This window comes from Lissotriton vulgaris, chromosome 12 (genome assembly GCF_964263255.1).
Source record: "Lissotriton vulgaris chromosome 12, aLisVul1.2, whole genome shotgun sequence".
Classification (NCBI taxonomy): domain Eukaryota; kingdom Metazoa; phylum Chordata; class Amphibia; order Caudata; family Salamandridae; genus Lissotriton; species Lissotriton vulgaris.
In genome coordinates this window covers 509,991,218-510,135,396 of record NC_141700.1, presented here as the reverse complement: position 1 = coordinate 510,135,396, position 144,179 = coordinate 509,991,218, and the positions used below count along the sequence as shown (strand labels likewise).

At 44.7% G+C, this 144,179-nt stretch overlaps 1 long non-coding RNA gene across 1 annotated transcript; it reads right to left on the bottom strand.

The window, feature by feature from the left end:
• Positions 1 to 68,373: 68,373 nt before the first annotated feature.
• On the bottom strand, positions 68,374 to 130,249 carry LOC147677620 (uncharacterized). The gene is made up of 3 exons (XR_015302447.1): positions 130,157 to 130,249; positions 70,169 to 75,093; positions 68,374 to 68,845 (listed from the first exon to the last, which is right to left on the bottom strand). It is a non-coding gene; the product is annotated as an uncharacterized LOC147677620 (long non-coding RNA).
• Positions 130,250 to 144,179: the final 13,930 nt, after the last annotated feature.

Below are 144,179 nucleotides of genomic sequence, written 5' to 3'. Positions count from 1 at the left end.
CACAAAATGGATGCTGCTGCCACAGACACAAGTCAGGCCTCCTGCTGGACGAAACTCTGGCAGGGGAGACTGGGACAATAGGTTTCCTGTTACAGGGAGGTGTAACCACCTCCCAGGCAGGCTTTAGTGTATTGGGGCATGGTGGGTACACAACAAGAGTGCCTTGAAGTCTGCCCTGGGGGCACATTTGGTGTCCCTGTGCATAGTCTAGCTCAAACCGGTTGCAGGGGCTACCAGCCCCTGCTCTGAGGCAAACCTTGACAAAGGAAATGTGTGTAACCACCCCTCTTTCCTGACCCTCCCATAGGTGGGTCCCCAGAGTTTGTCCCACCCCTTCCTTGCCATCTCCACGTGCCCGTCTCTGAACTCAAGGCTTTTGGTCTCTTCCTGATCCTCATTCTTATCCGGCGGATTCTGAACTGCATGACCTATTCCCGGTGGAGCTGCTCTGACAGCTATAGGGCAGACTGGCTCTTGCACACCTCTATGGCCGTCACCTACCCAGCCATACTTCGGACATATGTCTCGTCTCTTTCTCCGCTGCTGTCTCCTTCTCAGCTGCTGTCTCCTTCATGCGGACTCCCTGCTCTCCCTGGCCTTTTTGGATCCAGATTTTTGTGTTCGCTAATAACTCCTGTATTGAATATGTAATCATTCTGTAATTAATGTGAATATTTTTGTAACTTGTAACACACTGTTTCCTTATGACTGCTTGTTTCCCCTGAAGTCCCTTCCTCCCCTCTGGTCCGCTTGACCCTGTCTGCATTCCTTTTCCCCTGTTTACCTTTCCCCCTCTACCCTCCATTCCACATAAGACTTTTGTCTCTGCTATCTAACACGAAAATAACTTATGTTATCGTGCAATCTCATATTTCTCTACTGCTGTTCTCACCGTGGATTCCGAGTAACCTTGGCCAGTGCCCGATGGAACTTTGACTGCTCGTTTCCCCTAAAGTCTCTTCCCCCTCTGGTCTTCCTGATGCTATCTGCATTCCTTTTTCCCTGTTTACCTTTCCCCCCTCGACTTTCCATTCCACATAAGACGTTTTGTCTTTGCTACGTAACACAAATATAACTTATATTATCATGTAATCGCATGTTTTTCTACTGTCTGTTCTCACCGCGGAGTCCGAACAACCTTGGCCGATGCCCAGTGAAGCTGTCCTATGCAGCTATAGAGGAGTTTGGCCCTGGGTCACCCCCTTGGCCGTCACACCCAGCCAGACATCTGACATTGTTTTCCTCGCCTCACCGTTAGGTTTCCTTCCCTCCATCTTTCTCCTATGCCGATACTTGGAATTTGTCACTGAAGTAATTATGTAATCCGTAACTTGCTGATCCTCATGTAAAGCCCTCTGATACCTCCAGGTCTAGCCAGAGCTATATAAAACTTTGCAAATAAAAAAAATAAAAAAACCCTGACTACAGGACTTTAGATTTACCTGGACGAAACTACATAATCCTGGAACTTCGACAATCTACAAGGCGCTAGATAACTGAAGAATCTCCCTTGGGGTAAAGGAGTTACTCCCCTGCTTGGCAGGCACCTAAGACGCATCTGACCGACTTGCATCTCCCAAGCTCCCGTCGGACTCCGAAAAATTTGCAACACAGGAGGTGGGTTCTCAGACTTCCCAGAGGCTGACCCGAGCTCCCAGCAAGGCTGAGATCCGTAGCCCTTGTGGGGACCGTGGAACCGGAACCCCTGGACACCATGCACATTTGCAAGTGCATATGCTTCTTGGCGATCCTTGAGGCTGTGCTTTGGGTTACTTGTAGCCCTGACCCAGAGCAGCATTTGCACCCAAGATTGCCACCCTACACTCCTCGAGTGTTAGGTGAGCCGGCCCTTTGTGTTTTCTCTCAAGGTCCATTTGCGATCCCTGGTCCGTCGACTGGTGGGTCCCTGTGAAGGCAACTTTAACTTTCCTTGGGCTTCCCTGGTTGCTCCAGATGTGCACTGACTCTCCATCACTTGGGGAGTCCCCTGGACCTTGCTGGTGTTGCAAGGATCCTGCTCATACACAGAACTGTGCACAGGGACCCAGGACATCAGTGAATTGTGGTGTACCAGAAACTCACCTCAGTACCTAGAGAACCCCAACCAGCTAGCATCAGTGTCACATTAGCTCTTCGTCCTATAGCAAAGCAACCAATGATTACACAACCTAGAACATGCGACTTAGTACAAACTCAGGAATGCTGGAAAGTGAGAACACTCTTTTGTTATACTCTCATACCAGTCCACAACAGGAGTAAAGAAGAGACACAGTAAGGTTAAAATATTTATTTTAACAACGCAATCTCATGTGCAGCATCTTAGCCAACATAAGCAGACATATGATTAAAAATAATATGGTCAGCATGGTTACAATTCCATAAAACACAAAAGGAGAAAGCATATTATAATGCTGGGGAAAACAGGACCCAAAGTGCCTAGTTTTAACACCCTTCCTATATAGGAACTATGTATTATAAACTAAAGAAGGTTTCTGAGGCTTGCTTGGGGGACCATATTACCTTTCCGCTCAGTAGGAGTAAATTACATCTGGATCAGCATAGGCTCTCTGCATCCCTGGAAACGAAAATCTTCCAAGTGTGTGAAATCATGGCGAGTGTGAAATAATAAATGCGCCAGAACCTTAGTTGGCTCACAGCTGCCAAATTGTTGTGTCTAGAAAGAATTACTCGAACATGCCAAAAAACAGCTACCATGTTTTTATAACCTTGACGGCTTAAGCACTCACTGTGCAGACTATGGGCACAATGTGAGTCTAGAAATGTTGAAAACAAAACCCTTTCTCATGTGTAGACCTTCGTGAAGGCTAACTTACAAAAACGGGGATTCAGTGTCTTGTGCAAAAGCAGCAAAAGGTAAAATGGCGTTTAAACTTCTAATATGCTTGCTAACATAACATGCTCGCAAAGCAGGCCTCAGGCCATACTACACCCTCTCTTGATTGGGGAACGCACAATAAAGGGGGCAAGATTCATAGAAATCAGAGTTCAAGTTCGAATGAGACAGAACTAAGTTCAGGAATTTTGCCAAACTTGATCATTGGGAGTAAAAATCCGAATTAAAAAGCAACCAAGTCAATGAAAATAATCACGGGTGGCCATGGTGTGAAAAAAACTTCAAAATGATGAAAAACATTAAGGCATTAGGGGAGAATTTTTTTTTTTCACGAGTGCAGTACGTGTCTATGAAGCAGAAAATGTCGCACCTCAATCCAACTCTGTATAGGCACCGAACGTTGCAACTGCCTCCAACAGGAAGTCGTTTCAGCCATCCAATTAAGCAACGGAAATGAACATTCATGTTCTTCAACAGCCGGGGCCTCTAGTACTATCAGCGGACACCTCGGGCTTACTTCGAGATTACTCGATAGGAGGGACCGAATTCCTTCTTGTTGTCGATCTTCTCTAGGACCAGTTCTCCAACTTGGGGTTGCCAACCGATTATCGGAATCTGCAACACAGCATCAGATGTGGAGGGAAAATGTTCCTTTGCAAGACTGTCTCTGGTCTTTTGTAGGTTCTGCAAAACATTAGAATGTTCATCTACATCAAAGGATGCGGCTGCCGCCACCATGTCTAGACCATCAAGGTCTGGAACAAACATTTTGATGCCAAAGAGCATTTTGTAGGGGGTCCACCCACCCAGAGACCTTCTAGGGAGATTATTTAATGCACGTTGAACGCTATTGAGGTGGGTTAGCCAGTCTCGGCCAGTACCTAATACCTTTGCTGTCAAGGATTGCATTAAGTCACGGTTCATTTGCTCCACAACTGAATTACCCTCAGGCCTGTATGGAGACGAAAATTTGACCTGGACCCCCAAAGAACTCATGGCATCCATGTATGCCTCAAATGCTGGACCCTGGTCCGAATGGAAGGTGCCACACGCAAAAATTCCCACAAAGACACGCAAATCCCTTATGACAGTCCTGGAATCAGCTCTCCTTTGAGACCATAGCTTCACAAAACGCGTGCAAGAATCAACTGCTACTAAGATGTACTTTTACGCAGTATCAGATGAGAAAGGACAGCAGTGATCCAAATAAACACATGCAAGCGATTTATTAGATATGTACAACTGTGTTTGGGTGACGTGCAGCAGTAGAAGGTTTAATTTGCTAACAAAAGTTACATTTAAGGAAATAATCATGCGTCTGTTTGTACAAACCCCGCCACCAATACCGTTGCTGGAGAAGAGATACAGTAGCATACACGCCAGCATGCGATGAAGCCATCCAAGCGTGGGCTGCTGTAATCAAAGTCTGTCTGCGGTCTGTGCTGGGTATTAACCTGTCACCAATGTTGTTCATTCTCACCTAAGGAACTTTACCAGGGCTTAAATGATACAAGTACTTAGAAGGGAAACCTCTAGGGTAATTACCTCCCTTCTCTGTTGCGGCAATAGCAGCCAAGATGTCATCATCAATCTTATTTTTGGAACGTTTAACCGCTGCCACTGCGTATGTTGCAACCGCTGTCTTCGCAGCCTTATCCGCGAGACAGTTGCCAACAGCGTAAACTCCAATATGCTGGTGACCCAGAGTATGAATTACAAACACAAGTGGCAATCGTTCTTTAAGTTCAGCCACTCTAACCCTGATCATTTTAGGTTTTATTGTGCGACCCTTGGAGTCACAATAAGCATTTTGAGTCCAAAAGGTGAGATTGTCATTGTGTGATTGAACACAGTAGTAAGAATCACTTACGATGAGAGTAGTCACACTGGTATCGGCGTACTGCAACGCAAGCATCAGAGCATGAAGCTTTGCCAATTGGGCGGTACAGTCCCCTAATGTCTGTGTATGCACGACATCGGACTTGAATTCACCATCCACCATAGTACCAACCACAATTGCGCAGGCCAAATAATATGCGTGCTTTGAACCGGTGTAAATGATACAACGGAAATCCTCAAGTGGGCGCATAGTCAGAGGAGCAGGATGAACACATTCATACTGCAAGTACTCTTGTGTCTGCAGAGAGGAATCAAAAATAAACGTGACATCCGGTGATGTCAAGGACTTAGCCCATTGTATCCACCGCGAGTGCAAAGCTTTGGAATTAGGCACACTGGCTTTCGTCACTGCCTCCAAGGCAGGATACGGAGTAACAACCAAAATGCGCTTTCCCTGCGACAGTGCATGTTACTTTAGAATCGCCATTTGCACTGCTGTCAAGACTTTTTCCACAGTGGAAAACCGCAACTCAGCCGAAGTTTACACATGTGACTTGTAAGCGATAGGGACTGTGTCACCCTCATTAAAAGTGAGGTACGTGAAACCCACCGCCCCAGTTCGATTCTTATCACCAGGTTGGTGTGGTTGTCACGAGTCAACAAGAATTTCGATTCTAGAAGATCAGCCTGCAGAGATTGCAAGCTGGCTGAATGTTCAGGCACCCAGCACGATTTGGAGAAAGTTGGTTGTATCAAAGCGTGAAGAGGTTTGATACGCTGGGCATATTCAGGAATTTAGGTACGCCCGAAATTCAAAAAGCACAGTAAAGATTGTAATTTCTTCAGTGTCGTGGGAGCTCGCAAAAGTGCGCATTTCTCCAGAAAGTGTGGAGCCAAATCTCGAGCTTCGTTGTTGAGGTCATAGCCCAGGAACAACACTGTGTACTCTGCAATGTGTGATTTTGCAAAGCTAAATTTGTAACCAAGGTCCGCAAACTGCCAAATTATGCGGTCAGCGCGACACAGATGTGGCCATAACTCGTCGTCTGTGAGATAGATGTCATCCACATATGAACATGCATCTGCGTCGAGTCTCTCCAAGAGAGAGACAATGCGGGCGGCAAATATGCCTGGACTGTTCTTATAGCCCATAGCCAAACGGCGAAAGTGGCGCTGTTTGCCCCCACTGGTAAATGCTGTCCATTGACTACTAAGAGAGGACAGATTGTGGGCAAAAAAACCATTGGATATGTCAAGTGTGGTTTTGAACCTTTTACGCATGAGACTATCCACAAGAGCAGAACTGTGAGTAATATGCACCACACACATATGACAATGTGAGTTTAAATGGTGGTAATCCAATACCAAACGGTACGAGCGATCTGGCTTGTTCGCAGTAAAAAGGGGGTATTCATCGGAGACACACACGTTTCAATCACACCTTGATATTCCAATAGTTCAAGGATCTCGGCAACGGAAGCCTTCGCTTCACGCCGCATGGGGTATTGGGGTTGAGGCTGTGGCATAGACCGCAAAGGAATCTCATATCGAGGGGAAAATTTGTCCCATCCACAGTGAGTATGGTACAAAGCCGGCGCAAGCGCCTTAGCCCGATCTTCTGAAAACTGCAGCGCCTGCTTTTTGGGCACGGTGTGCGCGAAACTAGGGAGGATCACCTCCTCCCCCTGGGGAGCAGCTAAGATAAAGGGTGGGGGCCAGTCGACCTCCGCCAGCAAAATATCATAGGTAGTAGAAAGATTTTCCTAAAATACTCCTTTTATGGTACGTTCTATGTCACCTTCAATAACATTTCAGTGCCATGGGAGCTCGCAAAAGTGCACATTTCTCCAGAAAGTGAGGAGCCAAACCTCAACCTTCGTTGTTGAGCTCATAGCCAAGGAACAACACTATGTACTCTGCAATGTGGGATTTTGCAAAGTTACATTTGTAACCGAAGTCTGCAAACTGGCAATTTCATAGTCTATCAGACGGAGCCACTCTAGTGTCAGCTCTCTCCTACAACGAAGTTCTCAGTCGCTGTCACCTTCAGTAGTGGACGCAACGCCTCTTGAATTATGGTACTCTCCGTCGCGCTGTCCAACAGTGTCAGCGCCCATGTCAGATTCCGAAGTTGCGTTCTCACTATCTGTGGCATATCTCACTGTTACTGCAGCAACTTTCTTCTTCTGAAACTGGGGCCTTTGATGCTGTGACTAGTCCTCCTTGCCTTTTCCGTCATCCTTGCGAGGCTGCTCACAGCACCTCTGCCGCCGCCTCCTCCACCGGTGGATGTTACCAATGTGTCCTGCAAAGAGCGAGGAGAAAATCGTTCAGGGACCTGGAATCTATCAGGAGACTCAATCGTAGCGCAGTCTCGCAACTCATATGTATGCTCAGTAGAGACAAGTGTAAGTGAAGGAGGACGGGACCCCTATTTCTGTTTACCCTGTTTTTTATTCTTACTCCAATTTTGTTTCTGAACTTCTGGGCGGTCATCTTTCTCAGATGACGCTTTTCAGTTTGCTGCTGTGTTTGTTTTTTAGCAAAAGGCTTAATACCCAAACTATTACAGGCCTACGGTCTTATAAGCCTCTATAATAATTCTCGGTAACTGACAGGGTTTCTCAGCCTCGGGAATGTCACGCAAACCATTAGACACCTAGAACCTCACTGTATCTCTCTTGACATTAGCAAGGACAAGATCTCGAACCATGTCAAACTCTCCCACGAGCCGCGTTCCCAACTATACAGCCGCCTCCGGTCCGTGTTCATCCTGAACACGCTTTATCACGAAGGGCAGAACAGCCATTGAAGGGGTGCTGAAGCACCTAGTATACACTGCCGCAAAAATCACACCCAGAGTGGTATAGTCATTTGCGTCTGGCACTAACTCTTTCTGCAAACTAAAAGTAAGGATTCTGTGTTTCTCCACAGGTGAAATATTCGGGAATACTGCCTCCAGTTGGTCAAATTTCTCGGCAAGCCAGATAGGCATCTCATCTCTGTCCTAGGGAAGCTTGCCCATAATCGCATTAACCATAACCGGACTAAGTTTTAGTCCGGTCGGGCCTACTGGATGCGCCGCACCCCCCGGGACCCCACCCGGAAGGTTGCGGGAAATGTAATGAACCAGACCCCTAATTACTGACACTGCACAGGCATAAAGGGGTCTTAGATGCATAGCTGTTAATTGCGCCGCATTAGGATGCGGGGTATAAGCAGCTAAAACAGGCCAAGTAGCGCCTGGGATTGACAACAGTCCTTGTCTGACCGCCGTTATAATGTGGGGGAGGGCGCCATCAAACCAAAAGGCATGCTGCCAAGCAGAAATCGGAACTTCCTGTGTCCTATATGGAGCGTACGCTGCAGGCGCGGCAGCCGGGGTGTAAGTGTGAAAAACACGAGACACCGCATCTACCGGAGGAAACGTGACCCATGAGTAAACCAACTCAAACGGGTATGTTGCGTCCGCCAATACAACAAAAACAACTACCTGTTCTTCCAAAGAAATAAGGAAATCCTGAAATGATTCTGTACAGCCACGCGACTGTGCGCCGGAATATCGACCGCCATATCGACACAGTGAAAGACTAGGAGAATGCAATATAAAAAAGGCACAACTGGGTAGTAATTCAATAGAAAACCGTTTTAGATTATCAAGCTTGAACAGACTTATGTAACTATAGGTAGGTTTTATCCGTCACCACTGTCAACCGGAAACAATAGTGAGGGGGTCGTGGACTGATATAAGCACTACTCGAGAGTATCATAATAAGACCACAATCTTTGGGCGCCATGTTGCAAGGATCCTGCTCATACACAGAACTGTACACAGAGACCCAGGACATCAGTGAATTGTGGTGTACCAGAAAGTCAACTCAGTACCTGGAGAACCCCAACTAGCGTACATCAGTGTCACATTAGCTCTTCGTCCTATAGCAAAGCAACCAATGATTAGACAACCTAGAACATGCAACTTAGTACAAACTCAGGAATGGTGGGGAGTGAGAACACCCTTTTGTTATACTCTCATACCAGTCCACAACAGGAGTAAAGAAAATACACAGTAAGGTTTAAATATTTATTTTAACGACGTGATCTCATGTGCAGTATCTTAGCCAACATAAGCAGACATATGATTAAAAATAATATGGTCAGCATGGTTACAATTCCATAAAACACAAAAGGAGAAAGTATATTATAATGCAAGTGAAAACAGGCCCTTTAGTGCCTAGTTTTAACACCCTCCCTAAATAGGAACTATGTATTATAAACTAAAGAAGGGCTCTTAGGCTTGCTTGGGGGACCCCATTACCTTTCCGCTCAGTAAGAGTAAATTACATCTGGATCAGCATAGGCTCTCTGCATCCCTGGAAACGAAAATCTTCCAAGTGTGTGAAATCATGGCGAGTGTGAAATAATAAAGGCGGCAGAATCTTAGTTGGCTCACAGCTGCCAAATGTTTGTGTCTAGAAAGCGTTATTCGAACATGCCGAAAAACAGCTACCATGTTTTGATAACCTTGACTGCTTCAGCACTCACTGTGCAGACTATGGGCACGATGTAAGTCTAGAAATGGTGGAAACAAAACCCTTTCTCATGTGTAGACCTTCATGAAGGCTAACTTACAAAAACAGCTATGCAGGGTCGTGTGCAAAAGCAGCAAAAGGTAAAATGGCCATGCTAACATAACATGCGCGCAAAGCAGGCCTCAGGCCAACCTACACTGGTCCACACTGAAGCATCTTTACTCTTCCTGCGTGGGTTGCTGTTGCCAAGGCTTGTGTTCAATCCGAGCACCGACGCCGCAGCACTCGACATCCTTTGTGGGACAGCTCAAATCCAGCTCCTGGTCTTCGTCGACACCTCCTGGTCCTTGTGGCTGCAGAGTCAAGCTTCACCTCTTCGCACCTGAAGCACCCGACATCGGTGGGCATTTGTCTATCATGCCCCTGGTCACTGGCTAGTGACCCAGACTCTGTCCCCTCTGCTTTCAGGTTATTCCCATCTTCGATCCATGCTTGGATTGCACCGGGCACTTTTCCTCTTCTGGGAAGCAGCACTTTGCAGCAGATCGCCATTGAAATCAACAACAATTCCCGACACCATTTGACACCTATGCACCCGGCTTTCCCGGGTGAGGTAACTTGAGTACTCCGCTGCTTCCGTGGGTGTTGGCCCTAGAACCCCCTAAGTCTAAAGGGGTTTGCCTAAAGTCCTCCCCTAAGTGTCCTTTAACTTTAAATTTCCAACCGCGACTTTCCCCATAGAAGCTAACGGAGTTCGCGGCTGTGTTCTCACACGGCACACGTCCCCCGTGGGTCCCCTGTGTCACTACCTTGGGTGGTTCCTTGGGGTCCCAGTGATTCTACGTGCTCTAGGCACTGTGTCTAGTCAAGTCGTGGTTCTTATAACACTTTCTTATTATATGGTTTGGTCTCCCCTTGGGGCCCATTGTATATTGTGCTATTTACTGGAGTTCTATCGTACTGATATTGTGTATCTTGTTCTCTAATCTCATAAAGAGGTTAGTAGAGAGTGTTTAGTAATAAATACATATATTTTATATATACCTTGTGTGGTTCTCCTTTCATTTGGTCATTCAAGAGGTTATAATCTGTTAAACCAACCCACAGGGGACGTGTGCAGTGTGAGAACCCAGCCGCGAGCTCCGTTAGCTTCTATGGGGAAAGTTGTGGTTGGAATTTTAAAGTTTAAGGACACTTAGGAGAGGACTTTGAGCAAACCCCGTGTGACAGAGCGACAGCAGGGGCAGTCCCAAAGTACCCTGGGGGTGCCACCAAAAGCACACTCCCACTGGCTGGAAGACCCCCCCCTGACCCTGTTGTAGAATGATAACGGGATGCGGCAGAACAAGTGGGGGAAGTCGGAAAGGCGGATGGAGGTGGTAGAGCGGAAGCTGGAGATGTGGACAGCGAGGACAACGAGGAGGAAGAGAGGAGCGCGATGGTAACCAGATCCCAACCGGGCGGGAGCTGAGGCGTAGAAGATGAGGAACGCAGGGAAATCGACGACGAAGCAAGCCCAGAGGACAAGGAACACCAGGAGAATACTTCTCGGGAAGGCGAGGAGGATGAGGCAGCCGTGACCCTGTTGCCGGGTCACGGTATCAGGCAAGTGCCAAGAGGTACAAAGGGGGCTGGCAGAGCTGGGCGGTTCATCGGGTGGCATATTAGGGCTATTAGGGTGTGGGGCTGAAACAAGTAGCCAGTAATTCTACCTAGCAGAGAACACAGCCAAAGGACGCTAAAAAGGGGGTGGGACAAAGACAGCAACCCATGCACGAAGAGATAAGATGCTTTGGTGCGGACCAGCAAGGTCAGCAGGTCTCCCCAAGAAATGGAGAGTCAGGGCAGGTCTGGAGCAACCAGGGAAGCTCAATTAAAGTTACAGTTGCCTTCTCAAGGACCCACAAGTCAACAGACCTGGGGTCGCGAAGAGTCCTCAAGAAGAAACACAAAGGGCCAGCTCACGGAACACTTGTGGAGTGTAGGTCGCCAGTCTTCGGTGGAATTGCTGCTCGTGGTCAGGGCTACAAGTAACCCAAAGCTCAGCCTCAGAGGTCGCTTCACAGCTGGTGCTTCTGCAAATGGTTGCGGTGTCCAGGAGTTCGGGTAGCACGGTCTCCACGAGGATACAGGCCTCAGACTTGCTGAGCGCACAGATCAACCTCCGAGACCACAGGAACCCACCTCGTGTTTTAAAATTCTTCGTAGTCTGGCAGGAGCTTCGGAGATGCAAACCCGTCAGATGCGTCTTTGGTGCCTGCCAAGCAGGGGAGTAACGCCTTTAGTCCAAGGGAGATTCTTCAGTTATCTAGCACCTTGTAGATGGTAGAGGTTCCAGGATTATGTATCAGAGTATCGTCCAGGTAAATCTAAAATCCTGTAGTCAGGGGTTTCTACTTTATACACAAGGAAGGGTGGGACAAACTCTGGGGACCCACCTGTAGGAGGTTCAGGAAAGAGGGGTGGCTATACCCATTTCCTTTGTCCAGTTTCGTGTCAGAGCAGGGTCTGGTAGCTCCTGCAGCCGGTTTGAGCTGGACTATCCACAGAGACACCAAATGTGCCCCCAGTGCAAACATCAAAGCACTCTTGGAGTGCACCCACCCAGCCCCAATACACTAAAATCTGTATGGGAGGCGGTTACACATCCCTGTGACAGAAAACCTATTGTCAAGGCCTCCCTTGCCGGAGTTTTGTTCAGCAGCAGGAGGCCAGACTCGTGTCTGTGGCTGCAGCATGCATTTTGTGATACCAGGGTTCTGTAAAGCTGGTGCCGGGTGTACCAGTGTAGTCACGTTTCTCCCTCTAGGAGGGTGGAATCATACCTTCCCCGCCAGGGCTGCTCAGATTTCTCCTCCACCTGGTTCCACAGGAGCTTGAGTCTCGGCCCCCGGCCCCCTATGAATTTAAGATCCTTTTTCGCGATGAGACAGTGTCTGGAGTGGCTAGGTACAATTGGCATACCTGTTGTAGAAAGAAACAGGTTTTAGTAGACAGGAAGTCTTGGGGCTCTTGCACTATAAACATATATGATCGGTAATTAGTATTCAATATTAGCAATGGTGCTTGCAGGGAGGGGAGACCCTCAAACCCCTCAATTCTTGCGGAACACGCCACACAATCACAGATAAACTAACATCCTACGCACTCAAAACAGAAAAACAACAATGTGTTAAGTAAAAGTTCTGGTGATGAAGAGAAACAATCCAACGTTGATTCTGGAGCTTTTTGTTCTCCCTTGGAGAACAAAAAGCTCCAGAATCAACGTTGGATTGTTTCTCTTCATCACCAGAACTTTTACTTAACACATTGTTGTTTTTCTGTTTTGAGTGCGCAGGATGTTAGTTTACAATTGGCATACCTGGCGAAGGGACAATGCACCAAAGGAAAAGTCAGATTAGTAGGGATGGACTTCAAGGATGAAAAATAGGGTATATATACCTTTTCTGTGGTGCCAACAATAGATTAGGGAAAGGGAGATTGGTGCATTGTCTGAGATACTGGGCAGGATAAGTTGGGGGGCATTTTTCCAGGAGGGAGGGTGTCCTATCCTGACAGTACAGCTCCACCGTGAAGTGCTCAATAGCACCATCGTTGATGAACAATAAGAGTCGACGGACATTGAACTGTGTTTTTTTTTTTTATATACCTAGCTCCATAGTACTACCTTTCTATGGTAGTTTGATATATAAAAATTTACCCCTTTAGCCGCATTGTTATGGAAGAAGAACAGCCTTTAGCAGCACTCCATTTCGAGCAAATGAACCTAACTTGGTCGAGCTGGCCCACCAAAACTAAGATAGTGTTCTTAATAACAGTTTTTGTCGCTTTGGTAGCAGTGTTAGGGATCATATTGTTCCTTGAAGAAATACAGCCTGTGCATTCCCTGATTGGTACTACTCCTGGTCCCCCTGAACATGTATTTGTCACTTTGGCCCCTCATAAGGAAAGACACCGACAGACTTACGTTGACAAGGTTTTCTGCAAATGCTCCATCAGGCTCACCATACCACCGATGTCACTAATTGTTGGGTTTATGGCTTATTCCCTTCCGTGATACATAAGAATGATCTGTTACTGCCCTTCTCTTATTTGGCCAGTTGTGAAGCATGGTTTCAGTTGTTTACCATGGTGTATATCTGTTATCACGATGATGCAATGAATATGACATACCTTGAAAATGGGATATATAGTGCCTCATCAAGGATTTACCCCAGGGAGGGATGGGACTATTGGTACTCCTCACACAGATGCATATATGAATGTCTATGAGGCCAAAAAGAATGTAACATGTCTCCCGAATGAGATAATGGATTTCCAGGACTTTAACGTCACTGAATATTTCAAGTCTTTTCAACTGAGCAACATTACCCAGGATAAGGCAATGCCAGTAATAATAATTAATACAACAGCTAGTTTCTGTGTCTAAGGTTTTGGAAAGGTTCCAGTAGGAGAGAGTACTTGCAACTATACTTATGTTTTCAACACCACTAGTAGTCCACCACTGCTTCCGCCCCACAATCTGTATTTCGTTTGCGAGTCCCAGGCTTACGTATGACTTCCTAGGGGGTGGTCTGGTGTATGTTACGTGTCCTTCCTTTTGGCCCCCTCTATATCGCACCATCCAATTATCACAGAGACCACAGGTTACAACGCAGGAGTATGTACCTATCCCGAGTTAGAAGGGTTATTGACACGAAAGATATAGATCAGACAGACACTACTTTGCAGCAATTTACAGGTGCCATGAAGGGTATTTTGCCATTTTGGGGTCCCATGCACAACAGCCGTAGTATAGGCAGGCTCACAAGGGTTGTAGAAGGAGTCATCAACACAACAGCAGGAATACTGACTAATATCACAGCTGAGCTTCAGGCTACGAAACTTGTTGCCTTTCAAAACAGGATGGGGTTAGACGTTATCCTTGCTGATCGGGGTAGGGCCTGTCGCACCATCGTTTTTAGTTGCTGTGTGTACATACCGGACCACGCTCCGAATGTCTATGCAGCAATACAAAAGTTACACAGACTAGCATCTGATATCCCCCAGGAGAATGGCACTTGGTCTTGTCCGGATGGTTTTGGGGTCTGATAGCGGCCTGGGGCCTGAAAATACTCTTATTCTTAGTAGCAATTGCAGGGGTTGTCTTCACTTGTCTGTGCATTAATTGCCTTCCCGCCTGCTGTACTTATTGTATACAAAAGTTAACACCCCAACCCAGAATCCAAGAAAAAAAAAAAAAGCCCTCCGCCGTGATGGTACAAGCTGTTCATGAATTGATTTGTATAGATGAGGGCATGTTTTAATATTGATATGTGTATCTATCTGACCTTGTTGAAGATCAACTGAACGGTTAACTTGCCTATGTAGCCACCATTTTGCTTCCCCCTCCATTAGAAATGTAAGACCCTCACCTGATAGCAATAATACAAATTTAACTATGAATGCTAAAAGGAGGGTTTGTTAGAATTGAATGTGTCATTGCCTCATCCTCTATACTGTATACTGTTATGTTAGCATTCATGCAGCTATTCCGTATTGATCGCTATTGCAAATGTGTGTGCCCAGTCCCTTCTAACATTATGCAGGCTAAAGTTAGCTTCTGAGACGCCATTTTCTGCCATGTAACTGCCATGTTACGCTGTGATCAAAACCCAGCCTCTGTGCCGCTCTCTGCTTGCCTCAGCAGAAAGCTGCTGTTCAGTAATTCCCTCTTATCGTATTCAAGGTTGAAACCCAGATATACTAAATGAATAGTTTATTCTGCTTTTGCATGCCTATCCCTGGTCATAGTGCTCCCACACTAGAGAGAGCTGAGACCGAGGAAGATGACCTTGGGAGCCTGATGACCTGTACCAATTCTGCAGGTGGTAGCTCATCCTTCTGTGCCTTCTTTGTTCAGCCTTTGCCCAAGCTGTATTTTTTCACCAGGGGCGGGACTTGGGATGTGTTGGAAAGCTTATTTTGTGTTTCCAAGTGTTCTGAAGTCATTCCCTTGACAGCTATCCCATGAGGCTGGTTGGACCGCACTCCACTGCAGTGTACTTACTAATAAAAGTTTTAGATTGTATTCTCCCCTGTCGTCTGACTCTTAATTTCTCGGAAGGCGGAGAGGTGGTCGCGAGTGACCCGGGTGGGCCATTTCGGGTCACTTCCTTCACTAGTGCCTGTGGCTTGGGTTCAGGGGCCTGAGCCATGGGTCCAGGGACCTGGGTCTTAGGTCCTGGGTCCTGGTTCAATGGGTCTGGGTTCATGGGTCCTGGCTCAATGGTCCTGGTCATGGGTCCCAGGGCCCTGGCCTGGGTCTCAGGTCCTGGGGACTAGGTCCTGGGTCCCGAGACTTGAGGCCTGAGCCATGGTTTCTAACAACAAAAGAGAGTCTGCAAAAGTGAATTATTTAACAACAGTATATCACAAGTGGAAAATAACTACACAGTGGATAAAATGTATTACTCTAAGTTAGGTGGTCAAAAAACAAATAGGGACCGTAGTGAAGGAAAAACTATTATTCTCTAAAAGAACCCTCACTCACCCTAGTGGTGACATGCTTCATCATGGGGTTCAGTCACAGGTGGGGCCGACTATCCCCACCTGTGTGCTTCAACGCCTGCAAGTGCAGCGGAGCAGGTATGTGTGAAAAGGAAAGGAAATGTGATCAGTGGAGGGAAGTGTATTTAAAAGATCACAGCTGTACCTCAACAAACTTTATTAAAGGCCAGTTGTTCACAATAAAAACAGTGAAGTTACTGGGATTTGTATTAGAATTCCAGTGACTTAGTGTGTATGGTCAACATGTTTCTGCTGGTGGTGCTGTATCAGCCAGCTTTCGTCAGGACCAAGAAAAAACAAAAAGAAGAAAAACGTCCTATGGGGGTCCAAGCACGCTAAGGCCTGCCCACACCGTTAGGACTCTAGAGAAAAGATAAATTAATTTTTTACTCTCCTCATCAAACTCACGGTTTTACCCGTCCTCTAGGTTCCTGCTAATCGTCAGGATGAATTTCTGAAAAAATGAACAGAAAACAAAAATATACATTTGTTATGTATATCCCTTTTAGAAATATGTGACCAGCTTAGAGATTCTCTTTCTGTTTATCTTAGTTAATGCTCTTTATGCTATTCTCATATGTATTGACGCTTTTTTAGCAAATATACATGCTGTATAGGTCATTTTGACTCCAAAGAAGGCATGTGTCTACTTGACATTTAACTTGATGGCTTTAACAATATCAACAGAAGATAGTAAAAATCTAGTTCTCAAGGTCCACTTCTCGGGGCCACAGAGGCTAAATCACAGACAGAGGAAAATGCAGGCTAGGTCAAAAAACAATGCACTTACGGTGCTTCAAAAAGTCAACATGCTTCTTAGGCTCGCAATGTCAGGCATATTTTCACTCCCAGCTTCATCTAATGTAAACAAAGCATATCAGAAAAAGCGAGTGATTAACACTAAGGCAACCAAATGTATAATGAGGGGAAAGCCCCTCCGTTAAAGCGACTTACATTCCTGCATGGATAGCGCTTATGCACTTACTTCAGGCCGGTAGACTCGCCGCTCGCAACCTATTAATCTCACCACTGCGGCCCGGATTGTGCCATCCTGCGTTGTTTGCCGGTTTTAAACTTCTGTGTTCCGGTCTCAACGCGTCACTCGTCACATGGTTGTGACGATGTCACGTGATCGCGGCAGTGACCGATCTCGTCTTTCTTTGTTTTGGTACATCGTAAATATTAAAAAGGACATTAATACAGGTCAGACGACCTGATCAAGCCTTAATGTCAATGTTTAAAATATTTAGATTGATGTGTGGTTTGTCAATGATTATGGCGTTTGTACACTTCCGGTTATTAGCGAGCGTACAGCTAGACCGCTAACCTTCAGCCAGAAAAACCCTCAGCCAATAAAAACATTATTCCTTACCACTAATTGTGTGAATATGCTTCCGGTTATGGGTAAATCTACTCATAGACCGCTGCCCCCTTTGTCAATGGTCAAGTTGTGTATCTATAATTGCCTCAGTGTGTTCAAAGCAGTATAGGTTACAATATAAGCTTGCAGGTTTGAAGCTGAATAGTAACTACTTCAGGGTATTTGATACATACAGTCACTACCTAAATTGGCATAGGTATGTAGAACTTGAATTCAGACTTCTAGCAAACAGATCATCAAGAAAAAGGTTTATTTAGTTACAGAGAGAGTTATTAGAGTTCAGGGGATTAGCGAAGAGTTATTTAAAAACGCTACCCCAGGGGATATCATCATTCAATCCCACTTTGTGTGATGCCAGCCGATGAACCCATCTCTGTTCTTGTTCAAATAACCTTTGTTCATTGCCACCCTGTAAATGCTCTATTATTGTCCAGTGGAAATTATCAGGGGAATGTTTATGATCTAAAAAGTGAGTGGTCATCTTGGTGTTGCTCTTTCCACATCGTATGTTGCTTCTATGCTCGCAAATACGGAGTTTGACCATTCTCATCGTCATTCCCACGTATTTCAGACCACATGGGCAAGTTATTAAGTAAACAACATTAGTTGTATTACAGTTTGTGTGGCTTCTTTGTTCCCAGATCTTATTGGGTTCCAAGGTCAGTGTTTTAGAGCTACTTGTGAACGGACAAACACTGCAACTCCCACACGGATAGTGGCCTACTACCGGTGGCAAGCCCCATAAATTCAAGACATTTTGGGTTGGTTCTGGAGTTCTTTTGGGTCGAGTATGAACCAAGGCGTCTTTGAGGCTTTTTGCTTTTTTATAGGAGAACATAGGTTTTTCCCAATTACAGGAGTTAGATGTGAGAATCCTCCAGTGGTGCCTGGGTTCTAGAGCCTGGGTCATAGTTCCTGGAGCCTGGGACACGGCTTCTGGGGCCTGGACCGTTGGGCTTGTGTCCTCAGGCCGGGGACCTGGCTCCTGGGGCCTAGGTCCTGGGTCATGAGTCCTGGGTATTAGTTCTTGGGGCCTGGGACCTGTGTCCTGGGGCCTGGGTAATGGGTCTTGGGTCCTTGGTCCCTTGGCCTGGGTCACGGGGCTTGGGTCCTGGTGCCCAGGTCCTGAACCCAGAGTTTGGGTCCTGGTGCCTGGGTCACAGGGCATGAGTCTTCGGACCTGGGGACCATCGATTCAGAGTTCTTTGGCCTTGGGCCTTGTTCATAGGAACTGGGCCAAGAAACCTGGGGCCTTGTTCCTGGGGCCTGGGTGATGGGTCCAGGGCCCTGCGTCCTGAATCCTGGGTCCTAGGGCATGGGTCTTGGCTCCTTGGGCCTGGGTCCTGGGTCCAGGGTCCGGGTCCTGGAACCTGGGTCATGTGACCTGGGCCCTTCGGCCTGCTGCCTTAGATCTGGGTCTTGATTCCTGGGTCCTGGGTGCTAGGTCCAGGTTAATGGGTCATGACTCCTGGGGCCTAGGTTCTGGGACCTGTGTCCTGGTTTCTGGCTCTTGGGGCCTAGGTCCAGGGTCATGGGTAATGGGGCCTTGGTCCTGGGTACTAGTTCCTGGGACAGGGGTCATGGGTCCTGTGTCTTTTGGCCTGGGGTCTTGGTCCTGGATCCTGGGACCTAGGTCCCCGATCCCATGGCCTTGGTCCTGTGTCCTGTCTCCTGAATTCAAATCATCTTGTTAATTTGTAACTTTATTTTGCTAACATTGAAATCAACAGATGAGTCCTGATATTCAACCTAATGAGTCCTGAATTTAAATCATGTTGCTGGTTTATAAGCATATTTTACAAAAACTAAAATCAGCAGATGAATCCTGATTCTCGAGCTGATGAGTCCTGAATTCAATTCATCTTGTTAATTTGTAATTTTATTTTGCTAACATTGGAATCAGCAGATGAGTTCTGATTATGGAGATGATGAATCCTGAATTCAAATCATGTTACAGGTTTGTAAGCATATTTTACAAAAACTGAAATCAGCAGATGAATCCTGATTTTTGAGCTGATGAGTCCTGCAGTCAAAGCATTTTTTTAAAACACAGTTTATTGGGTTTTACAATTTGCATAATATACAAACAGAACATGCCATGTAGACGTAATTCCACAAAGTAATTATATAAATGATACATATGACAATTTTACGTATTCAACTGTTCAATTTTGGAGTCTCTGTAATAAAGTAAGGATGTTGCATTATATACATTTAAGAAGTGGTTCGTCTGTCATTACACCCAAATGATTAGATACATATGCAATTTTATGAACACATTTCTAAACCTTCTTTAACTACCCAACCAAACCCTCCCATCCCTCCCACCTTCTATTTGACTTGCTCTCAATTTTATATGTGTTCGTCCCATTGCTCCCAGCAGCCCTATCAAGAGCGGACAACAACACATGCAAGGCAGTGTTATATTACCTCATCAAGGGTAGCGTGTGGCTGGAATGCATGGGCTTGGACAGGTATACTGTTGGCAACTATTCTTCCTGGACTATGGGGAAGGGGTCAGGCAGAAGCGGTTTAAATGTCTCCATAATTAACTCCCACTCCATTGATATGGGTCTTTTACGCAGGCCCGAGCTTCTTCCCTACGTATGGCTGTGCTTTCCGTGCCCCCCATCTTGTCATTTCTTGGTGCCAGGTGTATTCAGTTGGGGGTCTGGCGGATTTCGTTATGCAGCGTTTCGCAATGAGTAGCGCTAAGTCAGTAAAACGTGTTTGTACTTTTTGTGTTTTCGGGCATCATGACAGACCAACTAGACCGCTTCCGACAGTGTCACTAATAGATTGGCCTGTTGCTGCTCTGATACTCTTTACTATCTTGTTCCAGAATTCTGTGAGCATCGGGCAGGACAATAACATATGGAGAAGATCAGCTTCTTCTAATTTACATCTAGGGCAGGTATGTTGTGTCTCGGGAAACATAAGTTGCAGACAGTGGGGGGTAAGGTAGTCTCTGTGTAGTATCATGCATTGAATGTATTTAAATTTGGCACTGCGGGACACCTTTCTCAGGTATTCTAACATCCCAGACTATTCGTAGTCCATTAGCTCTTTCTCAAGATCTTCCGCCCATTTGTTGCACATATTGAGGAGAAGGGCCACAGTATGTACTCAGATACCTCTATATAACCACTTGATAAGGTGGCGTCCTGTCCCCATTAGGAATATTGCCCGGACCAAAGCGTGTGTTGGTGGTTCCACTCGCTGCGGTGTACAGCAAGCAGCATGTGTTAGATATAGGTTGGCAGGTATTCCATTTTCCCTAGCAAAGTTTTGGTGATCTATTAAGGCTCCATTACGAAACAGTGCCTCCACTCTAGATACCCCACCCTCAATCCACATATGTATCCTACGTCTAGTGATGAGACCCGTTGGCGTTGGAATCCCAAGTAATGGGATATTGTCTGCATGTGGGGAACAGCGATGTGTATATTGCAATGTCCTTCTCCAGTATGCAAGTGCTGTTCGTTGTAGAATCGGGGCATGTTGTGGGATTGTGGTTCGGGGCAGCATTAAAGTGTGCACCGTACCTTGATTGATATCCCGTGCTGTATAACCTATTTCATGCAGATTGCGGCCCGCGAGCCAATATGACAGCCATTGAAGTTGACTTGCGTAGCAATATGCATAGAGGTCATGTGCGCCCAATTCTCTCTTATCTATGCCTTGTTGGAGTTTTGACAGTCCGATTCGTCTGCGGCCGGTTCCTCAGATCAATTCAGATAGTAGCGTGTCCAGCGATTTAAAAATGGGGGTGGGGATTACTATTTGCGAATTGGTAAAGAAATATAGGAGGCGAGGGAGAACAACCATTTTAGATATGGCCACTCTCCCCATCACAGACAGAGGTAACGACGTCCAGAAGGCTGTTTGCATGCGCAACGCTCTCAAGTCTTTGGTTAAATTACCTTCAATAATGTCCTGTGGACACCTGTAAATTTGTATTCCTAGATATTTTAATGTGTGTTGTGCTACGACTAGGGACAGACGTTCAAATCGTATCACATCCGGGCGCGGGCCAAGATTGAAGAAAAAGGCTTGGGACTTAGTTTCATTTATAGCAAGGCCCCAGATATGGGCAAATTGCGAGAATATCTCCGGAACTTGTTCCAGGGTATCAATCAGGTCTTCTGCATAAATAATTATGTTGTCCGCGTAAACAGACATCACATGTGTGCTGGTACCCAGCCGAATACCCACCTGCGTGGCCGAGGACCTCAATTTTAGGGCCAAGGGTCCCAACGGCAGCACAAATAACAGTGAGGATAAAGGGCATCCTTGACGTCTGCCCCTGCCAACTGAATAGGTGCGCAAAATAGGACTACCAGTGCATGCCCTTGCTGTGGGAGTGGAATACAGGAGTTGCAACAATTTAATGTATTTGGGGGTATGCCAAATTTTATCAGGGCCCTGGTCATATAATCCCAGCTAAGGGAGTCAAACGCTTGTCGAAAATCCAGTGTGATGCAGCCGGTATTGTGGTTGTCTAGAGGGGTTGACGTCATTACATGATAGAGTTGTCTAATATTCAATGATGTACTACGTCCTGGTACAATTCCACACAGATCTGAATGAATTAGTTTGTTTAGGTATGGTAACAGATGCAGTGCCAACATTTTACCTAATATTTTGTATTCAGTATTAAGAAGTGAAAGGGGTGTGTACCCTGCAATGTCAGTAGCCTTGCGACCTGGCTTTGGCAGGGAGACTACTAGGGCCTGTATTGTAGTGGAGGGTAATGATCCTGTATCTATTGCCGATTTATATAACTGTTCTAGCTGCTGGGTCAAAGCAAAGGAGAAAATATCCAAAAATTCTATCTGTAGACCGTCTAGGCCAGGCCTATATAGCTTCCTTTATTTCTGTTCTAGTTATGGGACCAGACAGGGACTCTTGTTGCGCATGGTTTAATTGAGGGAATGTTAGGCCATAAAAAAAAGTAGTTTAGGAGTCTTCCGCTATTCGTGGGGGGGGGAGGTACAGTGATTCGTAATATTCACAAAACGCCTCATTGATTTCCTGCACCGTGTGCACTATGACCCCACTTATCGTGGCTACCTCGTGTATTTGTACTGATGGGGGTGCGTCTGTAGTATGCGTGCAAGGAGTGTGCCCGCTTTGTCCGCCTCGGTATGCTTTAGTTGAGTATATGCTTTATAGTCTATTTGTCTAAGAGTTTCAAGTAACTCAGCATGTTGTATATAAGCCTCCTGTTACATTGTCACCTTCGTGGGGTTTCCGATCGCCTACTGCTCAAGTGTGCACATGTTGTTTTTGACTCCTTTAAGTTTATTATGTATTTCCTGATGGGCTCCAGAAGTGATACTTATAGCTATTCCCCTCAGCACAGTTTTAAAAACGTCCCACTCTATTGGGCGTGTGGACACCATACCCATATTTTCAGCAAAGTAGTTTGTGATACCTTCTGCCAATGTAGTGCGCAATACAGAGTCTTCTAGCATGTGTGGCCATAGTTTCCAAGTGGGAACTGGGGTAGGGATCCTACCCCAAGCTAGTGTAATCTCCAGTGGATTGTGATCCGAAAAGGTCTTAGTCAAATATGTGGTATGCGTAACTTATGTAGTGAGATGGGTCGAGCAGAATAGTCGATCTATCCGGGTATGAAGCTGGTGTGTAGGGGAAAAGAATGAGGTTTCCCTACTTGTCGGGTGTTTCAGGCGCCATACATCCCCCAATGTCCAGTGGTCCACCCAATCTCGCAATGCTTCCGCCTGTTGTATGGACCCATCGCCTAGAAGTGGTGGATGGGATCGGTCTAAGTGCATGTCCATAACAGCGTTGTAATCCCTGCCTAATATCCATGGGTATTCTGCCCATCTAGCCAACTCCAAATTAAGGCCACAGATGAACTTATTCTGATCAAAATTCGGGAAGTAAAGATTGCCTAGTACTATCTGTGCACCATCTAATGTACCATGCACTAGTATATACTTCCCAGATGGGTCCGCCCGTTGTTCTATCATTTTGAAAGGGACCCCATTCTTGGTCAAGATTGTTGCCTCCCTAGCAAATGCTGAATATGAGGTAGAAAATATTTAACCTCTCCACTTTTTCCACAGCTTACTTACTTCCGCCTCAACTAGGTGGGACTCATGTTGGAACACTACCTTTGCCTTGCAGCAATACAATTGCACATATATTCTATGGCATTTATGTTTTAATCCCAAGCCTCTTACATTCCCAGTCATTATAATATAGGTGCCCTGCATTTGGTCTTGGTGTGGTGTTCATGGCGCTGTTGCTCCTGGTATGGCAAAGTGGGAGAACTACAGTGTGGTGTGTGAGGCAGTCCATTTTCCTAAATCCCTTAACATTAACAATCAATACCTGGTCCAGCAGCAAAACTGTGCTGGTCCAAACTAAATACACAACCGTGTAAACATGAATCAAAAACTTTAGTGCATTCGCCATAGTGGGGGGTGCGTATTCCACTACTCTTGGCTACTAAGATAAGTGTCCCAGGGGCTCAGTCCACCCCGGACCAGAGGTGCTTACCAATATGTCCACAGTTAATGCTGACAGTCTTAGAGTACCTGATACAACACTCTGGATGTACTTATCAGATCTGTAAATAGAGGGAATGTACGACTATTCTGGTCTCTCATTGGTGAGGGTTGTGGAACAAGAATTAGGTCCCTTCCCCCCCCTATTTCCGAGAAAGTTTGGGTGGGTTATGTCACGCAATTATATGCTGGTAATAGGCCTGTTGTGGACGACAGAAGGATGGGCGATGTTGGACCGTTGTTTGAGCCGCCCTCTGAAAAGATCATCGAATCTGCCATAAAGGACTTACACTCGTCCGGTGCCATGGGCCCTGATGAGCTCCCAGTTTCGGTGTTAAAACAGGATGCCGAATCATGGAGCAAAATCTTATTTCCAGTATACAGATTTTGCTTCCTACATAGAACTGTTCTTCCCTCTTGGAGGGGGAGTATTCTGGTACCCCTATTTAAGAAGGGGGATAGGAATACGCCCCAAAACTATCGACAAATAGCTTTGCTTGATGCTATAGGGAAAGTATTTGCGAAATGCCTGTTAACATTAATATCTGACTGGGTTGAAGGGGGTCAGTTGCTGCCATTGGAGCAAACGGGTTTCCGTAAGCGTCATATCACAATAGATAACTTATGCGCCCTGCAGATAATTTTGGATAAATACATAGGGGCTCGAGGCGGAAGAGTTTATGCTGCGTTTATAGATTTCTCCACAGCATTCGACAAAGTTGATCGCCCCCTGCTGTGGAGAAAGCTATCTTCTCTCGGAATGCCCTCACTGCTCTTAGATTTAGTTAGGGATCTCCATACTGATACCTGGTGTAGGGTATTATTGGGTGGCGAAAGAGGGCTATCCCAGGCGATACCCACTGCAAATGGATTGAAACAGGGATGTCTATTAGCGCCATTATTATTCTCTCTTTACATCTTGGACTTACCTTCGTTTTTGTCTTCAAGCGATGGTAACGCCCCAGTACTAGGTGGCTCCCCAATTGTTTGCATGCTATATGCGGACGATATTCTGATACTGGATTTAACACCGAAAGGTTTGAATAATCGTCTACAAGCACTTCATATATATGCAGAATATCATCACCTGAAAATAAACGTAGCAAAAAGTAAAATCATGTGTATGGCAGGCAGGAGAAAGGCAAAATATGAGAACTTTAGGTGGACGGTGGGGGGAGACAGGCTGGAGGTGGTGAATTCCTACGTGTTCTTAGGGAAGATAATATCTGCCAATTTGAGCGATAAGGATCATGTTGCTAACAATTCTCAAAAGGCTCTGGCCCAGGGTAAAAGTCTGAGTGCCTTATATTGCGCGACGGGGAAAAGACATTTCCCTTATCTGCTAGAGGTTTTTTGCGCAAAGATTTCAGCATCCCTGCTCTATGGTGTTGAATTAATTGATCTGGGGCAATGGAGTTTTCTGTATACTGTAGAGGGAAAGATCCTCCGACAACTAGCCTCAGTTAATACTACCTGCACAACAGCTACTCTTAGATTAGAGTTTGGAATCCGTAGTAGTTGGGTGCAGGCTTTAGCAGGGATTGTCCGTTGGGTGTCGTGCATGGCTCGGGGGGAACCCGGAACCATGCGGAGTCTCATGAAAAAAGAATTGTTGGGATCCTTAAAAGAACACTCTAGAATTGTGAGGAATTTTAGAAAGGCGGTTGAATACCTTCAACTAGATGAATTAACTTTGTTTACATTGTCCCCAGGCCAGTTGAAGGCTGTTTTAAAACTGGCCACTTGGAAACTGAGTTTTAGCCTTGACAGGGAGGCAATTCTTGCAAAAAAGGGCCCCTCACCATTTATTGACTTCTGCCTATATAAGAAAATGCAACCGTACGTGTCATGGAATATACCTCACGGAATACGGCGTTTCTGGTTCCTCTTAAGGCAGGACCTCCTTCCTCTAAACAATTTAACATCTACCCTGTAATTTGTCATCTTTGCAATATGTTTACCCAGGATGTTATACATGTTCTCTTTATATGCCCAGACTTTCGGACATCACGTAGAAAGTGGTTTAGACATATATGTTTAAAATTGGGTCTCTTATCGGCGAGCTCTTTTTTAAATGCTTTGTACAATCCGCCCAATGAAATGTTTTGCTTTAATATATTTAACTTTTTTAAATGTTTTCTAGATATCTATTAGATGGCTTAGGAATCAAATGCCTAATAGTATATGTTTTTTTATCTTGTTATGTAAAGTATGTATATGTACAAATATATGTTATATTTCTTTTATGTGGATCTCTTATGAGTTCCAAAACATAAATAAAGAATTGAATTGTACTTATCAGATCAGCCCACCTAGTGGTGTCTCAGCCCAGGAAACCAGCAGCCGCCTGAGGCATTACGGATCGGAGTTGCGCCAGGCTACCCTCAGAGTCAGAGTGTTCAGTGTTTTCAGCTGAGGAGTCCGAAGCTGGGTGAATGCTACAATCAAGGAAGGTGATCACTGCTGCTATTGCCTCCGTTCATCCATCTTGAGCTTGTTCCGGGTGGGGTTCCCGGTCTGTTGCTTGTTGGGTGACTTGTTATGGCATGACCTACGACTCTGGGCGCCTCTTGGTGTCTGGGGAATGCTTTGAGAGGATAGTCCAGAAGTTGATCGGGAAACATTATCTCCAGCCATTCCTTCGCCTCTTCCAGGGGTGTCAAAGAATTACGTGTTTTAATCGTGGATGATCTTCAGTCTCGTTGGGAACAGGAGGGCATATTTAATGTCCAGGGCCCTAAGCTACTTTATAATGTCTTGATACAGGGGCCGCCTGCGCTGTACCAGCATGGTGTAATCTGGGTACAAAGACACTCAGTGATTCTCATAGGAAATTTTAGATTTTTCCCTTGCAGATCGCAATAGTATTTCTCGGTCCTTAAAGTTCAGTATCCTAGCAATCATGGGGCATGGTGGAACTCCAGCCGTAGGCCTGTCTCTGGGGATTCTGTACGCTCACTCCACACAGAAGTGCGCCGAGAGGCCCTCTGGTGCCACATGGACCCTGAAACATTGTTCCATAAATTTAGTTGCGTTGGGGCCTTCAGATCGCACTGGCAGACCTATGACACGGACATTGTTCCTTCGGGCCCTCCCTTCCGCATCATCCACTCTGTCTTGGAGTCCGGACACCTGACATTGAAATTGTGTGATTTGTATTGTATGTTCTATGTGTTGCGGCAAGATCTCTGTTAGGGCGAGCTTGTGGTATTTGACAGTGTCCGCTACTTTGGCATGATCTGCCTTTAGGAGAGTGAATCAAGTTGTTAGGGTGCCAATTTGCTGTTCTATTCATCTTCTTGTGTCTCTCACTTCTTCTAGGATTATGTCCAATTTATCTGGGGATTCTTCCAGGTTACTTGGCGGGATACAGTTTGTAAATTGAGTGGGGACGTCCACATCATCCGATTGTTGTGTGCCGGAAGTGGCTGCATTCGTTACTTTCCCACTTGGGCGCCCCATCCTTCAGTGTCGTCTGATTACACTTCCGTATGTGGGTCACTGAGTTAATCCAGTGGTGCCAATACCGGGTGGTGTCGCTCTGGCCCCCCAACTTATCAGAATCTCACCAGTGAGTTTGTAGGTGCCAAAGCTGCCGCGGCGCAATGAGCAGTCCTCTCCTAGATCAGCAACCACGTGCCAGTCGTGGCACAGTAATGTGCCTATTGTAGAGCAACCAGGGTCTATCCACACAACAGAGTCCGTCAGCTGACTGACCAGTGAGAGGGACAGCACAAATGGGGTGACCAGGGCTCCACAATCCAGGAATCCGGTGATAAAGATCAGTCATGTCAGCACCCAGCTCAGCGACCCACGTGCCTCTACCATACAGTTTACAGTGTCTGCAAATATCTAAGACGGGGGCGAGAGTTGGCACCGGTGCAACACTTTATTAAATGAAGAGTGGACTGTCCTATGGGATCTTCAGGTGTCTCCCCCCAAAACGGGGTGGTTTCAGCAGGGAATGCTGGTGCCCGGGCGCATATATTAGTAGTAATGGCACCTTAGTCCTCCACCATCCTCCAGCAGGCGTAGTTTGCACCGTCCGCCCCCAGCTGCACTCACCAGTCAGTGGCTAAGCTCTTCACCGCTGCAGCGTGCACAGGCTAGGGGAGGTATCACGGCTCCGCTGGGCTCGGGAAATGATGGGCCTTTGTGCGTTGGTCACAGGGGGTGGTATGACCTTCTTGCTGGTTACAGTGGAGGTCGCACCCCTCCTCAGCGTAGCATACCCAGCCAAAACAGGGAAAGCACAGTGGTGGCGATCGGGTCCCTTAGATTTGCAGTGCCTTCCCAGCTGCAATCAGACAATTCAAGTAACACCCGCTGCCTGCTCCCAGCCCCTCCCAGTCATTGTTCTCTGAATCAGTGGGGGGGAGGGATGGCAAGTAAAGCTCCAATGGCAGCAGCACAATGCCTCTTCTCGATCTGCACGGCCAGGGAGGGGAGGCTGGTATTGCAGAGTTTGGGGAATTCTCTGAGAGGCAGTCCGGTCAGGAAAGCGAGCCATGTCCCTCATGCGCTCTCACCTCGTGATGGTCCTCCAGCTTCAGGAGCACTACAAAGAACATAGGGCTGTGTATCTTCCCATCAGATCTGGTGCACATCCAGCACTCTCCATAAGCTTTGAAATTAGGCATCCATTTGTCGCACACGGAGGGCCCCGTCAATCATCCTCATAGTCAGCAGGGGGAGGGGCAGCAGCGACTGTGGACAGCCAGGTCATTGTCCACAGCAACATCCAGGGCCAGCAGCACTACCCAAACTCCGGAGATCCAGACCCCATTTACATCAGGATGTGTTCCGGGGGGGTCTGTCGCAGCCAGCGATCCCCAGCAGTTCGACATGGAGGCCGCCGACACAGGTCCTCACCTCCCCCTCAGCATCCGGGCTCGGCTGATCACACGGTCCTAGCCCCGCAGGCAGAGCTTTACCCTGCATACAACGATATCTCGATCTCTGATCAGCGCAGCCTAGATTCCACGCGTATCCGGTATTTAGCAAATGTTTCCACAGCTTATGGCACGTTCAGGCATAATTACTGCAGGATTATTGCACGATTAATCAATCGGGGTGCGGAGCTCTCCTACTTTGCCTCTGTCATGCTTGCCAGTTGGCGACGCCCCCATCCGGAATTCAAAGCATGTTGCTGGGTTATAAGAATATTTTGCAACAAGAAAAAACAGCAGATGAATCCTGATTTTCAAGCTGATGAGTCCTGAATTCAAAGCATGTTTCTGGTTTATAAGCATATTTTACAAAGTGATATCCGCAGGCTTTATTTTTCTAACACTGAAATCAGCAGATGAATCCTGCTTTTGAAGCTGATGAGTCCTGGGTTCAAATGGTCTTGCGTACTTTCAAGTTTATTTTGCCAACATTGAAATCAGCAGATGAATCCATATTTTAGAGCTGATGAGTCCTGAATTCAAATCATCATCCACAATTGTAACTTTATTTTGCTAACATTGAAATCAGCAGATGAGTCCTGATTTCAAATCGTCTTGTTGATTTGTAACTTTATTTTGCTAACATTGAAATCAGAAGATGAGTCCTGATTTTGGAGCTGATGAGTCCTGATTTCAAATCATCATCCACAATTGTAACTTTATTTTGCTAACATTGAAATCAGCAGATGAATCCAGATTTTAGAGCTGATGAATCCTGAAATTAAATCATGTTGGTGCTATATAAGCATACATTACAAAATATGAAATCAGCAGATGAATCCTAATGTTCGAGCTGATGACTCCTGATAGCAAAATAAAGTTACAAATGAACAAGTTAATTTGAGAACATTAAAATCAGCAGATGAATCCTGATTTTCGAGCTGATGAGTCCTGATTTTAAATCATCTTGTTAATTTGTAACTTTATTTTGCTAACATTGAAATCAGCAGATGAATCCAGATTTTGGAGCTGATGAATCCTGAATTCAAATCATGTTTGTGCTATATAAGCATACATTTCAAAATCTGGAATCAGCAGATGAATCCTGGTTTTCAAGCTGATGATTCCTGATTTCAAATCATCTTGTTAATTTGTAACTTTATTTTGCTAATATTTAAATCAGCAGATGAATCCTGATTTTGGAGCTTATGAATCCTGAATTCAAATCATCTTGTTAATTTATAACTTTATTTTGCTGACATTGAAATCAGCAGATGATTCCTGATTTTCGAGCTGATGACTCCTGATTTCAAATCATCTTGCACATTTGTAACTTTATTTTACTAACGTTGAAATCAGCAGATGAATCCTAATTTTAGAGCTGATAAGTCCTGAACTCAAATCATCTTGTTAATTTGTAACTTTATTTTGCTAACATTGAAATCAGCAGATGAATCCTGATTTTGGAGCTTATGAATCCTGAATTCAAATCATCTTGTTAATTTGTAACTTTATTTTGCTGATGTTGAAATCAGCAGATGAATCCCGATTTTTGAGCTGATGAATCCTGAATTCAAATCATGTTTGTGCTACATAAGCATACATTACAAATACTGAAATCAGCAGATGAATCCTGATTTTCGAGCTGATGAGTCCTGATTTCAAATCATCTTGTTAATTTGTAACTTTATTTTCCTAACATTGAAATCAGCAAATGAATCCCGATTTTGGAGCTGATGAATCCTGAATTGAAATCCTGTTGCTGCTATATAGCATACATGACAAAATCAGAAATCAGCTGATGAATCCTTACTTTCAAGCTGATGAGTCCTGAATTTAAATCATGTTGTTAATGTGTAACTTTATTTTCCTAACATTGAAATCAGCAAATGAATCCCAATTTTGGAGCTGATGAATCCTGAATTCAAATCCTGTTGCTGCTATATAAGCATACATTGCAAAATCTAAAATCAGCAGATGAATCCTGATTTTCAAACTGATGAGTCCTAAATTCAAATCATCTTGTTAATTTGTAACTTTATTTTGCTAACATTGAAATCAGCAGATGAATCCTGATTTTGGAGCTTATGGATCCTGATTTCAAATCATCTTGTTAATTTGTACCTTTATTTTGCTAACATTGAAATCAGCAGATGAGTCCTGATTTTGGAGCTGATAAGTCCTGAATTCAAATCATGTTGCTGCTACATAAGCATACATTACAAATACTGAAATATGCAGATGAATCCTGATTTTCGAGCTGATGAGTCCTGATTTCAAATTATCTTGTTCATTCATAACTTTATTCTGCTAATATTGAAATCAGCAGATGAGTCCTGATTTCAAATCATCTTGTAAATTTGTAACTTTATTTTTCTAACATTGAAATCAGCAGATGAAGACCTTTTTGGAGCTGATGAAACCTGAATTCAAATCATGTTGCTGCTATATAAGCATACATTACCAAATCTGAAATCAACATATGAATCCTGAATTTTGGAGCTGATGAATTCTGAATTCAAATCATCTTGTTAATTTGTAACTTTATTTTGCTAATATTGAAATCAGCAGATGGGTCCTGATGTTTGAGCTGATAAACCCTGAATTCAAATAATGTTGCTGCTATATAAGCATACATTACCAAATCTGAAATCAACAGATGAATCCTGATTTTGGAGCTGATGAATTCTGAATTCAAATCATTTTGTTAATTTGTAACTTTATTTTGCTAATATTGAAATCAGCAGATGAGTCCTGATTTTTGAGCTGATGAATCCTGAATTCAAATCATGTTGCTGCTACATAAGCATACATTACAAAAACTGAAATCATCACATGAATCCTGATTTTAGAGCTGATGATTCATGATTTCAAATCATCTCGCACATTTGTACCTTTATTTTGCTAACATTGAAATCAGCAGATGAATCCTGATTTTGGAGCTGATGAATTCTGAATTCAAATCACCTTGTTAATTTGTAACTTTATTTTGCAAATATTGAAATCAGCGGATGAGTCCTGATTTTTGAGCTGATGAATCCTGAATTCAAATCATGTTGCTGTACATAAGCATACATTACAAATACTGAAATCAGCAGATGAATCCTGAGTTTTTGAGCTGATGATTCCTGATTTCAAATCATCTCGTACATTTGTAACTTTTTTTTGCTAACATTGAAATCAGCAAATGAATCCCGATTTTGGAGCTGATGAATCCTGAATTCAAATCATGTTGCTGCTACATAAGCATACATTACCAAATCTGAAATCAACAGATGAATCCTGATGTTTGAACTGATGAATCCTGAATTCAAATCATGTTTGTGCTACATAAGCATACATTACAAATACTGAAATCAGCAGATGAATCCTGATTTTCGAGCTGATGATTCCTGATTTCAAATCATCTCGCACATTTGTAACTTTATTTTGCTAACATTGAAATCAGCAGATGAATCCTGATTTTGGAGCTGATGAATTCTGAATTCAAATCATCTTTTTAATTTGTAACTTTATTTTGCTAATATTTAAATCAGCAGATGGGTCCTGATGTTTGAGCTGATGAATCCTGAATTCAAATCATGTTGCTGCTACATAAGCATACATTACAAATACTGAAATCAGCAGATGAATCCTGATTTTCAAGCTGATGATTCCTGATTTCAAATCATCTCGTACATTTGTAACTTTATATTACTAACATTGAAATCAGCAGATGAATCCTGATTTTGGAGCTTATGAATCCTGAATTCAAATCATCTTGTTAATTTGTAACTTTATTTTGCTGACATTGAAATCAGCGGATGAATCCTGATTTTCGAGCTGATGACTACTGATTTCAAACCATCTTGCCTATTTGTAACTTTATTTTACTAACGTTGAAATCAGCAGATGAATCCTGATTTTGGAGCTGATGAATTCTGAATTCAAATCATCTTGTTAATTTGTAACTTTATTTTGCTAATATTGAAATCAGCAGATGAATCCTGATTTTGGAGCTGATGATTCCTGATTTTAAATTATCTTGTACATTTGTAACTTTATTTTGCTAACATTGAAATCAGCAAATGATTCCCGATTTTGGAGCTGATGAATCCTGAATTCAAATCATGTTTGTGCTATATAAGCATACATGTCAAAATCTGGAATCAGCAGATGAATCCTGATTTTTGAGCTGATGAGTCCTGATTTCAAATTATCTTGTTCATTCATAACTTTATTCTGCTAATATTGAAATCAGCAGATGAGTCCTGATTTCAAATCATCTTGTAAATTTGTAACTTTATTTTTCTAACATTGAAATCAGCAGATGAAGACCTTTTTGGAGCTGATGAAACCTGAATTCAAATCATGTTGCTGCTATATAAGCATACATTACCAAATCTGAAATCAACATATGAATCCTGAATTTTTGAGCTGATGAATTCTGAATTCAAATCATCTTGTTAATTTGTAACTTTATTTTGCTAATATTGAAATCAGCAGATGAGTCCTGATTTTTGAGCTGATGAATCCTGAATTCAAATCATGTTGCTGCTACATAAGCATACATTACAAATACTGAAATCAGCAGATGAATCCTGATTTTCAAGCTGATGATTCCTGATTTCAAATCATCTCGTACATTTGTAACTTTATATTACTAACATTGAAATCAGCAGATGAATCCTGATTTTGGAGCTGATGACTACTGATTTCAAATCATCTTGCATATTTGTAACTTTATTTTACTAACGTTGAAATCAGCAGATGAATCCTGATTTTGGAGCTGATGAATTCTGAATTCAAATCATCTTGTTAATTTGTAACTTTATTTTGCTAATATTGAAATCAGCAGATGAATCCTGATTTTGGAGCTTATGAATCCTGAATTCAAATCATCTTGTTAATTTGTAACTTTATTTTGCTGACATTGAAATCAGCGGATGAATCCTGATTTTCGAGCTGATGACTACTGATTTCAAATCATCTTGCATATTTGTAACTTTATTTTACTAACGTTGAAATCAGCAGATGAATCCTGATTTTGGAGCTGATGAATTCTGAATTCAAATCATCTTGTTAATTTGTAACTTTCTTTTGCTAATATTGAAATCAGCAGATGAGTCCTGATTTTTGAGCTGATGAATCCTGAATTCAAATCATGTTGCTGCTACATAAGCATACATTACAAATACTGAAATCAGCAGATGAATCCTGATTTTCAAGCTGATGATTCCTGATTTCAAATCATCTCGTACATTTGTAACTTTATTTAGCTAACATTGAAATCAGCAGATGTTGACCTTTTTGGAGCTGATGAACCCTGAATTCAAATCATGTTGCTGCTATATAAGCATACATTACCAAATCTGAAATCAATAGATGAATCCTGATTTTTGAGCTGATGAATCCTGAATTCAAATCATGTTGCAGCTACATAAGCATACATTACAAAAACTGAAATCAGCACATGAATCCTGATTTTAGAGCTGATGATTCCTGATTTCAAACCATCTCGCACATTTGTAACTTTATTTTGCTAACATTGAAATCAGCAGATGAATCCTGATTTTGGAGCTGATGAATTCTGAATTCAAATCATCTTGTTAATTTGTAACTTTATTTTGCTAATATCGAAATCAGCAGATGAGTCCTGATTTTTGAGCTGATGAATCCTGAATTCAAATCATGTTGCTGCTACATAAGCATACATTACAAATACTGAAATCAGCAGATGAATCCTGATTTTCACGCTGATGATTCCTGATTTCAAATCATCTCGTACATTTGTAACTTTATTTTGCTAACATTGAAATCAGCAGATGATGACCTTTTTGGAGCTGATGAACCCTGAATTCAAATCATGTTGTTAATTTGTAACTTTATTTTGCTAATATTGAAATCAGCGGATGAATCCTGATTTTCGAGCTGATGACTACTGATTTCAAATCATCTTGCATATTTGTAACTTTATTTTACTAACGTTGAAATCAGCAGATGAATCCTGATTTTGGAGCTGATGAACCCTGAATTCAAATCATGTTGCTGCTATATAAGCATACATTACCAAATCTGAAATCAACAGATGAATCCTGATTTTGGAGCTGATGAATTCTGAATTCAAATCATGTTGGTGCTATATAAGCATACATTTCAAAATCTGGAATCAGCAGATGAATCCTGATTTTCAAGCTGATGCGTCCTGATTTCAAATCATCTTGTTAATTTGTAACTTTATTTTGCTGACATTGAAATCAGCAGATGAATCCTGATTTTCGAGCTGATGACTACTGATTTCAATTCACCTTGTTAATTTGTAACTTTATTTTACTAACGTTGAAATCAGCAGATGAATCCTGATTTTGGCGCTGTTGAATTCTGAATTCAAATCATCTTGTTAATTTGTAACTTCATTTTGCTAATATTGAAATCAGCAGATGGGTCCTGATGTTTGAGCTGATGTATCCTGATTTTGGAGCTGATGAATTCTGAATTCAAATCATCTTGTTAATTGTAACTTTATTTTGCTAATATTGAAATCAGCAGATGAGTCCTGATTTTTGAGCTGATGACAATCAGCAGATGATGACCTTTTTGGAGCTGATGAACCCTGAATTCAAATCATGTTGCTGCTATATAAGCATACATTACCAAATCTGAAATCAACAGATGAATCCTGATTTTGGAGCTGATGACTTCTGAATTCAAATCATCTTGTTAATTTGTAACTTTATTTTGCCAATATTGAAATCAGCAGATGAGTCCTGATTTTTGAGCTGATGAATCCTGAATTCATATCATGTTGCTGCTACATAGGCATACATTACAAATACTGAAATCAGCAGATGAATCCTGATTTTCAAGCTGATGATTCCTGATTTCAAATCATCTCGTACATTTGTAACTTTATTTTACTAACATTGAAATCAGCAGATGAATCCTGATTTTGGAGCTGATGAATCCTGAATTCAAATCATGTTGCTGCTACATAGGCATACATTACAAATACTGAAATCAGCAGATGAATCCTGATTTTCACGCTGATGATTCCTGATTTCAAATCATCTCGTACATTTGTAACTTTATTTTACTAACATTGAAATCAGCAGATGAATCCTGATTTTGGAGCTGATGAATCCTGAATTCAAATCATGTTGCTGCTACATAGGCATACATTACAAATACTGAAATCAGCAGATGAATCCTGATTTTCAAGCTGATGATTCCTGATTTCAAATCATCTCGCACATTTGTAACTTTATTTTGCTAACATTGAAATCAGCAGATGAATCCTGATTTTTGAGCTGATGATTCCTGATTTCAAATCATCTCGTACATTTGTAACTTTATTTTGCTGACATTGAAATCAGCGGATGAATCCTGATTTTCGCGCTGATGACTACTGATTTCAAATCATCTCGTACATTTGTAACTTTATTTTGCTAACATTGAAATCAGCAGATGATGACCTTTTTGGAGCTGATGAACCCTGAATTCAAATCATGTTGCTGCTATATAAGCATACATTACCAAATCTGAAATCAACAGATGAATCCTGATTTTGGAGCTGATGAATTCTGAATTCAAATCATCTTGTTAATTTGTAACTTTATTTTGCCAATATTGAAATCAGCAGATGAGTCCTGATTTTTGAGCTGATGAATCCTGAATTCAAATCATGTTGCTGCTACATAGGCATACATTACAAATACTGAAATCAGCAGATGAATCCTGATTTTCAAGCTGATGATTCCTGATTTCAAATCATCTCGTACATTTGTAACTTTATTTTACTAACATTGAAATCAGCAGATGAATCCTGATTTTGGAGCTGATGAATTCTGAATTCAAATCATCTTGTTAATTTGTAACTTTATTTTGCTAATATTGAAATCAGCAGATGAGTCCTGATTTTTGAGCTGATGAATCCTGAATTCAAATCATGTTGCTGCTACATAAGCATACATTACAAATACTGAAATCAGCAGATGAATCCTGATTTTCACGCTGATGATTCCTGATTTCAAATCATCTCGTACATTTGTAACTTTATTTTGCTAACATTGAAATCAGCAGATGATGACCTTTTTGGAGCTGATGAACCCTGAATTCAAATCATGTTGTTAATTTGTAACTTTATTTTGCTAATATTGAAATCAGCGGATGAATCCTGATTTTCGAGCTGATGACTACTGATTTCAAATCATCTTGCATATTTGTAACTTTATTTTACTAACGTTGAAATCAGCAGATGAATCCTGATTTTGGAGCTGATGAATTCTGAATTCAAATCATCTTGTTAATTTGTAACTTTATTTTGCTAATATTGAAATCAGCAGATGAATCCTGATTTTGGAGCTTATGAATCCTGAATTCAAATCATCTTGTTAATTTGTAACTTTATTTTGCTGACATTGAAATCAGCGGATGAATCCTGATTTTCGAGCTGATGACTACTGATTTCAAATCATCTTGCATATTTGTAACTTTATTTTACTAACGTTGAAATCAGCAGATGAATCCTGATTTTGGAGCTGATGAATTCTGAATTCAAATCATCTTGTTAATTTGTAACTTTATTTTGCTAATATTGAAATCAGCAGATGAGTCCTGATTTTTGAGCTGATGAATCCTGAATTCAAATCATGTTGCTGCTACATAAGCATACATTACAAATACTGAAATCAGCAGATGAATCCTGATTTTCACGCTGATGATTCCTGATTTCAAATCATCTCGTACATTTGTAACTTTATTTTGCTAACATTGAAATCAGCAGATGATGACCTTTTTGGAGCTGATGAACCCTGAATTCAAATCATGTTGCTGCTATATAAGCATACATTACCAAATCTGAAATCAACAGATGTATCCTGATTTTGGAGCTGATGAATTCTGAATTCAAATCATCTTGTTAATTTGTAACTTTATTTTGCTAATATTGAAATCAGCAGATGAGTCCTGACTTTTGAGCTGATGAATCCTGAATTCAAATCATGTTGCAGCTACATAAGCATACATTACAAAAACTGAAATCAGCACATGAATCCTGATTTTAGAGCTGATGATTCCTGATTTCAAACCATCTCGCACATTTGTAACTTTATTTTGCTAACATTGAAATCAGCAGATGAATCCTGATTTTGGAGCTGATGAATTCAAACCATTTTGGTGCTATATAAGCATACATTTCAAAATCTGGAATCAGCAGATGAATCCTGATTTTCAAGCTGATGCGTCCTGATTTCAAATCATCTTGTTAATTTGTAACTTTATTTTGCTGACATTGAAATCAGCAGATGAATCCTGATTTTTGAGCTGATGACTACTGATTTCAAATCACCTTGTTAATTTGTAACTTTATTTTACTAACGTTGAAATCAGCAGATGAATCCTGATTTTGGCGCTGTTGAATTCTGAATTCAAATCATCTTGTTAATTTGTAACTTTATTTTTCTGACATTGAAATCAGCAGATGAATCCTGATTTTGGAGCTGATGAATCCTGAATTCAAATCCTGTTGCTGCTATATAAGCATACATTGCAAAATCTAAAATCAGCAGATGAATCCTGATTTTCAAACTGATTAGTCCTAAATTCAAATCATCTTGTTAATTTGTAACTTTATTTTGCTAACATTGAAATCAGCAGATGAATCCTGATTTTGGAGCTTATGGATCCTGAATTTAAATCATCTTGTTAATTTGTAACTTTATTTTGCTGACATTGAAATCAGCAGATGATTCCTGATTTTCGAGCTGATAAGTCCTGAATTCAAATCATCTTGTTAATTTGTAACTTTATTTTGCTAACATTGAAATCAGCAGATGAATCCTGATTTTGGAGCTTATGGATCCTGAATTCAAATCATGTTGCTGCTACATAAGCATACATTACAAATACTGAAATCAGCAGATGAATCCTGATTTTCACGCTGATGATTCCTGATTTCAAATCATCTCGTACATTTGTAACTTTATTTTGCTAACATTGAAATCAGCAGATGATGACCTTTTTGGAGCTGATGAACCCTGAATTCAAATCATGTTGCTGCTATATAAGCATACATTACCAAATCTGAAATCAACAGATGTATCCTGATTTTGGAGCTGATGAATTCTGAATTCAAATCATCTTGTTAATTTGTAACTTTATTTTGCTAATATTGAAATCAGCAGATGAGTCCTGACTTTTGAGCTGATGAATCCTGAATTCAAATCATGTTGCAGCTACATAAGCATACATTACAAAAACTGAAATCAGCACATGAATCCTGATTTTAGAGCTGATGATTCCTGATTTCAAACCATCTCGCACATTTGTAACTTTATTTTGCTAACATTGAAATCAGCAGATGAATCCTGATTTTGGAGCTGATGAATTCAAACCATTTTGGTGCTATATAAGCATACATTTCAAAATCTGGAATCAGCAGATGAATCCTGATTTTCAAGCTGATGCGTCCTGATTTCAAATCATCTTGTTAATTTGTAACTTTATTTTGCTGACATTGAAATCAGCAGATGAATCCTGATTTTTGAGCTGATGACTACTGATTTCAAATCACCTTGTTAATTTGTAACTTTATTTTACTAACGTTGAAATCAGCAGATGAATCCTGATTTTGGCGCTGTTGAATTCTGAATTCAAATCATCTTGTTAATTTGTAACTTTATTTTTCTGACATTGAAATCAGCAGATGAATCCTGATTTTGGAGCTGATGAATCCTGAATTCAAATCCTGTTGCTGCTATATAAGCATACATTGCAAAATCTAAAATCAGCAGATGAATCCTGATTTTCAAACTGATTAGTCCTAAATTCAAATCATCTTGTTAATTTGTAACTTTATTTTGCTAACATTGAAATCAGCAGATGAATCCTGATTTTGGAGCTTATGGATCCTGAATTTGAATCATCTTGTTAATTTGTAACTTTATTTTGCTGACATTGAAATCAGCAGATGATTCCTGATTTTCGAGCTGATAAGTCCTGAATTCAAATCATCTTGTTAATTTGTAACTTTATTTTGCTAACATTGAAATCAGCAGATGAATCCTGATTTTGGAGCTTATGGATCCTGAATTCAAATCATGTTTGTTCTATATAAGCATGCATGTCAAAATATGGAATCAGCAGATGAATCCTGATTTTCAAACTGATGAGTCCTAAATTCAAATCATCTTGTTAATTTGTAACTTTATTTTGCTAACATTGAAATCAGCAGATGAATCCTGATTTTGGAGCTGATGAATTCTGAATTCGAATCATCTTGTTAATTTGTAACTTTATTTTGCTAATATTGAAATCAGCAGATGAATCCTGATTTTCACGCTGATGATTCCTGATTTCAAATCATCTCGTACATTTGTAACTTTATTTTGCTAACATTGAAATCAGCAGATGATGACCTTTTTGGAGCTGATGAACCCTGAATTCAAATCATGTTGCTGCTATATAAGCATACATTACCAAATCTGAAATCAACAGATGAATCCTGATTTTGGAGCTGATGAATTCTGAATTCAAATCATCTTGTTAATTTGTAACTTTATTTTGCTAATATTGAAATCAGCAGATGAGTCCTGATTTTTGAGCTGATGAATCCTGAATTCAAATCATGTTGCAGCTACATAAGCATACATTACAAAGACTGAAATCAGCACATGAATCCTGATTTTAGAGCTGATGATTCCTGATTTCAAATCATCTCGCACATTTGTAACTTTATTTTGCTAACATTGAAATCAGCAGATGAATCCTGATTTTGGAGCTGATGAATTCTGAATTCGAATAATCTTGTTAATTTGTAACTTTATTTTGCTAATATTGAAATCAGCAGATGAGTCCTGATTTTTGAGCTGATGAATCCTGAATTCAAATCATGTTGCTGCTACATAGGCATACATTACAAATACTGAAATCAGCAGATGAATCCTGATTTTCAAGCTGATGATTCCTGATTTCAAATCATCTCGTACATTTGTAACTTTATTTTACTAACATTGAAATCAGCAGATGAATCCTGATTTTGGAGCTGATGAATTCTGAATTCAAATCATCTTGTTAATTTGTAACTTTATTTTGCTAATATTGAAATCAGCAGATGAGTCCTGATTTTTGAGCTGATGAATCCTGAATTCAAATCATGTTGCTGCTACATAAGCATACATTACAAATACTGAAATCAGCAGATGAATCCTGATTTTGGAGCTGATGAACTATGATTTCAAATCGTCATGTAAATTTGTAACTTTATTTTGCTAACATTGAAATCAGCCGATGAATCCCAATTTTGGAGCTGTTGAATCCTGAATTGAAATCATGTTGGTGCTATATAAGCATACATTACAAAATATGCAATCAGTAGATGAATCCTGATTTTCGAGCTGATGAGTACTGAATTCAAATCATCTTGTTAAGTTGTAACTTTATTTTGCTAACATCGAAATCAGCAGATGAGTCCTGATTTCAAATCATCTTGTTAATTTGTAACTTTCTTTTGCTAACATTGAAATCAGCAGATGAGTTCTGATTTTGGAGCTGATGAGTTCTGATTTCAAATCATCATGCTAATTTGTAACTTTATTTTGCAAACTTTGAAATCAGCAGATGAGTCCTGATTTCAAATCATCTTGTTAATTTGTAAATTTATTTTGCTAACATTGACATAAGCAGATAAATCCCAATTTTGGAGCTGATGAATCCTGAATTTAAATCATGTTGGTTCTCTATAAGCGTACATTACAAAATATAATCAGCAGATAAATCCAGATTTTGGAGCTGATAAATCCTGAATTCAAATCATGTTGGTGCTATATAAGCATACATAAAAAAAATCGGAAATCAGCAGATGAATCCTGATTTTGGAGCTGAGGAGTCCTGATTTCAAATCATCTTGTTAATTTGTATTTTTATTTTGCTAACATTGAAATCAGCAGATGAATCCCGATTTTGGAGCTGATGAATTCTGAATTCAAATCATCTTGTTAATTTGTAACTGACCTGCCTGTGTTTGAGGGGCGTGCCTAAGCTGCCGAAAATGGCGGATCGTTCTTCCTGAGGCTCCCGCTGCCGGCCCACTCCAAAGGCCTGACACGAGATACCCCATGCAGCTACGCAGGAAATGTGACCAGGTTTAGCCGTCGGAACACCTTGGGATGACTCGGAGGTGCTCGAATCCACGCACAACGGCCCACAACGAGCCCATGGAGCCGTGAAGTGCCTACCGGGCGTGCTCGATCAAAATGGCGGCCATGCAGTGAGACGGCGCTGCTGGAGAGTCGCCCGATCCCGCTGCGCAGGGGCCGGGGGACCTCAGCGAGGCACTAGCGAGACAACAGCGGGTGGCATGGTGGATTGGCGGTGAGCGGGTGAGACACCGTTGGAAACCAGCACGGAGAGCGGGGGATCAGAGCGCGGTCCGGACCTGGCCTGAAGGCGGCAAGTTCCCCTCCGACAAGGTGCACCGTCGCAAGGACCCTGCCCATCCGCAGCGCTGCCGCCGGGGGAACGCAGACCGCCTGCCTTAGCAGGAACCCGCATCAGGCACTAAGGGCTGAGTCACAAGAGGAGGAGCTGTTGGCCGGCCCGCTCGGCGATACCTGGGAACACCCCTGACCCCGGAGGCATGAGTAGCGGCGGACCCCCTGAGAAGACGCCATCAACAGTGCGGCAGGTGAGGAGGGGAGACGACAGAAGGGGTGAGAACGCACCATATACCCTAATACCTGATGAAATCCACGGTACCTAGATGGCTCATGTAACCAGGGCAGGCCCATCCCACCCCTGAGGCCGAGGGCGCTGGCGGAGGGCAACGGAGCCACCCCGGACCTAGTACAGATTTCCCCCCGGTGAGCCCTTCATCTGAATCGCGGCCCCCAACGCATCTCCTGTAAGACAGTTGAGCCACTACGAAGGCACACCATCCACGGTGAAGGGAGTGGGGGACGCGGATACGGAGGACGTCCCCAACCGTGACAAAGAGACCACTCCATTGCTGCAGCCATAGGGCCACCACTTGAGACGCCTGTGCAAACTCGCCACATCTCCGCCCCACGATCCGCGGAACACCCCAACCACTGGGAGGCCCTCCCCATCCAACACCTGTGAGACCCGAATGGGCTGCATTTGGGAGCAGTCCCCACTGCTCGTGAAGCCCAATTGGACCCAAATACTCTGCAAATCGGGCAGCGTACGCGCCCACCACCCCGGCTACAGGGACCCCCACACCTCACGCGATGGGTCGCCGGACAACACCAACCATACAAGGCGCAGACTCCCAGAGGCCGCAAAATCAAGCACAGTCACAAACAACACTACAGGACGTGCAGGACAAGATGGACCCCACTTCCAGAAAACTGGACCAAGTGTTGGCGGCGATAGAACTCTCAAGAGTAACGATGGAACAAAAGTTCGACTCCATGGCGACAGACCTTAATCTTCTCTGTGATGACCATAAAAAATTATCGGGCAAAGTGTCGCTCCAACCGCAAGTGCAACAACATCATTGAGACATCGCGGACCTCCAATCTAGGCTCAAAACCCTGGAGTACAAGGCGGACGACTTGGAGGGGCACTCCCGAAGGAGCAACATCCGTGTCATGAACCTACCGGAGGGGGCGGACCCCGTACAGTACATCACCGACTGGATCACGTCCTTCACTAGAAGGACACTCCAAGCCGCTGCCGCATTGGGTCCGCTTGGGTCGGCATCAGACCTTGACAATGGACCGCACCTGGTCAGCTTGAAGAGGACACTAGTGATGCACGGGCCTCCCGAGAAGGGTCCCAAACACCCCCGAGAGTGACACCCCAGACATCAGGTTTACTGATGGGAAAGTGGACATAAACGCGGAGCACACCCGGCGTGGAAGTAGAGCCCACACCACCTCGTCTACCGGATCCCGAGAAACCCAGAACACAGGAAATGTTCTTTGCCTTTTGCCACACACACGAGGAATTCATTAGGACCAACTTCCAACATAATGCGGGCACTGCTTCCTCTAGAGGCTTAGAATGGGATGTGTACAAGGTCACTGCGCGCGGACACTCCATCCAACAGATAGTGGGGGTACGACGAACACTAGAAAGGGCACTGAGTGAAGCGGAACTGTCCCTGACAGGATTATCTCACGATTTGGACCAGGGCAGGGCTACCCCAGATCAGATAGGGGCGGCGAAGCTGACCTACATGGAAACGCTTCGAGACCTGCGGAAATATAACTTTCGCAAATACGCGATCAGCATGCACAGGGAGGGTAACAGGGCGGGGGCCCTCTTAGCATGGATGGCCAAACAGGATACACACCCACAACCCATCACGGAACTGCTGGATGAAACAGGCAGCCTCCACTACACTCAAGCTGATATCCTTGACATCTTTCGCACCTACTACACAGAAATATATTGAAACCCCGCACTGACGCCACACGACGCACTACAACACTTCCTAGGTGTCCACAGACTCCCCGCTACATCCCCAGAAGACCAAAGAGACTTGGACAGTAAAATCACAGCAGCAGAGATCAAGCGTGCCATAGGGTCCCTCGCCCAAAATAAATCGCCAGGGATGGATGGACTCCGGCTAGAGTACTATAGCAAATTCAAAGCCCAAATAGTGCCCCGTCTCGCACTCATGTACGAGGAGACCAGATCGAAAGGAATCCTACCCGCTTCATTTCGGTAATCCGTTATGGTAACATTTCTGAAACCGCATAGGGACCCCACACATCCTTCCTCGTACAGGCCCATTACACTCCTGAATGCGGACTGTAAAATCATGGGAAAAATATTAGCAGACCGCTACAGTCCACTGACTCATACCCACATTAATCCACTCTGACCAATGCGGATTCGTGCCCGGGAGTAGCACTTCGCACAATCTGAGGAGGCTCTTCCACATCCAAGACAGCGTACGTGAGAGGCACCCCAGAGCGGCGTGCTTAATATTTGACCTTGAAAAGGCGTTTGATACACTGATGTGGTCACACCTGTTCGCGGTTCTCCAGTCTCAAAATTACAGCCAGACTCTGCTAGTCTACATGCGACTCTTATACAAGGGACTCACCTCTAGGGTGCGAATCGGTAAAATGGTCTCAGCCCCCTTCCCGATTGAAAGGGGCACAAGGCAGGGATGCCCACTCTCGCCCCTCCTGTTCGCACTGGCGGTCGAACCCATGGCCGTCCGACTGCGGGGGAAGGGGCTGAGTGGGGGATACCGATAGCAGGGACAACGCACTGCGTCTCCTTGTACGCGGATGAACTACTCATCTACATGTGCGATGTAACGTGTGATCTCACCCCAATCTGGGACACCCTGCAAGCATTCTGCGCCATCTCAGGACTCAAAGTCAATTGGGAGAAGTCGACCGTCTACCCGCTCAGCTCCCATCTAGCTACGCATGCGGTGGGGCTAGGCCCAAAATCGCTACATTGGAACGGAGCGGCCCCCCTGATACCTGGGGGTGCAACTGTACCAATCCCCGGTGGACTTGTATGAAGGCAACCACCGCAAGGCGCTATCTGGACTACGATCGGCGGTGGCCTTCTGGAAAACACTGCCCCTAGCAGCCATCGGCCGGGTAGCACTGGCAAAGATGATTATGGTGCCCAGACTACTTTATCACTTCGCCAACTTGCCAGTGATCCCACCTAAATCTTTTTTCCGGGAGCTAGATACTCTGCTAACAACGCTCATATGGGGTGACGGCCGGCATAGAGTAGCGCTCAGTAAACTGCAGTTGCCCACCACGGAGGGCGGCCTAGGAGCCCCATCCTTCGAACCTTATGTTTTAGCAGCACAATTGCAATGGCTGTCCCACTGGACAGCAGAGCGCCACGTGGCGGAAACTACTACAGAAGCGGGTGAGATACCTATCCCGGTCATCAGACGCATGCTTCTACCAGGCACCAAACCATCCCGCAGGCACCCACTTCAGGTGTCTATAGCACGAAAATGCATGATGCGCGTTCATCGACTCTCCAAGGGTGTACCGCTCTACTCCCCATTATTGCCGCTAGTGGGTCTCCCCCGAGGGGAACATCTTTTCACCACCAGGAGCTTACAAATCTGGACCGATCATGTCGTGACTGAGGTGGCAGAGTTGATCCAGGACGGGCAACTACGCAGATACGACCAGATGATGGAGTGGTATGACCTCCCACGTGGCCAATTCCTCATGCATATACAACTCCGAGAGCACCAGGAGCTTACAAATCTGGACCGATCATGTCGTGACTGAGGTGGCAGAGTTGATCCAGGACGGGCAACTACGCAGATACGACCAGATGATGGAGTGGTATGACCTCCCACGTGGCCAATTCCTCATGCATATACAACTCCGAGAGCACAAGCAACCACTCTGGGACTTGCACGGCGGGGAACCAACCACGCAAACAGTGCTCCACACGATTCTCAGAATGGGCTCCGGCAGACACCTCATAACGTGGCACTAAAAGCCATCAGGAAACTAGCGAACGTCTCCCTAGACGCCCTACGGCAGACCTGGGAGGACGACGTGGGTAGAGTGTTCCACAACACGGAATGGAAGAGCGCCCTGGAATACACCAAAAAAGTGTCCAGAAACGCGAGATTTAAAAACATACAATTTAACATCCTCCACCGAGCCTACCTCACGCCAGATAAGCTACAACTATACTACCCAGACCCCCAATTTCTATGCCCGCGGTGCGGCCTACCGGACGCACCTTTCAAACACATATTCTGGGATTGTCCCACTATGGGCCAATACTGGACCAGAATACACCAGACTCTCCGCACGTTAGTCAACCTACCACAAATAGAATCCTGGGAGGTCAGCGCGTTGGGGATCTACAACAGGAAAAAGTCTGAGAAGCTGCAATGGAGGTTCGCCTCCTTTGCACTCCTGTTGGCAAAAAGGGCAATCGCCATGCACTAGAGAGCCCCCTCGGGCCCCCCCGGAAACAGCCTGGATGGGAGCAGTATGTAAATGGGGGGCGGCGGAAGAGGAGCTCCTAGGAGAAGAGGAAGTGAAAGGAATGCGGATGAACCCCATCTCTCTAGAATGGGCCCAACTGCTCTTCCAATTTAAACACGAAACAACCCCGGAGGTCATACCAGACCCATCTCCCCCCACACCCAGGCCTCCCCAAGGCACCCCTCACAGCTACCAGACCCTTGAACCCCCCACATGAGGAGCAAGGAGGAGCAGCCACATGCCTCCCCCATGAGTAGTTTGTTTTGCCCCCCCGGTGGCTGATGGCCCCCTCCCCCCGGGCACCCCCATGCGCTGCGCTCGCTAACCCGGACCATTGAGTCACACGCATCCAACGCTGCACGATACACTAGGAGACGTTTCCCCCACAAATCCATGACCTCCCCATAGTTTCCACTGGCAGTTCTGAGACCGGCACATGTTTCTTTTTCTCTTCTCCTTACCAGGATTGATCATGAGATTACAGGCCAGAGACAACACACATGGGAACGACACCCACCTACGCCTCTACTGATATGCATTTAAGCGAACACGGACTCGAGGGCCCTTGTACTCTTCATCCGAAATTTCCCTCTCCATGTTCATGGTCCCATTGGCTATAGCTAAGTCAGACGAGGTTACAGCCACCTGACACATGACGATCACTATATGTACATCTATGCTTGGTTATGATACCATCTGATTGTGTAAAAATGTGTACTGATCTTGTGCCTTACCCCCTTCGGGGGACGTGATATGAGAAAATTCAATAAAAAGATTTAAACAAAAACATCTTGGTAATTTGTAAATTTATTTTGCTAACATTGAAATCAGCAGATGAGTCCTGATTTTGTAGCTGATCAATCCTGAATTCAAATCATGTTGCTGCTACATAAGCATACATTACAAAAACTGAAATCAGCAGATGAATATTGATTTTCGAGCTGATGATTCCTGATTTCAAATCATCTTGCACATTTGTAACTTTATTTTACTAACATTGAAATCAGCAGATGAATCCTAATTTTAGAGCCAATGAGTCCTAAATTCAAATCATCTTGTTAATTTGTAACTTTATTTTGCTAACATTGAAATCAGCAGATGAGTCCTGATTTTGGAGTTGATGAGTCCTGATTTCAAATCATCATGTTAATTTGCAACTTTATTTTGCTCACATTGAAATCAGCAAATGAATCCCGATTTTGGAGCTGATGAATCCTGAATTCAAATCATGTTGGTGCTATATAAGCACACATTAATTTGTAACTTTATTTTGATAACATTGAAATCAGCAGATGAATACTGGTTTTGGAGCCGATGAGTCCTGACTTCAAATCATCTTGTTAATTTGTAACTTTATTTTGCTAACATTTAAATCAGCAGATGAGTCCTGATTTTGGAGCGGATGAGTCCTGATTTCAAATCATCTTGTTAATTTGTAACTTTATTTTGCTAACATTCAAATCAGCAGATGAATCCTGATTTTGGAGCTTATGAATCCTGAATTCAAATCATCTTGTTAATTTGTAACTTTATTCAGCAGATGAATCCTGATTTTCGAGCTGATGACTCCTGATTTCAAATCATCTTGCACATTTGTAACTTTATTTTACTAACATTGAAATCAACAGATGAATCCTAATTTTAGAGCTAATGAGTCCTGAATTCAAATCATCTTGTTAATCTGTAACTTTATTTTGCTAACATTGAAATCAGCAGATGAGTCCTGAATTTGGAGCTGATGAGTCCTGATTTCAAATCATGTTGTTAATTTGTAACTTAATTTTGCTAACATTGAATTCAGCAGATGAATCCCGATTTTGGAGCTGATGCATTCTGAATTCAAATCCTGTTGCTGCTATATAGCATACATTACAAAATCTGAAATCAGCAGATCAATCCTGACTTTCAAGCTGACGAGTCCTGAATTCATATCATGTTGTTAATTTGTAACTTTATTTTGCTAACATTGAAATCAGCAGATGAGTCCTGATTTTGGAGCGGATGAGTCCTGATTTCAAATCATCTTGTTAATTTGTAACTTTATTTTGCTAACATTCAAATCAGCAGATGAATCCTGATTTTGGAGCTTATGAATCCTGAATTCAAATCATCTTGTTAATTTGTAACTTTATTCAGCAGATGAATCCTGATTTTCGAGCTGATGACTCCTGATTTCAAATCATCTTGCACATTTGTAACTTTATTTTACTAACATTGAAATCAACAGATGAATCCTAATTTTAGAGCTAATGAGTCCTGAATTCAAATCATCTTGTTAATCTGTAACTTTATTTTGCTAACATTGAAATCAGCAGATGAGTCCTGAATTTGGAGCTGATGAGTCCTGATTTCAAATCATGTTGTTAATTTGTAACTTAATTTTGCTAACATTGAATTCAGCAGATGAATCCCGATTTTGGAGCTGATGCATTCTGAATTCAAATCCTGTTGCTGCTATATAGCATACATTACAAAATCTGAAATCAGCAGATCAATCCTGACTTTCAAGCTGACGAGTCCTGAATTCATATCATGTTGTTAATTTGTAACTTTATTTTGCTAACATTGAAATCAGCAGATGAGTCCTGATTTTGGAGCTGATGAGTCCTGATTTCAAATCATCTTGTTAATTTGTAACCTTATTTTGCTAACATTGAAATCAGCAGATGATGACCTTTTTGGAGCTGATGAACCCTGAATTCAAATCATGTTGCTGCTATATAAGCATACATTACCAAATCTGAAATCAACAGATGAATCCTGATTTTGGAGCTGATGAATTCTGAATTCAAATCATCTTGTTAATTTGTAACTTTATTTTGCTAATATTGAAATCAGCAGATGAGTCCTGATTTTTGAGCTGATGAATCCTGAATTCAAATCATGTTGCAGCTACATAAGCATACATTACAAAGACTGAAATCAGCACATGAATCCTGATTTTAGAGCTGATGATTCCTGATTTCAAATCATCTCGCACATTTGTAACTTTATTTTGCTAACATTGAAATCAGCAGATGAATCCTGATTTTGGAGCTGATGAATTCTGAATTCGAATAATCTTGTTAATTTGTAACTTTATTTTGCTAATATTGAAATCAGCAGATGAGTCCTGATTTTTGAGCTGATGAATCCTGAATTCAAATCATGTTGCTGCTACATAGGCATACATTACAAATACTGAAATCAGCAGATGAATCCTGATTTTCAAGCTGATGATTCCTGATTTCAAATCATCTCGTACATTTGTAACTTTATTTTACTAACATTGAAATCAGCAGATGAATCCTGATTTTGGAGCTGATGAATTCTGAATTCAAATCATCTTGTTAATTTGTAACTTTATTTTGCTAATATTGAAATCAGCAGATGAGTCCTGATTTTTGAGCTGATGAATCCTGAATTCAAATCATGTTGCTGCTACATAAGCATACATTACAAATACTGAAATCAGCAGATGAATCCTGATTTTGGAGCTGATGAACTATGATTTCAAATCGTCATGTAAATTTGTAACTTTATTTTGCTAACATTGAAATCAGCCGATGAATCCCAATTTTGGAGCTGTTGAATCCTGAATTGAAATCATGTTGGTGCTATATAAGCATACATTACAAAATATGCAATCAGTAGATGAATCCTGATTTTCGAGCTGATGAGTACTGAATTCAAATCATCTTGTTAAGTTGTAACTTTATTTTGCTAACATCGAAATCAGCAGATGAGTCCTGATTTCAAATCATCTTGTTAATTTGTAACTTTCTTTTGCTAACATTGAAATCAGCAGATGAGTTCTGATTTTGGAGCTGATGAGTTCTGATTTCAAATCATCATGCTAATTTGTAACTTTATTTTGCAAACTTTGAAATCAGCAGATGAGTCCTGATTTCAAATCATCTTGTTAATTTGTAAATTTATTTTGCTAACATTGACATAAGCAGATAAATCCCAATTTTGGAGCTGATGAATCCTGAATTTAAATCATGTTGGTTCTCTATAAGCGTACATTACAAAATATAATCAGCAGATAAATCCAGATTTTGGAGCTGATAAATCCTGAATTCAAATCATGTTGGTGCTATATAAGCATACATAAAAAAAATCGGAAATCAGCAGATGAATCCTGATTTTGGAGCTGAGGAGTCCTGATTTCAAATCATCTTGTTAATTTGTATTTTTATTTTGCTAACATTGAAATCAGCAGATGAATCCCGATTTTGGAGCTGATGAATTCTGAATTCAAATCATCTTGTTAATTTGTAACTGACCTGCCTGTGTTTGAGGGGCGTGCCTAAGCTGCCGAAAATGGCGGATCGTTCTTCCTGAGGCTCCCGCTGCCGGCCCACTCCAAAGGCCTGACACGAGATACCCCATGCAGCTACGCAGGAAATGTGACCAGGTTTAGCCGTCGGAACACCTTGGGATGACTCGGAGGTGCTCGAATCCACGCACAACGGCCCACAACGAGCCCATGGAGCCGTGAAGTGCCTACCGGGCGTGCTCGATCAAAATGGCGGCCATGCAGTGAGACGGCGCTGCTGGAGAGTCGCCCGATCCCGCTGCGCAGGGGCCGGGGGACCTCAGCGAGGCACTAGCGAGACAACAGCGGGTGGCATGGTGGATTGGCGGTGAGCGGGTGAGACACCGTTGGAAACCAGCACGGAGAGCGGGGGATCAGAGCGCGGTCCGGACCTGGCCTGAAGGCGGCAAGTTCCCCTCCGACAAGGTGCCCCGTCGCAAGGACCCTGCCCATCCGCAGCGCTGCCGCCGGGGGAACGCAGACCGCCTGCCTTAGCAGGAACCCGCATCAGGCACTAAGGGCTGAGTCACAAGAGGAGGAGCTGTTGGCCGGCCCGCTCGGCGATACCTGGGAACACCCCTGACCCCGGAGGCATGAGTAGCGGCGGACCCCCTGAGAAGACGCCATCAACAGTGCGGCAGGTGAGGAGGGGAGACGACAGAAGGGGTGAGAACGCACCATATACCCTAATACCTGATGAAATCCACGGTACCTAGATGGCTCATGTAACCAGGGCAGGCCCATCCCACCCCTGAGGCCGAGGGCGCTGGCGGAGGGCAACGGAGCCACCCCGGACCTAGTACAGATTTCCCCCCGGTGAGCCCTTCATCTGAATCGCGGCCCCCAACGCATCTCCTGTAAGACAGTTGAGCCACTACGAAGGCACACCATCCACGGCGAAGGGAGTGGGGGACGCGGATACGGAGGACGTCCCCAACCGTGACAAAGAGACCACTCCATTGCTGCAGCCATAGGGCCACCACTTGAGACGCCTGTGCAAACTCGCCACATCTCCGCCCCACGATCCGCGGAACACCCCAACCACTGGGAGGCCCTCCCCATCCAACACCTGTGAGACCCGAATGGGCTGCATTTGGGAGCAGTCCCCACTGCTCGTGAAGCCCAATTGGACCCAAATACTCTGCAAATCGGGCAGCGTACGCGCCCACCACCCCGGCTACAGGGACCCCCACACCTCACGCGATGGGTCGCCGGACAACACCAACCATACAAGGCGCAGACTCCCAGAGGCCGCAAAATCAAGCACAGTCACAAACTACACTACAGGACGTGCAGGACAAGATGGACCCCACTTCCAGAAAACTGGACCAAGTGTTGGCGGCGATAGAACTCTCAAGAGTAACGATGGAACAAAAGTTCGACTCCATGGCGACAGACCTTAATCTTCTCTGTGATGACCATAAAAAATTATCGGGCAAAGTGTCGCTCCAACCGCAAGTGCAACAACATCATTGAGACATCGGGGACCTCCAATCTAGGCTCAAAACCCTGGAGTACAAGGCGGACGACTTGGAGGGGCACTCCCGAAGGAGCAACATCCGTGTCATGAACCTACCGGAGGGGGCGGACCCCGTACAGTACATCACCGACTGGATCACGTCCTTCACTAGAAGGACACTCCAAGCCGCTGCCGCATTGGGTCCGCTTGGGTCGGCATCAGACCTTGACAATGGACCGCACCTGGTCAGCTTGAAGAGGACACTAGTGATGCACGGGCCTCCCGAGAAGGGTCCCAAACACCCCCGAGAGTGACACCCCAGAAATCAGGTTTACTGATGGGAAAGTGGACATAAACGCGGAGCACACCCGGCGTGGAAGTAGAGCCCACACCACCTCGTCTACCGGATCCCGAGAAACCCAGAACACAGGAAATGTTCTTTGCCTTTTGCCACACACACGAGGAATTCATTAGGACCAACTTCCAACATAATGCGGGCACTGCTTCCTCTAGAGGCTTAGAATGGGATGTGTACAAGGTCACTGCGCGCGGACACTCCATCCAACAGATAGTGGGGGTACGACGAACACTAGAAAGGGCACTGAGTGAAGCGGAACTGTCCCTGACAGGATTATCTCACGATTTGGACCAGGGCAGGGCTACCCCAGATCAGATAGGGGCGGCGAAGCTGACCTACACGGAAACGCTTCGAGACCTGCGGAAATATAACTTTCGCAAATACGCGATCTGCATGCACAGGGAGGGTAACAGGGCGGGGGCCCTCCTAGCATGGATGGCCAAACAGGATACACACCCACAACCCATCACGGAACTGCTGGATGAAACAGGCAGCCTCCACTACACTCAAGCTGATATCCTTGACATCTTTCGCACCTACTACACAGAAATATATTGAAACCCCGCACTGACGCCACACGACGCACTACAACACTTCCTAGGTGTCCACAGACTCCCCGCTACATCCCCAGAAGACCAAAGAGACTTGGACAGTAAAATCACAGCAGCAGAGATCAAGCGTGCCATAGGGTCCCTCGCCCAAAATAAATCGCCAGGGATGGATGGACTCCGGCTAGAGTACTATAGCAAATTCAAAGCCCAAATAGTGCCCCGTCTCGCACTCATGTACGAGGAGACCAGATCGAAAGGAATCCTACCCGCTTCATTTCGGTAATCCGTTATGGTAACATTTCTGAAACCGCATAGGGACCCCACACATCCTTCCTCGTACAGGCCCATTACACTCCTGAATGCGGACTGTAAAATCATGGGAAAAATATTAGCAGACCGCTACAGTCCACTGACTCATACCCACATTAATCCACTCTGACCAATGCGGATTCGTGCCCGGGAGTAGCACTTCGCACAATCTGAGGAGGCTCTTCCACATCCAAGACAGCGTACGTGAGAGGCACCCCAGAGCGGCGTGCTTAATATTTGACCTTGAAAAGGCGTTTGATACACTGATGTGGTCACACCTGTTCGCGGTTCTCCAGTCTCAAAATTACAGCCAGACTCTGCTAGTCTACATGCGACTCTTATACAAGGGACTCACCTCTAGGGTGCGAATCGGTAAAATGGTCTCAGCCCCCTTCCTGACTGAAAGGGGCACAAGGCAGGGATGCCCACTCTCGCCCCTCCTGTTCGCACTGGCGGTCGAACCCATGGCCGTCCGACTGCGGGGGAAGGGGCTGAGTGGGGGATACCGATAGCAGGGACAACGCACTGCGTCTCCTTGTACGCGGATGAACTACTCATCTACATGTGCGATGTAACGTGTGATCTCACCCCAATCTGGGACACCCTGCAAGCATTCTGCGCCATCTCAGGACTCAAAGTCAATTGGGAGAAGTCGACCGTCTACCCGCTCAGCTCCCATCTAGCTACGCATGCGGTGGGGCTAGGCCCAAAATCGCTACATTGGAACGGAGCGGCCCCCCCGATACCTGGGGGTGCAACTGTACCAATCCCCGGTGGACTTGTATGAAGGCAACCACCGCAAGGCGCTATCTGGACTACGATCGGCGGTGGCCTTCTGGAAAACACTGCCCCTAGCAGCCATCGGCCGGGTAGCACTGGCAAAGATGATTATGGTGCCCAGACTACTTTATCACTTCGCCAACTTGCCAGTGATCCCACCTAAATCTTTTTTCCGGGAGCTAGATACTCTGCTAACAACGCTCATATGGGGTGACGGCCGGCATAGAGTAGCGCTCAGTAAACTGCAGTTGCCCACCACGGAGGGCGGCCTAGGAGCCCCATCCTTCGAACCTTATGTTTTAGCAGCACAATTGCAATGGCTGTCCCACTGGACAGCAGAGCGCCACGTGGCGGAAACTACTACAGAAGCGGGTGAGATACCTATCCCGGTCATCAGACGCATGCTTCTACCAGGCACCAAACCATCCCGCAGGCACCCACTTCAGGTGTCTATAGCACGAAAATGCATGATGCGCGTTCATCGACTCTCCAAGGGTGTACCGCTCTACTCCCCATTATTGCCGCTAGTGGGTCTCCCCCGAGGGGAACATCTTTTCACCACCAGGAGCTTACAAATCTGGACCGATCATGTCGTGACTGAGGTGGCAGAGTTGATCCAGGACGGGCAACTACGCAGATACGACCAGATGATGGAGTGGTATGACCTCCCACGTGGCCAATTCCTCATGCATATACAACTCCGAGAGCACCAGGAGCTTACAAATCTGGACCGATCATGTCGTGACTGAGGTGGCAGAGTTGATCCAGGACGGGCAACTACGCAGATACGACCAGATGATGGAGTGGTATGACCTCCCACGCGGCCAATTCCTCATGCATATACAACTCCGAGAGCACAAGCAACCACTCTGGGACTTGCACGTCGGGGAACCAACCACGCAAACAGTGCTCCACACGATTCTCAGAATGGGCTCCGGCAGACACCTCATAACGTGGCACTAAAAGCCATCAGGAAACTAGCGAACGTCTCCCTAGACGCCCTACGGCAGACCTGGGAGGACGACGTGGGTAGAGTGTTCCACAACACGGAATGGAAGAGCGCCCTGGAATACACCAAAAAAGTGTCCAGAAACGCGAGATTTAAAAACATACAATTTAACATCCTCCACCGAGCCTACCTCACGCCAGATAAGCTACAACTATACTACCCAGACCCCCAATTTCTATGCCCGCGGTGCGGCCTACCGGACGCACCTTTCAAACACATATTCTGGGATTGTCCCACTATGGGCCAATACTGGACCATAATACACCAGACTCTCCGCACGTTAGTCAACCTACCACAAATAGAATCCTGGGAGGTCAGCGCGTTGGGGATCTACAACAGGAAAAAGTCTGAGAAGCTGCAATGGAGGTTCGCCTCCTTTGCACTCCTGTTGGCAAAAAGGGCAATCGCCATGCACTAGAGAGCCCCCTCGGGCCCCCTCGGAAACAGCCTGGATGGGAGCAGTATGTAAATGGGGGGCGGCGGAAGAGGAGCTCCTAGGAGAAGAGGAAGTGAAAGGAATGCGGATGAACCCCATCTCTCTAGAATGGGCCCAACTGCTCTTCCAATTTAAACACGAAACAACCCCGGAGGTCATACCAGACCCATCTCCCCCCACACCCAGGCCTCCCCAAGGCACCCCTCACAGCTACCAGACCCTTGAACCCCCCACATGAGGAGCAAGGAGGAGCAGCCACATGCCTCCCCCATGAGTAGTTTGTTTTGCCCCCCCGGTGGCTGATGGCCCCCTCCCCCCGGGCACCCCCATGCGCTGCGCTCGCTGACCCGGACCATTGAGTCACACGCATCCAACGCTGCACGATACACTAGGAGACGTTTCCCCCACAAATCCATGACCTCCCCATAGTTTCCACTGGCAGTTCTGAGACCGGCACATGTTTCTTTTTCTCTTCTCCTTACCAGGATTGATCATGAGATTACAGGCCAGAGACAACACACATGGGAACGACACCCACCTACGCCTCTACTGATATGCATTTAAGCGAACACGGACTCGAGGGCCCTTGTACTCTTCATCCGAAATTTCCCTCTCCATGTTCATGGTCCCATTGGCTATAGCTAAGTCAGACGAGGTTACAGCCACCTGACACATGACGATCACTATATGTACATCTATGCTTGGTTATGATACCATCTGATTGTGTAAAAATGTGTACTGATCTTGTGCCTTACCCCCTTCGGGGAACGTGATATGAGAAAATTCAATAAAAAGATTTAAACAAAAACATCTTGGTAATTTGTAAATTTATTTTGCTAACATTGAAATCAGCAGATGAGTCCTGAATTTGGAGCTGATGAGTCCTGATTTCAAATCATGTTGTTAATTTGTAACTTAATTTTGCTAACATTGAATTCAGCAGATGAATCCCGATTTTGGAGCTGATGCATTCTGAATTCAAATCCTGTTGCTGCTATATAGCAGCAAATCAAAAAGGAGAGAGAGGACTAGGTAAGCCAGTCCGGGTCCCCTGGTTATATGTAGAGATATCAATATAGGACTAGCTATGTTGTGTTAGAGGAGACTCAGAAGGTATATCTGTAGGCAAACCCTTAGGTTTGGACATGAAGCCCTCACACACCAACCTAGTTGGTGTCATGCTTCATCATCGGGCCCACCACAGTGACACCGAATGTGTCCCGGGTGTGCTGCGACTCCAGATTACTGAGGAGCAGGTATTCTTACTGAGTGTGCAGTGCTGGTGAGAATGGAGGTGAAAGGTTTAAAAGCTATCCAGGAGGTCCCAGTTCCCGAGGGTAAAGGTAAATTTTAATACCTGGGCCCCTGTTAGCAAGATAAAAAGGCTGTGGACGTTGTGGAGTATATTAGGGGCTCCTACGTCCTTGTGGTCTACATGTTTCAGCCAGGCCTTTTGATTAAAACTGGCTTTCCTCAGGACCAAATGAGTATGTGTGAGTGAAAATAAACTATATTAAGTGAAAGTGTATGGTAAAAAAGTGTTGCACTCGCTAAGGTGCCGTACGTGTAAGAGGGGGATTCCCTCTGCTTTAACTTGCTACTTGCTGTTAAAGCCTCATGGGTCACTTGGCAGGGAGGGAAAGGAGACCGGTATTTCCGATCAGCGGTTCCTGCGACCTATCGTCCTGCTCCAGTGACCCTCGGGAACTGGGACCTCCTGGATAGCTTTTAAACCTTTCACCTCCATTCTCACCAGCACTGCACACTCAGTAAGAATACCTGCTCCTCAGTAATCTGGAGTCGCAGCACACCCGGGACACATTCGGTGTCACTGTGGTGGGCCCGATGATGAAGCATGACACCAACTAGGTTGGTGTGTGAGGGCTTCATGTCCAAACCTAAGGGTTTGCCTACAGATATACCTTCTGAGTCTCCTCTAACACAACATAGCTAGTCCTATATTGATATCTCTGCTGCTATATAGCATACATTACAAAATCTGAAATCAGCAGATCAATCCTGACTTTCAAGCTGACGAGTCCTGAATTCATATCATGTTGTTAATTTGTAACTTTATTTTGCTAACATTGAAATCAGCAGATGAGTCCTGATTTTGGAGCTGATGAGTCCTGATTTCAAATCATCTTGTTAATTTGTAACCTTATTTTGCTAACATTGAAATCAGCAGATGAATCATGAATTCAAATCATGTTGCTGCTATATAAGCATACATTACAAAATGTAAAATCAGCAGATGAATCCTGATTTTCGAACTGATGAGTCCTAAATTCAAATAATCTTCTTAATTTGTAACTTTATTTTGCTAACATTGAAATTAGCAGATGAGTCGTGATTTTGGAGCTGATGAGTCCTGATAACAAATCATCATCCACAATTGTAACTTTATTTTGCTAACATTGAAATCAGCAGATGAGTCCTGATTTTGGAGCTGATGAGTCCTGATTTCAAATCATCATCCACAATTGTAACTTTATTTTGCTAACATTGAAATCAGCAGATGAGTTTGGATTTTGGAGATGATGAGTCCCGATTTCAAATCATCATCCACAATTGTAACTTTATTTTGCTAACATTGAAATCAGCAGTTGAGTCCTGATTTTGGAGCTGATGAATTCTGAATTCAAATCATGTTGCTGCTACATAAGCATACATTGCAAAAACTGAAATCAACAGATGAATCCTAATTTTAGAGCTAATGAGCCCTGAATTCAAATTATCTTGTTAGTTTGTAACTTTATTTTGCTAACATTGAAATCAGCAGATGAGTCCTGATTTTGGAGCTGAATAGTCCTGATTTCAAATCATCATGTTAATTTGTAACTTTATTTTGCTAACATTGAAATCAGCAAATGAATCCCGATTTTGGAGCTGATGAATCCTGAATTCGAATCATGTTGGTGCTATATAAGCATACATTTCAAAATCTGAAATCAGCAGGTGAATCCTGATTTTCAGGCTGAGGAGTCCTGATTTCAAATCATGTTGTTAATTTGTAACTTTATTTTGCTAACATTGAAATCAGCAGATGAGTCCGATTTTGGAGCTGATGAGGTCTGATTTCAAATCATATTGCTAATTTTTAACTTTATTTTGCTAACATTGAAATCAGCAGATGAATCATAATTTTGGAGCTGATGAATCCTGAATTCAAATCATGTTGGTGCTACATAAGCATACATTGCAAAATCTGAAATCAGCAGATGAATCCTGATTTTTGAGCTAACGAGTCCTGATTTCAAATCATCTTGTTAATTTGTAACTTTATTTCTCTAACGTTGAAATCAGCAGATGAATCCCGATTTTGGAGCTGATGAGTCCTGAATTCAAATCATCTTGTTAATTTGTAACTTTATTTTGCTAACATTGAAATCAGCAGATGAGTCCTGATTTTGGAGCTGATGTGTCCTGATTTCAAATCATCTTGCAAAATTGTAATTTTATTTAGCTAACATTGAAATCAGCCGATGAGTCCTGATTTTGGAGCTGATGAACCCTGATTTCAAATCATGTTGGTGCTATATGAGCATACATTACAAAATCTGAAATCAGCAGATAAATCCTGATTTTGGAGCCTATGAGTCCTGACTTCAAATCATCTTTTTAATTTGTAACTTTATTTTGCTAACATTTAAATCAGCAGATGAGTCCTGATTTTGGAGTTGATTAGTCCTGATTTCAAATCATCTTGTTAATTTGTAACTTTATTTTGCTAACTTTGAAATCTGCAGATGAATCCTGATTTTCGAGCTGATGAGTCCTGATTTCAAATCATCTTGTTAATTTGGAACTTTATTTTGCAAACATTGAAATCAGCAGATGAATCCCGATTTTGGAGCTAATGAATCCTGAATTTAAATCATGTTGGTGCTCTATAAGCGTACATTACAAAATATGAAATCAGCAGATGAGTCCTGATTTTGGAGCTGATGAGCCCTGATTGAAAATCATCATGTTAATTTGTAACTTTATTTTTCTATTATTGAAATCAGCAGATGAGTCTTGATTTCAAATCATCTTGTTAATTTGTAACTTTATTTTGCTAACATTGAAATCAGCAGATGAATCCCGATTTTGGAGCTGATGAATCCTGAACTCAAATCATTGTGCTGCTATATAAGCATACATTACCAAATCTGAAACCAGCAGATGAATCCTGATTTTCGAGGTGATGAGTCCTGAATTCAAATCATCTTGTTCATTTGTAACTTTATTGTCCTAACATTGAAATCAGCAGATGAGTCCTGATTTTGAAGCTGATGAGTCCTGATTTCTAATCATCTTGCAAAATTGTATTTTTATTTTGCTAACATTTAAATCAGCCCATGAGTCCTGATTTTGGAGCTGATGAGTCCTGATTTCAAATCATCATTATTTGCACCGGTGGACGTCCACCACCCTGCCAAGAAGATTGGCCACACACAAATATGCTGAACTTGTCCCGGTATAATTTTGAAACACCGGGACATGTTCTGCAGCGCCTGCACATTTAGTCTGCTTTCCATTCCCAAAAGCAATGTGCAGGCGACGATCCAGTGTTTTTTCACCTCCAGCTGGGCCAAGGTTCAGGGGCCATCAGGCGTACTTCTGATTGAGTTGGCGACTGGAGGCTGTGTGGAACGTCACACTTAAATGCAAATGCAACAGAAGAGAAACAAAAGCACACACCTCACCTGCGTAGCTAGGTCTTAGACCGCCCGTGGCGGCCCCTGCTTTTGCTGCCCATGGCGGTGTGATGGAAGAGCGGTGGAGGGGGGTGTTGACTATTCATTAGCTGCAACAGCCGCAATTAAGATCGGCAGGGGGAGGGGGGCTGTGCGGCCAAACAGCCTCAGGTGAGAGCAGGGAGGAGGGGAGCCGGATGCCGCTCCCAAAACTCATGCCGCCCCCTCCGCACCCCCTAGCTATGCCACTGACACAGCTTGCCATCTCTTCACAGGTACCTAAGAAAGGCATGCAGTGTCGCTTTTTACTTTGATTGTCAGTGTACACAAGTCCATGCACTGTAAGAATGTTGCATGTGTTAGTCTGTCCCAGTATTTACACAATAAACAGTTTAAATAGCACTATTTTATTTCTTTTATAGCACTACTCATCCCAGTGCAGGGTGTTAAAGTGCTTTGCATAACATACATATTATCCATTGACAATAACTCATGTAAGTATGCACATCAATGTACACGATGCGTTACATGGTGTAGGACTCTCATGTCCATCATAGCTCACTGAGCTATATTAGAAGGATTACAATTTATGAACTGCCAGTAGAAAAATGATCTCTGTTTTCAAAGCAGTAACCCACTTACCTAGCTACACAAGATAAAAAATGTCATCTGCGTGTTACATGATGTGCTTGACAGGACACACCTTAATCTTCTGAACTACTTTCATTCATATCTGGGACTACACAAAATACAGATCTCTCCAACAGATACGTTAAATCTCATCATTATTATTCCCTGGAATTTCACTGGGTACCTCTGCAGCAGATGCCTTAACACCATAAAATATTTTAAAATGCAGACTTTGCAATCAATTAAGTAGAACAGATCTACTACCAGGCTTCTCCCTATTTCCAGTTTGTTTATGGCAGGATTTGTAAAAAAATAAATAAATATATATATATATATATATATATATATATATATATATATATATAAAGCTCTGATAGGCTGTTCTAACTTGGCACCCATCCAGGGTCAATTTGTGCTGAACTACGGATACCATAAAGCATTGGGAACCTGTGGCCTATCAGAAGGCAGCATCTTCAATTCCCGGTGAAGCACGCATTGCCGAGTTGCAGACAGAAACGGCCTCTGAAGAAGCAGCATTGCGAAACGCGTCAGGCCGCGACTTGTGAGCTGCCGAGCCTCGTGGCATAGTTTTTCCCGGAGTGCCCCCGAAAACGTTGGGTGACCTGAGCTTTATATATATATATATATATATATATATATATATATATATATATATATATATATATATATATATATTTCTTTTGAGGCCTAGATTTTGCGTCAGGATTGCTTCACTTATTTGACACAACCTCAATGCCAAATCAAATTTTTAAAATCTCATAACATGTTTTTATGGATTGTGGAAAAACAAACCTACAATTCTTTTTTCCTTCTTTTGGTTGAAGGGAATATTTTTCCTACTGCTCATCTGTTTGATTTATTCTTGCATTCTAACTCATGCCACAATCAAACAATACTTTGTTTAGTGGTGGAGTTCACATGAGCATTCTCCAGATTAGGCTTGGATCTGAAAACCTATTGCATTTTGGGAGACTTCAATTCAGCTAATTGGGCTTAAGTACCAGGTGAAAACGGTTGAAAAATAAGTCAATGGCTAGAAACTGCATGTGCGTAGCACTGGGTTCCAGCAAAAGCACATATTCCACTAAGGCTCCACCCCACCTTCTAACCTCTTTTGTTCATTTAAGCCTGAGCTATGTGGTTATCCCACCTATCACACATGCGCATCCTGGTGAGTGGAGAAATGCTCTAGGATAATGAAGCCAGTGAGGGGGGAAAAAGGAATAACTCCAACTCCAGAATGTTGGGGAGTTAATGTCATGTAAACAAAAAATCAAAAGGGGGAGTGAAGAGGTAGTGCTGGAAAGCACTCAGGTAGGCGCACCCTCCGCCAGTTAATGGTATGAATAAACAAGGTCCACCTCTAAGAGGTTTCCTGTGAGCCAAGGTATTGTAGGCATACACAGTATTTGTTAAAATACCCCTCACACACCAAAAGGGCCCTTGGTGTCATGCTTCATCATCGGGGTCTTCCTGCCTCGCTGCGGGACGGGTCGTGTAACGACTAGCGACTACGCTGGAGCACTTAGACATTGTAGGTGCTATGTGAGGTGTATTGAGTGAGTGTGAATGTAACTTCCATTAATACTCGAGCAATCCTCGCGTCCTCCCTCATCCGCGGCTTCCGTGTACCCTTCCTCCAGATTGGCTCATGGGGCACTGACTCGTAATTATTCTCGCCCACGCTTCAGAAATACTGATAGGGTTGTAATTACCAATTGAATCTCATACCGCAGTGGTATTATAACTTACATCCTTTCACTTGTATATACACATAGCACACATTGATGGCAACTTTAGTGAGTGATAGTGGGATCTGACCCCGTCCTGACGAAGAGGCATTAAGCCTCGAAACATGTTGACATCAGCAGGAGAACTAGCCCATTGTTAAGCTAAAGTTTCTCTGCTACACAGTTTTTAACGAAACCAGCCTATGACTAATAAATAATTTTTGCTTACATAAGGCCAGGTATTCTTTTTAATCTCACTTTTCGATATCAGTCTTGACCCTACACACACTCACTCAATACACCTCACATAGCACTTACAATATCTAAGTGCTCCAGCATAGTCGCTAGTCGTAGCACGCCCCAACCTGCAGCGGGGTGGGAAGACCCCTATGATGAAGCATGACACCAAGGGCCCTTTTGGTGTGTGAGAGGTATTTTAACAAATACTGTGTATGCCTACAATACCTTGGCTCACAGGAAACCTTTTAGACGTGAGTTAATGTCATGGCCAGCTATCAATCACATATACCCATTTTCAGAGAATCTTTTCCTGTGCGAAAATATTTTAGACATATGAGTCGTTTGCCCTAGAGCATACTCTATTTCTCTATTCCATAATAAACATATTCACACTTGCATCCCCTACGCAGGGGGTCTGGCACAACAAATTTGCCAGAGATGCTTTGGGTTCTCAGTCCGGCCCTGTCTGCATCATATCAAGCACTCAGAGAGATATATTTTTAACCAAGACTGTTAAAATGACTTTGATTGCTCAGTGACCAATAATATGACACCCATATATGACACCCTGGGGCCTAAGTCCTGGGGCCGGGGTCATGGCTTCTTGGTTCTGGGTCATGGGGCCTGGGTGAAGGGTCAAGAGTCCTGGGCCCTGAGGCCTTGGACCTGAGTCCATGGGCATGTGGCCTTGGTCCTGGTGCCTGGGTCCTGGGCCTTGGTCATGGGGCCTGGTCCTGGGTTCTGTGTTCTGGATCCTGGCACCTAAGTCCTGGGTCATGTGGCCTTGGTCCCGAGTCTTTGTTGCATGGGTCCTGGTGCCTGGGTCTTGAGTCCTGGGGCCTGAGTCATGGGGTCTGGGTCTTGGATCATAGCTCCTGAGTCCATGGGATTGGGGTCTGTGTCCTGGTGCCTGGGCCTTGGGGCTTTGGTCATGGGGCCTGGTCCTGAGTACTGAGGCCTGTGGCCTGGGTCTTGGGTCCCATGTAATGGATCCTGGCACCTAGGTCCTGGGACCCGGGGCCTTGGTCCCGAGACCTGTTGCCTGGGTCTTGAGTCCTGGGGCCTGAGTCATGAGGTCTGATCTTGGGACCTGGGTCCCGGGTCTGAGTCAAGGGGCCTGGGACCGGAGTCCTGGGGATCATAGCTCCTGAGTACATGGGCTTGGGGTTTGTGTCCGGGGGCCTGGATGCCAGTGATTGATTCCTGGATCCTGTGGCCTTTGTCCTATGTTCTGATGTTAGAATAAAAATGTTTTGGCTGTGTTGATTATGTATTGTTCTATGTAAGTTAGCATTTGCGGGACCATTTTATGTTTGGCCGCCATTTTGAACTATGATTGAAACTAATCTTTCTCTTTCTGATAAAACAGCTTTTGGTAAGTCTCATTTCTCCAAGGTTGGGCCTTGCTTTTTCTAATGAATACACGGTTCTTATTAGCGCATACCTTTTCCACTAGATAATGGCCTTCTCCCACTAGTCTAGCGGCGGGCACGGACTGAGCGACCTTGAGTAGTAGATATTGTGTGCCCGGCCTCAGGATCGAAATGTATCCTTCTTTACTTCTTTGTGTAGCTGCATCTGCCTGGTAAATTCCATTGTGGGTGTGCCTTTATTGGTTCTGAATTGTACATAATGTCTCACCATGTTTGCTGATGTCAATCCCTCTGCAGCAATCCAGAGAGACTGGGCAGACTGGGCTCCGCTCAAGTGTATCTGAAAAAATGTATTGGTTTGTATTCTCAACTGTATGACAGACTCTTCATTTTTATGGAAGGCTGAGAGGTGGTCGTAAGTGACTGCGGGTGACCCTAATCTGGTCACTTCCTTCACTGGGTCATGGGTCCTGACTCCTAGGCACCAAATCCTGAATCCTGGGTACTAGGTCCTTGTGCCTGGGTCATGGGTCTTGGTGCCTGGGTCCTGGGGTGTGCATCCTAGGGTCTGGGTCATAGGTCCTAAACCCTGGGTTGTGACTCCTGGGGTTTAGGTACTTAGGCCTGGGTACGGGGGTCTGGGTCATGGTTTCTGGGGCCAGGGTCCTGAGGCCTGGGTCACGTGGCTTGGGTTCTGAGTCCTGGGGCTTCAGAACTGGGTCATGGGTCCTGAGTCCTGGAGCTTGGGTCCCGGGTCCTGAATCCTTGAACATGGGTCCTGGGACTTGGGTCCCAGGTACTGATTCCTGGGTCCAAGAGCCTGAGTCATGGGTCCTGGGTTCTAGGTCATGGGTCCCGAGTCCTGAGTCCTAGGGGCTGGGTCCTGAGTCCTGTATCTGGGTCTGGATCACAGCTCCTTGGGCCGGGGTCCAGGGGCCTGGGTCACGTGCCTTCGTTCCCGGGACCCAGGGCCCTACGACCTGGGTCATGCTGCTTAGGTACTGGGTACTGAGTCCTGGGGAGGGGCCTTGGGTACTGGGTCCCATGTCCTTGAGCCTGGATCCAGGGTACTGATTCCTGGGTCCTGGAACCTGGATACTAGGGGGCATATATATGAAACTATTTTGCGATCGCAAACACTGCAAATTGCAAAAAAACAGAGATTTCTTACTTTGCGAGGCCAGAAGTCTGCGAATTTCCCAGCCAATTTGCAATCGACAACTTAGTTTCTTTTTTAGTAGATTAAAGCCATATATAAGGTTTTGGTCCTCATCGCGGTGAGCTGTGATTTATAACTCAATCTTTGTTCCACCTTAAATCCAAGATATTTGTATGAGACAACTGCCTCTACTTTGAAACCATCGATGTGCTATATGTATTTCTTATATTTAGCGTCCACTAGTTGTACTACCTTTGTTTTTGATAGATTTAATTCTAGCCCTTGCACTTCCATGTATTTGGCTAATGCGCTTATTCCACGTTGTAAACCGATTGGAGTTTGGCTTAGTAAAATTATGTTGTCTGCATACTGAAGGCACCTGATTTCCTCATAGGCTAACGAAGGTGCATGGCAGTTAGTTTCTTGGAGGGCATCTACGAGATCTCGGTCAGTGCATCAAAAATAATGACACCCTGACTGCGCAAGCCTCTTATAAATCTGCCTCTAATTCCTGCAAATGTTGCAGAGGATACGCCTATCGTCTTGAATCGCTGGTGCAAGCCATTTGTAACTGTCTATATCTATTGAACCTTTGTAAAAACTTTCTGTGACCATGTTTTATTAGACCGGGCCTTTGCTCAGTTGTAAAAACCCATACGCAGAAGTCTACAGAGTACTAATTCCCAAATTATTCGCTGATGGGTTAAATGTACGATTTGGCAATCAAATAACTTGATGAATGGTTCAGTAAATTGTATTCGGAAGATGGTCTGGGAATGTGATGTATTAAGCTTGTGAAAAATCAACCTTGTGATTTTGACCTGATAGTTAATGCACTCTTTTAAATATGTGTAGCTTTCTGCTTTGATCAGTGAAATTAAGATTTCTTGGCCCTGTTAATCAGGAACTAATTGCATTTTCGGAATCAATTTATAGGTGAATGTCAAATTGTGGAAATCTGGCCAGTTAAATGTATGTAATTTAGTGGTATGTTTGTTGTCCAATGCTTACTGGTCCATGAAGTATGATCTGATTTGACTTAAGATCTGTAAAGTGACAAAATTTTATATATAGAATAGCATCTGCTTTTTCAACCATGGATTTTTTATCGCTGTGAAGGACACAACTTGGGTACTATCTGATTTGGGGTACGTAAATAGGCGAAGCTTTAGATATTGAGTTCAATTTCTTCAACTTTCCTGCTGTATAGTCCAGTGCAAAATACAATTTAAGGATGCCTTATCTTGCTTTCTGACCTGTAATTGCATAGTATTTTTTATTTAGCAAAGTTCTTAAAGTATTGTAAATCTTGATAATGTGTAAGTGAATTATGTACTAGTTATTACGCAGTATTTTTTTTACATTAAACAGAAATTAATGCACTTTAGGGATTAGCCTGTCTCTAGCATTCTTGTACATTGTATTCTGATCAGTATTTAGAGCAGAACGTCCGTTTTTCGGGTGCTACTTAGGATCTGTTTCACTGTTTGTACTAGTGCACTCTTGTCAAGTGTTATGAACAAGCGAAGAGTACACTTTAGGGATTAGCAGGTTTATTTTTGATTTGAAATAATTATAAGGAATCAGTCAGCCAGTATTTACACTTTCGTGCATTTATACTTTGCTCAGTGCACTGACCTGTAAAGTAGGTATTTTGGATCAGTTATATTCCCCCTAAAGTCCCTGTGTCAATGTTCTGTTATCCGGTGGAGTGGCTAGAATAACTGAGTATGCCTTCAGGGACTAAATTCTTCTCTACTCCACAATCGCACTGTATTCTGTTTAGTGGTGACCAGGTGATTTTTAAATTTTTAGTTCCTCTTGTTTGTTGAACATTTTAACTTAGTAACGCACGCTGTTGTTGTAAAACATGAATGTTGTGTTCTATATAGTATTTTATTGGCGAACTAGATATTATAGTACATTTTTACAATGTGACTGATGTAATGTTATTTAGGCTACACATTAGTACTAATTTTTATTAATTGAACAAATAAAGATATCTATAACAGCACACCTGTCAATGATATAGCGGGTTAGCCTCTCACACGGGTTGACACAACTCCATGTTATGTTATGTTATATTTATTTTTATATAGCGCACGGCTACTCAAAAAGAGTGTCCCGGCGCTTTTAATAATGAGACCTACAGCAGAATAACACAACACAGTAATAAAAACAAAGTGGGAAGCAGAAACAGAAAAAAACAGAGAACAACCTAGAGAGCAAACAGCCAGGTTTTTAGGCCTTTCCTGAATGCGAGTAAACTAGTAGCTCCCCGGAGTGTCAGCGGCAAGGTGTTCCACAGCTGTGGCGCCAGCAGTCCAAAGGAGCGGCCTCCAGTGCCAGCTCTCTTTATGCGCGGCACATCCGCCAGAAACAGAGATTCTGATCTGAGAGAGCGAGCCTCACCAATTTATCTGCACCCTGAATAAGAAGGGGGTACTCACTAGGTCAAACAATGGCAGGTGAGAGCCCCAATGGCTTGCGTGGGTAGGCCAACAGGCCTAAGCTTCTAAGCGTGAAAGATAAAAAATGGTCAGAGGAATGGACATTTATTTATTTTTAAAGTTTTATATAGCCCGAACAAGATCCCGAAGGATATCAGAGCGCTTTACAAAAATGATGGAAGGAAGGAGAGAAGAAATAAAAAGTCTGTTTAGTGTCAATCATAAGTGTGTAACTGATGACTCATCTTCCATGTGATGGCTTATGAGAAGCAGCATATATTTATGAAATGAAAATAAATGTAGCACAATAACTTGTTATTTAGCGCAGCTGTGCTAATAAACACACATCCAAACACTTCTTACTAGAGGGCAAAGGTGAAATTTGAGTTTATTTCCACAGTAGAGCGAACTTGATTTGAGAGAATCACTGTTTATTACCAAATATATTGCATATTACAATTGCTTTACACATGGAAGCAACTCATGTCATTTGAGATGTCATCAGTGATGTCATCAATAATATAATTTAACATGCAATGAGTGATGTAATATGGGAAGTTAAAAAAGCCCTGCATGGAGAAGGCGCAAGTTATAGTTAGCTCAGTCAACTGTAACCAGGGCCACTGGGATTATGACATTTTGTGGCTGCTGTATTTTCTGGATAATTATGAATTTGCTGCATTTGCCACATAATACATCATCTACAGATTTTAAAAACAAAAACATTTTGTTTCTAGCTCAAACAGACCAAAAGATACTTAAAACACATTAACCCGTGTTGCAGCACAGTGCAAGGCCCTTCATAAACGTTTGACTGGTCACCCCCTGTTATATGGCTGAGATACCCGCCACCCCCTCTCAACACAATCCCCAAGGATGGGAAACCGGAAACAGTTCTGAACTTTTGGAAGACGGGAGGGAGTGACCCTCCCGGCCGTATTTATTAAAATATGAAACAAAATTAAAACATTAAAATAACAGTTTCATATTATGTACAATTTCATTACCACATTGCGATGTTTGGCTAACCTTAACATATTCTCTAATACAAAGGTTCTCCTAGCCGAACTAACATCCTACAAAATATTAACTTGCAATTTGAAATTGTACATCCTAACGTTTAAGGGCCAACGGCAAGGTCATAACCGGTGTCAAGATCCCTAAACCAGAAATATCCCCCTCACTTGTGAGGTGCGACCGCACAGAGGTGTACCTCAAGTGCAACTACCAATTTCCCTTGACTTGACGGGGGCCCCAATAAACTCGACGCCACTTAAAGGTCGTCCGAGGACTCGTGTGAGGTATCTAGAAGGTAGCGTAGACCTCCCCCCCAAACCCCACACAACTTACCACATCTGCCGTCGCAGATGTCCTGGCCCCGGGAAATTACCCAGGAGGGGGCTGTAGCCCCTCCTACCCAGGAAGGGGCCTTGACCGCCTTTCCTTTCCTTTCGGCGGCCCATCCTTAGAAGGGACCGCCTCCCCGTTGAGGGGCTAATGGCCACCTCCCTCGAGCGCTCCCATCCGTAATGGGTGACGCCCACTCATAGGGATCTTCCAATTAGTGCTCACCGATCATGACCTTACCGCCCGACAATAAATACGACAAATCTATCTAAATTACTAAATTACAAAACAATTATAATTTATTATAAGCATGATTACTGATCAACACTAGTGCAAATACTTTATTTGAAAACATCCGGAAAATGACCATCTTTATTGCAGATTCAAAATATCACGACAGTCATCACAACCTGAAAGAAATAGAGTTACCACATCAAAACTGTATTCAAAACAAGTAGCTGTCCTCAGGGGCTGGTGGGTGGGTCAAAATTGGCTCTTCGTTCCGTCTCGAGCTCACGTGCAGCGAGGAGGTGCAGCTTCAGACCACAGGAACAAGAGGATGCTTTCTTGGCTTGTTGCTCCTTTTATCCGTCTTCAGGGCGGGCGTAAACCCGCCCCTGCCTGCCCCAAAGGGCGTGGCCGGCCGCGTCAGTGTCTAGGCCAGCCCACTCCAGGGCGGGAAAAAGGCGCGCCCCGGCTACGCCGCTTCGGGCATACCAGCCGAGGCTCGCCTCCCGCCTAAGATGGCTTCCCGGGGGGATCGTGGTACTCCACCATACGTTCGGGGGGACCGAATGGTCGCCCCTTTCCACTTATTGCTGGATTTGGGTTTTTAACTGGTGAAACCTGTGCCCAGACAGTTTTGACATGTGTAAAAATAACAAAATAATGAAATAATACAATAACAAAAAGTGAATGAAATTGTTTTTTTTGTTATTAAACATTAGTTTTTAATCTTCTTTCAACACCTGACTATAATGTCACTTTAACCTTTGTTTTTTTCACAGAAATTCTCGATTTTTTTTCACATAAACCAACATCGTATTACTATACCTAACTATAACGTCAATTTAAGCGTTGTTTTTTACAGTGAAATAAAAATATATATCTAGGGAATCAATTATATGACTCATGTTGGCACCCTGCATAATACACATCAGCACATCTGGGTCGAAAATTACCTGAGTTTGGTGCGTAGCCTACTGCGTGAATTTATGTATTCATTAACGTTTTCAGAGATCTTGATCCCAAGTACCATTTGCTATAACATACCTTCATACAGCCTGGCGCACACGGGGACGGGAAGATGGGAGCGGGGTATTTATTAACATTTTCAATGGGCGCAAAGCACCACATCAATTTACCTACCATCAAAGGACCATGGGTGCAACACAAAATTGTGCAGTGGTGCACGAGTGCCTAAGTAATGCCTTAGGTAAAAATCTAGGTGATACGCTCAGGCCATGAGCCAGTTCCTGTTTTATGACACAGGTTAACACCAATATATATACAGAATCAGCAGCAAAGATGAGGTGTCTGGCAGATATGAGGGAAAAGGGGCTACTCAATGAATATGAGCAACAGAAATAGCATATAATTCACAGCTAGGATAACGGAGGCTGCTGGTGTGATATCTGCATTGGCTATTGTGCGTTGTATAACAAGGGTCTAATTCATGAAGTGTGATAAATGCACAAAGAAGTGCATGCCCTGTAGATGGAAGACACAAATATCAGAAAGAGTTACTTTATTTATGTTTGTTGCAGTCTTTTGGAATCCCGGAAATTGCAACAGTTTGCAACAGTTCATCAGAGGACTGTAGAGCAGGACCAAAGATCAGCAGTATTGGGGAACATAGTGAGAAATACCATGTAACACAAAGGAATGCCATCCTCACACAATCGAACCTCATTAATTATGCAAAATATGAACGAATGCACACTTAGAAAATAATACATAGGTTATTACTCGTAGGAGTAATAGCAGCAGCATTACATTTTTCAAATGAGTTGAGTAACTGTAGAACCAATAGGCTATACTTTACAAAAATGAAATTAACAATGCACTGTAAGCCGTACATAGGAGCACACAGTGATATCTCCAGTAAGGCACTATATACTATATTATAAATTGGGTACTATACACTATATTATAGATGGGGTGTTAATAGGATTAGAAATACCACAGCTGGTAATTACAGGATGCTAGAACTTACTGGGTGGCAGATTCCCAACTGATTATGAGTTTGTCTTCGGAAGAAGAAAGAACTGTGGAACTCTGTGTTTCACTCACATTGGAGTAGTTTTACATTCAGTGGGGATATTCTTCGTTGTTGACATTTCACAGGGTAATGGGGAATATCGGATGTGTGGGTTGTCCTGCAAAACTCTTTGTTTAGGGCCAAATAAGAATTTACCCACAACATTTAATGGAGGACTACTTACACGTGGATTTTAGTGCTTCTACTGGTCTTATAATCTTCTGGAGCATTATATATTATTTTCTGTAATTCCAGTCATGACGAATAAGACTGCTTTTAGTTACTAAGAAAACGGTGAATCAAAGCTTTTGGCCTTAGAAGCATTATATTGGAACATATAAGGTGAAATGTATGACTGCTTCTTTGGTCTGACGTGTGAGTATTGTAAAATGGTGCCCCCCCATAAACATCATCCCCACCTTTTGGTTTGGTGTAGGTCTGGGCAAATTTTGAATTAGGCTGGAGTAATTGGCTTAATTTTGGTATTTTTTCATAACACAATTCTTGCAAAATGACCAATATTGCGCTATTTTACCACATTGCATGATTTCAGGGTGACATTTTTACACCACATGTAACGTTTGGGTAATTTTTTAATAAGAGTGTCAATTCGGGTAATTTTCTTACGAGAACGGACTGTTCAGATAATTTTTGAGCTCAAAACTAAGAATCCAGAAGCTACCAACAGTTCCTTTAATGAGGGTGGTTAACAAACATTTATTTAAGGTAAAAATTTTTACTGGAACAGACCATTATGGTAAATTTATGCGCAAAACTACAAATCTGAACATGAAGAGCACTGTTTTGAATGTGAGCAACCGAAAATCAACTCTAACTTACATTTCCAGTTGAATCTTTGGAGCTTTCGGGAAATTTTTAAGAGTAAAATACATTTGGCGAATTGTGTGTAATTAGTTTAGGGAAGAAATAACACCCAATGAGTAATGTTTTAGATCTCAAAGTATGGATAATTTGAGGACAAGTGAGAATTAATTCATGAGCTAATCGACCAATTATAATTTCCTACCAATTGTTGGCACCATTCAAAAGCAAAGAGCTCATGCTCCTCCTGCACTGCCAGGAACACTTTCCACGAGATGCAGGGATGACACACCAAGGAAGAGGAATTGGCAAAATCTGAGCTGCTTTACAAATTGGACCCATGCACAAGTACAGTTTCAGTCAGCTTGGTGTCTGCCATTGGCTCTGTGAAGTCCTGCAGATTAGCCAGTGTTGTCATACAAACTCCAGGGTTAGCCACTGAAGGCAGGAAAAAGGCAGACTGTGGGAGAGATAAGAGTGTTAAGCTTGAGTCAATCTTCATAGCATGCATAAGAGTCGGGCAGTGGTATCGCTGGTCATGAATTATATGCAATGTGCTTCTGTGCATCCACCCTGTACATACAACAAAGGAGGTCATGAAGATACACTTCTTCCATAAGCCAACGAAACAGGACTTTGGGTGCTCAAAAGTGACCAGCCTGAGACGTATGCAGTTACTGCATACTAGTAACATCCTACAATGCTGACAGCACACTAATTAAAAATGGAATTCCTTCTGTATCACACATCTAAGAGGCAATACGTAAACGAAATGTTCTTAACAGTGCATTACATCACACAGGAATGCCTGTATCAATGTTAAGCTCTCTGGTCTCCCAGCCACAAAATATGGGCTCCTTGAAGCAATAACTATGCAGTGATCTGTTAGATTATATTTGATCCTACAACCTGGTGGAAGATGTGCAAAACATACAGCAGAATGAAGCCTTCATCTTGGCACCTCTTTAGTTCAGGAAAAGTTGTGTTTTCCTCAACCACCTCATCATTTGTGAGTTAATAGTGTCTGAAAAAACTTGCACTAACTCGTGAGTTAAAGGATTGTGACATAAATCCACAAGAATGGAACAAGTGGAACGATGGAGAGACGTCAGCAAAGTACATACTGAGAAAAAGTGCCAGTATACAGTATACAGTCTGTACTCTAATCGTATATTATGTAAAGCAAAGGAACCATAACTCATGGTTTCCACCAAAATATCAAGGTTTTCATATTGACCTGCACTTATATCGACTATCAACTTAATTGTCAAAGCAAGCTGTGGATTTAGAAGATCAAATCTATAACTACCCTATGTATTCGTACTTTGACAATATGTTGGAATTATATGCTCTGCTGTCTATATAAGTGTATAGGAGCCAGTAGGGATGTTTTGACCTTGATGTTTTGACGTACAACTGCTCATTACACCTTGTAAGCAAAGAAACATGTTTTTGAACGGCAGTCCTCTAACTTACCACTTCTAATCCTAAATATACTTCCATTTAAACTGTGTCAATAGCACTGGTATATCCCTTAAAGCAATCAATGTACTCATGTGATGCCATTCAGACCAGAACAAAAACAATGTGAACAGTAAGATGCCCCTGCAATGACATGTAGATTTTGAATGGAAAACGAACAATTTCTGTGCAGGGAGATAGACTTGGAATGGGGAATGACCCTGTGTCCCTGAGTACAGTTGAAGGGGTGAAGATGAAGAGCCTTCCACTGTGGAAGGTAAAGTTATATGCCGTTTAGTTTGTTGTCTTTTAGGAGTAAGTTCTTGTTGATGCAAGGAGAGATGCAAAACCTCTGCAAGAGAATGCAATGCGAAGCAATGCAGGCCATCGACTCGTAGGTTGAGCTGGAACTATTGCACAAAGCTTGGAGTGATACTGTGCTTCTTCATAATGGTGAGACTGCGCACCTATAAGTGATGCACAGCTAGAAGTTCCTGTGGAAGGAAGAGCTGGGAGAGATGTACTTCCTCTTCAGATTGGATTTACAGGTGGAAACAGATGACATCTCTTCAGAAAGGGCTTAGAGCCGGTGGGCTCTGGAAATCGAGGTAGAGCTGAAACTTCAGGGAATGTGAAGCTTACTTAAATGGGAGGTAGAGCTGTATGTAACATCAACTTCTTCATACGAGTGGCATAATTTGAATTAGAGGTGCTGAGGCGCCATGATTTATCGTTTCCCACCACATAGTAGTATGATGACCTCCTATTAAGGCTTGTTGAAGTTCAGACTGTGCCCCTTGTGTCTTTGGATGCAAGGTTTGCGCAGTGTCTATGGACAGAAAAGTTCCCTGCACAGTGTGCTGTCCACAAATGGTAAGAAAATTCAAGCGATTTGAGAGCTACTGCTCAGAACTGAAGTAGCTGATAACTTAGTTGTTTTTCATCAGTCCAGACCAAGCTTAACAAGATGACACGGTTTCCAGAGACTTCCAAAGAGATCTACAAATTTCAGGATACAGTCAGTTTATGGCGCAGGAGCCCTCATGGGAATCTCATCCGGGACACCAATAAGTACGTCAGTGTCGAAGGATACATCTGGAGTGGTGGGTCCCCTAATTCCACAGTTTGAGCAAGTTACAGAATCGGCTGCCTCAATTCACCGCCCGTTATGCCACATGGCTATGTGCTCTGGAGCTGAAAGAAAAAGCAGGTTAAAGTTAGAAAACTAAACAGTAGGTCAAACAATGTGTCATTGAGGTGAAAAGTAAAAGCAAAGAACACCATGTGATGCCTTTGTAAGACCATTTAGATGTTAGCTGCTAGTCTTCAAGACAATGTAGGTCCCTCCTCGGGCTGTCTAATGCAACTGCATCTTCCTTAAGAGCAACCCAATTTCATTTTACAGTCTTTGAAAAGTACACTAGACCCCTTTCAATCTGGCTTTAGGAAAGGATGCAGCACTGAAACCGCCATGCTAAACATTGTTGACGACATCCACCACTCACTCGACAATGGTGAATCTAGCCTTCTGATCCTCCTTGATCTATCTGCAGCGTTTGATACTGTTAACCACTCTGCTCTACTAAATGTTCTTAGAGATCGATTCGGACTGAATGGTACGACACACAAATGGTTCGTCTCATCCCTAACAACACCGTTCTCAACAAATTAAAATCCAAAATTGCCTATCTAACCCTACCTCCATCTCTTTAGGAGTTCTGCAAGGATCCATCCTCTCTCTTTAACCTTTTCATGGAACCCCTCACACTCATTCTTAAACAAGCCAGGATCAACTACCATCTCTACACCAACGACACACAACTCTATTATAAGATTAAAACTCATGCTGACATCCTTCACCTCAACAACACTCATCAAGATTCAAGCCTGGTTCCACATTAACCACCTCAAACTCAACCCTAAAAAACTGAAATTATTCTCTTTTCCCCTAAAAATAACCAGCTCCCCATTCAGAATTTGATCTCTGACCTTAATACCCTCAACTGCTCCTTATCTTTGTCCTCCTCAGTCAAATCACTAGGGATCTCCCTTGACAACCTCCTAACCATCAAGGTACACATCAACAATTCTGCCAAAGGAGCCCTCTTCACTCTCCGCCACCTTAAGAAAATCAAGCCCTTCATCCCTATCGATGATTTCAAACTCGCAGTCCAATCCCTTGTTCTTTCATGCATCGACTATGACAATGCCATTCTCACCGGAATTCCCATGATCCACCTAGCACCTCCTAAATCTGTGCTTTACCTTGCAGCTAGGCTTACCTCAGACTGCAAGCGATTCGACCACATCTCCCCTGCCCTTAAAACCCTTAAATGGCTCCCCATTGAAGGTAGGTCCACTTACAAAACAGCCTGCATTACTCACAAAATTCTCCATCAGAACACACCGACCTACCTTGCTAACAAACTCACCAAAGCCGGTTGCTCCCGTTCCCTGAGAAGTACGAATACCCTCCTTCTTATCCCCCCCTTCTAAAAAATAAAACCACCCAGTCATGATCCTTTTCTGGCAACGCGCTTTGCATTTGGAATGACCTTCCAACTGACCTTCGCTGCAACCCTTCCTACTCTAGCTTCAAAAAAGAACTCAAACTACATCTCCTCAATAAGTACTGGGGACCCTGATCCCTATCTGTTCTCCCCCACTAGCCACTTCTTTCCCTTACTCGCCCTTCCTCCTCGTCACGTCCCCCTACCGGTTTACCACCTTCACTGCTCCTTACACTCCCCTTCCCCTGTCCACCCTCAGCCCTCATCCCCTCCAACCCCCCAACCACTTCTGCCACTCCCGCTCTCTTCCTTACCAACCTAACGGACCACTAAACTCCCTATCCTGACTGTGCAATTTTCCGGCTCTCTTTTTAATTTGTGCCTTATGATATTTTTAATTATCGTATCTTCCACATTTTGGTGTGCTTATTTCCCATATTTATTATTGTGAAATCTTTCATGCAGTGACTTTTTATGTTGTTTATATACATTGATGCTATGTATTTCCCCTGTATTATTGACCTTCCTGTCTCAAAAAGTAAAGCGCTCTGATACCCCTGGGTCCAGCCAGCGCTATATAAAACCTCGAAATAAATAAATAAATTAATTAATTACCATGGCTCCCATTCAACTGTCCTTATAAGAAGGTACCCACAAAATAACAACACAGAAGTACAAACAGTACCAGTGGGAAACACCCTCAATGAAAATGTTCAAGTTCCCCTTGAAAAACAGTTTTTTGGTATTCACTTGGGAACAGTCTGGGAATTTCATTGTTTCTATGTCGTCTCTGCGGACTGTGTGAAGATTGTGTGCATGGAAGAATTGTAGAGAAAAGAGCCATGTTGGGATTTTAGGCATAAAACACTTGTTTCCGTTTAATCCAATTTACAAAGCCCCAAATTCTCGTAAATTCCTCTGGTTTGGCCTTTTGGGGCTCCAATGGAGGGCATCATACCCATTTTCTCGATTTTCTATCCTGGGATGGAATAATGTTCTCGAAAAGGTTTCTCTTTCTTCCTGTGATTAATGCCCTAGATTTGTATTCATTTCGGGCCAGATGTAGGTAATTTCCATTTACCGAATGGAAAATACCGACTCATACCGAATCGGTATTCCTCAATCGGTAAATGGTATGTAGCTAAAAAGTCGGTAAAAGTTACCGATTTGGAATTGACCGAGTCGGTAAAATCCGAGTTGGTGAAACCCAAGCAATCCTATGGGCCACATTGCCCATAGGAATGAATGGTATTCACCAAATCGGAAAATCCCGATTCGGATTTCACCGACTCGGAATTTACCGATTCGGTAATTACCGATTTGGGAGTTTGAAACACGCCATGTGAGCCTGTCAACCAATCAGGGGGAGCCTACACACCCCACAGCCAACGCCCTGTGAATCCAACCAATGAGAGAGAGGCACCCCACCCCAGTACCTGGGAGTGGCCACACCCATGCAGGTGGAAACCAACTGAACAAACAAATCTGCAGAGGAGAGAGGAGCAGAGCATCCACAGGCAAGCAGACTGACAGAATGGAGGCACAGGAAGGACAGAAGGATGCCGCTGAGAGGAAAAGGAAGCTGAAGTTCAGCCCAGAGGAACTACAGGTGGCTGTGGAAGAAATTGTCAGCCACTACAGCCAAATATTTGGGAGGCAGTCTCTGCATGTTGCAGAGACTGTGAAGAGGAACATATGGCTAGCAATTCAGGGCAAAGTGAATGCCATAGGAGTCACCCACCGGGACATTGAGGACATCAAAAAGCGGTGGTATGACCTGCGTATAGTGACCAAGAAGAAGATTGCAGGACAGAAAAAGGATGCAGGTTTGACTGGAGGTGGCAGGGGCAAAGCCCCAAAACTTACACCAATTGAGGAGCAAGTTGCATCCACCATGGAGTCTGAATGCATCCATTGGATTGGAGACCTGGACAGCACAGCGAAAGCAGCCAGGAAACAAGGCAAGAGGCATGTACCCCATGCACCCCCAGCTATCCCAACCCTGCATCCCACTGTGTACACACATGACACAGCAGGAGAGGTCACAATTTCTTGCTGCAATGCATCATGGTAGACGTAGTCATGTACACACAGATGCAAAGTACACCACACATGACTCAGCAAGGCATGCCACACACATCCCCAAACAAGCAATGTGGACTGTGCAAAGGTGTGCAGACCATTTAATTAAGAAACAAACACAGACAAACTACATCATTGACACTATATCAATTTCATTCCACAGGAGAGTCGTCACGCAGTTCTGCACCGCCGAGGGAGGAGAGGGCAGCACCATCTAAAAGAGGGGAGAAAGAAAAAAGGAAAAGTCGTCACAGCGCAGGAGAAGGTGGAGACGACCCTACCCAGGACCTCTCATCACCAGACCCACCCACTAGACCGATCCCAATGTCCCCTCTGTTGTTTGGGTCTCCTGACCTCACAAACACGCCCATGCCGGGAGGGGAAAGTAGCCAGGTGGAGCCCCCGCAGAGGATTCTGCAGACCTCTGATTCAGAGGATGAGGAAGATGTCCCCCAGAAGAGTGCGCCCGTGCCTGACAGGCCAAGACCAACTATGTCTGCAGGCTCAGCGCGCACTACTGTCCTTGGCAGGAGGGCACGTGATGGTGGGGAGGGCCAGGATGGGGAGAGCGTGTTCTGTGGGCTGGAGGGCACGATAGTGAAGGTGCAACGCCAGCAGGCCAAATCACTGCAAGCCATGCAGCGGCAGGTGCGTGTTTTGAGCGCAACAATGTCCAACATGGATAAGGGCATAACCCAAATGGCTACTAGCCTTGACCTGATAGCACAGGGGATCTCTGACATTTCTACCTACATGGGGGTCCTCTCCGACAAGCTTGACAGGAAACATCTCCAGCGTGCCTGGGAACGGCAGTACATGCGCCAACAGACCAAGGCCATGAACAGGTTCGCTGCCAACACAGCTCTCCTCTGCAGAAACTCCATCTCAATGCAGGAAGCAATAGAGCACTGCTGCATTGACTTAACCCGGGGTATGGGTAGAGTGACCTCTGCAATGGAGCAGATGTTGACCTCAAACCTAGGCAATGCTGGTGACACGGGTGTGGAGGAGACTGAGGGGTCAACCAGCAGGAGTGGCTCCAGTACACCTGTCCAGGAGGTGCGCACTAGCGGCAGGCACAGCCAGGCAGAGTCAGGCACCAGCAGGGAACCTGAAGGACAGGCACCTAAATCCCGCAATGTGGTGCGAGGACGCAAGCACTGAACTATGCAGGGGACTGACTCTACTGCACACAGTGACAGCAACTGAGTATGTGCAGCCAGTGACATTGACGTACAGTCATGTGACCATCATGAAGTAGTGCAGAATAAACTACTCATGTCCGGAAGTATGCCTGTGTGTGTGTCATACTTTACCTAGAAATAGCGTTGTGTAATTTCAGTCCATCTCAATCTGCCATCTACTGAGGCTGGCCCTGTTGCCTGGGGCTCTGCATGTTCTTGGTCCTCATCTATGTTTTCATGATGTGTCAACTCCACCTCTGTGCCTTCCTTGGTAGCAAGATTGTTCAATATGGCACAGGTCACTATAATTTTGCAACACAGGAGGGGGGTGTACTGTCGCGCACCTCCACTTTTGTGGAGGCAACGGAACCTGCTCTTCAGGAGTCCAAAGGTTCTCTCCACAACATTGCGGGTGGACCTGGGTGCCACATTGTATCGCCTTTCTGCTCTGTTGGTTGGGTTCAGGTACGGTGTCAGCACAAAGGAACGCAGGGCATATGCACTGTCACCTGGGAGAGAACAAGAGGTACATGAGTTTCATACACATTCCACATGGAGCTGAGATACATTTCAGGGTGTGTGCTACATATTTACCTAGCAAATAACCATCTCCAAAATCGCCATTCTGTAGCCGTGTGTATATTCCACTGTTCTGGAATATGTAGGAGTCGTGCGTGCTCCCTGGGAATTTAGCAACTATGTCGGTGATGATGTTCTCTGCATTGCATATCAACTGCACGTTGATGGAGTGCGTAGACTTACGGTTTCTGTATATGTGTTCCGTGGCTGCAGGTGGGCATAGGGGAATGTGGGTGCCATCAATACAGCCTATCACATGCGGGAAGTGAGCCAGTCCATAGAAGTCTGTTTTAGTTTTGGCAAGTTCCGCAGGTGTGTCAGGGAACTGTATGTAGTCTCCCATTCTCTGAGTCATGACATCCAGGAACTTCCTGAAGAAACGGGACAGACAGCTCTGGGATACACCTCCTACTGCAGCTATCACACTCTGGTAGCTCCCAGAGGCAAGCAGGTGTATGCTGCACAGCACCTGGACATGGGGAGGTATGGCGTGGGCCCTGGGTGTTGGATGATCCAGGTATGGGTGGAGGTCCCTTATTAGGTCCATGATGGTATTGGGGTGCAGCCTGTACCTCTGGAGAATCTCAGGCTCAGTCAATTGGAACAGAGTGATCCTCTGCCTGTACACCTGCTCCTCCCTTTGCCATACCCTCAGTCCTGCTGCCTGTAGCCTTCGCCTCCTCGCTATCACATAGAGTGCAGCCATTTTGACTGGAGGGTTGCACCACCTTTCAGTCCATGGTAAATACCGACTCCGAAATACCGAATTTGGATGAATTCGGTATTTTTGTCCTTTCCTACATCTCGATGGCCATGTTTTCCGATTCCTTATTTACCGAATCGGTGTATGACGACTCTGTATTTTTCCTATCGGTGAATACCGAATCGGTAAATATGAACTCGGAGAATTCCGAGTCGGTATTTTTCCGATTGATATTTTCCGAATCAGTATTTTTTTGACACCTACATCTCTTTCTCGCTATACCGCTCGGTAACGGCCGATTTTACCGATTTTGGGCCGTTACCGACCGGTATTTGCCGACCTACATTAGGCTTTGTGTCTAACAAGCAGAACAGCAATTTATCTCCCGCTCTTTATTAAGTCGAATAATGTTACGCAAAACTGAAGCGGTGGGCTTGCAGGCGTCTAATCTAAGCAGAGGTGATTTGCACAATTTTTGACTTCTAACCATAGTAACTACTCTACTACATGTATGTACGAGACATCTCAATTATCAGAAAAGATTTTTGATATGAACATGCCGCTTGCCTAGCGGTTTACAAGACAATGCTCATGTTTTATCTCAGGTACAATGTGGCTGTGAAAATAGAGCTAGTTCGAAACAGAGTCTTGGGCACAAGCAGCAATCTGACCCCTTGGCTTAAACTCGGATTACATGGATTACATCCAGGTACAATCCCAATCCAAACACAGACAAAGCAGGCCGACTACTATATATTTCGTAAGGGTGTGCGAAATTCGTAACATTTGCTTTTATGTAATTACATGAAATTTCAGAAAAAGCAACCATAATTAAGTGAAAAAGCAAAACCAGCATTTGGCCATATATTTTAGCACAAAATGTGTCCTTGCATCCACTTTGAACATGAGGAGGCATTTTTTGTACAAAAATAGTGTAAAAAACACAAATGCCGCGAACAGCAGCTGCAACATGGCATAACAGTGTAATTTGGGGAATTTCTTGTAACAATCGGAACAAATACATCCGCATATAGGGCATTTTGCCTGGGCCTACTTTTCAGACTGCTGTGCTACAGAATCACCGCCCTCTCTAGCGCAATCACCCCAAAATGCGCTGCGCTGATGCTTGTTTCCAGTTCTTTCTTTAAAGACTGAGTAGCATCCATGTGAGTTAAAGTGTTATTTGCAATTTTCCTATTTATGTCGGGGAAAACTGTATCCATTATCAGCATCAACACCACTTTTAATCAGGCAGACCCCAGCATGCTTAGTTATGGGCCAACTGAGAACCCCCATCGTTCTAAACTGTTCTTACTTAGAGGATGACTATTTTACTCTCCCGTGCCTCCAAAACATTAATCAGGACCGGTGCATTGTAACTGAATATTAGGACGACAGCAGAATGTTGGTATTAGACAAGGGGGCTGCTCCATTGGAGCGCCAGAGCGTTGCACCTTGAAATGTTTGCCTCCTTGGCTCCAGAAGTACAGTTTAGGTTGTTTTTTCTGTCCAAACGGCCGCGATTTCTTAATTTTAGGGCAGGTGTCAATCAAAATGAGAAAGAGCGCAGGGTGACAGCTGTGGGTGGGGCTTCAGAGCAGTTATTGTTTGAAGTAAAGTGCGCATGTCGGATTGGACGGGTATTTTTCTTGCATCCAACCAAACATGCGTACTTGAAGCTTCTCCTATACGCACATTAGTGAGCTGGGGGGATGTTGGAGTTGCGACCCCTCGGTCTCCTGAGGAGCGCTGAGTTTGCCGGCTCCAGCCAATCCTGGTGCTGCTTCCATGCGATTTGATAACATAAAAGGCAAGGAAGCAGCGTCTGGATTGCTCCGGATACGCAGGTCTCTGCTATTGCTACCAGCTACGTTGGACTTTAAAAGCACTCGTTATTTTCTTCCTCGTTGGAATTACAGACAGAGTTGGACAATATGAGTGGGACCGAAACTGAGCTGTCGGCCGTGCAATAAATGCAAACAGGGCTCCTATTAATTCTTAAAATGGTATGCGTTTGATGAGATTATTAAAGTGTTGCATATTGCATTCAGGGGAGGGGATGTGGCATAACGGTCCAAACTGCCAACTTTGGAACGGAGGAGGGTGCAGTGTGCCCTCACAGTATCTTAAGGGGTGCAACAGGAGGGTGCAGCGAGTTGTCTAAACATCTAAAGTGGAGCAATGTAGGGAGCAATGAGCCCTCACAAGACCTAGCGAGTGCAAGAGGAGCAGGAAATCCAGTGTGCCCTCACAGCATCCACGGGGTGAAAAAGGAGCAGAGAGGCCTCACAGCATCTAGGGGGTGCAAGAGGAGCAGAGGAGGGCACAGTGAGCCCTCACATCATCCAGTGAGTAAAGACAGTTCCCAACAGGTATTATGCGAAGACAATTTTGGATAAGGTTGAAAATACATATCCCTATCTGAACGAGGAATTTTACAACACCCAACAAAACCCTCCAAGAACACAGAACTGGGGACGGTACAGAAACAACCAACGAGTCACCTTTTCTGTCTCTTCCAATAGCTCTGCGGAGGACGCAGACGCAACAACTTCTGGACCACAGCCACTACTACCCCCGGGTTTTTTAGGATGAGGCCGCGGACGCGGACAACATCCACCACCACCACAGAACCGCCAAACCAGAACCAAACAATATCAACCTCCAGTTCCAGGTTACCGCCAAACCCGCAACCGGTACTATCAGTGGGGACAACCACAGTAATCAATAATCAGGAAGTAACCACCACTGCTATGTCCATCCCCATTTTCAACTTATCAGACCATACCCTGACCCCAGAAGAAACTGGACTTCTCTCACGTGGTCTTTCATTTGTGCCAACAGTCAGAACCAACTTCTTGGAACTACAATCGAATCTTCTTAAATTTTTCAGAAGAATACGACTAAAATATTTCTTTGCTGACAAACCAGACACCGGAACGAATCAAATCTCCCCATTTAGGCTTCCATCTACCTTCAATCCGCCATCCAGCCAGATGACACCTGAAATTCTAACATTTGAGCGGCTCGTCCTCAAGGAAGTAATGGATCTAAAAACTACCCCACGGTTCATTCCGTACAATCTACCCTTTACAGAAAAAGAAGCCCTGAATACCCTGCAAAATAACTCGGAGATTGTCATCAAGCCCGCAGACAAGGGTGGTGGAATTGTCGTTCTAAATAATACACAGTATGACAAAGAAGTGGAGCGACAACTTGCCAACCGCGAACACTATCGGGTTCTCTCCAAAGATCCTATGGCAGATATCAGACAGAAGATTCTCTGTATTACCACTACAGCCAGAGACAATAATATCATCACCAAGAAGGAATTCGAATTCTTGAACAACCCCCACCCCCGGACCCCGGTCCTATATGTCCTCCCAAAGATCCACAAAGACGCCAATAACCCACCTGGACGCCCCATCGTATCAGGTTGTGGTTCAATCTTGGAACCCCTGGGGAAGTATCTGGATGCAGTCATTAAGGAATTTGTACCCATTACCGATACCTACATACGCGACACCATGGATTTAATCAACACCATAGAGGACCAACCCTTTGAACTGGACACTAAAACCATGGCCAGCCTGGACATCGAGTCCCTTTATACCAACATCCCCCATCATGAAGGACTCGAGGTGATCAAAAATCTACTAATTTCCAGACCCCAACCTGCAAAAATCCCTACTGACTTTATCATGGACCTCCTGAGAGTGGCATTACAAAACAACTACTTCATGTATAAAAACATATACTACCTCCAAATCAAGGGAGTATCTATGGGCGCTTGTTTTGCCCCAAACTTTGCCATCCTGTATGTCCATAATCTGGAAAAATCATTGATTCTGAACTCCATCAACCCGTATCGACCCCAAATCCATTTGTGGCGTCGATATATAGATGACATTTTATTGATTTGGAATGGAACAGCCGATTCTTTACAACCCTTCATGACCTGGCTAAATTCCTCACAAGAACATCTCAAATTCACAAGTGAGACCAAACAGAACGTAATACCCTATTGCATTACTCTAGTAACCACCCAAGGGGCTTACGAGATGGACTTCCATTCGGCCAATTCCTCCGAATCCGGCGCAATTGTAAATGGCGCAAGGACTACTTCAGAGAGGCAGACATCCTGGCCATAAAGCTTATAAACAGGGGATATCCACGACGCCTGATTAACCAAGCGAAGAAACGCGCGTGAATTTACTAGTGCCGAACCAAAACAAAAAACCCATGAACAGAATTCCTTTTGTCTCTGTTTTCAGCCCAGACAGCAACAGAGTAGCAAAAATAATCAAGAAAAATTGGGCAGTGTTAAGGTTTGATGAACAATTTCATGAACCACCGCTTTTCTCTCATACCAAAGAGGCAATAACATTGCCAATCATCTTGTTCGAGCCATCACATGGCCCACTGCCACAACGGACAAACATACCATCACTGCGGCATGGGGAATGCCCCCAGTAATTGGACACTTCAAATGCCAATCATGTAGCGTCTGTGAGCTAACCTACAACACCAAGGAATTTGTTTATAATGGACAGACTCATCAACTTTCTCACCACTCAAACTGTAAGACTCAAAACGTCATCTATGCTATCCGTTGTCCATGCGAACTAATCTATATTGGCCAGACCACCCAAATGGTCAAACAACGGATAATACAGCACAAAAGCAGAATTAACTGCAAAGTACTTACGGCTCCACTGGTCGCACATTTCTTGGAAAAATCACATACGGACACTGACCTAAGATGGTTAGTCATTGAAAAACCAACACTGCCTATCAGGGGTGGCAACATGGCAGTCCTTCTCAACAGAGCAGAATGCAAATGGATTGCACGAGTGGACTCTGTAAACCAGGGGTTAAATACCCTTGATGAGTGGACAAACACCATCTCCATCTAATTCCTCTGTCCATTCTTTCAAACTGTATATATCTATCCCTCTTCTAACTGCCTCTTGAGTGATGTAAAGAAATGTGATGTCGTTGTTGTTTGGATAACAGAAAAATGCCTTGGCATTTGGATGACCCGCGTTCATCCTAAAATACATCATGTAAAAATGCCTAGTGTATACATTCCTAATTTGAAATGTCTCTCAGTATGTATCATGGGGCAACTCTAATGATAACAGTGTAACCATGTTCACCACTTGCCCTTCTCCGTCCAATACCTGAGCGCTGTGAACCCCCACCCAACACACACCCTCCGCGGCATGCGTGTTCGGTCTGAATTATTGCCGATTCATCCTTCTCGAGTGTTACCAAGGCAACCTCCGTAAACACCTTGTGGTCCTCCTTCAATGTTGTTAGGAGTCCCTCTCACTGCTCCGGTACAGCCAATACCACTCCGGTACACTCCCCCTCTCCGCCCCTGGCAGTCACGTGACTCCGCCCCCAAGCCGTTTACTTCCTGATTTATATTAGGGAAGAACACGGCCGCGGGTAGCTAGCGCATTTACTGCCTGCAACCCGTTTGACAGCAGACTCCCGGTTACGGCCCACAGCCCTGATTCAGTCAGGTAAGAGACAATTTGCACCGCGCGTCGAGCGCTCCTTTACATCGAGATTTGTAGCGGTCTCTTGATACCGTACTGGGCTCACTTTAAGTACTTGTCCTCTCTCTCCCCCCCTCAGGCCTCGCCAGTATTACTCGCTGCCCAGACGGAAGAAACATTCAGGTAATTACAGTTACCGTGGTTTCTAGTCGTAGTCAATATGTTTAGTCTTCCTCTAAAACTCTGTCTACCACTTGCTCCCCAGTAACCTTGGACGATCGAGTCTTAAAACAGGATTTCAACCACGTCTTCCTGCCAGAGCTTAAGTGTGAGTTTCCTACTTTCCATATGCGGCGACCCTATTCACTAGCTTAATGACCACCTAGGCTGACTGAGCTATAACGGCTTTTACCCCGCATCCTGCAGTACCCTAGCCACTCCCTATGTCACTAACCCCCGGCCCATTCCGGCCCTCACCACCCCCCATCATGACACTTCTTAGTCCGCAATTCAGACCGAATTAAACACCTGTGCACTTCCCCTTCCCCTGCCCGTTCGCCTACCCCAGACCCCGCGCTCAAACTGCCCTTTCTGTCCACAGCACTGTTCCCATCGACAACCCCGTCCTGATGAGGATCCCGACTTATGGGGATCGAAACGCCGTCGACTAGACAGCTTGAATTTTACGACGCAATTCACGTCTTGTGCTCCCATACAAATAATTGTGTTTCAAGTGATGGTTACTTGTCTCTGTTGGGGCCATTATTTGATGTTTATACCTTGATTAATGCGTCGCCTTTGCTGTTGTTTTTAAACACTTGCACACCCACTTGTCACTGATTGTATATAGCACCTGCACCAAGTGTCACTGGGTTGTCACAAGATCCACTCTGTACAGTGCTGCTTTAACTGTATTGACCCTTGAAAGTTTTTTCCTATTGCTTATGAAAACAAGATTACCCTTTCTGAAAAGCCTTTGACTCCTTGGTTTTCCTTTCTTTGTAATGCATATTGCATACATTTCCAAAATTGTCTTCGCATAATACCTGTTGGGAACTGTCTTTACTCACATGATACACCCATCCCAACGAGGTTTATGGGTCCTCTCCTGTTGTTCTCATACACTCACATCATCCAGGACAGCCAACATGCTCCCTATTTAATAGCTGTGCTCTCCAGAAGGCCCAGTGCTGAAACGGTGGGGAACAACTGATGTTGTTAATTTAAATTCCCCTTTTTTATTTATCCCCTTTTTTGCACTTAGGGGCTTTTTACAAGTCTGGTGGTCCACGGACCGCCAGACTTGCAGAGCATGGTATTGGTGTTCTTCTGAATGCTCTATTATGATTCGGGCTGTCGGACCGCCCTGGAACCGACTGATGCAGCGGTCTTGATGCCGCAAAATGCTTGGCGGGACCGTCGTGGTCCTGTCAAGCATATTACGAGTTTCCTCTTGGCCACACTTTTCATGGTGGTTCCTCCACATAAAAGTTAATAAAGAGTACTTAAAAGTTGGATGAGACTCTACTATCTCTCTCTTTGGAGCACAGAACATCAATTAATTACTTCAGTTCTGCACTATCGTAAGACCCAATGTTAATGCAAAGGGGTCGTTCATGTATACATATGGGTGCATTCTTAGATGCTACTTTACTTACACAGTAATTCCATTTGTATAACATCTCATACCTCATTGTGAGGCGCAAAAGCGCACAATCTGACGAGTAGCATGCTACAACATGGATGAGCGCTTCGCTGGAAGGGTATTGTGTGCTAAGTATTTTGGTGATGTTAGTAAATGACCAAGAAGTGATCTTATGTCCTGTTTTGCAGCGCTTCACAATCGGATGGAGGAGGATCAGTGAGAATGTGCTCAGGTTACATTAGTTGGGTGCTATATGTTACTCTGCGGCAGCCATGTTGGGGTGATGGCGATTACCACCAACTTCACACCACCTCCTCTGCTGGGTATAGCAATAAGGACAATCACTTTGTGGATCTCATCGGCCTAGAGAGATGTCTGTATTGCAGCCAACCCTGACATTAGTTGTTCTTGTGCTCTAAGTATTTTACTACTTACAGTGTCTAATTTGAACCTATAGAGGAAAGGGAGAATGGCCTGAAGGGGTGGAGTGTATAAAGGCCTTCAAGATGACGGTCAAAGATGTTAGGTCTCTCCGGGCATTGGTACCCGTTCTTTTAAAGAACTGAGTGATTTAGATTGAGAGTTGCTGTGATACAATTGCAGACAAAGTATGCTCTGATGAAGTAGATGTCTTGTTAAAGTTTGGTACATCCAATGTATGTTATCCAAAAGAAACCTTGACATTCCTTAATTTTCCTCCCACAAACATGGGTACTTTACCTCACACATCACAGAAATGCTATTGTGAGTCAAAAAATGTTTACGTTTAACAGTAGTCCTAAGTGGGGATTAGTTGCTATGTTACCTTTTATAGTACTGCTCTAAACAAGACAGGTGAGACATTTAATGAGCATTTATATGAAAAAGCAGAGGTAAAGTGAAACATGTTTAACTCTTTAGTCTTGAAAAATGTAATTTCCATTGATTAACAATCACATCAAACTAATCCTCAAAAATCCATCACTAGATCCAACCGATGTGGCTAATTATACATCCATCTGCAACAGCATTGTCATTGACACACTCACAGTCCACGTTGGGTCACACACATTCTTCCTAGATCCACCCTAACTGAGAACCAGTCGGATCCTTACTGCCTCCCAGTCTACACTGTGCCCTACACTCTAAAACACACACTTTATCCTAATAATCTCCTTACTTGATTCTGTAACACACCCAACACTCTTGCCTGCCTCCATAAGGTCAATATCTGGATATCTAGAAGCCATCTAAAACTTAAGCAAGTCAAAACCGACCTACTCATATGTGACAAACTAGAAGAAGCTACACCCTACCTTAATACCTAATTTGGCCAAATAGCCCGTGGCTTGCCCACTCCACTGAAGATAGTTAGAAGTGCAGGTGTAACCACGGACCCCTGTGTCACCAAATAGTCACACACCAACAAAGAGGGCTCAACATTCTTTTTCATTGTTGCACTCTGTGCCACATACAACCCAACTTTGGATAACCCTGGAGTTCATAGGCACCAATGAAGCTAATTTTCTCCTGCATACACTACGGTACAATACTACTACCTGATATACAACCAAACCTCACAGGAAGATTCCAAAGTGGCCAGAACGCTCTTACCTAGGTCTACCAAACAGGAAGAGGAAACCTACACTGCTCTAAAAACTCAGGCTGACGGATATCCTGCAAGTCAAGTTAAAAACCCTTTGTATCAGGCACAGAACATAGATGGAGTCCAGGTTTCCTAAGTGCAAACTTACATGTACTTTTCCCCTCTAAACACAAAACTGCATTAGAAGAAAAAAGAAATCAAGGGTACACAATTCCCAGTCCTGGCATCAGACCTACGGAACTTTTTCCCTTTCCCACATATGTTTTAAGAGAAGATTGCATATTTTTCAGAAAAGCTTTAAAAATATGGCACTTCATACCAACCGAATTCCACATATCAGAATAGACATCAATTTCCATACACCCACAGCAACTATCATCAAAGACACATACATTTCAACAAGCAGTAAACTACTTCCACATCGTTTACACCTCAAACCACAACACACCGTTTGAAGGAAACTATACATCTCAGCACACCCAGCTGTCACACAGCACATCACAAGACGTTGAACAAAGATCTTTACATTTCACTCCTACAACACATCATACCACTGTTCACCAAGCCCCAACCACATCATACCACACAATTCAACACATTGCTCCACATCATACAATACCATACAGCACCAATCTTTGCCACATGCAGCCCTGCTATGATGATGATGATAAATTTATAAAGTGCAACTAATACCTTGGGGTGTCTAGGCGCTACCTACAGTACATTCGGTACAGAGGGGGGTAAACCAATTACACTGAAAACAGCCATGTGTTAAGGCCTTTCATGAATTTGAAGATGCTATTTTCACATTTCAATGTAATGGGCAATGAATTCCAAAGGTTTGCCGTTATGGCGTGTAAAACTCTTTCCCCCCATCTTGCCTTGCTGATTCTGGGTACAGTTATGTTTCTCAGTGAGACTGATCTAAGAGTTCTTGCAGGGACATAGGGTTTCAGAAGTTTCGTCAGCTGTGTTGGCCCCATGCTATTGAGACATTTAAAGGCAATACATAATGATTTACATTGTATCCTCTTTGGTCACTGGAAGCCAATTTAGTCTAGTAAGCGCCGGGGAGTCTGAGACAAACTTCGGGATGCCTAGCAATAGCCTGGCCGCTGCGTTCTGAGCCGTTTGGAGTTTGTTGATGCTACGGCGTGGAGCACTGGAAAGGAGGGCATTACAATAATCAAGACTGATACCACTGTCTTCCTTAGATTTATCTGTATTACCGGGAGGACTTTCCTCAGAATCTTCAGAATGAAAAATAAAGCTGAGGTGGTGGCATTGATTTCATTCTCAAAAGTAAGCTTTGTGTCAAAAAGGACCCCGAGATTTTTCACCTTGGGTACAGGCTTAGGCAACAGACCCAATTGGTTGGGCCACCAGCTGTTGGTCCAAATGGGGATCAGGAAAGACAGTCCTCGGATGCCAAGCTTAAACCTTTCTGCTCTATGTTCTCAGACAAACCACAGAGAACCACACTAACAAAACACGCCATCGAGACCATCTCGGGCAGGGTAATAAAGCAACAACCCTACCGGATACCCGCAGCCCGGAGACAGGCAGTGAGTAATGAAGTCCAGAGCATGCTGGAAATGGGGGTTATTCGCCCCTTCCAGTGCGAATGGTCATCCCCCATAGTGATGGCACCCAAGCCTGTCGGGTCTACCAGGGTTTGCATGGATTTCAGAGCCCTTAACTCAGTCTACAAATTCAATTCTTACCATATCCCAAGGATTGACGAATTAATGGAAAAACTGGGAGAGGCTAGGTATATAACTACTCTGGACCTCACAAAGGGTTACTGGCAGGTCCCGTTCAAAGAATGAGATAGGGAAAAGCCTTTGTCATGCCCGATGGTCTGTATGAATTCACAGTACTCCCATTTGGTCTTCAGGGGGCACCTGCTACATTTCAACGCCTCATGAATACGGTGCTCTGTGACCACCAAACATTTTTGTCAGTCTATCTAGATGACATCCTGGTATACAGTCCCACGTGGGAGGACCACCTCACACATCTCCAACAAATACTATGGGCCCTACAAACCGCTGGTCTCCACATAAATTCAAAGAAATCCAGTGTAGGTTTACAGAAAGTCAGGTGCCTGGGGTATGTTTTAGGCAATGGTGTGATAGCACCGCAAGAAGAGAAAGTAAAGGCCATAAGAGAAACCCCTTTTTCCACTACCAAACGAGACGTGAGGGCCTTCTTGGGCTTATTGAGGTACTACAGGCGTTTTATACCCCAATACTCGGAAATAACAGGCCCCCTTACAGACATTCTGCGTAAAGATGTGCGAGCCACAAGCCAAGACTCTCTTAAACCCATCAGAAACCTTGTTAGAGGCCTTCAGTCGCCTTAAAGAATCCATCACCACCAGTCCAGTTCTCACCTCTCCTGACTTCACCAGACCCTTTGTCCTCCACACTGACGCTTCCGACTGTGGTTTAGGTGTGGATATGTCAGTTATCCCTAACGGTATAGAACATCCTGTCCTCTTTATAAGTAGGAAGTTATTTCCCAGGGAGATGAAGTATCCAACAATAGAAAAAGAATGTCTTGCAGTAAAGTGGGCTATTGATAAGCTGAGATATTATCTTGAACGAATACACTTTACCCTGTACACAGACCACGCACCACTACAATGGATGAGTAGGAATATGGGCCATAACTACTGGGTCCTACGCTGGTTCCTGTCCCTTCAGCCCTTTTCCTTTGAGGTGAAGCACAGGAGAGGGAAAGAGAATGGGAACACTGACTTTTTGTCCCGGGTAATTCCTCTCCCCGATCAGGAGAATTCCAGGGGGAGGGTGTGTCACGATTCCAACATTCCCAAGACAAAGTGAAAGATAAAGAGGGAGATGTACATACAGACGAATGGTGGTCCGTGTCAGGTTCCTGCAGCACCGCGCCTACCCAATCTTTAGGGAACTACATCTACCATGATCCTTGTAGGGAGGAAGTATAAGGGAGGTGTTTCCAGGAAGAGAGTTGCTCGTAATTTTGTGTCCTTTCTTTGTGTTTTCGAGTTCCTGGGAGAAGACAGCGTCTATCGAGCTGCTTCAGAGTTTTGTGAAGTGAGAGCGCTGATCAAGATTTCCCGGCATTGAGGTATTGCAACATTGTATCAGCTGGGAGCCCTGTCCGGGCGCTTGCCGGCTTTGCAACATTGTATCAGCTGGGAGCCCTGTCCCGGCACTTGCCGGCATTGTAACATTGTATCAGCTGGGAGCCCTGTTCACGGGCGCTTGCCAGCATTGTGAGAATTGCTACTTTGTTTCCTTGGCTAAGGAAAGCACCGTCTTGTGTGTGCCATTTCCAAACCCGGCTCTACTGGGTTTTCTGTTCCCGGAGCTTGGCGGCGGCTGCTGCAAGTTACCGTGGAAGGATCATTTCTTGTCCTGCAATGTCCGGAGTAGAGTGGTATTCCACTACCTACTGCCGGCTAGTTGTTTTTGTTTGATCTGAATCAGATTCTAATAGCGGAGCGTGGTGGTGGTCGCAACCACACACTGCCGTTATATGGTTTAAAAGACTCTTGTTACTACATAAGTGTACACCAACGTATCGCATCTTTTGGGCTTAAAGATATCATATGCGAATTCAAGGGACAGTACTGTGCTTAATGGAGTGACAACGTGGGGGATTATACCACAAACTCTTTTAGAATAAATCCGGATGATAGACTTGTGCATTATCTCAAAGACTAATTTAGAGGAACAAGTCATTTTTACCCGGGAGGGGTCTATTACAAAGGTTCTTTCTCCGCATAACACGGTGTGTATTACAAAGGGTACACTGCTGCTAGATCTTACACCTGTGTGTTATATGTTATGATAACCATTGTGTTTCCTTTCAGGAAGTTGAACTGATATCTCATTTAAACTTGTTGGAGGAAAGTGCACAGCCCTGCAAGGTATTCAGAGTTTGAGAGAGTATTACTGAGAGTAGCCTTGATATTTGATTGGTGTTATAAACGTATGCTCTGTCGTTTCAGATCCCTTGTCCCTGCTGACCCCTTCCCGTCCCCGGTCTCTTTTCATTATTTATCCCTCGCCTGATGGTTCGAACCCCCTGTGTACACATTCAGGGTGTTGGTAACATCAGGAGGTGGACCCCTTTGTTCATCAATCGGATTCTGCGGAGCAGGCCCTGACAGAATTACGAGCCCACGATATATGCTCCGCCTGATACGATTGGTGAACAAACATGGCTACCTGTTATGGCAGGGTTTTTGGCTTTATTTAGCAGTGATAATAGATCATTATTCTTGCTCGCATCTAGTATAGGCCTTCTTAGCCTGTGTTGGCCCTTTTTAAGCCCTTTTTCCAGACCTAGAAGAGGATAGCTGCTTAATATGCCTTTATTCTTGACTTTAACCTGTCTATTGCCTATTGGCTTTGACATATTAGACATATTGGTATGGTTCATGTAGGTATTCTGACAGAGCTAAGGAGCATTTCACCCCTTTCAGGCCTAAAGCTAGAGAGACTCCATCTTGATGGAAGCAGAGAGGCTTTCTAGGGCAAAAGCAATGTTTATAGTTATAACTGTTGTCCGCCCTAAGCGGACCGGAGAGAACCGGCCAGAGCTGAATCTAATCAGGAATTGTTCCCGGGCTCAGTCTCTAGACGAAACAAGCAGACTGGTCACTGTGGGAGCGTCTAGCGCAAGGAGCCTGGTGCATGGGATTGGTCAGAAAAAGCAGCTGGCTGGAACTTTCCATGAGGAAACAGCATTCTATATTTGTGAAGTGCAGAGGCGGAGTCAGTCAGTCAAGCAGAGGGGAGTCAAGCAGGAAGGAGTCGAGGAGGAGAGTCCAGCAGAGAGGAGAGCAGTGGAGTGGAATTGGCAGAGAGAGAGAGAGGGTTCAATCTGGAGAAGAGCTGAGTTGAATAGTGAGCTGGAACTGAAGGAAGCAGTCAGAAGCAGTTGTTTATCAGGAGGAAGTGTGAATAGCTGGAGTCTGAAGTAATGCCTTTTAGAAGAGATAGAGGAGAGCTCGTGGATTAACCTATGGGAGCAGATGGAATTGGACATTGGCGCAGAGATAGAACGACTAAGATAGTAGAATGAACGGTGATCAGAGCGGCAGGAACCATTAAAGAGTGAAGACGCAAGGTGGAGAGACAGTTCGTGTGGGGAAGAGGAGTCCAGAGACAGAGCGATCAGCGCAGAGGTGTACCCAAGAGTGCAGGAGAGGAGAGAGAGCATGAGATGAGCCAAGGCACAGACGAGAGAGGAACCCAGATGACAGCTAGAACAAGACTTCACACTAATCAGGTGATATTGTTTTCATCACATTAGCTACACTTAATCTTTTCCCTTTCAGCGGAGTGTTCCTGTTACATTGTAATCTTTTCTCTTTCAAGCGGTGTGTTCTACCTATAGCCTTTGTTAGATGTGCATTAATGTTTATATTACTGTAATAAATAACCTCCCCCAGTTTATAACTAACTGGTGTGTAATCCCTATTCTTGTTCACTAAAGGTAAACATAGCTCCTAGGTAATTGCTGCATGAATGGATGAGTAATCCCAATCAGGTGAGTAGTGATCACATAAATAGGGAGTGAGTGGACCTTTGATGCCAAGAACAGGTAATACATTGTAATCTGAAACCATATCCAAAGTCATCATTGTAGTTTCATCCCGAGTAGACAGCTGAGATAATATCCCAATATATATATATATATATGTATAGGTGTTCATAGGAATGTGGTCGTCGTTGATATGCGGCGTTAATGAGAGCACTGGGGAGGATTACCAGTGTGTAGGGCTGCCGGATTGCAGCCCGTGTGTAAATGAGAGCACTGGGGGGTCGAACCAGTGTGTATGTTTCGCAGGATCGCGAACGATTTGGAAAAGGAGAGCACTGGGGCTGCAGACCCACGTGTGTAGACACGCCGGATTGTGTGTCAGATCTGCCCTAGGGTAGAACGGTCTGGGTCAGGGTGGCCGCGAGACCAACTGATGTGAATAAGTGTGGTGTAGGGTATGGATATCCCTAGTAATCAGTGAGTATTCTTAGTATCCCTATAGATTTAGTGGTGTTCTTAATAATATGAGCTTGTATATTGCGAGTTCCCTATCCTCAGGTAGGTACCAGGTGCCTGGATATAGAGGAGTCCTGAGGACGGAAGGTGAGTACGTTTTGGCTGGGTCACAGGGGCCCCTGGGGGCTGATCCCATCTAAACAGAAAATCCAGCCATTACATTTTGGCGTAGTCGGCATCTTACGAACTCTGTGTGCCTGGCCATGTGCTTAGATTGTTTCCCATGTGTTGTGTGGGAGGGTCCTGAACGCCATTACATTTTGGCGTAGTCGGCATCTTACGAATCCTGTGTGACCCCATGTGTTGTGAGTAAGCGCCAAACATTACATTTTGGCGTAGTCGGACAGTTTACGAAGCCTGTGTGCCTGGCCATGTGTTCTGAGGGAGTGCCCTGAACGCTAGTTCCATCTGGCGTAATGTTGCAGTTTATGTAGCCTGTTAGACCTATTGGCTTGAACAGTTGCAGCGTGAGGAGATTGTATTTCATCATGGCATTTGGTTTATTCAGGGTGGAAGGAATGGTTTTCATCTTGGTGTTTAAACTGTCAGAGTTGAAGGATGGTATTACATGAGAAAGCCAGTTACATCTATGTGATGGTCCAATTGTATAAATGTGTGTAAAAAATGCTTTTAAATTGCCCATTCAATTGCTTGCTGCATCTGCTTATGCTGTGCAATGTGAAATGTGTTCATTGTTTTCTGATCTGTGGAGTTCTGTGAATATAGCTCCTTGTAAATATGACTTGTGAATAGCGCCATATTTTTGTGACTTGTGAGGTGCATGTTCTCATGTTGATCTGTTGTGTTCCTTGTGCATTGCGCCTTGGATACATGGTTTGTGATAAGATTGTCTTGTAAATATGGCTTGTGAATAGCGCCATGTGGTCATGGCTTGGACAGGGCATGTTATCATTACGTTTGGCAGGAGAGAGCTGGATCTTTCTCGGGTGCTTGGGGATAACGTTTTTGAAAATATGTACGTGTCATTTGTAAACGTGAAGAAATGTGCTAATGATTTTCCCATGTAAAAATGGACGTTGGGAAATGTTTCCATTTGAGCTGCCAAAGGGTTAATATCTTGAGTTGAGATGGCAGCCTTTATTTTTTACATGCTGTTAACATGCATGGTTATCTGACCTGACTATAAAAGTCAGTGAATTATTTTAAGGATTTTTGATGGTTTGATTTTGACTTTTTTTTTTTGGTTCCTTGGTCAGCCTACGTGCTTTGTCAGTTTCTTGACGGAAAGGTAACATCTTGTGTTTTGAGAAGAGTTCTGTTCATTTCACATTCCTTTTGAAATGCGTCTACGTATTTGTGTGGGTTCACCTTGGAATTGATGTGGTTATAAATCAACGTTATGGAGAAAGCTATGTTCTTTTAAAATGAGTGAAATGTTAAAAAAGATAGCCCGTTAGAGTGCACGCTACGAGCTGTTTTCATTAATTATTTCTGTGAGGGGTTTCCATCTAGACAGGAATGTGCTGCTTTAAAAATAATAAATCTTGCCCGACTGTGCATGGTAACATGTGCTTTTAATTAGTGACTGGCAACTATTTGCCTTTGAAATGAAAATGTTCAAATGAAAATGTATGTTTTTATAAATGTGAACTTAAATACAATGTTGAAATGTATTTGCATTTTTATGCTGTTTTACAAATTATTTCTCTTTGACAAATGGACCCTAAATAAGTGAAATGTCTTGCCTTTAGTTGAGTTAGTTGGACAAACGTCTTTTTTAAAAAAAAAATGGACCTTTTTTAATTGGCAATGCACTGTAACAGAATTGTTTTTGTTAAACTCGAGCTTCTGTTAGTTACAAAATAAGGCAGGAGAAATTTGTTTTTTGACCTTGGCAAGACCAGCTGGTCTGCGCAGACGAATGCTTTTTTCATTTTGCAAGTTTCGATCACGTCCCAGTGTGTTATGATTGGCTACAGTTCAATTTTCTTCCGCGCACGGCTTGTTTATTTAAGGGCGGGGTGGCCTGGCTCTTCAGACTCTGACCTGGGAAAATGGGAGGCTTGCAGTGCCCTGCTGATGCTGTCACCATTTGGGCGGTACTCCAAAATTTTTTTTTTTTTTCACACTGTAGCATGGCTCTTGCCCAGAAGGGTGAGACTGGCTTAGTTAGGATTAGGGTATGTTAGGCCCCACTCAATGTTACTAAAAGTTAAATTTTGAATGTTTTTAAGTAATTAGGATATTTTCTTTTCAATAATGAAAGGCACCCGGGGTGCTTTTTAAATGCAAAATTTTATTTTACAAGAATAATGATACTTCTTCTCTTGTTTCTAGGATGGCTGCAGTTGGGGTGCGTGCGTGCGTCTGCCCACTCCCTTTATTTGTTTTAGCTTTTTATTTTCATGTTATTATTTTAGTTTATTGTTTTGGATGATGGAACCAGACCAGACCAGACCAGACCAGACCGGGTGATGGATGGCCGCATTGGAGGAAGTGCCCAGGATGCAGGGTGGTGGCCTACACTGAAGAATTTGGACATTAAATAATCCCTTGGACAATCAGGCCCCACTTTTAAAGCAAAAAAACGTGTCACCTATTATAGTTTTTCCAAATGAAGGACTTTTTTCAATGATGGTGCGCACATGTGTTCCACCGTGTGATTTAAAATGTTTTTTGTTACTGTTCTTACATTTTCACCTTGATTGATATGTATTAATGTTTGCCCAGACCTTGCAATTGTATTTCTCAGATTTCACTTTAAATTGACAAATGTCAGCAGGTAGGCCTCATTTAGGCCTATTGTTATTTTCATCTCACATATTAGCACCTACACCAATAGTTTCATGAGTCATCATTAGCTTAAGTTGCCTATAGTACGTAAGGCTCATTTAGGCCCTTTCTTGTTCTCTCATTAGAAGTTGAAACACATTTAGTTTTTAAGTTCACAACTGTAGGTAGGCCTCATTTAGCATTAAGTTGTCCGAAGTAGGCCCATTTAGGCCCCTTGCTGTTTTCATTCAACACATAAGTCCCTACATCACTAGATTTCACCAGTTATCATTAGAAGTTGAGGCACATTTAGTTTGAGGATGCTTTGGTTAGTTTCTGTCGTTATCAGATCCAATCTCAGATATGTTTCAGCATTCAAGTCAAGGGTGCTTTGATTTGTTTTTAGGTTTCTATTCCCTACAATTGAGTTTCAGGTGGAATTTTCTTGAGTTGTCATTGTTTTTAGGGAATTTTTTAGGTTTTGATTTGTTGATAGATTTTGTTGATGTTTGTTTATGTAGATGTTATTGTTTGTCAGATGTTCGCAAGATAGGGATCTAAGGGTGGATGGCAGAGTCTTTTGGGCTTTATTTAGCAGTGATATAGATCTTAATCTTGCTCACATCTAGGATAGGTATTTTTAGCCTATGTTGGATAGATTATGTTGATGTTTGTTTAGATGGTTGTTGTTGTTTATAAGATGCTCGCAAGATAAGGATCTAGGGTGCAATGTTATGGCAGGGTTTTTGGCTTTATTTAGCAGTGATAATAGATCATTATTCTTGCTCGCATCTAGTATAGGCCTTCTTAGCCTGTGTTGGCCCTTTTTAAGCCCTTTTTCCAGACCTAGAAGAGGATAGCTGCTTAATATGCCTTTATTCTTGACTTTAACCTGTCTATTGCCTATTGGCTTTGACATATTAGACATATTGGTATGGTTCATGTAGGTATTCTGACAGAGCTAAGGAGCATTTCACCCCTTTCAGGCCTAAAGCTAGAGAGACTCCATCTTGATGGAAGCAGAGAGGCTTTCTAGGGCAAAAGCAATGTTTATAGTTATAACTGTTGTCCGCCCTAAGCGGACCGGAGAGAACCGGCCAGAGCTGAATCTAATCAGGAATTGTTCCCGGGCTCAGTCTCTAGACGAAACAAGCAGACTGGTCACTGTGGGAGCGTCTAGCGCAAGGAGCCTGGTGCATGGGATTGGTCAGAAAAAGCAGCTGGCTGGAACTTTCCATGAGGAAACAGCATTCTATATTTGTGAAGTGCAGAGGCGGAGTCAGTCAGTCAAGCAGAGGGGAGTCAAGCAGGAAGGAGTCGAGGAGGAGAGTCCAGCAGAGAGGAGAGCAGTGGAGTGGAATTGGCAGAGAGAGAGAGAGGGTTCAATCTGGAGAAGAGCTGAGTTGAATAGTGAGCTGGAACTGAAGGAAGCAGTCAGAAGCAGTTGTTTATCAGGAGGAAGTGTGAATAGCTGGAGTCTGAAGTAATGCCTTTTAGAAGAGATAGAGGAGAGCTCGTGGATTAACCTATGGGAGCAGATGGAATTGGACATTGGCGCAGAGATAGAACGACTAAGATAGTAGAATGAACGGTGATCAGAGCGGCAGGAACCATTAAAGAGTGAAGACGCAAGGTGGAGAGACAGTTCGTGTGGGGAAGAGGAGTCCAGAGACAGAGCGATCAGCGCAGAGGTGTACCCAAGAGTGCAGGAGAGGAGAGAGAGCATGAGATGAGCCAAGGCACAGACGAGAGAGGAACCCAGATGACAGCTAGAACAAGACTTCACACTAATCAGGTGATATTGTTTTCATCACATTAGCTACACTTAATCTTTTCCCTTTCAGCGGAGTGTTCCTGTTACATTGTAATCTTTTCTCTTTCAAGCGGTGTGTTCTACCTATAGCCTTTGTTAGATGTGCATTAATGTTTATATTACTGTAATAAATAACCTCCCCCAGTTTATAACTAACTGGTGTGTAATCCCTATTCTTGTTCACTAAAGGTAAACATAGCTCCTAGGTAATTGCTGCATGAATGGATGAGTAATCCCAATCAGGTGAGTAGTGATCACATAAATAGGGAGTGAGTGGACCTTTGATGCCAAGAACAGGTAATACATTGTAATCTGAAACCATATCCAAAGTCATCATTGTAGTTTCATCCCGAGTAGACAGCTGAGATAATATCCCAATATATATATATATATATGTATAGGTGTTCATAGGAATGTGGTCGTCGTTGATATGCGGCGTTAATGAGAGCACTGGGGAGGATTACCAGTGTGTAGGGCTGCCGGATTGCAGCCCGTGTGTAAATGAGAGCACTGGGGGGTCGAACCAGTGTGTATGTTTCGCAGGATCGCGAACGATTTGGAAAAGGAGAGCACTGGGGCTGCAGACCCACGTGTGTAGACACGCCGGATTGTGTGTCAGATCTGCCCTAGGGTAGAACGGTCTGGGTCAGGGTGGCCGCGAGACCAACTGATGTGAATAAGTGTGGTGTAGGGTATGGATATCCCTAGTAATCAGTGAGTATTCTTAGTATCCCTATAGATTTAGTGGTGTTCTTAATAATATGAGCTTGTATATTGCGAGTTCCCTATCCTCAGGTAGGTACCAGGTGCCTGGATATAGAGGAGTCCTGAGGACGGAAGGTGAGTACGTTTTGGCTGGGTCACAGGGGCCCCTGGGGGCTGATCCCATCTAAACAGAAAATCCAGCCATTACACTACCCTAGAGGAAGTGTTGCAAGCGCTTGTTATAGTCCAACAAGAGTTAGTGGCCTCTAGAGCTGAGGCTACGGCTTCTAGAGCAGAGGCTACCGCCTTGAGAGAAAGGGTGGATAGGTTAGTTGGTAACCCTTTTGATGCTGCTACGCTCAATCCCCGTATCCAAGTAACGGTACCCCCCCCTATACCGTTGGCAAGTCCTGAGAGGTATTCGGGGGATTCATCCAAGACGCAGATATTTCTTACACAAATCATGATGCACTTTTCTTGCAAACCCGCGTCCTTTCCCAACCACCATTCTAGAGTAGCGTTCGCCATCTCCTACATGATAGGGGATGCAGCAAGCTGGGCTGTCCCACTGGTAAGGAGAGATGATGCTATTCTTTCAGATTGGGGGGCCTTTAGGACCGAGTTTGAGAGGGTGTTCGATAGACGGGCCACCACATTCAGGGCTGACAGGGAATTGATGGAGTTAAGACAGGGACGTAATGAATTGATTACATACTTAACGTCATTTAACAGATTGGTGGCAGAGTCTTCCTGGCCTGAAGAGAAACAGATGTCCATTTATTATCAAGGGCTACGGGATGGGATGAAAGATGTCATAGCGCAAATAGATCCCCAACCGACTACCTGTGCCGGTATGATCAATCTTTCCTTACGACTCGATGGTAGAATGTCAGAAAGATCAGGGGACAGGAGAAAATGGGACAGAGGTTCCCCTAGGCCAGAGTATTTCAGCAAGAAGGGGCCATCATCAATAGGGGAGAGCCATGAACCCATGGAGATAGGAGCAGTGAGAGCTCCCTTAACTAGAGAAGAAAAGGAAACCCGTAGAACTCAGGGGCTGTGCATGTATTGCGGAAGAAAGGGACATTATGTGAGAGAATGTCCCTCCAAGCCAAAGACTACAGGGAGTTGGGTTAAGAAAAGGTTAGCCATATCTAGCACCGAGTCATATGACAAAGATAATGAAGGAAGGGGTGATCAGACTCCCTTAAAGCTACCTTCTTTGGTTTGTGAGGTTCTTCAGGATTCGGTATCCCACATCGTGTTGTCCATGTGTCTGGTGAGTCAGTTAGGGGGTCATCAAGTTCTGGTGATGATTGACTCTGGGGCCACGGGCAACTTCATAGACAGCGGACTAGTAACACCTTTGAACTTGAGACGCATACCCCGGATGCACCCAGAAGAAGTGTGGGCGGTGGATGGGAAACCCTTAAAGTCTGGGAAGATCACTGAACAAACAGAAGAAGTGTTGTTGGTGATAGACTTACCCGAAGGGGAACACCAGGACAGGTTAACCCTCAACATAATCGAGGCTCCACAATATGAGGTGATTCTGGGCATGCCCTGGCTATCCTACCATAACCCAGATATTGATTGGAAAGAGAAGAAATTGAGGTTTCTTTCACCTGTATGTCAGGAACATATGTCAGCACATCCGGTTACTCAGGCTAGAGAGCTGTCTATTCCTTTTCAGGTGGCTACTGCAGCCGAAAAGGAGGTTTCATTACCTAGTGCATATCAGTCGTTTGCGGATGTATTTAGCGAACAGTTGGCTAATGAACTACCACCCCATCGTTCATACGACTGTTGCATTGATATGGTGGAAGGAGCCCTGATGCCCTCCTGTCGTGTGTATGCTTTATCTGTGCCCGAAACTACTCACCTCAAAGAGTATCTAACTCATTATCAAGCTATAGGTTTCATCCGCCCTTCCAAGTCCCCTGCAGCCTCTCCTTTATTTTTCATAGCGAAAGCTAATGGTGAATTGAGGGCTTGTGTTGATTACAGAATGCTGAACAAAAACACTGTCCGTAACCGGTACCCTCTTCCCCTTATTCCGGTGCTGTTAGATCAAGTAAGGAAGGCCTGCATTTACACAAAGTTAGATCTTCGGGGGGCGTATCACCTTGTGAGAATGAGGGAGGGCGATGAATGGAAGACGGCCTTTAAAACATGCTATGGGTTGTTCGAATATACTGTTATGCCATTTGGATTGTGTAACGCCCCGGCCGCTTTCCAATACTTCCTGAATGATGTTTTGAGGGATCTGGTAGACATCAGTGTGGTTGTTTACATTGATGATATCTTGATATATTCTTGTAATGTAGGGATTCATCACGACCATGTGTCACAGGTCCTACAGAGATTGAGAGAGAACAATCTGTTCTGCAAGCTTAGTAAATGTGAGTTTGGAGTAACCACTGTGGAGTTCCTGGGGGTCATGCTATGTCCAGAGGGGTTGCAAATGGCAGAGAGAAAGGTGCAAGCAGTACAATCCTGGCCCACACCGAAAACAGTGAAAGAAGTCCAATGTTTCCTGGGTTTTGCGAACTATTACAGGAGGTTTATTGATGGCTTTTCGCGCATTGCTGCGCCTCTTTCTCGATTACTAAGAAAAGGGGTGGTGTACGGTTGGTCGCAAGAAGCAGAGCATGCTTTCACTCATCTCAAGAGGGCGTTTGTCACCGCGCCCATTTTGGCTCATCCACAACCTGAATTGCCGTATATTGTGGAGGCTGATGCCTCGGATGAGGCAGTTGGGGCTATTTTGTCTCAGAGACATGTGCAAACAGGTCAACTCCATCCAGTAGCGTACCTCTCCAAAAAACTGAGCCAAGCCGAGAAAAACTACACCATAGCAGAAAAAGAACTACTTGCTATTAAAAAGGCCTTCCAGGAGTGGCGACAGTATTTATGGGGGGCCATACATCCAGTGACTGTGTTCTCGGACCACCGTAATCTGCAATACATGCGAACAGCTAGACATCTGTCGCAGAGACAGATGCGGTGGATGCTGTTTTTTGCGGAGTACAATTTTTTGATAACCTTCCGCCCAGGTGCCGAAAACAGGAAGGCGGATACTCTGTCACGCTTGGGTGATACATTGGAGGTAAAGGCCGATCCTCCAATGGATGCCATCATTGAACCTAGTAAAGTGATCTGTGTTCTTAATGCTGATGTCTTCCTAGAGACAATCAAGGGACAAAAGACCGAGGCTGCCTGGAGGTCATGGAGTAGCAAAGACACCAGACGATCCCTCGTCCGTGGTCTGCCCTTCGTAGAAAACAAACTATTTTTGCCTACCATGGAAAGCAGGAAAAAGGCTTTTGAGTGGTGTCACTCTTCACCAATGTCAGGTCATCAAGGCATAAAGAAATCAGTGCTCTTGGTTCAAAGACAGTTCTGGTGGGATACCTTGTCCAGAGACGTAACACTTTGGGTGGGTCAGTGTGAGGAGTGTGCACGGGCCAAGACATTGCAGAGTCAGAGCAAGGGAAAACTTATGCCATTGCCCACCCCAAAGAAACCATGGCAGAGTATCAGTATGGACTTTATCACAGGGTTGCCTTCTGATCATGGACATACAGCTGTGCTAGTGGTGGTAGACAGCCTCACGAAAATGGGACATTTTATACCATGTAGGAACCTCCCCACGGCTGGTCAAACAGCACAGCTGCTTTTGTCTAATGTCTTCCGTTTCCATGGGATTCCTGAAGTCATCATTTCAGACAGGGGACCTCAGTTCATTGCGAGCTTTTGGAAGTCGTGGTGTTTGGCGTTGAAGATCAAAGCCTCTTTGTCAACCAGTTTCCATCCCCAGACAGATGGTCAGACTGAAAGGCTCAATCAGACATTGAAGAAATATCTACGATGCTATGCTACTGAGGCTCATGATTCCTGGGTGTCCCTGTTGTGGCTAGCTGAATTTGCCTATAATAATGCCTGGAATAGTTCGTTGGGGGTGTCCCCTTTCTATGCTAATTACGGATTCGATGCCCGGGCCTTGCCTATCACCATTCCTGAAGAAGTGGGTAATCAACCTTCGGTGTTGGGTTCGGTCCAACGTTTGCATGCGGTCCAAAAGAAAGTGTCCAAACATTTGGTTCGAGCCAAACAAGAGTACAAGACATGGGCTGATAAGCATCGAGGTGTGGGTCCTGTTTACCAGGTGGGGGACAGGGTGTGGTTGTCCACCAAAAACATCAGGTTCAAACTCCGTTCGGTGTTCCATCCTAAATATATTGGTCCGTACGTTGTTGTGAAACAGGTGAACCCTGTGGCGTATAAACTGAAACTTCCTGCCTCGCTTCGAATCCACCCGGTTTTTCACTGTAGTTTGTTGAAACCGGCCTTGTCTGCTCGACGGAGGGCTCCTCCTCCAGTGCTGTGCAACGATGGACTGGAGTATGTGGTACGCTGCATAAAAGACTCTAAACGTCGCAGAGGCACATTGTGGTACTTGGTGGCCTGGAAGGGTTACTCGGCTGAGAACGACTCCTGGGAGCCATCTACGAATGTGCATGCTCCTGTTGCTGTTAGGTCATTTCACCGAAGACATCCTGCCAAGCCGGGGCCTAGGAGGCGCTAGGAGGGAGGGCATACTGTCAGGTTCCTGCAGCACCGCGCCTACCCAATCTTTAGGGAACTACATCTACCATGATCCTTGTAGGGAGGAAGTATAAGAGAGGTGTTTCCAGGAAGAGAGTTGCTCGTAATTTTGTGTCCTTTCTTTGTGTTTTCGAGTTCCTGGGAGAAGACAGCGTCTATCGAGCTGCTTCAGAGTTTTGTGAAGTGAGAGCGCTGATCAAGATTTCCCGGCATTGAGGTATTGCAACATTGTATCAGCTGGGAGCCCTGTCCGGGCGCTTGCCGGCTTTGCAACATTGTATCAGCTGGGAGCCCTGTCCCGGCACTTGCCGGCATTGTAACATTGTATCAGCTGGGAGCCCTGTTCACGGGCGCTTGCCAGCATTGTGAGAATTGCTACTTTGTTTCCTTGGCTAAGGAAAGCACCGTCTTGTGTGTGCCATTTCCAAACCCGGCTCTACTGGGTTTTCTGTTCCCGGAGCTTGGCGGCGGCTGCTGCAAGTTACCGTGGAAGGATCATTTCTTGTCCTGCAATGTCCGGAGTAGAGTGGTATTCCACTACCTACTGCCGGCTAGTTGTTTTTGTTTGATCTGAATCAGATTCTAATAGCGGAGCGTGGTGGTGGTCGCAACCACACACTGCCGTTATATGGTTTAAAAGACTCTTGTTACTACATAAGTGTACACCAACGTATCGCATCTTTTGGGCTTAAAGATATCATATGCGAATTCAAGGGACAGTACTGTGCTTAATGGAGTGACAACGTGGGGGATTATACCACAAACTCTTTTAGAATAAATCCGGATGATAGACTTGTGCATTATCTCAAAGACTAATTTAGAGGAACAAGTCATTTTTACCCGGGAGGGGTCTATTACAAAGGTTCTTTCTCCGCATAACACGGTGTGTATTACAAAGGGTACACTGCTGCTAGATCTTACACCTGTGTGTTATATGTTATGATAACCATTGTGTTTCCTTTCAGGAAGTTGAACTGATATCTCATTTAAACTTGTTGGAGGAAAGTGCACAGCCCTGCAAGGTATTCAGAGTTTGAGAGAGTATTACTGAGAGTAGCCTTGATATTTGATTGGTGTTATAAACGTATGCTCTGTCGTTTCAGATCCCTTGTCCCTGCTGACCCCTTCCCGTCCCCGGTCTCTTTTCATTATTTATCCCTCGCCTGATGGTTCGAACCCCCTGTGTACACATTCAGGGTGTTGGTAACATCAGGAGGTGGACCCCTTTGTTCATCAATCGGATTCTGCGGAGCAGGCCCTGACAGTCCGTCCCTATTGAAACCCGTTGTCTCCTTTCGTTACAGCCGGAAGACTGGAACATTGAACATAGTGTATCATGGGACACCGCCATCCCCGTTTCCGAGTCCTGTCTCTTTAACGCAATGGAACCCAGTGAACCCTCCATACAGGAACGTGATGTCACCCTCCTTGGACCAATCCAGTGGAGTCCTTGTTGTAGGAGTGTGGCTGAAAACCCCGGAAGACGCGTAGGTGGCACGCTCGTGAACACAACTCGAGAAGGGAAGGAGATGCTGGAAGACGGACAGCTACCGCGGACCCGGAGCCCCTTGGAGACGAGAGCCAGCAGAGAGCCAGGAGGCCAACGACCTCTTGCTGCGCCCAGCCACGCTTCAGTAGGAGCGTGGCTTCACCAGGTACAGGATCGCTTGGCGGGATGGATTGGAGGGGGGAGAAGGACAGCGAGTAAAGTCCCATTAACTTATCTACCCTCTCCTGATGATTTCTCATCACGTATACAAATCCCTAGACCTGAGAATCTGCACCGGTGATCCCTCACTCCCTTTTTCCCCAACCTTGTGTGATGACAGTAAGTCTCACATATTGCCTCTTTTGCCTTCTTTGCCAGAGTGACCACTGCCTCTGAAGAAAGAAGCAGACGGAAGGAGCTTCGGACTTAAAGCAGGAAGATACGGATAAGAAGAATTATCCATACTCCTCATATAGAACTCTGGCGACTCATAAGAGATGTATATATTGCAAAATAAAACCTAGTCTTACCCGACGTGGAGTGGACCTTATGTCTTATTGAGACCCCGAATCTCCGTCCCCATCACACGGATGTTCTTGTTACAATATACACCAAATCTCATCCATTTCCCCGCATAACATGCCCTGGTAGTAAGTATTCTTGCTTCTTTAAGAATTGTCATACAATCTGGTGGTAAATTTAAGTATCCAAATTCTTTGACTTCAGGAGCCAGATCGCTTGGTTGAGCTCCTTGGGATTTGGATGTCTAATTTCTCCATGGTTCTGAGTGAGAAGGCTGGAATTAAGGCGCAGCTTTTGATGTGGAATCACTGATATTTCTAACAGTGTGGTGAACCATGGTTGACGAGCGCATGTGGAAGCCACTAAAATGAGTGTGATGTCTGCCTGAGTTTCTGAACCAGAAATGTAAGGAGAGGGAGAGGCGGAAAAGAGTAAGCAAATATCCCTGACCAGTTCATTCCATGGGGCATTGCCTTTGGATAGAGGGTGTGGGAACCTGGAGGCAACTTTTGGGCATTTTGAATTGTCTACTGTGGTGAACAGATCTATTTGTGGGAATTCCCATTTTTGGAAGTATGGAAGGAGAACCTGGGGATGAAGTTCCCATTTGTGTATTTGTTGCCGCATCCTGCTGAGGAGGTTGGCAATTTGATTATTCAGTCCTGTGAGGTACGAATTCTGTGATGAATTGCCAAATGGGCTGAGAGAAGCGTGTCAGTTGAAGAGAATGTGTGCCCCCCCACCCCCCGTTTTAGTACATGGCTGTCATATTGTTATAGGTCTGTGCGGACTGTCCCTGTGAGGTGATGTGGAAAAGTTTTTAGTGCTAGACAAACAGCTAGAAGCTCTACGTCAGGGGTGTCCAAACCGTTCCTGGAGGGCCGGATCCATGCCAGATTTTTGGGATATCCCCATTGAGATACATATAGTAATTTAAAAATCTGGCATGGATCCGGCCCTCCAGGACCGGTTTGGAGACCCCTGCTCTACGTAGTTAATGTGGAGACTATGTTGCTTGCTGTCCCATAGACCATGAATTGTTAGATTCTGTAGATGGGTAACCCAACCTGTGAGAGATGAGTCTGCTGTTAGTACGATCTGTGGAACAGGGTCAATGAAGGGTTGCCCATTCGTGGGTTTCACCACTGCAGAGAACGATGGATGCAGCTGTCTACCAACACTAAATCTGTTAATTGACCCTGTGATTGATTCCACTGATGTGCTAAGCATTCCTGTAGGGGACGCATGTGTAATCGTGCATGAGGCACTATTGTGATGCATGATGCCATCATCCATAGTATTGCATGAAAGTCCTGACTGTTAAGTATGGATTGGTTTGAAATTGTAGTAACAGAGTTTGAAGAATTTGTACCCTGGCTACATTGGGAGAGGCTAGAGCTGTGTGAGTGTTTAGAGTCGCTCCCAGATAGGATTGCATTTGTGATTGTTGAATATGGGACTTTTGTCTATCGACTGTAAATCCCAATTGCTGGAGAAGGTGTAATGTAATTTGATTGTGTTACAAGCACTTTTGCTGTGTGCTGGCTTTGATGAACCATTCGTTTAGATATGGGAAGACATGAATTTGTTGTCTTCTGAGATGAACTGCTACTACAGCCAGACATTTTGTGAACACTCTGGATGCAGTAGTAACTCTGAATGGGAGTATTTGAACTGATAGTGATTTCCTGCTATCACAAATCTGAGATATTTGCGATGTGCTGGGTGAACAGGAACGTGAAAGTATGCGTCTTTTAAGTCTAGTGTTGACATTGAGTCGCCTTGCTGTAAAAGTGGAAGCACTTGCTGAAGCGTAACCATATGGAAATGTTCTGGCAGTATGTGTATGTTTAACATCCTTAGGTCCAAAATTGGCCTTAGGGACCCGTCCGTTTTTGGGATTAGGAAGTACAGTGAGTAAACACCTGACCCTTTGTGTTGTAATGAAACTGGTTCTATAGCTCCTTTTATCAAAATAGGTAGTACTTCTTGTTTGAGGAGCTGTAGGTTCTGTAAGGTAAGTTTGTGAATGTGAGGTAGAATATTGGGAGGGTTGCTGGTAAGCTCCAGGCAATAACCATGTTGGATAATGTCAAATACCTATTTGTTTGATGTTATAGATTGCCAAATGGGAACAAATTGTTGAAGTCTTCCCCAGACAGGTGTAAAATGATCGGGGTAATTGTAGGCAAGTCACTGCTTATTGGGAGATGGGGAGGTACGTGTTGGTGTACCTTTACCTGTACCCTTGAAATTGTTTCCTCTGTACCTACCTCACTAGAAACCTATAGATGCATGTTGGATTTATATGAGGGAACATTAGGGAATGAGGAACTGCCATTGGATTGTCCTCTATATAATGAATGACAAAAGGATCCTCTGTTAGATGGAGACTGAAGATCTCCCATAGATTTTGCTACCACTATGTCTTTTTTCATTTTTTGAATGCCTCATCTACTTGAGATCCAAAAAGGTGTTCTTTGTCAAAAGGAGTATTGAGGCTAGATTGCTGAACCTCCGGTTAAATCCTGAAATCCTAAGCCATACATGTCATATAAGGAGAATGCTGGTGTTAATTCCCCTTGCTGCAGTGTCAGCAGCATCTAGAGCACATCTAATGGGAGGAATTAGATATCAGTTTACCTTCTTGTACTCTTTTCTTTTCTTATGCTCAGCTTGGAGGTGTTGGAGCAAGTCTTCCATTTCATCCCAGTGGGCCCTTTTGTATCCGGCTAATAAGCCTTGTGTGTTGGCAATGCGCCTTGGTTAGCGGATTGAGCAGCTACTCTTACCTGATGCATCTATCAATTTGGATTCCTTGTCTGGAGGAGGTGCATCTGCTTCAGTTTGGGAATTTGCTCTTTTGCGAGCATTAGGTACTACTAAAGAATCTAAAGGTAGCTGCCCTTTACTAAAAATGGGATCAGACGGTGATGTTTGTGTTTTTTGTCAATCCTAGGCATTAATATATGGGCACATATAGGGTCTTTAAAAATGTAATTGGCATGCCTCAACATGCCTTTATCACAAAAAAACCTGCTCAGCTGTAAATCAGGCGTTGAAGCACAGCTGGATTGCATTCGGCAATCCAGATGAGACCCCAATGATGAAGCATGCCACCAACTAGGTAGGTGGGTGAGGGGTCTTCTAAAACAACCACTGGTTGTCTCTGCTCCCTCTCAAAAAGGGTACAGGTCATCAACTAGGACTATAACCCTCTAGGGATTGGATTGATGTTATAGTCATCCCATTGGTCTGTTGGTAGTGGACTATTGCCATTATCATCATCATCCCATATATCAGGCTGTGTGTTTGGAGAACCCTGAGGTGTTATGTGTAAAGGATCGGAGCTTGGCAATGGTGGTAATGGTGAGGATGGTGGAGGGGATTGAGGATTAGGGTAGATAGGACTTGTAGCCAGGTACTTCTTTTTTAGAGGAATTTTGTAGCAAGTGTCCTCTGAGTTAATCTTTCGTATGGAAGGTGTCAAACTTTTAGCCAAAATATTTCCAGTGTCTGGATTAATATAAATTTTCTTTTGCTCAGGGTTCAATCTCTCCTTCATAATGTCCAGGAAAGGTTCTGGAGGCTTTTGAAGGGTTTCTTTTCATTTCGATGCTGAACCGGACTTGTCTTTTTTGTCTTCCGAAGGTTTCAGTTCCAAAGAGGTTCCTTTTTTGAATCTGTCCCAAGCCGAAAGGCTTGACTGACTGTTTAGGTGCTGAGGCCGAGGGAGAGGCACTGGAAGCAGCGTCTCAGTGCCGACCATGGCCAGAAAGCAGTGGTGGTGCCAAATCCTTTTGTTTAATCGAAGAGAGTTTGAGAAGCAAAGGGGCTTTGTTACTCACGGCACCCTATCCTGGTGGAACGTCTTCGGACTCTGACTCAATTTCCAGTTCCGAGTCTGATTCTTGGACAGAGAAGGCTCCTTCTCTTCTGGCACGGACGCCTCCATCTCTTTGTGTTTGTGTCTTCCCCGAAGATATCCGAGTGTGTTCAATGTTTTGTCGCTGCATGCTCCTTTGTCAAGACCGACGATCCCGCAAAGTCTTTTTCGATCACAATGATCAACAAGCGTCGCAATCCTTTTCTTTGTACTCTGGTGAGAAGCACAAGTTGCAGACTGTATATGTAAAAATGTAAATGTAAATGTAAGTTGCAGACTTTATGAAGGTTGGTGCGCAGTTACTTGGAAGTGGAACCGAGGACAGAATTGAAGCAGAGTCCGTTCCATCAGCGAAGACTATCTGATACGTAACAGAGTGGAAGTCAACCGACGCAGCTAGGCCCAAAGGCCGCCCACGATGTCTTCTCGATCTAAGATGAAGAGTTTTCCGATCTATTCGATACACGGAGAATAGTGAGATGCATGTAAGAACAATTCCGACAAGGGTACAGTGGGTTGCGCACCGAGGGGAACCCGAAAGACGGTTTCTAATCAGAACACCGCAATTCACGTCTGAACCTAATGGCGGAAAGAAAACAATCTAACAATGGAGTCGATGCCCATGCTCAATATTACTGAAAGGAGGGGTCATCTTACCTCATGACAGGAAAAGACTTCTTCAAAGAACAAAAACTTGCAAACATCCGGACCAAACACTAGATGGCAGGAGTATGCAAAACATGTATATCTACAGCATACATGCCACAAACCCTTAGTTAGCTAGCATCATTAATTTCTTAAAAGGTGCTACATATAACAAGGACATCTCCTCCTCCAACATCAAACCGGGACAACTCGATCCCTCTCTAAAAAAAAACTAAACATGACCCCAATAAAAGGTCAGTGACTGACCCATTACCACCCTACCCCTTCTAGAGCAAGTCTTAAAGAGATTGTTGCCATCAAACTACAGTAGCTACTGACTGCCACTAGCTGGCACAGTCATACCAGTCCAAGTTCTGTCCCGGATACACCTCTGAAAAACCAATCAAACTGGTGATTTGATAATTGACAGTGGAGATCCATAAACCTCTTGTTCTCTTGAAATATTCAGTGGCCATTGATACAGCATAGGTTCAAATCCTACTTTCCACCCTCCGTTGCCCCCAGATCACATTTATGGATGATGTCCTAGTCTCACTCACCTTTCCCTCAGGCAAACACCAATTTGTCTAAATGGACTCTTCAAAATCTTGTCAGTACTTGTTTCTCTTGTGTATATTGGTAATAGTACTCTTCAGTGCATGTGTGTCTCTGAGACAGTCAGCATTTATCTGAAACTCCATTATATGAAGGGCACGCTACTTTTCATGCTTTAGAGTTTTTACACTCCATTTCCTTTCTTTAGCCTGTTGTTATCTCTAAGAGATACTGATGTTCTAGTAATATTATCTATTACTCTTTTGCATAGTGGAAAACCTGCTCCCACATTCATACCCGAGACAGAGAACAGAGAATTGCAAGTAAGTTTGGCATGTCATTTTAACACTTTTTTCTCGTAGTGAAATGTTTTTCACCCCAAGTATCTTGTGTTCCTTTGACTAACTTAAACCTTCTTCTAACATGTTTCCATTGTCTATTACGTGGTAAAGATATTAATCTTGAAGTCCTTTGATGTAGAAGGTAGTACTGCATCCAATCCTATTTTGTTGGTTGTTTAATAAAATGGTCATAATATAAGTATACATTTCTCTCTGTAATCATCTAAGTTAAATGCTATAGTATAATGTATTGTTCATTTAGCTGATATATTCTTGTTTTATTTACTCAGTATGCTTAACACCAATGGTAAACTCCAAGATACTCAAGAAGTGGTCAATGTAATCTAATCCATTTCTTCATTTAACCTAGTTTGTGGGTATCCATTAAAATCTATTTTTGTTCATTTACTAGCAATAGTTCCTGTATATATTTCTTTTTGTTACCATTTATCTCATCTATTGTAAATCATCTAATCTCTCTTCAAGTGTGTTTTAAATTCATATAATCTATTGTTATTAAACAGCATTTGAGAAAAGGCACATTTGATCGAAAATGTCATATAGTTGATCTATGCTCTTGTTTTCAAGCTCTCACTTTCCCCATAATCTGCCCTATAGGCAGGGTCACTGGATTTATGCCATTGTGCGGCCATGGTGATTTTCACATAATTGTAGGTTTGCCGCATTTGCCACATAATCCATCATCTGCCACATAATCTGCAGATTGTAACACAAATAAATTTTGTTTCTAGCTCAAACGGTTCAAAAGTAAGTAAAAATGCAGTGACACGTGATGCGGTTCACTGGAATGTCTTTTATAAAGGTTGACTGGTCACCTTTCTATAGCTTATTGCTATATGTCTGTGTTAAAATGTTACTAATGAGGTGCAACCAATACCCAGACAGTCTTAACAAGTGTAAAAATGAGAAAATTATGACGTAATACTATCATAAAATGTGCTGCATAGTGCCTCATCGTTTGCCTTTTCTTGCCACATAATTTACTCAACCCTGCTGCATAATATGACCCTCCCCTGCCGCATAATTCAAGTGGCTCTGCCTATAGGCATTGTTTTGCAACAACAAACATTCTTTACACAACGTAACATTCTGTACACCATATTTTTCTATTATATCACGTGTGTATTGGTATAGTATCTTTTCATACTTTATTTTTTTAATTCATCTGCCTATATACAATAACTACATTACCTACAAAGCCTGCAGCTTTGATGTTCTTGTAATGGCAGCAGTCTCCATAGTTGTCTCAAATTACCGCCTCTACTCTTCTCATGAGTGTGAATGTACAAGTATATCCCTTATTGATCTTCCATTCCTTTTGTACTAACATTCAGAATCTCCCATTTGTTACTGATCAAGGTATTTAAACTATTTCTCATATAAAAGTGTAGCTACATTCCGCCACTATTTTTTAATCTGTATCATTTTTGGGAGTGTTATCCATTGCATGGGTCCAGGAAACAGCATTTACAATGACGCCAGAACAATGACATGCCTTTACAATGATGCCCGAAGAACAAATGCATTTTTATAACTAAAGTCTTTACAACAATTTTTATTACCACGAAAATGCCTTTACTACAAATGACTTTACAAAGAAAATGTAAGTATTTCACAAGGACATCAAAGCAGCAAGCTTTGAAGTGAATGTAGTTATCGTATATAGGCAGATGAATTAAAAAATGAAGTATGAAAAAACACTGGGGGCGTGGCTTGCAGGCCATCAGCAAGGACGCGCGCCGCTAGAGCTCCGGCGCTGATTGGGGCAAAATCCTGTTAAAATTGCCTCGGAGACCCCTGGGGTGATTAATTGGAGGATCGGAGGTGTGCTCCCAGACCTTGCTGCCTTCGAAAACGACGGGCGAGCGGAGAGTCGGCCCGCAACACCGAGCTAAAAGCGGTGCGGCCCACAGCGGAGGTGCGACGTTGGACCCCGGGACCCACAGTGAGGAGCGATGCCGCCCGGCCTACGGCTGAGGCCACCGGAAGTGCTCGGAGGCTCGGAACCGCGATCACACAGGCGGCGCAGGAGGACTTGGGGCGTGATCGGAGGCCATCGGAGAACCCCTTGATGGAGGTGGGCGAGCGCTGAGGCAGAGAGAGGTGCGGGTGTCACCAGAGGAAATCATCCAAAATTGCAGCACTGAAACAGCCCTATTGAAAGTGATTGATGACGCGCTGAGAATACTCGACTTGGGGGGGTCCTGTCTCCTTATTCTCCTTGACCTCTCTGCAGCCTTTGACACTGTCAACCACGACACTCTCCTCAACATTCTGCAACAGAGAATGGGCATGGAGGGTAATGTGCTTAAATGGTTTGCTTCCTTCCTCTCAGATAGATCCCAAATGATCAAAATAGCGAACAGCCTGTCATCTCCTCTGGCGGTAGGTCAAGGTGTTCCTCAAGGCTCTATACTTGCACCTACTTTGTTCAACCTCTACCTAGAACCCCTGGGAAATCTCCTAAGTAAATCTGGGATCAACTATCACCTCTACGCAGATGACACTCAAATCTACCTCAAAGTTGCCTCCACCCACGATCTCACTTTCCTTAGATCAACTCTCGACTCCATTCAAAACTGGATGTCAACTCACCAACTGATTCTGAATCCCTCCAAAACTGAATTCCTCCTCCTCTCCGCCTCCCTTGCCCCTCCCCCGGTTCAATCTTGGATGGATCAGACAAATCTACTCAACAATAAGCACATCATTGTTGAAAGCGCAAAATCCCTTGGTGTCTTACTCGACAAGAATCTCAATCTAATCCCTCACATCAATTCCATTGCAAAGTCTGCACGATACCAACTGCGACTTCTTTGGGGAATTCGTCGCTTTTTTCCTGAGCATGACCTTAAAACACTGGTGCAATCGCTGGTCCTCTCCAGACTGGACTACTGCAATTCTCTTCTTACTGGCCTCCCCAAATCCCACCTATCCCCCCTGAAATCGGTCCTACACTCAGCAGCCCGTTTCATCTATGGGGCTAAAAGAAGCGACCACATCACTCCGCTGCTATCCTCCCTGCGTTGGCTTCCCATCGAGGCTAGAGCTATCTACAAGACTGCCTGTATCACCCACAAAGCCTTGCACTCCTCCTCTCCTCGCTACCTGTCGAATAAACTGAAACTCTCTGGAGGCTCTAGACCTTCTCGGAATGCGGAAAATCTTCTGCTTGAACCCCCCACTTTCAAGAAGGAAAGATCGATGGCCCAATCCTTTTCAGGCAACGCAGTGAGAATCTGGAACTCTCTCCCGCCTCAGCTCCGGACTACCTCCTCCTCTCAGGCCTTCAAACGGGACCTTAAAGTTCTCCTCCTCCAAAGACACCTCCAAGTCTAACTCACACCCTTGCCTTCGTTTGAAGGAAGTCCTCCCATTACTGGAAAGTCCTTTGGCCAGGAGTATGGTCTTCCTCCCCAGTGTGTTCTGGTAGTTTAAATATTTAGTAATATCCCAATATCTGTGTATGGTACCCTTTTGGAACTTGCACACGTCACTTTTGTTTTATAGCACACTGTTCGCTACCTCACACATTTTGTTTGTTTTAGATACTTGCACAAGTGCCTCCATTGCATACGTAAAGTTTGTTCTTGTATTGGAGTGCTTGCCTTTATTGCAGTACTATTCTTCGACTTGTTTTTTGTACATCTTGTAACCTGCACCCATTCACTTTTTTGTCATGTAATGCACCGATTGCTACCTCATGTATTTTGGTTGCTCACTAGTGTCACTTTTGATCCATGTAACTTATTGTTTGTATTTGTATTTCGTTCCTGTATATCATTATTGGTCCTTATGTGAAGCGCTCTGACACCTTCGGGTAAAGTCCGCGCTATATAAAAATGCATAAATAAAAAAAAAATAAAAAAAAAAAATAAGGAACTGCCGCGCAGTGGGATACGCGGAAGAAACCGGCCGCGTAGGGGCACTGAAGACCGCATCCCAAGGAGCAGGTGGCGGCCGTTGCGTAGCGCCACAGAATCGGCCCTAGATGTGAGGGGGCCCCCCTCCGTGTTACCCCCCCCTGGCTCGGGACTGTCCCTTGATTTTTCTGCACCAGGAGGCTGCCTGGGGCTCTCCCGCTCCGTTAATTCCGCGCCTTCCCCCGGCGGTGGGCTGAATGCTGGGGTTGTACGTGGACCCGGGGAGGACTGGGTCCACCAGGGAAGTGTGGCTGCGCGGAGGACGGACCACGGGACCCCAGGGTGGGGACGGCACGCCTGTGGGGCTCAGCCCCTCTTGTACATAGACAGAGGGAGACGCCGGGAGAGCTCCCATATTCCTCTCTGCCCATATCTTCAAGGGGTGCGCAGGACGCGGAGCATTATGCCAGCACGGCCCTAGGGTAGCCCACGAGGGTGAGTGCATGTGAAGCCGGCGGACCTACTGTGGCGTCCCCCACCCTGCAGACGGTCGGGCTACGCATCCCCACCTGGACTCTATCTAGCGAGGAGCCGCCGGGGGGGAGCCTGCCCCGGGGACCGGACACTAGGAGACCCACTGGGCCACTTGCTGGGGACTGAAAACATCGCACCAATGGTCTGCAAGGGGGCGAAGCCGGCGGAAAGCTCCGGAGAACTAACGACGGTTACCACAATGCTGCCAACCATCGAGGACGGGGCTCCGCGGCAGCCCATGACAGAGTGCCAGGCGGAGGGGCCTCAGGTTGATAAGCTGGACATTATCCTGAAGGAAATCAGGGACTCCAGAGCGGTCCTGGAGCAACAGATGGACACCCTGACGACTAACTTATCCCTACTGAAGGCGGCCCACGGTAAACTGGCGGACAGAGTGAAAGAACAGGGCCTTTCTATCGGCGAGATCACACCAACTGTGGCAGAACATACGGTCTCCATTCAACAGCTCCAAACACAGGTGGCCTCTCTCATGGACCGAGTGCAGGATGCGGAGGGCCGTAATCGCCAGAATAACATTCGCGTTATAGGCCTTCCGGAGCGATGTGAAGGGTCTCAGGCTGCAGATTTTATGGAACAATGGTTTCGGGATCACGTAGCGGAAGAAGGCCTATCACCACACTTCTGCGTGGAGAGAGCGCATAGGATCCCGACGGGCAGACCTAACCCTGGACGACCCCCGCGCCCACTGATAGTGCGAATTTTGAATTACCGGGATAGAGATGTTCTGCTGCAAAAGGCACGGGAGAAGTCCCTTATCCAGTATGACAATCACAAAATCTCTCTCTATCCGGACTACACCAACATGGTTCAAAAGCAATGCTCCTCCTACCTAGAGGTGAAAAAGAAACTACAAAAGGCCAACCTCAAGTACGCATTGCTGTTTCCGGCTCGCTTAAAAATCATACATGACAGGAAAACGCACTTCTTCGAGAGTCCTGCGGATGCCGAGAAATGGCTGGAGGTGATGGGCATAGACGGGAGCCAGGGACCCTCACAAGAACCGGATGTCGAAGGATCGAGTGGAACCCTGGACAGGAGTGGGGCGGAGCCCCCCAAACCGCGACGAGGCGGAAGGCGACGCGGACCGTCAATGACACAACAAAAAGAGAAGCAACTGGACGCTTTGGTGATGGCAGGCACATTCAGAGAGGACTCCAAGATGATATTAACAGACTCGGAGGACAGTACGGTCCATTCAGATTCGGATCACAGTGTACTACTGTTTTCCAGTGTAACGCCCCGCACTGCAGATGATGTGATGGACAACTGTGGGGGGGAAGACCTGACTGGAAGCAGCTGAATGGTCTACGAACCGTATTGCATTTCCTATTTGTTTTGACTTTATACTGTACTGTTACCAATGATGGCTCTGAGGAGGGAGGTAGAGGTAACGTATGTGGGCGCCACTGCTACCTAAGAAGGTATCCTGTTGTTATACTTGTTTGGGCACAGTCACATTTAAGATGTAAGTAAGGCACGGGCGACTTGAGATTTCTGTTCCCCTCTGAACATTGGTAACATTGCCCCATGACAGTTGCCGTAGAGCTGGCGGAGCCTGATGGGCTGAAGGTAGAGACTGCAATGGTGCTCGACCACCCCCCGATGGCGAATGCACTGGATATTCAGTCCTTTTGAGATTTGTTTAATTGTTGGGCTCAGCTTGGTTCTTAATCTGCGCCGTTATGGTTCTTTTTTGTATTTGGGGTGGGTAGTCTCCTGGTGGCGGTTACATAGGGTTCAAGCCGGTAGGCGGCTGAGGTTACAAAACAGGTGCACATATGAATATGGCTGACACGGTGGGGAAGTATAGAATCACGACCTGGAATGTGAGGGGGCTGGGGGTGGTTCAGAAGCCACCACGCGCAGATTGCTTTTCTTCAAGAATCCCAATTCACTGCCTGGGAAGCTATCAAGATGAGGAAGAAAGGGAGGGGTACAATTCTGACCACGACATATTCCGCCTTCTCTAGAGGGGCGACAATCTGGATTAGACATGGCACAACGTTCTTGGAGGTGGAAAGGAGGGTGGATGACCAAGGAAGGTACATATTGATGAGAGGCACACTAGATAGTACACCTGTAGTACTCGGATGTGTATATGCTCCGAATTTTGATCAAGACAAATTCTTGCAGAAATTAGGCCTGGCGTTAGCGGACTGGTCGGACAACCCCTGGATACTAGGGGGAGACTGGAACATGATCATGGATATCAACAGAGACAGATCACACCCCCCCTACAAGTGGCAGGAGTCTCCAGGCTGACAGAACTGTTTTGCACATGGGCGACTGGATGGGGCTTGAGAGATGTCTGGCGAGCCTCACACCCTGAGAGCAAAGAGTACTCTCATTACTCGCACATACACGCCCTTCATACAAGGATTGACAGGTTTTTGTGTTCCGAAGCCCTGATTGCCAAGATCGATGGCCCAGAATACCTAGCAAAAACCTTTTCTGATCATAGGCCCCTGACGCTTACCATTCTATGGGGCAGGGTCCCTACCCAGGTTCCCACTTGTCGCCTGGACCCGCTCCTATTGGAGGATGACCCTTTCAGGGCATCCTTGTCCGAAACACTAGATAAATACTTTATAGAGAACTGGGACACCGCCTGCACGAATTTGGTGGTTTGGGATGGTGCGTGGGGCAGCGATTGGACAATTAGTGGGAGCCCGACAGGAAACCCTTAGGAAACTGCAGGACATAGAGGATAGATTCAAGACATTGGAAAGTGAGGTGGGGCTCGACCCTACTAAAAGGGGGGAATTACAGCTAGAGAACATAGAACATGCTGACACTCTTGAAACACTGCGAGTCATAGACCATAGGGAATACCTACGCCGACAGCACGCCGAGGCGGACAGGTCGGGAGCGCTGCTGGCTCGTCTGGTTCGGGAGCACCCGGACATCCCAGTGATAACCAGGATACGGACACAGGACGGACAAATAGTGGGTACGCAAACTCAACCAAGCATTTCATGACCACCTGACTACTTTATATGCACGGCCCACAGAAGTTGACCCAGATCAAATTGCTGTCTTTCCGACTGACCTCCTATTCCCATTCCTGACCGCTGACGCCCAAAGGAAACTCGAAGGTCCCATCACACAACAGGAAATACGGGTAGCCATTAAATCTCTGAACCGCAAAAAGACGCCGGGCATGGATGGACTCCCAGTGGAGATCTACGCGACATACTCGGACATCTTGGTACCAATATTGGAGAAGGTGTATCGAGTGGCACTAGAAGAGGGCCGTCTGCCCGATTCCACAATGCAGGCGTTGGTCGTCTCACTACCAAAACCCGGGAGGGACAGCCTGGACCTGGCGAATTATCGGCCGCTGTTGATGCTCTCTACGGAATACAAAATACTCAGCAAAGCGATAGCTCTGAGATTGCAGTCGCATCTCCCGGCCCTGATCCACAGAGACCAATCCGGGTTTCTCCCGGGTAGAAGCACCTCTATGAATACGCGCCGGCTGCACGCACTTATTTCGTCCACTCCACAGAACCTTCCTAGGGCGGGTTGCATAGCCTTAGATCTCCGGCAGGCTTTTGACTCCCTAACCTGGTCGTTTATGTTCCCGACCATAGAGAGGTTTGGACTCCCGGCCTCCCTCCTGGCATGGATCAGATTGCTTTATACCGCTCCCTCACCAAGGACACGCACAGGGCGACATATTTCAGATAAGTACGCAATCCACTGTGGCACTAGACAAGGATGCCCATTGTCTCCACTGTTATTCGTGCTAGCCCTGGAACCTTTGGCATAGCCCTAAGGACTGGGATGGGGCAAAGAGGAATACCGAGCTGCGGCACTCAGCACCTACTGTCCATTTATGCGGACGATATTTTATTGTTCCTCCGAGACCTGGAGGCAGATCATGCCCCCATATATGAAATCTTTGAGAGATTCTCCGCAGTCTCGGGCCTAACTATAAACCCAGAGAAGTCAAATGGCTTCTATTTCCGAGACACTCCGGACCCAGGTGTCATATCGTTCGGCGCCCACATTATCCCGATAGCTCCTGATACATTTAAATATCTGGGGTTTCAGGTTTATAGGCAGCAGGAAGATCAGATAGAGGGGAACATTAAGAAAGCTATAACAAGACTTCGAGCCTCTGTGGGGTTTTGGATGTCGCTACCGCTATCGGTCATGGGCAGAATCGCAATCTCCAAAATGGTAATGCTCCCCCGACTGTTATATTTCTTTGTTAATCTTCCAGTATTCCTGCCGCAATCTATCTTCGACACTTTCAACTCTCTACTAACTACCTTGATCTGGGGGGCAGGGAGGCGACGAATAGGGCTTCGTAAGCTACAACTAGGGACTAGAACTGGTGGGATGGGAGCCCCGGACTTTAGAGGCTATTACTATGCTGGCCAACTTCAGTGGCTCTCCTGTTGGACGGCGGGACAGGACCTTCACGAAATAGACTACACGACTGACAGACTGAGACGGGGAGAACTACATGCCCTGCTACTCCCAAGAAGCCGCATCCCTGCGGAGTGCCACCGCTTCTTCGCACAGCTCTGAGGGTCTGCCGAAAGGCCCTAGCATACACGTCCTCGGCGGAGGCGTATGCGGCCAACATTCCTTTGCTGGGCATCCCTTCGCAGCAGGGCAGACTTACGGATAGAGTGCTACGCCCATGCCAAGAGACGGATGGGGTGGGAGTAGTGGATTTTTTCAGAGACGATCATCTCCTTACTCACGAAGCCTTCTTACAGGCCACGGGTGCCCCCCCCCCCCCGAATGTTCCTGCTGCATGCCACAGTCACACACTACATACAACACAGATGGGCACCCCAGCGCCTGCAACCTTCACAGCACCAACTGGTACACTTACTGTATCTCATGGGATCGGGAGGGCATCTGGTGCGATGGCTGTACACAGGAGTTAGGGCACACGCTGCAGTTTCACTCACCACTCTTCAGCAAATCTGGGCACAAGACGCAGACCAGGTCCTATCGGACAGGGACTGGACCACGATATTAGAAAATCCTAGGCGGGTATTGCGCAATGTCCGGTTCAGATTCTTACAGGGAATGGCTCCCAATCGGCTACATAAAATGTTCCTGAACTCTCCCCATACTTGTCAGCGCTGTGGTGAGGATGAGGCCGGGCTCCCTCACATGATGTGGTCATGCCCACGACTCCGAGGGTACTTGTCAGGGGTGTGCCAGACACTGAGAGCAGTTACGAACCTCCCAGTGCCAGAAGAAGCACTGTATTGCCTACTGGGGTTGCGCAGAAGGCCCAAAACACTGAAGGCTCAACTGAAATTGCTAGATCTGGCTCTGCTACCAGCATTCAGGACAATAACGATGAGATGGAAATCACATAGACCGCCTGGAACACACCTTTGGCAGACGGAAGTGCTTAAGTGGGGGAGGGCGGAAGGGACGACACTTCGGAGGGAAGAAACACGAGGCCTCCGGAAATTCCCTATATCCCAGGAATGGGAGGCTATGCTCATTACAATGGAGGGTGAGGACCAAACACAAACAGGGGACAATGGGCGTGAGGATTAAAGAGGAGAGGTCACGCTCAGTATGACGCACAACAGAACGCCCCAGCCTTACTCACACCAACAATCATCATAAGTTATTACACCCTGTGAGGCAGCACACATTAGCGCCTAAGATAACCGGAGGGACCCGATTCTCAATTTTCCTTTTAGACAAATACCACTATTGGACGGCCAGGAGACAACTAGTTTAAGTAAGGGAGAGGGTGGGGGGAGGTGAGTGGGCGGAGGGATGTTTGATTGATGATACAGTATTTCCTTAAGATGCAGATACTGAGAAATTATGCGACAAGATTTGTGTAACATTTTGCTGTAATCTTTAGATGTCACTGTTGTGAGATAAGGAGGTATGCATAGGGGTGAAAATATAAAACCCGGCTGTTGCATTGACAGCTTTATTGTAATGTTTACTTGCAGATAATACAGCTGAGAATAAAGTTCTTAAAAAAAAAAGTATGAAAAAATACTATACCAAAACATTAATTGTATAATAAAAAAAGATATATCCATACAAATATAATAAAGAGAGAGCCCAAACCTTTGAGGCGGGTAATCTCAGGAACCACAACACCAATCACAACACCCAATACAGCGTTGGAAAGGGCAGTTGCAGCAGAAGGACATAGGCTATGCAGACGCCCACCATATACATTTAAAAGGTAAAAGAACCGTGCCAGCAAAGTAGTCGCTTGTGGGCGTGTCTGCGTTGTGCTGTGGGCGTGTGCTGGGGGCGTGACAAGCGCTGGGGGCGTGTGGTACATTCCGCCCTTCATGCCATGTCTCATATCGTGTGCTAATCCCACACTGCTCCCTTTAAATACCCCTGCACCCCATAATCATAACCCACCCTTACTCCTTAAAATACCCCAACACCCTGAAACACTAACCCATCTTAACCCTATAAATATACCCTGTACCGCAAAACCCAAACCTATCCCTAAACCTTAAAAATACCCCGGTACCCCAAAACCCAAACCTAGCCCTGAACCCTATAAATACCCCTGTACATCAAAACCCAAACCTACCCCTGAACCCTAAAAATACCCCTGTGCCCCAAAACCCAAACCTAGCCTTGAACCCTAAAAATACCACTTTGCCCCCAAACCTACCCCTAAACCCTAAAATACCCCTGAACCCCAAAACCCAAACCTAGTCCTGATCCCTTAAAATACCCCTGTACCCCAAACCTACCCCATAACCCTAAAAATACCCCTGTACCCCAAAACCCAAACCTAGCCCTGAACCCTAAAAATAACCCTGTACCCCAAAACCCAAACCTACCCCTGAACCCTAAAATACCCCTGTACCCCAAAACCATAACCTAGCCTTGAACCCTAAAAATACCCCTGTACCCCAAAACCCTAACCTAGCCCTGAACCCTAAAAATACCCCTGTACCCCAAAACCCATACCTAAACCCTAAAACTACCCCTGTACCCCATAACCCAAAACTATATCTGAACCCTTAAAATACCCAAACACCCCAAAACATATACCTCAGTACCCCAAAACATATACCCCTATAACCATACTTACCTTATCCAAACATTAAAAAAAACATGCTTTTACCAATCATGCATTTACAACGAATTTCGTTGTAAATGTATGCGTGGTAAAAGCATATAAAATGTAATGCCATGCGTTATAATGGCATTGCGGAGTCATGGTACTTTCGTAATGAAAGTATGCGGAGTGATGGTATGTGGAAAGAAAGTTGCGGAATAATGGGTGTTTACCCTCCTCCGGTAAGTACATTGGTGGCACGGCGCCCCACATCTCCAGTAACATACTCATATTTTTTCACCACCAATTTGAAAAATGCACAGGTCTTTCTCATTGAGGGCCAGCACCGACATACACTTTTAGACACACCTCCCACCACAAGTTCTACAATTGCGAACTTTAGAGCTGGGGAGCTACGTTAGAATCTCGGCATCAGCTCAACATCCTGGATTCCAGGCAAATCGCTTTGTCTCCCCGTGCCTACCATAAATTAATGTGTTCTTCTGTAATGTAAATTGTGCTCATGCCATGTTGTCGAGTTCGCGCTATATAATATTGCACGGAAAAATAAAGTAGGGAAACTCGAGTTCACACACTACTGAACGCGCACTCTTAAGTGCATCAGCAGTGCACTGTGAATCGGAGCGTTTCACAGGCCGGTCACAGATAAGAAATGCTATCAAAACGAAATCCTACAAAACAATATACTACTGGCCGGCAGCAATTCATACCCGGACAACGTTGTGACGGGCTGCTAGTCTATACTAATATAATAAAGAGAGAGCCCAAACCTTTGAGGCGGGTAATCTCAGGAACCACAGCACCAATCACAACACCCAATACAGCGTTGGAAAGGGCAGTTGCAGCAGAAGGACATAGGCTATGCAGATGCCCACCATATACATTTAAAAGGTAAAAGAACTGTGCCAGCAAAGTAGTCCCTAGTGGGCGTGTCTGCGTTGTGCTGTGGGCATGTGCTGGGGGCGTGACAAACACTGGGGGCGTGTGGTACGTTCCGCCCTTCATGCCATGTCTCATATCGTGTTCTAATCCCACCCTGCTCCCTTTAAATAGTGACCAGTCAAGCAATTGTTGTAAAGGTCTGTTGTCATTCCAGCGGTCGTGGTTCTCGCATACATCCCATTGGTTCTGATAATATGCTTATTTGAATGTCCTTGAATATCATCTTAACAACAGCCTTTCCTTCAACATGTGTGGAATGTATTTCACATCATTTCCTTAATGAAATAATTCTTCTACGACAGAAATTGTCCATATGGCATACTCTCTTTACTGATCCTCATGCGGGCGCTTGTATAAAGTAACAATGTGTTTCGGTCTGCTGATTTAGTAACTGAGTTTGTAATTTTCCTTCTTTTTCAAAGGCTGGCAGATTTAAAGAAGCATTTACAATGCAACGGTCTCACCTTAGCAAAAGTTAGAGCTATTGGCATTGCAAATGTAAATTTTTTTAATAATGTGTTGGTTTGAAAACAGACAAATAAATGGCATTGTCATTTATAATGCCAATAACTTTTTTCTCTCGCAAATGCCACACAGAAAAACAAAGACACACACACAAAGACCAACACACACACACGGACCCACACAGACCCACACAGATCCACACACACAGACCCACAAACACACACACACACAGAGTCACACACAGACCCACACACACACACACACACACAGAGCCACACACAGAGTAAAAAAACTCGACTTATTCCAGGACCGCAGAGACTGTAAATCCAAATTTAGGTCAGACAGGATCCTTGACGTTTGCAGCTTGAGAAAGAGGCATTAAGCCATTTATGATTGCTTTTTTTTTAAGCGCTCGGTTGCGAGTGCGCTTTCATACTTTAACGTTATACATGACTTCCTTTTGAAAGCGCTCCCTTTTCCCTAGCACGCATCCAGGTTACAAAACCTGGACCTTTTGAAAATTAAATACAGTGATCCAGGCATTGCCTAAACATGTATCGTGACCTATTGTTTTCAGCGCGGACTCATCGCTCCATATGCATATACGATCAATTTATTTTCCCTATAAGTCCAATAACCGGCTACGGGCAGCTCCACGCATAATTACCCGCCATGACTGTCATTTATGCATTGGCCCCTTAGTATCATAAAGTGTCAATTATAAAAATACCTAGTCTCCTATGCTGAGCATATTGAACGATTCTATATGTGTTCTCAGTGAGTTTTTTTTGTGTGCATATTTTATATAGCGCGAACTCGCCCCAATGGTATTGGCGCGCTTCACCTGAGCACCGAATTTACATGAAACCTTCAGGCCGGGGAGATGGAGTGATTTGCCAGAATCACAAGATGTGGACGTGACCCCGAGGCTCTTACCCTGGTCTCCAGCACCAAAGTTGGCAGCTCTAGCCGATGGACCACATCCTCACCTCTCTCATCGTGCTTCCAGACATTAACGTGTAGATTCCAACCAACCGGCCACGGGCAACACAACGTAAATCTTCCCGCATATAACTGTTTTATACTTCTTGAGCTCTAATTTCCATCAAACGATGTTGCGGAGAGATTGCACCCGCCCTGTGTGGATTTGGTGGCCGAACCTGAATTAATCTTAAATGAACAAACATCCGCTGCCTGCCCCGCCGCACCGAAAGGAAGGGGTAAGACGTGTCACTGCCAGGCAGGAGCAGGGATAACGAAGCGCTGCTCCCCCCTCCCCCAAAGCCATGCGCACGGACCGGTAGCTGGGCCACTCCTGGGGGAACACAGGCCAGGAAGGCGTAATGGAGTGGTTGCGCGGCTGTAGGCGCCACGAGCAGCGAGGAAAGCTGCAGACGGACTTTCTATTACACTGGGGAAGGCACCGTGGACCAGTCGTGTAAGACAGGAAGGGGGGGGGGGCGCAAACCGGTCCCCCCCACTCCTCCCGCACCAGTCCTGTATTGCTCCTTCCACTCCTGCAAGTGTAACCCCGTGCCTCACCCTCGATCAGTAGGCGAAGGCAGGCGTGGGGGTCAGGACTCCGAAAGTGGCCTGCTGGTGGGGGCTGCATCCCCCTGCGTGGCGGGAGCTACCGGCAGTCAATCTGAATGGAGGCTGAGAAGGCTCACTATTCCCCCCACCCTGATACCACGCGGGACAAATCACCCCGCGACCAGCGGCAACCCTGGGGCCCGAGTTGGGCCGGGTCCCGGCCAGCGCCTACAAATTGCTCTGGGCCCGTAATTACTAAATGCCCACTCCCCTTGTTCCTGGATCATTAACACCGTAAACTGAAGCCAATGAAGCCAATGCCCGCCGCGGGCTCGAGTTGAAAGGGCCGCCTGCCCACGCTGCGTCCGGACCTGTCTCCGCAGCCAGCCTCCCACAGTTAAGCCGCACACCTAAGCACCGGAGAGGGGGAACACTGACAGGGTTTGCAGCGTTCAAGTACTCTGTGATTCCGCTGTTATACGGTGATTGTTGGCACTACGGCAACCCTCCGATTGTGCTTGCATTTTCGATTTTCGTTTCGCATTGTCTGTAAGCCCCGTAGTTTTCAGACTGGGGGGTGTGTTTTTGACTGTTCAGCCAATGGAGAAGAGGGTAGAAAGAAACTAAAAAACACGGCCCCAATCCGAAAAGGACAGGGCTTAGATCGAAAGAATGTCGTCACTGGGACCCCCTTCTCCAATGGCTGGCTGCCGTTTAGGAGGCCAGCCAATGGAGAAGAGGGGCGGGGCTTAACCTCGCTACTCAGACTCATTAAATCTCGCCAGCGAAACTGCGCATGTGCGCAGCCTACGCTAGCCGAGACCTAAAAATGAGGGTCTGATTCACAAACAACATTTTGTACCATGTAAAGTAGTACTACAATAGTACTGTTAACTTATTTCGAAGTACATTTTACAAACCCAGGGGTGGCAATCTCTTCCACATATATTTTTTATGCTGAGATCCTCACATATGTACGTTTACTACTTATTAGAAGGGTTCGGGGAAGAGGCTGGAAAATGTGGAATATTTACTGCTAAATGGGAGGGGTTTAGGGAGGAGTAAGGAGTGGTCTAGGGAGGGCTAAGGAGGGGTTCAGGGAGAGGCAGACACCCACTCACAAAGGTGTAGCACAAACTGCACTTCACTATTTTATGAGAAATATTTTAATGTTTTTTTAATTTAAAAATGTATGTAACTTTTTAAAATGCTTTATTTAATTTAAATTCATTCCACAGATATTGTTTATTTTTTTATACATAAATAAACTTTAGGAGGGATTCTTTTTTATTAAAACTTAAAAAAATTATAATAATATATATACATAAAATAAATATTTAATTCAAAGTTAACAGTGCTATCATATTTTGTTTTACATTTAAAATACACAAATGCAATGAATTTACATTAATATTTAAAATAAGAATATTTTACTCGTTTTTTTTACATTTTAATAAACTTTAACATTTTTCCCTATATTTTACCACTTGGAGGACTCTGCCTCAGTGGCAGAGAAGTCATCCTACTGGTAAAAAGATACAAGTATTAACTTTAAACTCACAAATGTGGCTCAGTTCCCTATTGTGGCAGCATACAATCTACAATTTGGAGTAAATTCACACCCAGAAATGGTTAATAGCCAGTAAATGCAGTATACAGTGCAAGTGTAAATTTACGTGTTCAGATTTATTCACATGTAAACCTACCTTTGTGATTAGGCCCAATAATCTTTTCATCATCAAGTGTATACATACATGAATTTTACGTTCTTGTATTGACCATTTGTATATGTCATGAAAATGGTTTATTGCTTACTCATTTCCAAATAAAGAAAGTATCCTCTGTGTAATTCTTCCAATCCATCAAACAGACATTGTTTGGATTGGAGTCGCTATATATAAGTTTTCAAAACCAGACATATATAAATTTGCAATTTGGCAGGGGAAGTTTGCCCCCATACTAGTTCCTTTCTTTTTCTTATAGCCAAAGAAATAACTGCCCATCAGTGTTAATTTCACAAATCAGACTATAAATCTGTAGTGACCTGACATGGAATTATCCTACTATCAGAATTCTTTTCACCACTTCCAAGGAAGCCTCCTGAGGGATACTGTTGTATAAAGCAAACTGTTTCTAAAGCAGGGTTGTAACATGAGGATAGGCTGTTATGACCCTTCATTATTAACAATACACTGCAAAATGTGATATTGAGATCTGCTGCCTACCACAGGACCCCATACAAGGTTACCCAGCATTATTGAGTCAATCAATTGACATGCATATTGTGCAATTTTTCATTTGCGAAGGTAAAACCATACAATGTGTAGGGTGACAATTGTGTGGCTCATACATACTTTAAAAATTGCTTCATCAACCCAAAGCTTTTAACCTTTTTTGTGTTTCAAATGTCAATTAACAAACACAGTTCTCCAGATTTCCAAGGAAAGTTCTTCCAAGGTTTGTAGTCCATGAACCAAAGTGTAATTCCCAGACAGATAGACGGTGAGCCTATTCTCAAACAAATTTTAGTTAGAATGAGCTACTGTTATCGTTGAGCAAATAAAAATGATGAAATCATGAGATATAGCCCCTCTTCCTCAATTGAGGAATGACTAAATAGCCTGTTTTAAAACAAGTTAATGAGCAGAAAAGATAAGAGGTCCACCACTCACCAAATTGGCAGAGGAATCGGTTACGAGTCTTGCAGCGCTGGTCATTCCAGTTGAAGGCTGTAGATGCTTGCATCTCCACACAGTTCCCAAAACTAACCATGGAAGAAAGGGACACAGTTAAATGTGGACATTAAGGCTCAGTGCAACCCATCTCACAAAGAGTATATTTTAACAATTCCAGCAGGCTCTTCCTGGTACATGGAAATAATATTATTTCTACAATGAACTGTCAGATAAAAAATATTTATCCAAAATGACAGGCTTACCCTCGTCTAATGTAAGGAAAATGGTACTTACCAGTATACATCTGTTCTTTCATGTAGAGCTGCAGAGTTACACACTATTCATAGACGGCCACCTAGTGTTGGGCCCGGATGTTTGCAGTTTGTTTTGTTGTAGAAAAGTCTTTGGAAGTCACGGGATAGGTGACTCCTCCTTTGGATGATACTGCGCATGGGCATCGGCTCCATCCCCAGATTGTTTTTCGCCATTAGGGAAGTGATGGAGCTTTACAAGAGGTAGTGATTTCCATGTGATTTGTATCTAATTAAGATAATACTGGAACAGATAAAGGTAACCGGGGAGGCTGGTGGGCGTGTGTAACTCTGCAGCGCTACATGCCAAGAACAGATGCATACTTGTAAGTAGCATTTTCCGTTCGAGGCATATGAGCTGCAGATTACACACTATGCATAGATTGTATAGCATACCACATCTAGCAGTGACTCCCAGTATCTGTTGCAGTTGTTTGAAACAGTGTTTTTAGTACAGCCTGGCCCACAGTGGCTTGTTGTTTAGTTTGCACATCTACACTGTAATGCTTTGTGAACGTGTGTGGTGTAAGCCATGTAGCTGCTCTGCATATATCATCTAGGGGAATGTTCCCCAAGAATGCCATTGAAGCCCCCAAACTTCCTTGTTGAATGGGCTTTTGGAGGAATTGGTAACGTACGTTTGGCTTTCTGGTAACATATTTGTATGCATTTAACAATCCACCTAGTGATCCCTGATTTTGATAAGGCACAAAAAGTTGTTTTGTTTTACGAAAAGTTTGTTTCCTTTCGATGTAGTACAGTAATGCTCTTTTGACATCTAAGGTGTGTAGAGCTCTTTCTGCGACTGTTTGAGGCTGCGAGAAAAATACGGGCAGCTCAACTGATTGATTTAGATGGAATGGTGAAATGACTTTAGGAAGGAATTTAGGATTAGTACGAAGAACCACTTTGTTATGATGCAGTTGCAGAAAAGGTTCCTGAATGGTAAATGCTTGTAGTTCACTAACCCTTCTGAGAGAAGTAATTGCTACTAGGAAAACTACTTTCCAGGTTAGGAATTGCAATTCACATTTATGTAATGGTTCAAAGGGAGGACCCATTAATCTTGTAAGAACAATCTTTAAGTTCCACACTGGTGCAGGTGACGTTCTGGGAGGAATTATTCTTTTGAGTCCTTCTATGAAAGCTTTTATAACTGGTACTCTAAAAAGAGATAGATGTTGTCTATTTTGTAAGTATGCTGCAATGGCAGCAAGGTGTAGTCTGATAGACGTATAGGCTAAATTACACTTTGAAGGAGTAATAGATATCCTATGATGTGTTGAATAGACACGTCTGAGGGATTTATTTGGTTGTTTTGGGAGTATATGACAAAGCGTTTTCACTTAGCAGCATAACATGCTCTAGTGGTGAGACGTCTAGCTTCTTTGATAATTTCATTCATTCTGGAGGATGGTTGAGGTAACCAAACTCTATGACCTCAGGAGCCAGATCGCTAGGTTGAGCTGAGCTGGGCCCGGGTGTCTGATCTCTCCATGGTTCTGTGTTAATAGTCGTGGAGATAGGTTTAGTTTTTGGTGTGGTACTACAGACATCTGCAACAGCGTGGTGTACCACGGTTGTCTGGCCCAAGTTGGAGCGACTAGAATGAGCGTTAGGGAACGTTGTTGTAGTTTGCGTACCACTAACGGAAGTAGTGGGAGAGGAGGAAAAGCGTACGCAAATGGTTTTGACCAGTTCATCCATATCGCATTGCCTTTGGACAATGGGTGTGGGTATCTGGCGGCATTTTGCGTTTTTGTGTGTGGCAAAGAGGCCTATCTGAGGTTGTCCCCACATTTGAAAGAACTGATGAAGAACTTGCGGATGAAGTTCCCACTCGTGGATCTGCTGTGTTTGTCGATTTAGCAGATCTGCCATAGTGTTTTGTACTCCTGGGACGTGTTGGGCTAAGAGGAAGATCTTTAGTGGTATAGCCCATCTCCATATCTGCTGTGCTAACTGAGAGAGCTGCAGAGAGTGTGTTCCCCCTTGTTTGTTTATGTAGTACATAACTGTCATATTGTCTGTGCGGACTAAGACAGCTTTGCCAGACACTTGCATTTGAAATGCTTTTAGAGCTAGAAACACAGCTAGCAACTCCAAATGATTGATGTGGAGTAACTTCTGTTGCGGTGTCCACCTGTCTTGCATGATGTGATGCAGTAGGTGAGCTCCCCAACCGGAGAGCGATGCGTCTGCTGTCATGACTATTTGAGGAACTGGCTCTAGAAACGGTTGTCCTTTGGAAAGGTTTTAGGTGTTCCACCATTGCAGAGAACGATGAGTCCGACCGTCTACCAACCCTAGGTCTGTTAGTTGACCTTGAGCCTGGTTCCATTGGCGTGCTAGGCACTCTTGAAGTAGACGCATTTGCAGTCTTGCTTGAGGTACTACAAATATGCAAGATGCCATCATTCCTATGAGCTGCATGAACACTCGAGCTGGTAGCGATTGTTGCGGTTTGAATTTTGATAGGAGAGTTTGTACACTTGTTATCCTGGCTGGAGAGGGATAAGCTAGTGTTAGTTGGGTGTTTATTGTAGTGCAGAGATACTGTTGAATGTGCGAGGGTTGCAGATGTGATTTGGTGTGATTTACTGTGAACCCCAAGTCGTGAAGCAGTTGAATAGTAGCATGAGTGTGTTGTACGCACTGGCTGTATGAGCTGGCTTTTATGAGCCAGTCGTCTAGATATGGTACCACATGAATATGTTGTCCTCTTAAGTGTGCTGCTACTACTGCTAGACATTTGGTAAACACCCTTGGCGCTGTTGTGACTCCGAATGGGAGCACTTTGAGCTGGTAGTGCTGCCCGTCTAGCACAAATCTGAGATATTTTCTGTGCGCTGTGTGGATGGGAATATGGAAGTAGGCGTTCTTGAGATCTAGGGTGACCAGGAAGTCGTTTAGTACCAGAAGTGGAAGGACCTGTTGGAGTGTGACCATGTGAAAATGGTCCGACTGTATGTAAATGTTAGGGGTCTGAGGTCTAGGATGGGTCTTAAAGAGCCGTCATTCTTTGTTATTAGGAAATATAGTGAGTATACTCCTTTGTTTTTCTGATGCTCTGGAACTATTTCTATTGCATTTTTCTGCAGTTGGGATATTACCTCCTGTCTGAGTAGTGTTAAATGTTCTTGTGACATTGGACGTTGCTTGGGTGGTATGTTGGGGGGGGGGGGGTGGATGTTAGTTCTAGACAGTAACCTGACTGAATTATTTGGAGAGCCCACCTGTCTGATGTGATGTTTTCCCAAGCTGGCAGGTATTGTTGAAGTCTTCCCCCGACAGGAGTGGAATGGGACGGGGGAAGGGTAAGGGAGTCATTGGGCAGAGGTAGAGGCAGAGCGGGAGTTGTTATTTTTACCTCTGCCTTTGTTATTGTTACCCCTGTAACCACCCGAGGTAGAAACTGTGTCCGAAGAGTATCCCCTGGTGGCACCTCGATAGGATGAGCGAGGAAATGAACATCTGGGAGCCTGCGACTGCAGGGCTCCCATAGATTTGGCGGTATCTGCATCCTTTTTCATTTTTTCAAGTGATACATCTACATTAGGACCGAATAGGTGTTGCTTATCAAAGGGTTGATTAAGAATGGCACTTTGTACTTCAGGTTTGAACCCTGATATACGTAGCCAGGCATGTCTACGTAATAGGACGCTGGTGTTACCTGCCCTAGAGGCAGTATGGATTAGTTATTTACCTGTAATCCTAGTTCTCTTCCAGGGGTATCCTCATCAAAGTCATAAGCATTAGAATATTCCCGCCCATGCGCGGGACCCCGGAAACACTATATTATATGTGTCCCACATATATATACTCATATATATATATAAATACATATATATATAAAAACATGCAATAGCAGCCAAATCACATCAGAGCTGAAAAATGCTGTGAAGAATTTCCACCATACATGAATAATATGCATTAGAAACATGAGAACCAACATCAAAGATTGTTTAGAAACTGTTTTAATGCTTCGGCAGCAGTAGAAATTCTTATAACTCACTGAAAGCATCACAGGCTGCATTGCAATCACACAGTCTAAAAAGACTGAAAAGCTAACCTGTAGCTGTATACAAAAAACTGACACCGTGCCTTTAAGGCACCCATGATGCCCGGTATCCCATCATGCCTGAGGGGTGACAGTTAGGTCAGTTGTTCTTTTCGGAGACTGAAACAAACTCAGTAACAAAATAGGTTAACAATATCTCCTTATTAAAGAATATCCTTGGCCCGGGGAGGCGGGAGGGTTGCTTATGACTTTGATGAGGATACCCCTGGAAGAGAACTAGGATTACAGGTAAGTAACTAATCCTTCTCTTCCAGGGGATCGTCATAAGCATTAGAATAGAATAGTGAGCCTCTCCTCTTCCCTGCGGGCAAAGGAATGACAAGACAGCAATCTCATCAACAAGCCTGAGCAGGCTATAGGCTACACAAACAGATTTCTCAAGGAGGCTTGCCCTACTTGAGTATCAGCCCTGGAATCAGATTCGAGACAGTAATGCCTCGTAAAGGTATGAACTGATTTCCAGGTTGCAGACTTGCATATTTCTGACATTGGAATGTCATGTAGGAAAACTACTGTAGCGGCTTACCCTCTAGTGGAATGCGCTTTGGGTGACACCAATAAAGGCTTGCCTGCAAGCTGGTAGGGCAATTTAATGCAAGAGACAATCCATCTGGAGATGGACCTCTTGGCCGCTGGAAAACCTGTCCTCATTGAACCATAGTTCACAAACAGTTGATCCGTTTTCCTGATCCCTCTAGTCTTTGCCAAATAGAACTTGAGCACTCTCTTAAGGTCCAAGGAGTGCAGTGACCGCTCGGCTGGGGTCGTAGGATTTGGAAAAAACGAAGGGAGGGAAATGGACTGATTTATATGAAAATCAGAAACCACCTTAGGCAAGAAAGATGGATGAGCCCTCAGGACTACTCTATTGTGGTGGAAAACAGTATATGGTTCCTTTGCACAGAGCGCTTGTATCTCGCTTCCTCTGCGCGCTGAGGTAATCGCCACTAAAAAAGCCGCTTTCCAAGAGAGAAGTTGCAAAGAGGCCTTGTGGATGGGCTCGAAAGGGGGGGGACATTAACCTGGATAGAACCAGGTTCTATTCCCAAGGAGGAGAAGGATGTCGCACAAGGGGATACACTTATTTCTGGAGGAAATCCTTAACCACCGGAATCTGAAAGAAAGAAATCTGATTAGGTGATTTTCGGTACGCTGCTATGGCTGACAAATGCACTCTAATGGAAGCATATTTCAAACCAGAAGTTGCCAAGGAAAGGAGGTATCGCAGGATTACCTCCTCCTGCCTTTTAGTCGGATCTAAGTGATGATCCCTACACCATATGTAGAACCTTTTCCACTTGAATGCATAGGACGCTCTCGTGGAAGGCCTCTTAGCCTCCTTTAAAATGTTCATGCATTCGGGAGGTAAGTTCAGATGTCCATATTGCAGGACCTCAGGAGCCATGCTGTCAGGTTCAGTGATGGGAGGTTGGGATGCATTATCCTCCCGTTCATCTTGCTCAACAGGTCCGGCCCGCAAGGAAGTCGTCTGTGTGGACACACAGACAGATGCAGAAGGTTCGGGTACCACCACTGCCGTGGCCAAAACTGGCGCTATCAAGATCATCTCCATGTCCGACCTGAGGAGCTTGGACACTACCTTCGGAATCAGAGCCAGGGGAGGAAACGCGTAAGCGAATGTTCCCGACCAATCCATCAGGAGAGCATTCCCCTGCGTTCCTGGCCGGTGGAACCTGGACGCGAAGGCGTGGCATTTGGCGTTTTCGTCGTCTGCAAACAAGTCTATGGCTGGACGACCCCAGCAATGAAACAGCTCTTCTACCACTTCGTCGTTTAGCACCCAGTCTGGCTGATCTTCAAGTGCCTGCTGAGTGCATCTGCTTTTACGTTCAACTCGCCTGGAAGGTGCACCGCCACTACTGTGAGGCCTCGAGAGAGAAGCCAATGCCAGATTGTTTGAGCCTCTCGGGAGGGTGGGCGAGATAGTGTGCCTCCTTGTTTGTTCAGATAGAACATGGTGCTCGTATTGTCCGTCTGAACTAGGACTGAGTTGGACTCGATCACTGGAAAGAAAGCTTTGAGAGCCAGAAAGACCGCTCTGAGTTCCAGCATGTTGATGTGGTATGTCTTCTCTTGCGCAGACCACTGACCTTGAATTTGAAGTGGACCCATGTGCGCTCCCCAGCCTTGCAGAGAGGCATTCGTCACTATAGACTGGGATGGAAGAGGTTGGTGAAACGGCACTCCCACCAGCACATTCCTCCTCCGAGTCCACCATTTGATGGCATCCTTCGTTGCTTGGGAAAGAGTGATACGATCTTCCCAACGCCCTGTCGCTTGGTCCCACTGGTCCTCTTGAGCCTGCTGCAGAGGCCGCATTCTCAGCCTGGCGTTTGGGATGAGAAAAATGCAGGACGCCATGGAACCCAGCAGGGATGCTACTTGTCGGGCTGTTGGAAACCGAGAATCTAGCAGAATCTCACATTTTTGACTCATGGAAAAAAGTCTCTCCTCCGAAGGAAACGCTTTTCCCAATCTTGTGTCCAGAACGGAGCCTAGGTAGTGGATGGACTGTGTAGGCCGCTGGACTGACTTCTCCAGGTTTACATGGAGACCGAGTCTGTGCAACTGGTGCAGGCAAAGTTGCAGATTGTGCGTTACCTGTACCGGAGATGAGCCCTTTAGTAGCCAGTCGTCCAGGTATGTGTAGATGAAGAGTCCCTTTTTGTGAAGAAAAGCCGCCACCACTGCCATGCATTTGGTGAAGACTCGTGGTGCGGACTTGAGACCGAAGGGTAGCACCTGGTACTGGTAGTGTTTGCTTCCTACGACAAACCTCAAGTACTTGCGATGTTGTAGAGCAATTGGAATGTGAAAGTATGCATCTTGCAGCTCCACCGAACACATCCAATCTCCGGCTTGAAGATGTGGGCATATTTGGTGAAGAGCTAACATGCGGAACTTTTCTCAGACGATAACTTTGTTCAAGAGACGCAGATCGAGTATTGGTCTGAACTTGTCCTCCTGATCTTTTGTGGGGACCAGAAAGTATCTGGAGTAGACTCCCTTTCCTCTTTGAGAGGGAGGAACTTCCTCTATAGCTCTTTTTTGTAGTAGAACTTTCACCTCTCTTCGGAGCAAGTTTAGCTGGTGAGGGCAAGAGTTCTTTTGAGGAATGCTTTTTGGAAGCGCACGGAAACGTAGCCTGTATCCATTGCGCAGTATATTCAGCACCCACAGATCCTTTGTGATGCTGACCTACTCTGCCAGGTGTTGTGAAGCACTTCCTCCCACTGGAGTGGGCAACGGCGCCAGAAGAAGCCACTGCTCAGGCCTTTCCTCCTCTTGTGGTGTTAGAGGACTGTTGGTGACCTCCTCTACCTCTGTTGGCTTTGCCTCGAAACTGGGATTTTCCCTGGTTCTTACTTTGGGACCACTGACGGGTTTGAACCCTCTGTTGAGCCCCTCTCCCCCTGTTGGTCTTAAAGCGGCATTTGAATTCTTTTTTCTTTTCCAAACCCACCGCTTTTACTGTATCTAGTTCTGTCTTCATACGGGTTATCTCTTCGTCCGCATGTTCTCCGAAGAGAGAGGAATCCGAAAAGGGAAGATTAAGGATGCGATGCTGAGCATCCGGCTTCAGCCCTGTGAGGCGCAACCAAGCCGATCTCCTGGCACAAACCCCATGTGAGTAGGAATGTGCTGCAAGCACTGCACCATCCGCAGCTGTGCTTATCAACTGGTTCGCCACCAGATATCCCTCTGTCATAGTCTCTTCAAAGTCCTTCTGGTCTTCCTTTGGCAGTTTGGACTTGAACCTTTCCATGGAGTCCCATAAGGCTCTGTCGTATCTACCCAGAAGTGCAGCCGCACTAGAGACCTTCAGCGTGGAGGCAGCTGAATTGCAAACTTTGCGACCCCACGAGTCCTGTGATTTGCTATCCTTGTCTGGTGGGACTGAAGAGGAAGCAGCCACTGCATGCGTCTTCCTCGCCGCTGCCACTATCACAGAGTCTGCTGGAGGGTCAGATTTTACAAAAACTGGGTCAGAAGATGCCGGTTTGTATTTCTTCTGAATGCGGGCTGGCACCGCTCTGATAGCTGCTGGAGTTAGGAAAACTTCTTTGACAGGATCCATAATCCCCGGGACTAAAGGCAGCAGTGGACGAGAGATAGATTTTTTGTGTAAAGTTTCAAAAATTACTGTTGTAGTAACCTGAGGGACAGACATTTTAATGCTCAGCTTCTGAGCCCCTCTTTGCAGGACATCCAGATAAGTGCTGATGTCATCCACTGGAGAGGATCTAGAAGTAGGACTATCCGTCAGTGTAGGAGAGTAATTCCTCTTGGAAGACCTGGTAGAAGAGGTAGATGAAGTAGACGGAGATCTTCGGCGTCAACGGTGAGAACTGTGCCTCCTCTCACGCGATCTTTTTGAATGATCTTCCTTTCTAGGAGAGCGAGATCTGACCCGATCTTCTCCTCTGGGTGAACGAGGCCTGACCGGACTTTCTCTTCCGGGAGATCGGGATCTAAACGGAAGTTCCCTTCTGGGAGAGCGATGTCTGGTTGGTGTTCTCACAGGTGATTTGCGCCTGGGAGGACTACGCTTGTCCATCTCCTCTACCAGACTCTGAAGAGGAGATCTGTGATGCGGGCTGACATACTCTTGCATACGTTTAGCAGCCCCTGAATCTCGCCAATGGTCCAATGACTTGTACCATTTAGGTGACAGTCTGATCTCTGCAGCCGAAGGATCTGGCTGACGCACAGGAGATCTGCGGACAGGACTTCTGGACCTTGAGGATGTTGTTGAGGAGCCAGAAGACTGTGAAGTGGAATGACGAGAAGCTGACTCCGTAACCATGATCACAGAGTTTCTTGACGATGATCGAGCTCTTTCTGAATGTCTCGACCTCGAGCGCTCTTCTCTCGACGCCGAATGCCTCTGGGGGGGGTCGGCGGGTCCAACAATCTCGACTTCGAATGCCTCGACGGCGATCGATGCGAGGATCTATGGTCTCTCGACATCGAGCGGCGCTGACCAGCCGTCGACGGAATCTTCTCTCTCGACGTCGAACGACGATGACCAGTCGTCGACGAAGCCCTCTGTCTCGACGTCGAACGGCGATGACCAGCCGTCGACGGAGTCCTCTGCCTCAATGTCGAACGGCGATGACCAGCCATCGATGGAGTCCTCTGCCTCGACGTCGAACGGCGATGACCGGCCGTCGACGGAGCCCTCTGTCTCGACGTCGAATGTCTGTGCGACGACGGCGGAGCGGTATTGGACACCCTCGACGCCGAGCGTCGACGAAACGTCGACGGAGACTGCATCCTCGACGCCGATCGACGTTTTTGTGTCGAAGGCGGAGGGGTCTTGGTCCTCGACGCCGAACGTCGTTTCTTAGACGACGGCGGAGGGGTCACACTTCTCGACGCCGGTCGTCGCCTGGATGACGACGGCGGAGGAGTGACCTCCATCGATGCCGATCGTCGCCTGGTTGACGATGGCGGAGGGGCCTTTGATCTCGACGCCGACCGTCGCCCGGTTGACGGCGGCGGAGTCACATTTCTCGACGCCGATCGTTGCCCAGTTGACGACGGCGGAGGGGATTTCGACGACGGAGCTGGATCCTTCGACGTCGTCGACATACCTGTTCTTCTTTTCGACGGCGAGCCCGCCGTCAACGGTATTTTTGAAGACAAACGATCCACCGGTGGTTCTTTCCTCAGCGCCAAGCCTGACGCTGAAGCTGAAGGGTTGGAAGACCTGTCTTTTGAAGATGTTTTAGTCTTCTTGGAGCCCTTCTTCCCCGGAGACCTTCCTCTGGATGACCTGTGAGCCAGGCCATAGATGCGAATTCTCTCCCTGTCTTTGAGAGTTCTTCCTGACAGGTGCTCGCAGTGAGGACAGGTGCCTGGATCATGTTCTTCAGGCAGACACAGGATACAAACGTTGTGGTTGTCTGATTTTGCTTTCTTGTTGCCACAAGAAGGACATTTATCAAAAAGTGAAGGCATTTTCAGCTGAAAATGCTCACTAAACTGACTTAAAAAGACAGTTTCTTACTTGACTAGATGTAAAATGTCGAAGTAAAAATGTTGTTTGAAGAGAAGTAATTTTCTGTCAGAAAACAGAAATTAGTGGAGCTGTGTAACCAGGATCCTTCCTGAAGGAGCCGTAAAGAACAACTGACCTAACTGTCACCACTGTGGCATGATGGGATACCAGGGGTCATGGGTGCCTTAAAGGCACGGTGTCAGTTTTTTGTATACAGCTACAGGTTAGCTTTTCAGTCTTTTTAGACTGTGTGATTGCAAAGCAGCCTGGGAGCTTTCTATGCTTTCAGTGAGTTATAAGAATTTCTACTGCTGCCTAAGCATTAAAACAGTTTCTAAACAATCTTTGGTGTTGTTTCTCATGTTTCTAATGCATATTATTCATGTATGGTGGAAATTCTTCACAGCATTTTTCAGCTCTGATGTGATTTGGCTGCTATTGCATGTTTTTATATATATATGTATTTATATATATGAGTATATATAGTGTTTCCGGGGTCCCGCGCATGGGCGGGAATATTCTAATGCTTATGACTATTGATGAGGATCCCCTGGAAGAGAACTGCTGCATCCAGAGCACACTGAATAGAGGTGTTTGTAATGTTTTTCCCCTCTTGGATAAGTTCATTTGCTCTATCCTTGTACTTATCAGGGAGGTGCCTCATTAATGATTCTAATTCGTCATAATGTGCCCTGTCATATCTGGCAAATAATGCCTGTGTATTGGCGATACGCCACATGTTTGCTGCTTGAGACGCCATTCTTTTCCCTGATGTGTCGAGTAGCTTAGACTCTTTATCTGGAGGTGGAGGATCACCCGATGTTTGTGAGTTTGCTCTTTTGCGTGCATTGGAAACTACAAGTGAGTCTAGTGGTACTGGACCTTTAATATATGCTGGGTCTGAGGGGGCAGCCTTATATTTTTTCTCTATGCGAGGGTTAATGACCCGAGTCCTGACTGGGTCTTTGAAGACTTCAGGAGCATGCTTAATCACTCCTTTAAGCATTGGTAGAATGGATGAGGACCTTTGTACACTATCAAAGGTATCCATTAAGAAGTCTTCATCTACAGGGTCTGTGTGCATGTCTACCCCATGATATTGCGCAGTCCTGTGAATTAATTGATTGAAACCCATAGTGTCTTCTGGTGGGGAAGGCCTTGAGGGGTATATGTCATCTTGAGGGACATTTGGGACATCTGGGGTGTTATAATCATCCCACAGGTCAGGTGATCCTGTAGGAGTAGCTGGATCAGGCATGTTACCCCCCATGTCATCAGAGCTATCATCCCTGTTGTCATCGTCTGGTATGATAAAGGATGCTGGGGAATGTTGTGGTATGGCAGGATGTGGTGATGGTACAGGAGAAGGGGAATGCAGTCTTAAGGGGGAGGTAGCCATGTTCTTCTTCTTTGAATACTTTGAATAAGTGTGTCAGGGTATGCTCAGATGTGAGTCCCTTGCTCACTTTGCCACTTAAAGAGATTGTTGCCATCAAACTACAGTAGCTACTGACTGCCACTAGCTGGCACAGTCATACCAGTCCAAGTTCTGTCCCGGATACACCTCTGAAAAACCAATCAAACTGGTGATTTGATAATTGACAGTGGAGATCCATAAACCTCTTGTTCTCTTGAAATATTCAGTGGCCATTGATACAGCATAGGTTCAAATCCTACTTTCCACCCTCCGTTGCCCCCAGATCACATTTATGGATGATGTCCTAGTCTCACTCACCTTTCCCTCAGGCAAACACCAATTTGTCTAAATGGACTCTTCAAAATCTTGTCAGTACTTGTTTCTCTTGTGTATATTGGTAATAGTACTCTTCAGTGCATGTGTGTCTCTGAGACAGTCAGCATTTATCTGAAACTCCATTATATGAAGGGCACGCTACTTTTCATGCTTTAGAGTTTTTACACTCCATTTCCTTTCTTTAGCCTGTTGTTATCTCTAAGAGATACTGATGTTCTAGTAATATTATCTATTACTCTTTTGCATAGTGGAAAACCTGCTCCCACATTCATACCCGAGACAGAGAACAGAGAATTGCAAGTAAGTTTGGCATGTCATTTTAACACTTTTTTCTCGTAGTGAAATGTTTTTCACCCCAAGTATCTTGTGTTCCTTTGACTAACTTAAACCTTCTTCTAACATGTTTCCATTGTCTATTACGTGGTAAAGATATTAATCTTGAAGTCCTTTGATGTAGAAGGTAGTACTGCATCCAATCCTATTTTGTTGGTTGTTTAATAAAATGGTCATAATATAAGTATACATTTCTCTCTGTAATCATCTAAGTTAAATGCTATAGTATAATGTATTGTTCATTTAGCTGATATATTCTTGTTTTATTTACTCAGTATGCTTAACACCAATGGTAAACTCCAAGATACTCAAGAAGTGGTCAATGTAATCTAATCCATTTCTTCATTTAACCTAGTTTGTGGGTATCCATTAAAATCTATTTTTGTTCATTTACTAGCAATAGTTCCTGTATATATTTCTTTTTGTTACCATTTATCTCATCTATTGTAAATCATCTAATCTCTCTTCAAGTGTGTTTTAAATTCATATAATCTATTGTTATTAAACAGCATTTGAGAAAAGGCACATTTGATCGAAAATGTCATATAGTTGATCTATGCTCTTGTTTTCAAGCTCTCACTTTCCCCATAATCTGCCCTATAGGCAGGGTCACTGGATTTATGCCATTGTGCGGCCATGGTGATTTTCACATAATTGTAGGTTTGCCGCATTTGCCACATAATCCATCATCTGCCACATAATCTGCAGATTGTAACACAAATAAATTTTGTTTCTAGCTCAAACGGTTCAAAAGTAAGTAAAAATGCAGTGACACGTGATGCGGTTCACTGGAATGTCTTTTATAAAGGTTGACTGGTCACCTTTCTATAGCTTATTGCTATATGTCTGTGTTAAAATGTTACTAATGAGGTGCAACCAATACCCAGACAGTCTTAACAAGTGTAAAAATGAGAAAATTATGACGTAATACTATCATAAAATGTGCTGCATAGTGCCTCATCGTTTGCCTTTTCTTGCCACATAATTTACTCAACCCTGCTGCATAATATGACCCTCCCCTGCCGCATAATTCAAGTGGCTCTGCCTATAGGCATTGTTTTGCAACAACAAACATTCTTTACACAACGTAACATTCTGTACACCATATTTTTCTATTATATCACGTGTGTATTGGTATAGTATCTTTTCATACTTTATTTTTTTAATTCATCTGCCTATATACAATAACTACATTACCTACAAAGCCTGCAGCTTTGATGTTCTTGTAATGGCAGCAGTCTCCATAGTTGTCTCAAATTACCGCCTCTACTCTTCTCATGAGTGTGAATGTACAAGTATATCCCTTATTGATCTTCCATTCCTTTTGTACTAACATTCAGAATCTCCCATTTGTTACTGATCAAGGTATTTAAACTATTTCTCATATAAAAGTGTAGCTACATTCCGCCACTATTTTTTAATCTGTATCATTTTTGGGAGTGTTATCCATTGCATGGGTCCAGGAAACAGCATTTACAATGACGCCAGAACAATGACATGCCTTTACAATGATGCCC